Source organism: Haliotis cracherodii, unplaced genomic scaffold, assembly GCF_022045235.1.
Source record: "Haliotis cracherodii isolate W230 unplaced genomic scaffold, xgHalCrac1.p SCAF_5, whole genome shotgun sequence".
Lineage (NCBI taxonomy): Eukaryota > Metazoa > Mollusca > Gastropoda > Lepetellida > Haliotidae > Haliotis > Haliotis cracherodii.
Genome location: NW_027266308.1, coordinates 37,062,857 through 37,174,461, shown reverse-complemented (window position 1 = coordinate 37,174,461; position 111,605 = coordinate 37,062,857). Strand labels below are relative to the sequence as shown.

General features: G+C 41.3%; 8 protein-coding genes across 9 annotated transcripts; all 8 read right to left on the bottom strand.

The window, feature by feature from the left end:
- Positions 1-4,696: 4,696 nt before the first annotated feature.
- On the bottom strand, positions 4,697-29,047 carry LOC139442340 (triokinase/FMN cyclase-like). 2 transcript variants are annotated; one of them, XR_011651691.1, is made up of 17 exons: positions 28,729-29,047; positions 27,791-27,901; positions 24,127-24,311; positions 21,744-21,822; positions 21,002-21,091; positions 19,250-19,284; positions 18,700-18,784; positions 14,171-14,260; positions 13,359-13,475; positions 12,302-12,439; positions 11,101-11,235; positions 10,327-10,445; positions 9,579-9,682; positions 8,386-8,419; positions 7,638-7,724; positions 5,023-6,803; positions 4,697-4,950 (listed from the first exon to the last, which is right to left on the bottom strand). XR_011651691.1 is itself a non-coding variant. In XM_071223139.1 (16 exons), exons 1-16 carry the CDS (start codon positions 28,931-28,933, stop codon positions 6,651-6,653), a joined length of 1,767 nt encoding a protein of 588 aa, XP_071079240.1. In that variant the 5' UTR covers positions 28,934-29,047; the 3' UTR covers positions 4,697-6,650. The 2 variants fall into 2 exon arrangements, 1 of the variants encoding a protein (XP_071079240.1); XM_071223139.1 differs by having other exon boundaries at positions 4,697-6,803.
- A 2,651-nt stretch (positions 29,048-31,698) lies between these two features.
- Positions 31,699-38,733, bottom strand: LOC139443389 (NPC intracellular cholesterol transporter 2-like). The gene is made up of 4 exons (XM_071224378.1): positions 38,520-38,733; positions 34,090-34,194; positions 33,156-33,331; positions 31,699-32,878 (listed from the first exon to the last, which is right to left on the bottom strand). The coding sequence occupies exons 1-4, from the start codon at positions 38,599-38,601 to the stop codon at positions 32,705-32,707; spliced, it is 537 nt and encodes a 178-aa protein (XP_071080479.1). The 5' UTR covers positions 38,602-38,733; the 3' UTR covers positions 31,699-32,704.
- A 1,615-nt stretch (positions 38,734-40,348) lies between these two features.
- On the bottom strand, positions 40,349-42,406 carry LOC139444219 (NPC intracellular cholesterol transporter 2-like). Its single transcript, XM_071225140.1, has 4 exons — positions 42,271-42,406; positions 41,255-41,365; positions 40,786-40,952; positions 40,349-40,438 (listed from the first exon to the last, which is right to left on the bottom strand). Exons 1-4 carry the CDS (start codon positions 42,350-42,352, stop codon positions 40,349-40,351), a joined length of 450 nt encoding a protein of 149 aa, XP_071081241.1. The 5' UTR covers positions 42,353-42,406.
- Positions 42,407-45,071: 2,665 nt separating this feature from the next.
- On the bottom strand, positions 45,072-46,776 carry LOC139444067 (NPC intracellular cholesterol transporter 2-like). The gene is made up of 4 exons (XM_071224972.1): positions 46,597-46,776; positions 45,948-46,061; positions 45,641-45,807; positions 45,072-45,205 (listed from the first exon to the last, which is right to left on the bottom strand). The coding sequence occupies exons 1-4, from the start codon at positions 46,676-46,678 to the stop codon at positions 45,119-45,121; spliced, it is 450 nt and encodes a 149-aa protein (XP_071081073.1). The 5' UTR covers positions 46,679-46,776; the 3' UTR covers positions 45,072-45,118.
- Positions 46,777-53,511: 6,735 nt separating this feature from the next.
- LOC139443378 (NPC intracellular cholesterol transporter 2-like) lies at positions 53,512-56,424 on the bottom strand. The gene is made up of 4 exons (XM_071224368.1): positions 56,254-56,424; positions 55,220-55,327; positions 54,024-54,193; positions 53,512-53,749 (listed from the first exon to the last, which is right to left on the bottom strand). Exons 1-4 carry the CDS (start codon positions 56,327-56,329, stop codon positions 53,663-53,665), a joined length of 441 nt encoding a protein of 146 aa, XP_071080469.1. The 5' UTR covers positions 56,330-56,424; the 3' UTR covers positions 53,512-53,662.
- A 7,585-nt stretch (positions 56,425-64,009) lies between these two features.
- LOC139443930 (NPC intracellular cholesterol transporter 2-like) lies at positions 64,010-68,813 on the bottom strand. The gene is made up of 4 exons (XM_071224818.1): positions 68,672-68,813; positions 67,170-67,277; positions 65,925-66,094; positions 64,010-64,211 (listed from the first exon to the last, which is right to left on the bottom strand). The coding sequence occupies exons 1-4, from the start codon at positions 68,745-68,747 to the stop codon at positions 64,125-64,127; spliced, it is 441 nt and encodes a 146-aa protein (XP_071080919.1). The 5' UTR covers positions 68,748-68,813; the 3' UTR covers positions 64,010-64,124.
- An 8,573-nt stretch (positions 68,814-77,386) lies between these two features.
- On the bottom strand, positions 77,387-84,809 carry LOC139443426 (NPC intracellular cholesterol transporter 2-like). The gene is made up of 4 exons (XM_071224415.1): positions 84,609-84,809; positions 81,558-81,674; positions 79,905-80,080; positions 77,387-78,843 (listed from the first exon to the last, which is right to left on the bottom strand). The coding sequence occupies exons 1-4, from the start codon at positions 84,715-84,717 to the stop codon at positions 78,760-78,762; spliced, it is 486 nt and encodes a 161-aa protein (XP_071080516.1). The 5' UTR covers positions 84,718-84,809; the 3' UTR covers positions 77,387-78,759.
- A 3,892-nt stretch (positions 84,810-88,701) lies between these two features.
- Positions 88,702-109,154, bottom strand: LOC139443055 (serum response factor-like). The gene is made up of 8 exons (XM_071223976.1): positions 108,733-109,154; positions 104,779-105,042; positions 95,695-95,983; positions 95,078-95,200; positions 94,083-94,172; positions 92,924-93,109; positions 91,642-91,706; positions 88,702-91,109 (listed from the first exon to the last, which is right to left on the bottom strand). The coding sequence occupies exons 1-8, from the start codon at positions 109,108-109,110 to the stop codon at positions 91,035-91,037; spliced, it is 1,470 nt and encodes a 489-aa protein (XP_071080077.1). The 5' UTR covers positions 109,111-109,154; the 3' UTR covers positions 88,702-91,034.
- Positions 109,155-111,605: the final 2,451 nt, after the last annotated feature.

Here is a 111,605-nt window from a genome sequence, read left to right as displayed (position 1 = left end):
TTTTCAATTTGTAGACTGTAATGAGCAGTGTCTTAAGTGTAAAAAGTACTGCTCACAGCTTCAGTAGCAGAGCCATTAGGGATGTCATTTGATTGTGACGTCATGGTAATCAGTGACGTCACAATGGTCTGTAGATATCGCTGCATTGAAAATACATCACAATGCTTTGCAGACCATTGTGACGTATTCCCATTTAAGGTATAAATTTCTCCCCATGTTGCAAGGTACTTTTAAAGACCGCCAGTTAATGATAAACCTGCTAAACTCTGAAAATCCTGATATGATCCATGCTGTTTCTGTATTCTTAAAACATGTCTTTATAATGAGGAATGTGTAACTTGATTTAAAATCTGATCATTTACATCACGTGACAAATGTTAATACCCAATCTGCATTGTACTATGGGCCTTGATGCCTTGATGCTTAAATTACTGAAATAAACTGTCTGATAACTGATTTTCAGTGATCATTCATATAAATTTCACTGCTTTCTTGCCGTTTACTCCCAATGGAATCTGTTTCGGCAGATGACCCAGATTAAATGTTCTCTGACGCTGACGTTTAATATTTAGTCTTTGCTGAGACCAAATACACTTCACCTCTTAACTTCTCTTACATACATCATGTTAAGTCATTTCAAACTGAAATAGTTTCATGGAAATCGCTTCAACCTTTGAGGGAAGCAATATGCGAGACCGTTGCCTCCCGCATCTCATCCATTGGACACAAACATTTAAAGCCTAAAGATTGAGTTTGCCTGGATGGACGTCCTACATACTTCCAAGAATGATCCTTCACCTTACATGTGTTCACCTTTCCATTGAACACAGAGGCCCTTTGGAGATTCCAGGTTTGAATAGGCCCCAACCAACGTATGCTGATCGCTGATGGAGTGATGGGCGCGGTTATCTAACCTTTAGAGTGAGTGAGTGAGTGAGTATGGTTTTACGCCGCTTTTAGCAATATTCCAGCAATATCACAGCGGGGGACACTAGAAATGGGCTTCACACATTGTACCCATGTCGGGAATCGAACCCGGATCTCGGGCGTGACGAACGAACGCTTTAACCACTAGGCTACCGGACCGCCCTCTAACCTTTAGAACAGACCTAACACAACCGGTCATGGTTAACAGAGTAAGATGCTGCATTCGTTGGCCCACCAGTTCAGGCAGTAACAAGACGCCCCCTGGGGATTCATGGTTAGAATTGGTACCTAGAGAACTATGCCTGTGGTACCAGGCAACTTATAAGATTTGGTGGCTGTGTTCAGTGACTTGGTTGATCGAGGTCATCGCACTGCAAAGTGGATTATTGCTCATATTATCAATCACTGGATTATCAAGACTATTTACAGGCTGACGTCATATAGTTGTAACACTGCTGAGTGACACTATATCAACAAACTAATAAATACAACCCAAGATATGTCAAAGAACACACAGGTTTAAGATTTGTTTGTTTGTTGTTTAACACCGCTCTCAGCAATATTTCAGCTATATGACGGTGGTCTGTAAATAATCAAGTCTAGGCCAGACAATCCTGTGATTGATATTTGGTGCAGGTATATTTGGTCTTAGTATAGGTCAAGATCCATGTTAAAATTAGCCAGATATCTACATGGTGGATGCATGTCATCGTATCCCAATTGCATAGATTGATGCTCATGATGTCAATCACTGGAATGTCTGGTCCTGCATTGATTAACTACAAACCACCGTCATATAGCTGGAATATTGCTAAGTGCAGCATTAAACAACAAACAAATAAAATGAAAGAAAACAAAACATATAAGCATATAAAAAAAGATATGATTTATTTTATTATATTGCATAGTATTGTAGCAGGCTGATGTAAACTCTGAACATGTATATCATCAACAATGCAAATACATTCAAGTTAGTGCACTGTGTGAAATAAGCATTCCTCAAAACCTACTGGTAGATACATTAGGTACAGCAACAATTGATAAAGTCAACGAGAAACCCTCTGTGGTCTGGCCTGGTCAGGACCCTCTCCGTGGTCTAGTGGTAGAGCGTCCGCCCAGAGAGCGGAAGGTCCGGTATTCGATCCCCGACCGCTTCATAGCAAAAGACTTTAAAAGATGTTACTTGTTGTTACCCTGTCTTGCGCTTGGCATTAAGGGGCTAAAACAAGGACTGGTCGGCTTGAAGTCAGTATATTGTGTCTGAGTGGGGCATTCATGTTAAACTGCGGCATAATATCTCAGTGAGATAGCACTGTAAATCCGGACTAGTAAAAGCAGCCACAATAACACACACACACGTACATGCACGCCGCTATATAAGTGCAATAATCTTGGACGCGACGTTAAACCGCATTTCACCTCACCTCATGCCTGGTCAGAGTAGGCCCTGAGTCCCTCATGATGGTCATAAGCGTGAGTGAGTGAGTATGGTTTTATGCCATTTTTAGCAATATTCCAGCAATATCCCGGCTGGTGACACCAGAAATGGGCTTCACACATTGTACCCATGTGATGAACCAAACCTGGGTCTTAGGCTAGACAAGCGAATGCTGTAATCACTAGGCTACCCCACAGCCCCTGGTCATAAGAGCCTACTAACTGGGCATTAGTGGGATTCAAGGTTACAATTAGTCACAAGAGCTGACTTAGTGTATTGGGTGGTCAGGCTTGGTGACTTGGTTGAAGGCATGTAATCTTACCCAGACAGCTTGGAGCATTGCTCATAATATCAATCCCTGGATTGTCTGGTCCAGTCTCAATTATTTGCAGGCTGCCATCATATAGCTGGAATATGTTGCTGAGTGCAGCGTAAAACAACAAACACCCACTAACTGTGGGGAGGTGTTCATGTGTGACTTGACTCATTGTCACTGTAACTCAGAGGCACTTTCGTGACCAACTCGTGTTATTCCGGGACAAGCAGAATAGCGACTCGTGCCCCTCTCATGTCCTATTTTGCGACCGGGTTCCGTCTTAGCGCAAACGGGCATACCTAAAACATTTGTCAAATAGTTGCGTAGTGGTTCACATATATTTCCCCATATATAATATATTTCAGATGCAATTCAAAGCACAGGGGCATGCGGATCTATACAGTATGATTGAACACATTTAACTGTGTCTTGGGTATATTTTTAGATGCAAGACATATGTAAAATTAAAATAAATTCTGAGGGATTCTTTGACAAAGAACTTGAAATTATACGCACATTCTGATTGGTTTGTCATATTTTCGCACATAACATTCATCACATTTGGAGAAATATCAACAACAACAAAATCAAAATATACAACCACAATCTGTCATTAGGAATGTACTTCTTTAGTGTGCACATTTGGAGAAATATCTCATTGAATGTTATAATAACATAACAAACAATACTACTCAACTTTTGATAGGGATAATCAGATATGTCATATGCTGACAATCAGTTTTGTGGATCATGGAAAGATAAAAACATCCCTAACAAAAGTGGAGTAGCATATATCACCACTAACCACAAGCCTGACAAGATTATCAGTTCCTCAGTCATAGAGAATTGAACAAAGGATGAACAATTATTCATTGCATGATACTGAAGATGCATGTAACACCAGTGGAAGAACATCAACATCATCCAAAACCATATCGATGTAATAACACCATACATGAAAAAGCACCATGTTTTACAAATAACCCTTATCAGGTAAAGGTAAACAAGTAAAGGTCTAAAACATATCCTTGGTTTACCCTGCAGTCCAGCTCTGTAATCAGGGAATGTTCATGTCTGTCACAGGGAGACAATGGAGAAATATTATAACTGTAACCAACTTCTTATACAGTGAATCAGAGCTGCCACATTCAACCTTCTTATACACGGAATCAGAGCTGCCACATTCAACCTTCTTATACAGTGAATCAGAGCTGCCACATTCAACCTTCTTATACACTGAATCAGAACTGCCACATTCAACCTTCTTATACAGTGAATCAGAGCTGCCACATTCAACCTTCTTATACAGTGAATCAGAGCTGCCACATTCAACCTTCTTATACACTGAATCAGAGCTGCCACATTCAACCTTCTTATACACTGAATCAGAGCTGCCACATTCAACCTTCTTATACACTGAATCAGAGCTGCCACATTCAACCTTCTTATACACTGAATCAGAACTGCCAAATTCAACCTTCTTATACACTGAATCAGAGCTGCCACATTCAACCTTCTTATACACTGAATCAGAGCTGCCACATTCAACCTTCTTATACACTGAATCAGAGCTGTCACATTCAACCTTCTTATACACTGAATCAGAGCTGCCACATTCAACCTTCTTATACACGGAATCAGAGCTGACGCATTCAACCTTCATATACAGTGAATCAGAGCTGCCACATTCAACCTTCTTATACAGTGAATCAGAGCTGCCACATTCAACCTTCTTATACAGTGAATCAGAGCTGCCACATTCAACATTCTTATACACTGAATCAGAGCTGCCACATTCAACCTTCTTATACACTGAATCAGAGCTGCCACATTCAACCTTCTTATACACTGAATCAGAGCTGCCACATTCAACCTTCTTATACACTGAATCAGAACTGCCAAATTCAACCTTCTTATACACTGAATCAGAGCTGCCACATTCAACCTTCTTATACACTGAATCAGAGCTGCCACATTCAACCTTCTTATACACTGAATCAGAGCTGCCACATTCAACCTTCATATACACTGAATCAGAGCTGCCACATTCAACCTTCTTATACACTGAATCAGAGCTGCCACATTCAACCTTCTTATACACTGAATCAGAGCTGCCACATTCAACCTTCTTATACACAGAATCAGAGCTGAAACATTCAACCTTCTTATACACAGAATCAGAGCTGACGCATTCAACCTTCTTATACACTGAATCAGAGCTGACGCATTCAACCTTCATATACAGTGAATCAGAGCTGCCACATTCAACCTTCTTATACACAGAATCAGAGCTGAGACATTCAACCTTCTTATACACAGAATCAGAGCTGACGCATTCAACCTTCTTATTCAGTGAATCAGAGCTGACGCATTCAACCTTCTTATACAGTGAATCAGAAGATAGACACAGTGGTCCTTCTTGCACATAGAATCAGAAGTTGATGGACACATTTGTCCTCCTTCAATGAATCAGAAGAAGGAGGACATTCATCCTTCTTATACAATCAGTCATTTGAAATTTGTCATGATATACAACCCTCTTAGGCACTGATTTATGAGAAGCATGACACATTTCTCCTTCTTATTCACCAATCCATGGCAATTCTTCAATTTCTAGTTCAGGTGGGTAAATCTGAGAAAGGGACTAGGCTATTCGACCATTATTGAACGTTATCAGATCATTGATACGCCCGAAGTTTAAGAAAAGAAGCATTCAGAAGCCACCATGAAAAGTGATCATGAAAAGTACAGGGGTGTGACAACTATGAAACAACCTTATCCAATATCAAATAATTAAATGTAATATATTATTTAACAAAGATATCATTGATTAAAACATACAATTCGTTTTGATGTATGGAATATGGCAGTGATTTAGACAGCAGATCAACAAGTACAGGTCACCTTCAAGAACATAACACTGGTAATGTGGCCACACATTAACATGCTCACAAAGAGATTTCTAACTCTGATTCTGTACTAAATTTACAGCTCCATCTTTAATTTGTAGATGTGCCTGAAGGAAACTGACAAATGAGGTCACTGACATTCAAAATATATTTGATAATCTAATAATTTTTTGAAAAATTATGTGTCTGATCTTCAGAAGTAAACACGATCCTACATGTACACGTATCACGACCAGCATCACTGATTACATAATGACATACCTAATAGCAACATGGTCATACCAGAAGCAGCATACCATATTTCCTCCAATAAGTGCCCATCTTCCCGAGGCAAGAGAGTTAACTGACTTTAAAAGTCCAGTTTCCACCCTTGCCGAACAAGGCTGGAATTACTGGGCTCGATCGTAGCACCACCTGTGGCTATTACGAGTCATGTCCCTTCCGTACCTCTCCTATGGACCAATCAGATTCATGACAAAATGGCTGCGGCGCCCAGTCAACACGATCTGACCGATAATCAAGATCTATATTTTGATAAAACGAGTCTTACATTGCAAAATGCATCAAATCACGTGAGCACCTTGATAAAAAACAGGAAAAGATTTCGAAAATATCTGTTGACAACAAGTTGGCGGTGCACATGCTTTGCAAATCCTGCAATCAACCGAAATATGCATGACAGTTTACGAACCGGATTTCGATTTCATTGTGCTATTTTGATTGGACTATGCATAGACTCGTTAGTCAAGCCAATATGTAACTCCAAGTTCGGCAAGGGTGGAAACTCGACTATTTAAGTCAGTTAACTCCCTTGCCTCAGGAAGATGATAAGTGCCAGTCTGAAGAAAGCTCCAAATAATAGCCTGGACACTATTTGGCGCTAGGTCTCCAATAATCACCTGGTACATTACACCCAGGTAGAGACTTGGTATAAATGCAAAAAATAAATGGGATCCCAACATATTGAAAGAAAAAGCACTGGATCATATTTAACCCCTGATAATATAATACTTCACATTAATACGACTGTATCTTTATCATTGGTATGTTCCCTATGTCATTATGGTGTGAGTTTGTCGAGTGCTGCCTTCAGCCAGATGGTGACAGAAACAGCCCCGGGGTCAGGCTGGGTGAGCCTCGACGCCTCCACGTAGCTGGCCCTGCCCGCCCCTGCCTTCATCCCTGCTGTAGCATCTGCACCTTGCTGCGCTGCCTGTAACAACATCACACTGCATGGTCAAGTGTCAGCAGTTGCGGATGGAATAAAAAAACACAAGACACAAGTCTCTGTAACTCATCCTACATATTTCTTGAACAACAATATTTTAGTCAAAAAGCGTGGTTTAAAAATCAAAATATATACGAAATTATGTGTACAATTCCATATATCAAGATATTTACTGAATATCAAATTTGTAATGATACATGCAAATATGCCTGATGATGTGAAAAATTGGCTTGGAAGTCAGTAAGCGAGTTAGATACCCTTGACTTCTTCTTTCTGAGGAGACACCCAAAAGGACATAGGCACCATAACTTTCATCCTGAGATGATAAATCAAATAAATCTCTTGACATGGCGTGGCCATGATAACACAATGACAGTGAGAACTAGGGCTGGGACGAGTCTAAATTTACTGCCCGGGTACCCACCCCTCTATTACATGACCCTACCCGGGTACCCACTGTAGGTCTCAACAGATTGGTACAAAATGTCTGATTGGGAATAGTTTGACCGTAGCCCTGGCAAAATGTATTTAGAAACATGTATAAAACGATCTGGTCATGCCTACACTGAAGTTGACTGAAGTTTTATTTTTATGCAAACATAGAAAAGTCAGAAGCAATGGGTGCATAGTCAGAAATATATGCGAACATTAGTTCCAGATAAGTTTTTTGTCATTAAACAATATATCACATGATTTACCGCGGGTCCGGGTAGTCCTGTGGGTACCCGTGTCCTACTCAGCAACCACCCAACCCGAGTACCCGAGTTACCTGTCTCAGGCCAAGTGAGAACATTTCGCTACACTAAGTGTGACCAGTACCTGGACAGCCTTGGCAAATGCTTCCAGCGGAGGCAACTTGGGCAGCTGTTCCTTCAAGGTCACACTGGCGGGGTAGAGGGCGTCAAGCTGTACACAAAAAGAATAGCTTGTCATGTTTTGTCACCTACATCACTTTAAAGGGAGTGTGTCTGAGTTGGGTTTTCATGCTATACATGGTATCTCAGTAGGCTATCACTATAAAGCTATTATTAGTCTGCCTGTACAAGCAGCCACACATGTTTGTGCATCTATGTATATAAGGGCAACAATAACACAACATTAAACCTCATTTCCCCTCAACTCTTCTAAAACTCTTCTGAAAACTTTTAGAGTCAACAAGAGTCATCAGGAGATGACATATCCCCCTGGTCTGGTACAATTGGAAAATGGTGTATAAATGGAATAGCAAGTTTCAACAATAAATATTCAATGGTTTAGGAGTTCTGCTCAGTAAACGGAAATCATCTTGTTTTCATCCTGAAAAATCATGAAAACAAAACAAAGAAATGGAACAAAAATCCCAGTTCCCCACTAGACTCATCTATATAGAAAGTTTCAACAAGAAATAACAGTTTAACAGTTTTGGAGTTCTGCTCCAGAAACGTCTGACAAACGGATGGACATGGTGAGCGCTATAATCCCCAGTTTTTCAAACCGGGGTGGGGATGAGTGTGGGGATAGGGGTGGGGGTGGGGGTGGGGGTGGGGGTGGGGGTGGTGGTGATATTATTGTAAATGTGTGGACCTACCATGGTTCTGTCCCCAGGCTCTGCTCCTCCATACCTGCCACACAAAAGAACACAACATCAAAACTCTAACACTATGGAGCAAACTCAAACACAGTTACTTGATTCCACAAAATTCTGAGCAAGTGAGTGAGTGAGTGAGTTGGGTTTTAGGCCACTTTTAGCAATTTATACTTTTATTTATAAGATGCTAATCCTAAGTGTTAATCCCCAGTTTTGTGTACATTGACCGTCTGCCATCCTGAACAGGATGTGCAAGTATGTCACTGATGATTTACTGTTTACATTTATATTTATTACTTACTAAATGTCAGGTGACCTTGGCTATATAAGCCTTGCTTGCACATCCTGTTCAGGATGGCAGACGGTCGATGTACACAAAACTGGGGATTAACACTTAGGATTAGCATCTTATAAATAACAGCAATTAAATGTTTCAAGGCATATAGATGTCATGGCTCCAGGGTAATGAGCCTTTGCAATCAAATGTTCTTCAGACAATGGGTGTCGTAAATCAGTCACCATGACAACCAGCACACACTTGAATCACTACGCTACTCTACAACCTTACAGACTCTCAAGCGTATCTTCCTGAATTACAGAAGGATAATGTCTGTATTTATGTATGGTATAATGTTTGCAGATGCTGTGTGCATTTGGCTTTGTATATGGGCTTGAGGCCTTCATGCAAATAAACGTCTTCTTCTTCTCCTACTGAAGGAGTACATAACATACCATAAGTGTGAACTGTCCTGAAAGTTCCACTTATTGACAAAAACTGTTTGTTTGTTGTTTTATGCTGCACTCAGCAATATTCCAGCTATATGATGGCTGTCTGTAAATAATCGAGTCTGGATTAGACAATCCAGTGATTGACATCATGAGCATCAATCTATGGGATATGACATGCATCAACCAAGGCAGCAAGCTTGAACACCTGATCCCATTAGTTGCCTCTTAAGACAAAGAATGGGTTGCTGAAAACCAATTCTAACCTGGATCTTCATGGGTTTTATTGACAAATAAATGAATGTTTTTTTGATCACGTCCAGAAACATCCATAGCACTATTACATTAATGACATCAACAGTGAATACATTATTCCGCGCAATATTCCAGCAGGCTGTGAGTAAGAGACTGGTGTCTGTAATGGGGTTCTTGTCATCCTGCCATCACAATGTACCAGGTGAACTCACCTAGTGACGGCCTGAATTCCCTGGTGCAGCGCCTCGCTCCATGATGCAGCTGCTGCCGATGCAGTCAGGCACTTCGCCGCAGCTGTCAGGAACAAGCTGTACAGCTGCAACATGGTATAATGATGAGTGAGTGAGTGAGTAGGGTTTTACGCCGCTTTTAGCAATATTCCAGCAATATCATGGCGGGGGACACCAGAAATGGGCTTCGCATATTGTACCCATGTCGGGAATCGAACCCGGGTCTTCGGAGTGACGAGCGAACGCTTTAACCACTAGGATACCTGACCGCCCGGTATAATGATGATGATATTGATGATGATGATGATGATGATGATGATGATAATAATAATAACAAGAGTTTGCCACTAATGTGGCTATATCCCCTGCCCCTGTCGCAGAATTTATGACATAATTAAATCTAAACAAACCCTAAACTTTTTTAACCGAGGTGGAACTTGTCATGGAAATTTTTAAAAAAAGAAGAGTTTGGAACCTAAGACCATCTTGTTGCCATAGAAATGTAATAAATTTCTAAAATTTCTAAATAGCAAAAGGCACCAGTTCAGCATGTACCTGACAAACCTGCAAAGTTTGATGAAAAAATATTGAAATATTGCTGAGACTGACTTATACACAGTCACGTTTCTTGGTATAAGAACATTTGCTAAGAGTCATGTTTCTTGATATAAGAACATTAGCTGAGACTGACTTATACACAGAGTCACAAGGGGTGGTTAGCTCAACTTACAGCTCCCGAAGAACCCCCCATGTTCGTCTCCACAATGTTGGCCAAAGACAGGGCCAGGGAAGATGGGTTAGTGACCGGCAGCCCTGGGTTGTCCTTCATAGCGAGCTTGGAAAGGATAGCTGTAACATATACATCACAATGCATTAACAAATTGATATGGGATATTAAGTGAAATTTTCACATAATAAATTCTTTATCTTCAAGACCCACAGCACCTTGACAGATCCCTTCACCTCCAAGACAACCTATAGCCTTCTTACAGACCCTGTCCCCTCCAAGACTCACCTAGAGACCCCTGACAGACCCTGTCCTGTCCAAGACTCACCTATAGTCGTCTGACAGTCCCTGTCCCCTCCAAGACTCACCTACAGCCCCTTGACAGACCCTGTCCTGTCCAAGACTCACCTATAGCCCTTTGACAGACCCTGTCCCCTCCAAGACTCACCTAGAGACCCCTGACAGACCCTGTCCTGTCCAAGACTCACCTAGAGACCCCTGACAGACCCTGTCCTGTCCAAGACTCACCTACAGCTCCCTGACTCACCCTATCACCTACAAGACTCACCTATAGCCCTCGACTCACCCTATCACCTACAAGACTCACCTATAGCCCTCGACTCACCCTATCACCTTCAAGACCCGTTTAGCCCCCCGACTCACCCTATCACCTACAAGACTCACCTATAGCCCCTCGACTCACCCTATGACCTATAAGACTCACATGTAGCCCCCCCCCCCCCCCCCCCCCCACACACACACACACACAAAACTCACCTTTAGCCCCCCGAGTGACCGTGGTCCCACAGTCTCCATCCCCAGCCTCCCGGTCCAGCGAGTTGAGCTGACCCTCTGCTGCCACAAGAGACAGACTCACAGCAGCCAGGACGTCATACAGCACGCCACCCTCCTCTGAAACCAAAGAGACAGAAGGGTTCACTCACTACATCACTCTGGGGGACACTCGCTTCCCACAAAGCAAGGAAAAGAACCAGGGTCTAGGGCTAGATGAGTCAAAGCAACAATCACCAGGCTCCCACACCACCCTCCTCTGAACGATACATACAACCCCAACAATGGTAACCATACATGGACTTCAATCTCATTAAAATCAAACCTCAGTTCTCGCTACCGCTAAACAAAGATCTGAGGACATCCCATTTGGGGTCATGTCAGAACGACCCTTCATCCGACCAATCAGAGCATCACTTACCAGATTATGAAAGTGACAGTCAGAATGTGATTTCTAATCATGCATACTCGAAAACTTTAACGCCGAACAATAGTTACTGGTTTAACGACAGAATCCATACAATCTAGACTATCTATTAGCCATTCCAGAATGTTCTTTTGTTTAGGTTTCAAATTTGTAATCGAGAATTTGTCAAAATATGTTTCGAAGCGTAGTCACAAATTTGAAATTAGTGCCGTAAAGCATGAGAAATCTGTCTTCTGATTGGTCATTCCATTGGTCGGTCAAAGTTCGCGGAAGGTCGGTCTGACGTGACCTATAATGGGATGTCCTGAGATCTTTGTTTAGCGGTAGCGAGAATTAAGATCTGATTTTAATGAGATTGACATGGACTTCCACTTCAAAATGATATCTTAAGACAATTACAAGTATGTAAGAGGACTTGTAATCCACTAAACTATCTCTTATTAACTGTTAAAAACTTTAAGAAATCATTATTGAAATATATGAAGTTATACAACAGACTACTATTACACACAAAAACTGTTATTCTGCATTAATAACAACATCAAGTACAGAGATATGGCTGTAATTTTATGCGCTGATGTGAAATGGAGTAACTCTAGTCAGCAAAAATGGGCTGAACATATTTCATCCACTTAATTCTGGTATATATCACAACCAGCTAATACAGTCATCAAGTTACTCATATTTACATATACATTTGATGGTGAGAACATGTTCATCCTGGAACACTTGACCTCTTTTCTCACAGAGGGTACATACCTTGTGACAAGGTGACTGAACCCCCACCACTGACCACAGTGCTGGCGCTATCACAGGCCATCTCTCCTGGTGTCTGTCTGTCTGTCACTCCCCGGGGCAGGTACGGCTTCGACCACCCTGGTGCGGAGGTTGGAGCATCTGGCGACACAGTCACCCACACCAGTTACATCTAATCTACAGACTCAGAACTTGATTGAATTTTAGCAAACATAATTAGTGTCGGAACTCTGCTCAACTTTTTTATAGGGACCAGTCAAACTCCATAACTAACCTTGAGACAAGCATAGGATCAACATCAACCGTAGAAATTTTCGAACTGTGTATAAAGTTCATGGTTCTTTGCCCAACCAGAAACATGAAATGTGTTTCATGAATAACTTTCACTAAACATGATACTGAGTAAAATCTTCCAATATTTGTTCAAGTTATCACAAGGAAAGAAAAAAGAGTTACCATGACGACAGAAGGCAAGATGTCAAATTATTACATAAACTCAACTGTCTGTGACCAACTCCGCCAACACGTGTTCATTTAACCTGCAGAATTCATATATAACAACATATATGATACAAATAGTGCCATGACATGGTAGCTCACCTGGACAAAAAGACAAAACAAAGACAGCTACTTAAACAAAGGTTGCTGCAGCATTGATATTCAAATAAGGTCTGCATACATGCTGAGGAATTACACTAGATCTAATGATTTCAACAAAACATGATGTCATCATAAGATGAAATATACATGAAAAAATTCATCTCTCTCAGTCTGGCACGTTTACAGGAGCAAATATGAATTTTCAGAGAATAATAGAGATAAACAGATAATAATAAAAAAAATGCACAAAACAAAACAGAACTTAATAAGTATGTGATGAATTACACAACTAACAAAACATTTATAAATTTAAACAAAAAACTGTCAAATATAGCTATTTCAAAATGGCTTCCGTATCAATTTTGGATTGAAATCGAGAAACAGGCCACTTGACTTTCAGTCAACATAGCTAGACAGCGACACAATTTATCAAGCCACATGGTGAGACTGCGTTACCTACCTAGACAGCGACACAATGTGTCATCCAGCTTGAGCAGGGTGATGGACACGCCCGCCATCTGGAGCGACGTCATGAACGTCCCACAGTACATGCGGTCAACTTTCAGTCCTCTGCCCTCTGCAACACAAGCACACTGGCACACTGACAGCGCCACCTGGGACAGTGGTATTCAAACTATTCTAGTAAGACTCATAGTTTCACACAAACTTTGGATTTTGTTTGTATTGTTGTTTAACGCCGCACTCAGCAATATTCAAGCAATATGATGGCGGTCTGTAAATAATTGAGTCTCGACCAGACAATCCAGTGATTGACATCATGAGCATTGATCCATGAAATTGGGATCGATGACATGCATCAACCAAGTCAGTGAGCCTGACCACCCGATCCCGTTAGTTGCCTCTTACGACAAGCATAGTCGCCTTTTACGACAAGCATAGTCGCCTTTTACGGCAAGCATGGGTTGCTGAAGACCTATTCTACCCCGGATCTTCACGGGTAACATAAACTTAGGGCAGAGTCATTAACTAGTGCAATAATTTTGCAATCTCATTAAAATTTGATATCAGTGCTCACTACCGCTACACCCTTGTACCAGCTTTATTTTTTACACTAGTAATTACTGTCTACAAACTGAAAAAGTTGGAAGAATGATGCTGGATAAAAAACAGAATCTCACCCTCTTGTCCTTGATATCAAATATCAAACACTTGTTTAGAACTGCTTCTTAAACCTCAGAGCTTAAAACTTCTACTGGCTTGTTGATATGTAAGAAAAGACTCTCTGGTGAGACTTCTATTTATCAACTGTACCTAGGTAGCAGAGCGCCTCTCGTGCGACAATGTTGAGCTCCAGGACTGAAGTACCCCCCAAGTTGTTCACCATACACGCCACACGGTCGCCTGCAAAATATGGATGCAGATACAGTGAGTAAGTGAGTGAGTGAGTTGGGTTTAACGCTACTTCTTTTAACAGTATTCCAGTTATATCGCGGTGTGTCAGCTTAATGTGGGAGGAAAGCCCGATGTGATGCAGGTCTCAGACATTTACCACTTCGGTGAAACCCACGAACATGGGTATGGTGCTGACAAACCTAGAAACATAATTGGGGCGAACCGGGATTCGAACCCACAATCATAGGTTTCTGGCGTACCCAAGGGACACAACTCTGGATGCAGATACAGACAAGTGGAGTGTGGTTGGAAGTGTGTACAGCATCATGGTCAATAAATTTTTCAAAGACATGATATTGCCTGAAAACTTTATAAATCTGCATGGAACACAAGTCATTCACCGTCTCACATTCTCCCTCACTCACATTTTGACAATACGCAGCAGGTCATGACACTCTGATGACAGCCGAAGCAACTGACATGTCGCTTTCACTGAACATTTCAAAGACATTTGGTGCAGGATCTCAATGCATATCATCAACTGATTTGACAGAATGAGATTGTCAAGGAAAGAAACTAGAGCCACAAGGCTCTGCAGTTGTATCTGACTTGTGAGAAATGACTTTGTGATACTTCAACCTTACATTGGTAAAACATATATAGTGAGTTTATATATAGAAATATTGATGCAAAGATTCTGGAAAAATCAAACTGATTGATCACAGAGAAAATTTATTCATGAGCAGGAACTTATAAGCCAAATTTCAGCTCCATCACATAAACCAGTATCAGAGCAGTGGGGTCAGCACTGATGAAAGCACTGGGGTCAGCACTTGGGACAGCACCAGTGTCAGCAGTGGGGTCAGCACAGAGGTCAGCATTTGGGACAGCAGGAACAACACTCGGGTCAGCATTTGGGACAGCAGAAACAACACTTGGGTCAGCATTGGGGACAGCATTGGGGACAGCAGGAACAACACTTGGGTCAGCATTGGGGTCAGCATTTGGGACAGCAGGAACAACACTTGGGTCAGCATTGGGGTCAGCATTTGGGACAGCAGGAACAACACTTGGGTCAGCATTGGGGTCAGCATTTGGGACAGCAGGAACAACACTTGGGTCAGCATTTGGGACAGCAGGAACAACACTTGGGTCAGCATTTGGGACAGCAGGAACAACACTTGGGTCAGCATTGGGGACAGCAGGAACAACACTTGGGTCAGCATTGGGGTCAGCATTGGGGACAGCAGGAACAACACTTGGGTCAGCATTTGGGTCAGCATTGGGGACAGCAGGAACAACACTTGGGTCAGCATTGGGGACAGCAGGAACAACACTTGGGACAGCATTGGGGTCAGCATTGGGGACAGCAGGAACAACACTTGGGTCAGCATTGGGGTCAGCATTGGGGACAGCAGAAACAACACTTGGGTCAGCATTGGGGTCAGCATTTGGGACAGCAGAAACAACACTTGGGTCAGCATTGGGGTCAGCATTTGGGACAGCATAAACAACACTTGGGTCAGCATTGGGGTCAGCATTTGGGACAGCAGGAACAACACTTGGGTCAGCATTTGGGACAGCAGGAACAACACTTGGGTCAGCATTGGGGACAGCAGGAACAACACTTGGGACAGCATTGGGGTCAGCATTGGGGACAGCAGGAACAACACTTGGGTCAGCATTGGGGACAGCAGGAACAACACTTGGGTCAGCATTGGGGTCAGCATTGGGGACAGCAGGAACAACACTTGGGTCAGCATTGGGGAAAGCAGGAACAACACTTGGGACAGCATTGGGGACAGCAGGAACAACACTTGGGACAGCATTTGGGTCAGCAGGAACAACACTTGGGACAGCATTTGGGTCAGCATTGGGGACAGCAGGAACAACACTTGGGTCAGCATTTGGGTCAGCATTGGGGACAGCAGGAACAACACTTGGGTCAGCATTGGGGACAGCAGGAACAACACTTGGGACAGCATTTGGGTCAGCAGGAACAACACTTGGGACAGCATTTGGGTCAGCATTGGGGACAGCAGGAACAACACTTGGGTCAGCATTGGGGACAGCAGAAACAACACTTGGGTCAGCATTGGGGACAGCAGGAACAACACTCGGGTCAGCATTTGGGTCAGCATTGGGGACAGCAGGAACAACACTTGGGTCAGCATTGGGGACAGCAGAAACAACACTTGGGACAGCATTGGGGTCAGCATTGGGGACAGCAGGAACAACACTTGGGTCAGCACTGGGGTCAGCATTGGGGACAGCAGGAACAACACTTGGGTCAGCATTGGGGTCAGCATTTGGGACAGCAGAAACAACACTTGGGTCAGCATTGGGGTCAGCATTTGGGACAGCAGGAACAACACTTGGGTCAGCATTGGGGTCAGCATTGGGGACAGCAGGAACAACACTTGGGTCAGCACTTGGGTCAGCATTTGGGACAGCAGGAACAACACTTGGGTCAGCATTGGGGACAGCAGGAACAACACTTGGGACAGCATTGGGGTCAGCATTGGGGACAGCAGGAACAACACTTGGGTCAGCATTGGGGACGGCAGGAACAACACTTGGGTCAGCATTGGGGTCAGCATTGGGGACAGCAGGAACAACACTTGGGTCAGCATTGGGGACAGCAGGAACAACACTTGGGACAGCATTTGGGTCAGCAGGAACAACACTTGGGACAGCATTTGGGTCAGCATTGGGGACAGCAGGAACAACACTTGGGTCAGCATTGGGGACAGCAGGAACAACACTTGGGACAGCATTGGGGACAGCAGAAACAACACTTGGGTCAGCATTGGGGACAGCAGGAACAACACTTGGGTCAGCATTTGGGTCAGCATTGGGGACAGCAGGAACAACACTTGGGTCAGCATTGGGGACAGCAGGAACAACACTTGGGACAGCATTGGGGTCAGCATTGGGGACAGCAGGAACAACACTTGGGACAGCATTGGGGTCAGCATTGGGGACAGCAGGAACAACACTTGGGTCAGCATTGGGGTCAGCATTGGGGACAGCAGGAACAACACTTGGGTCAGCATTGGGGTCAGCATTTGGGACAGCAGAAACAACACTTGGGTCAGCATTGGGGTCAGCATTTGGGACAGCAGAAACAACACTTGGGTCAGCATTGGGGTCAGCATTGGGGACAGCAGAAACAACACTTGGGTCAGCATTGGGGTCAGCATTTGGGACAGCAGGAACAACACTTGGGTCAGCATTGGGGACAGCAGGAACAACACTTGGGTCAGCATTGGGGACAGCAGGAACAACACTTGGGTCAGCATTTGGGACAGCAGGAACAACACTTGGGTCAGCATTTGGGACAGCAGGAACAACATTTGGGACAGCATTGGGGACAGCAGGAACAACACTTGGGTCAGCATTGGGGACAGCAGGAACAACACTTGGGTCAGCATTGGGGACAGCAGGAACAACACTTGGGTCAGCATTTGGGACAGCAGGAACAACACTTGGGTCAGCATTGGGGTCAGCATTTGGGACAGCAGGAACAACACTTGGGTCAGCATTGGGGACAGCAGGAACAACACTTGGGTCAGCATTGGGGACAGCAGGAACAACATTTGGGTCAGCATTGGGGACAGCAGGAACAACACTTGGGTCAGCATTTGGGACAGCAGGAACAACACTTGGGTCAGCATTTGGGACAGCAGGAACAACACTTGGGACAGCATTGGGGACAGCAGGAACAACACTTGGGTCAGCATTGGGGACAGCAGGAACAACACTTGGGTCAGCATTTGGGTCAGCATTGGGGACAGCAGGAACAACACTTGGGACAGCATTGGGGTCAGCATTGGGGACAGCAGGAACAACACTTGGGTCAGCATTTGGGTCAGCATTGGGGACAGCAGGAACAACACTTGGGTCAGCATTGGGGACAGCAGGAACAACACTTGGGTCAGCATTGGGGACAGCAGGAACAACACTTGGGTCAGCATTGGGGTCAGCATTGGGGACAGCAGGAACAACACTTGGGTCAGCATTTGGGACAGCAGGAACAACACTTGGGTCAGCATTTGGGACAGCAGGAACAACACTTGGGTCAGCATTTGGGACAGCAGGAACAACACTTGGGTCAGCATTTGGGACAGCAGGAACAACACTTGGGACAGCATTAGGGACAGCAGGAACAAAACTTGGGTCAGCATTAGGGACAGCAGGAACAACACTTGGGTCAGCATTGGGGTCAGCATTGGGGACAGCAGGAACAACACTTGGGTCAGCATTGGGGTCAGCATTTGGGACAGCAGAAACAACACTTGGGTCAGCATTGGGGTCAGCATTTGGGACAGCAGGAACAACACTTGGGGGACAGCACTGGGGACATCACAGGTGATAGCACTGGGGTCAGCACTGGGGACAGCAGGAAAAATGCTGGGTTGGACAGCACTGGTGTCATCAAGGTTTACCTGGGGACAGGTGGAGATGAGTGGTGGTCTTGGGGTTGGTCATGTGGTCCAGCATCAGCTTGACCGCCGCCTTTGAACTCACCAGCTGTAGAAAATATAACTGAGGTTAATGAAACTTGGACAAACACCAGTGTACAAATACAAGTCCAGGGACTATGGTGGCTCAGGGGTACTTTCTGGGCAGAGATGCATTCCTTAGCCATGCTAGAACCACAGGTTCAAATCCAAAGCAGATAAGTCATCCACAAGGGAAAGATCATAAGTACTCCTGTACTATTAATGAAGTGCAGGCTTGATATTTAATATTGTGGTGTCTGAAAGCTGTCAAGATGTCAGTGAAAAAGTTCGCTAGCCATACTGATGATGACATTTTAGATGAAATTTTGCTCGTAAGATAAATTCTTGTCAACTGGCCCATTGGAGTGTGTGGTTTGATGTACCCTGTGTGTAATCCTATGTTAGTGTGTGCACACACAGGGTGCACATCACCATATACCCTGAGGGACCAGTCTAATGTCATTAACCTATAATGTGACTGAAAGATCCCTACCTTAGTTCTCTTCACTCCAGCCTCCCCATGGATGCCTTGAGAATATAGACACATATATCATGGTACAATAAAAATAATCAAGTTAGTGGTGGATATTATCAGCTATACAATGATTGCCCGTAAATAATGAAGTTAGTGGTTGATATGATCCAGCTATGCAATGACTGCCTGTAAATAATCAAGTTAGTGGTTGATATGATCCAGCAATACAATGATTGTCCGTAAATAATCAAGTTAGTGCTTGATATGATCCAGCAATACAATGATTGTCCGTAAATAATCAAGTTAGTGCTTGATATGATCCAGCTTTACAATGATTGCCAGTAAATAATCAAGTTAGTGGTTGATATGATCAGCCATACAATGATTGCCCGTAAATAATCAAGTTAGTGGTGGATATGATCCAGCTATACAATGATTTCCCGTAAATAATGAAGTTAGTGGTTGACATGATCAGCCATACAATGATTGCCAGTAAATAATCAAGTTAGTGGTTGATATGATCAACCATACAATGATTGCCAGTAAATAATCAAGTTAGTGGTTGATATGATCAACCATACAATGATTGCTAGTAAATAATCAAGTTAGTGGTTGATATGATCCAGCTATACATTGATTTCCTGTAAATAATCAAGTTAGTGGTTGATATGATCCAGCTATACAATGATTGCCCGTAAATAATCAAGTTAGTGGTTGACATGATCAGCCATACAATGATTGTCCGTAAATAATCAAGTTAGTGGTGGATATGATCCAGCTACACAATGATTGCCCATAAATAATCAAGTTAGTGGTTGATATGATCCAGCTATGAAATGATTGCCAGTAAATAATCAAGCTAGTGGTTGATATGATCCAGCTATACAATGATTGCCCATAAATAATCAAGCTTGTGGTTGATATGATGACATCCAAAGCAATTTTGGTGTGATGGCACACAATCAAACAAGTCTCCAAGTTGCGACTAAAACGGTCGCCAACGCGACCTAAATTTGTCTGAAAATATCTTGTGGCGACTAAATTCTATTGCTACACATATGTAGACACAAAATATATACATGTCTGCTACTAATTGTACTAGCAAATAGTTCCTCATAAAGTCAATAATTTTTTTATTTGAAGTTTACACGATATATGGCTTTTCCATTGGACAAGAGATTGGTCACATTACCGTGAAATTGACGTTCATAAGTGTTTGAACGACACAATTTGACTTTCATACATTTTTCACAAGACCGAGTTCTTGAAATGACGTAAACACTGACGGACTACTTCCACATTCCTGAGGAAACCCTTGGGATACATACAGAAGCGTTCTTTCTCATCATTTAGACCCTTTAATCTTAAACTCAGCATTTCAGTATACACTGAGCAACATCAGAGAGTTTACGAATATCCTCACTACGACACTAGCAAGCTCCGACGTTCATACAGTTTGGCCCTCACTCTATGAAGGTTCAAACTCCAATGAACTCACTCAAAGTGAAAGTCAATTCTTAACTCAAACTGTCAAAGTGACACAGGGAATCCATCATTTTTATTGATAAAGGCTCGAGTCTTGACATCCTCCAGAACATAACTAGTGTAAATATGGATCTAAACCTCCCCCAGCAGATCAGCCCAAGCAGGATAAAATCCTGGCACCCTAAAGGGACACCACTGTGCGCAGCAAGCTGACGCTCCCTAGACTGATGTGCTAACTGAGTCACTTGTTTGTTACGTCGAAGAAAAAGATTGTAAAGTGCTAACCAAGGCCAAGTTCCATCTCGTCATCCTGGATGTGGAAGGAAGATCCGGATCCAGGTACACTGCAGGGAAACAGACACAGTCCAATAGTCCCTAGAGAGAGAGAGGGGTATTAAGTCAATGTCTGGCCAATGTTATAACATTTGCCGCGTTTTATTCACTCCCCATCTGATTCATCCCCAATCAAAAGTCTGCAATGGGGAGTTATTGTGTCTTGTATTCGTTTAGCGAAAAATTAATAGCAACATTAACATTTTGAGTACATCCGCTCTTTTCCACTGGTTCCAACAAAAACTTCACCTGAAGTGTAGGGACAGAATATTTTTTACCAAGGTCAGGGCACAAAGCAATCTTAGCCTACGACTATTGTAAGCCTATGTTAAAGTATGGGAGTTACGATCATCTTAGCGCTAAGATCGTTTTGTGCAAGTGGGCCCTGGTATCTTACACAATTATTTCTTCTAAAAGCGATTATTATTCCCTTATGCATTATGGGAATGAACATGTGGAATAAAATTTGTCATGAAAAAACTGATACAGCGAAAGGGAGAGGGGTGGGGAGTGGGAGGGAGGAACCATGTTACTTGTATTTGGGGGGTTCACTGTAAGATATGACCAGTCACAAATGCATATAAACACAAAAAAACATTATTAAACATTATATTCCACATATACAAAACCCTTACTGGGAAATAAATAGTTTCATTACACAAATGAATTGTAAATGAGAGGTTAAATATCGCACCCATTTTGGTAGTAGCATCTCTGGCAATGGTTGCAATGTCAGCCAATGACTTCCCCTCTTCAGCAAGGGCACCTGCTATCTGTAACAAGGAACACGTGATGTTATTCAAAGCTGTGTAGGCTTTCAAAATTGAATCTGGTTCAGACAAACCATTGACAGGGTAGAAAAACAATCAAAAGGGACTACCCTGCAATGAGTGAGTGAGTATGGTTTTACGCCGCTTTTAGCAATATTCCAGCAATATCACGGCGGGGGACACCAGAAATGGGCTTCACACATTGTACCCATGCCGGGAATCGAACCCGGGTCTTCGGCGTGACTTGCGAACGCTTTAACCACTAGGCTACCCGACTGCCCCTACCCTGCAATGAATACTGTTACATGGCAGTGTATCTTACTGTTTTACAATGATTGGAACTGTGTTGCATTGTTTCTGTTGGGATTCGGTAGACGCTAATTGCATTGTGTTTGGACAGTGATCAGTCGTCAGGAAGTTACTATTTTTAGATGCTAGTGTGTTGTCTAAACTTCTGGTCCAGTATTCCGCGGACAGTGATGGTATGTTACCCAAATTACTGTCATGTTCTATGTGGTGAGGGCATGGGAGAGAATTTCCAGTAGTTTGTTAGGTTGTATATAAGGACAATTGCATGTTTACGTATCTCTCACACATTTCATCACTTTGGAGCCAGCTTTCATGTAAGGTTCGCTCACCATCCCCGATTCCCTGCCTGCCCCATCTTGGAAGCTTGACCACTGTTGCAACTGGGTGAATATATATTATCATCACCGACTTTTGCTAGCACCACTGTATTTTTGTACTTGATACTGACCACTGCCATCATATTATTTATTGCCCTTGAATATTGTACTACCACTCTATCGTCTACTACCACTGTAATAGCTGTGCAGTACTTTGTATTGATTTGTAAACTTAGTGAATTTTGTAACACATTTGATGATTGTACACCACTTGTTGGTTGTTTGTTGGTTTCACACTACCGGTAAGTCCTTCTATGCACATATTTCAACATCTAATCACTATGAAAATATGCATCATGCATGAACAGCGTGTGATGCATGTGCACACAGAAGTAAAAGTGTGTGTAAGAATGGGGGAAGACAACATCCATGTTGCCTGAATGTTTGGATAATCAAACAGTGTGTGTCTCGACTGTAGGACAAATACCATCAAACAGGTGGGGGTGCATTGAGATCTGGGCATGACCTAAAAAAGGAAACACTTAGACAAGATTGTCTCATAACCTAAATTGCACAATGCAACAGATTCAAATCTGCTCCTGTTATCAATAGAGAATTCTGTACTATCACAGGAAGGCGAATGTCAACATCTACCGTTAAAAACCAGTTCAATGCAGCCATCCTGAAAGCAAGGGGTCCTGTGAAGGGTGTGACCCCAACAGCATACCATAGTTGGCAATGATTGGGGTGGGCTAGGCAACATCAGGGACGGGCTGTGTGCTAATATCATTACATCATGTTTACAGACGAATCAATATTTTGCCTCAGATTCACAAATGGCAGAAATCGTTGTTGACGACGTAGCGACAAGCAGTTACCAGGGCAACAGTTCTTGACCATGATCAGTATAAGTGCGATTGTGTCATGGCGTGGGGCGGCATCACACATGACAGGCAAACTGACTTGCTTATTGTGAGTGGACATTTGACTGCCCAGCAATACCGTATTTTCTTGAGTATTGAGCGCACCAAAGTATTAAGCGCACCCCCTCTAGCTGATTCAGTATTTTGGGAAAGATAATTGAATATTATGCGCAGAAAAAGATTACACTGTAGTTCATGAAATTTTGCATCCTGTCGTCCCATTCGCTAGAATTATCAGCAGAAGTATTGAAATGCAAGATGACAAGGGCAGACCACATCATGCCCAGGACATTACTGATTATCTCCGACAAGGCATATGGACATTGGGCTGGCCCGCTAAGTCCCAACCTAATAGAGTATCTGCGGGATGTTCTCGGGTTGAGAGTTTACTCCAACGACCCAGCACCCACCAATGTGGCCCAGCTTGGGGTAGCTCCTTCAGGCAGTATGGCGGGCAATGCAAAGGGCACACATGCAAATAAGTGAGGTGAGGTGAAATGGGGTTTAACGTCGTGACCAAGATTATTGCACTTATAAAGCAACGTGCATGCACGTGTATGTGTGTGTGTTGCTGCTTGTACTAGTCCGGACTGATGCCGATTTATAGTGCTAGCCCACTGAGATACCATGCCACAGTTTAACATGAATACCCCACTCAGACACAGTATACTGACTCCGAGCCGTCCAGTCCTTGTTTGAGCCCCTTAATGCCTTAATGTTTGAGCCAGGCTAACAGTGGTTGACAGGAGGCTTCCTACCTTGTGTATGAGGACTGTCCCACACAGTCCTCTCCTGCCGGCTGTCTTGTCCGTGGATGTCAGGGCGCAGTCCTCCGCCACCACCACCATATCGACACTGATGCCCTCCGCCTTGGCTCTCTCGGCAGCCAGTCCGAAGTTGAGGCGGTCCCCAGTGTAGTTCTTCACGATCATCAACACCCCGCCTGTCACATGAGGTGTTGGATTAACTATAGACAACTTTAACCCTGAGACTGATACTGGTCCCAAGGAGACACCATGGGCTAAATTCAACTAAATTCAATTCATATTACTATTGTTACTCCATTTTTAGAGAAATACAAACTTTCTAAGACTAGCGGCAATGTCAAACATCAAATTCAACAGTTATGCTATACAAATGGACTAATTCGGGAGGTTGTCATATATATGCACTACTGACAAAAAATCATCTCGCCGAACCAGGCTGGAATTCCGGAGTTACATTTTGGCTGGACCCAACAAGTCTACGCAGAGTCCAATCACTCATCTCGCCGAAATCATCTCGCCGAACCAGGCTGGAATTCCGGAGTTACATTTTGGCTGGACTAACAAGTCTACGCAGAGTCCAATCAAAATCGCGTAACAAACTAGACATCTGGTTTATAAACAACATGGATTTTAATGTGCAGGTTTCGGTCGACTGTAGGATGTGTACCGGCAACTGGGCGTCGACAGATATTTTCCAAATCTTTTAACGTTTTTTCACCAAGGTGCTCAAGTGATTTGATGCATTTCGTGGGGTTAGATCCATTTCTTATAATATAGATCTTGATTATCGATCAGATTGTCTTGACTGGGTGCCGCTATTTTGAGAGACTGAGACTATGTGAGGCTGAATCTGATTGGTCAATAGGATGGACATACAAGGGACATAACTCATAATAACCACTGGAGGCACATTGATTGAGTCTGGGAATTTCGTCAAGCATGGAAACTGGACTTTTATAGTCAGCTAACTCCCTCGCCTCGGGAAGATGACAAACACTAATGTAGGTATTGTTATAGGTGTATGTGTACAATACCGTGTACAATACCGAGTACAATACCGTGTACAATACCATGTACAATACCGTGTACAATACCATGTACAATACCCTGTACAATACCGTGTACAATACCCTGTACAATACCCTGTACAATACTGTGTACAATACCGTGTACAATACTGTGTACAATACCCTGTACAATATCGTGTACAATACTGTGTACAATACCGTGTACAATACCGTGTACAATACCGTGTACAATACTTTGTACAATACCGTGTACAATACCGTGTACAATACCGTGTACAATACTTTGTACAATACCCTGTACAATACTGTGTACAATACTGTGTACAATACCCTGTACAATACCCTGTACAATACCGTGTACAATACTTTGTACAATACCGTGTACAAAACCGTGTACAATACTTTGTACAATACCGTGTACAATACCGTGTACAAGACCCTGTACAATACTGTGTACAATACCGTGTACAATACCCTGTACAATACTGTGTACAATACCGTGTACAATACCGTGTACAATACCGTGTACAATACTGTGTACAATACCCTGTACAATACTGTGTACAATACCCTGTACAATACTGTGTACAATACTGTGTACAATACTGTGTACAATACTGTGTACAATACCGTGTACAAAACCGTGTACAATACCGTGTACAATACCCTGTACAATACTGTGTACAATACCCTGTACAATACTGTGTACAATACCCTGTACAATACCCTGTACAATACTGTGTACAATACCGTGTACAATACTGTGTACAATACCGTGTACAATACTGTGTACAATACCCTGTACAATACTGTGTACAATACTGTGTACAATACCCTGTACAATACTGTGTACAATACTGTGTACAATACTGTGTACAATACCCTGTACAATACCGTGTACAATACCCTGTACAATACTGTGTACAATACTGTGTACAATACCCTGTACAATACTGTGTACAATACCCTATACAATACCGTGTACAATACTGTGTACAATACCGTGTACAATACCGTGTACAATACTGTGTACAATACCCTGTACAATACCGTGTACAATACCTTGTACAATACCCTGTACAATACCGTGTACAATACCGTGTACAATACCGTGGTCAATACCGTGTACAATACCGTGTACAATACCGTGGTCAATACTGTGTACAATACCGTGTACAATTCCGAGTACAATACCGTGTACAATACCCTGTACAATACCGTGGTCAATACTGTGTACAATTACAGTACGACTTACAGGATGCAGGGTTCCAGACATCTTACTGAGCCATTGAGTGTTTACTAACGTTATCATTCCCAGTGGGTATTCAGAGTTTTCCTTGGGTATTCAGTTTATAGTAACTCCATTGGGTCCAGTCTAATGGGGAGAAGTATGATTTCTTTTTTTGTATTACACAGCTTATCTGGATCCCAGGGGGTGTCTATGCCTCGTCTAGGTGTACACATTGTATTAGGTGTCATGTAGAATGTGTAACGTCATTTGTAAGCATACAAATCCATTTGATATATCATTACATCCTTCCGACATTATTTTGTCAGTCAGTATTTTGTTTACTCACATTTTACGTAAAGCTGTCAAAACATTTTCTTTACCCAGCACTCTTATTACTGTGGGGGCACAGGTGGCCCAGTCGTCTAAGGCGCCGCAATTCGCTGTGCAGAGTTGCGTCCCTTGGGCACGCCAGAAACCTATGATTGTGGGTTCGAATCCGAGTTCACCCCGATTATGTTTTTAGGTTTGTCAGCACCATACTCGTGCTCGTGGGTTTCACCGGAGTGGTAAACATCTCAGACCTGCATCACTTCGGGTTTTCCCCCCACATTAAGCTGACACACCGCGATATAACTGGAATACTGTTAAAAGCAGCGTTAAACCCAACTCACTCACTCTTATCACTGTGCAACTAAACGTTTGCTGGTTTTCTTACGCAAAACATACCTTAGTGCAGTGTTTGTTTTTCTAAATCAATCTCATATTTGAAATTATGTTTACACTGTCAAATACAAAATTTAATACTCTTCATGTCTACATTATCATGACTTTCTTATTGTTTGAGGTAGACCCAGTACTGTGCGAAAACATTTCTTGAACAATGTTTTCTGTTTTCTAAACTTTTGAATTTTAGTCTATGTTACTTAGCTTCCTGTTTTCATTTCTGCAATAGATTGGCTTTAAGTACTTCGTTACAGAACTCTGGCTACACAACAGATTGAGTTTCGAAGTGAACACAAAATCATCCCAGCATGCTCAGTTGGGTGAGTAAGTGAGTTTGGTTTAGCGCCACTTTAAACAGTATAACAGTTATATCACGGCATGTCAGCTTAATGTGGGAGGAAAGCCCCAAGTGATGCAGGTCTCAGACTTTACCACTTAGGTGAAACCCACAAGCACAGGTATGGTGCTGACAAACCTAGAAACATAACCAGGGCGAACCGGGATTCGAACCTACAATCATAGGTTTCTGGCATGCCCAAGCGACGCAACTCTGCACAGCGAATCGTGGCGCCTTAGACGACTGGGCCACCCATGCCCCCTGTGCTCAGTTGAAGAATAAAGGGCATCAGATAAATGATCAGAAGGCATCAACCCCTTACACCAGTTGTCTCACCTGGGTTGTTTTTGCCGATGGCTCTCACAGCGGCCTGAATGCTGTTTGGGGGTGGGGACGTGAACACGGCGCCAGCAACAGCAGCGCTCAGCATCCCCTCACCAATGTATCCTGCAAGATGGACATTGTGACTACATTTAACTGAAGTATATGCTACTCATTCACTTTTCACAGTAACATGTTAATTGTATTTGGCAAATCTGGTGTTCCAGAAAGCAGGTTGTGGCAGCAATTTATTCCTAAACTTCAATGATGAGGTCCAAGTTTAGACATATTATTTCTGATCTTGCAAAGACAGGCATTTATCTCGGATTGTTATTACCTACTCATGTTATCCCACTCATGTATGCACCTGTGAAGACCCGGGGTAGAATAGGTCTTCAGCAACCCATGCTTGCCGTAAAAGGCCACTATGCTTGTCGTAACAGACGACTAGCGGGATCGGTGGTCAGGCTCGCTGACTTGGTTGCTGCATGTCATCGTATCCCAATTGCGTGGATCGATGCTCATGATGTCAATCACTGGATTGTCTGGTCCAGACTCGATTATTTACAGACTGTCATATAGCTGGAATATTGCTGAGTGCCACGTTAAACAACAAATAAATAAACAAACAAACAAACAAACACTCATGTACATATGCAATTGTTGTTACTGTTAATACCCTACTATTAATCCTCAACCTACTATATGTATTCTGTACAATGTTCCTCATTCAGTCTTGATTGACAACGGCATAAGGATATATACCCAAACGTCACACTTACAGTATTAAAGAAGTTGTTATCCATAAATTGTGTCTACTTTGCCTTGTTTAACAGTGATAAACACAGATAAACGGGGATGATCTTACATAGGCCACATGATTAATAGAAGAATAATATTAGAATCCATTATGAACAGTGCACATACAAATATGTAATAAATGTTATATCTACCTCCGTGGGCGGGTTCGTGGCCGGACCCTCCCCCCGAGAGTAGACCGACCCGCCCCTTGCTGATGACCGAGTCGATGTCCGATCTCACAATCACTCTGTGTCCGGATAACTTCTTCAGGCCGGGGTTGACCGCCACCAACCCATCCAGGCATTCGTCTACACATGCATCAACCTTATTGATCAACTTCTTGCCAGACGACGGCATTGTGCTGAAGTAATGTATAGATGCTTTGGTGAGAGTTTGCAGAAAGCGTATCAGATGAGAGCCTTTCAGTTACGATCTGTTACTCGTAAACATGAAAAGTACACATGACACATTTAGTTCCGACAAGCTGCTATACACAACTGAGCAGCAGTTACCTCCCTTCTTTGTAACTCAAGATAGTTGCGGTATCATTTGGGCTGCACATTTGACATGTTAATTTTATTTAAGCTGTGTACTTTAAGGAACCGTTTCGTCCCCAATAAAACCTCGAGCGGCACATAAAAATATTTATGTACACATACATTTACAAACTTAGCAATGGTGAGTCGGTGAATGTTTTTGTCAGCTATTCGGTTCAGAGTAAATTTGTAATGTTTATTTTTTTTTAATCATTGTACCATGTTCATGACGTTATGTTATTGTGTAGGAATAAAATTATACACTTATTCTTTTTGATGAAAAATATTACAGCTTCTTTTATAACAGCTAAACCGTTACATTGAAATAGTGTTTCCGCCAATGAATTATAGCAAATTGTATCCGATCTTGAAATGGATATATATGCATATGGACTACCCATGTGTAATGAAAAAAAATAATTTAAAGCACGAATTAAATGGCATTCATTTTGAACTTGATTATAATCTAAAACACAAAATGTCTACTTGGAAACTCTGACACGAGTGAGTGAGTGAGTGAGTGAGTGAGTCTGTCGTGTTTAAAGCCTCTCTGAACAGTTTTTTTCAATTAATTCATGGCGTGTCAGCTTGATGTCGGAGGAAAACCCACACAGGTCGTAGATGTGTTTGTTTGTTTTGTTTGTTTGTTGTTTAACGCCGCATTCAGCAATATTACAGCTATATGGCGGCGGTAAGGAAATAATCGAGTCTGGACCAGACAATCCAGTGATTTACATCAAGAGCATCGATCCACGCAATTGAGATATGATGACATGCATCAACCAAGTCAGCGAGCCTGACCACCCGATCCCGTTAGTCGCCTTTGACGGCAAGCATGGGTTCTACCCCGGATCTCCACGGGTCTCGTAGACGTGTATCACCAAAGAGCACGTGTATATGATGCTTAAAGACTAATGCACACTGGATCTTGGATTCGACCCTACGACCAGTGGACCCGAGGGGAAACTTGACCAACTATGTCCACAGCTTTGATTAGTGGAATAGAACTTCCAAGTCCGAGGCCCACAATGTTACACGTGAGTGAGTGAGTATGTTTTTACGCCGCTTTTAGCAATATTCCTGAAATTAATGTTACACGTATGCGTATTGCACGACATTAATGGAGTATGTCATGATGTTGACATGGTTGAGTCCCAGAGCACCTAGAGATAACATATCTCCGAGTCATTTAAAAAACTATAAGCCACGTGATGAAAACTAATCTTAATTGTGGTGTATATAAAATAGATAAACCACACTCTCATTTTGTCACAACGGTAATTGTTTATTTCAAATATATATACATAGTAAACATAAAAATCATTGGAGGCGAATGCTCAGTCTCCAAGCATAGGTAAACTGATTGATGTTGGCTAAAAATGAAACAAACAAAAAATGGTTATTCGATGGTGATGTATTTGATACGGGTATCATATGCAATAATGGACCTTTAGTTTGCAGTGGCCTTTGACCCGGCGTCTATTGGAGGCCCGGCTTCTATTAATACCCCTATTTCACTATGAAAGCGATCATTAATTGTATCAACTGATCGACCCGGCGTCTATTAGAGGCCCGGCTTCTATTTTTTGCACTGAACAATTGACCCGGCTTCTATTTGAGGCCCGGCGTCTAATAGAGGAAATACGGTAGTTTGTTTGTTCGTTTGTTGCTTGACGCCACTCTCAGCAATATTCCAGCTATATGACGGTGGTCTGTAAATAATTGAGTCGTCAACCAAGTCAACGAGCCTGACCAACCGATCCCGTTAGTCGCCTCTTCGACCGAGTAATGTTGTGATAACGTTTGAATTTTTTGTGTCAAATCCAAGTTTCAAGTGTATACTTAAGTCTTCCCGTTAGTTTAGTTAGATCATAGCAGGGAGTATACAGAAATCTTATAAGAATCACATTTAGTCCCAGAAATAAAGTTATCTTATTTAAAAATATATATCTATAAAATAAAAAATATCCAAATGGAGCCCTGAACCATCCTTAATTTCCTGGAACTGAGACAATCTAGACTTGCCAAATCATTCTAGACTTGAGTTGGACTCCTTTTCTCATTTATTTTCTTGAGTCTGGGAAACAGGCTAACGTCTTATATGACTTTTTGATTATGTACATGATATAGGCGGCGTTCATCGGCGTTAACTTGAATACAAACGCAAGTTTTAGCCAGCCGGGAATACATCTATATTATCAATGGTGGCCACGAACCAAATGAAGAGTACATGTGACTGGACTAACTGATTGACCACCATTACATTACTTCCCCATGGATGTTCAAAATCTCCCTTCCGTGATTTGAATTGTGACCATGCTACACGCGTCTTATATTTGTGTGGAGCTCAGATAATTTAATTTGGGTTTCTTTCGTTTTTAATGTAACGGAAAGTTTTGCCTTTGACGGACGTTTCGTCCAGTCGCACCTACAACACACAATAAGGTTGGTTGGTTTGTTGTTGAACGCCGCACTCAGCAAAATTCAAGCTATATGACGCCGGTCTGTAAATACTCGAGTCTGGACCAGACAATCCAGTGATTAATATCATGAGCATCGGGATCGATGACATGCATCAACCAATTGGGATCGATGACATGCATCAACCAAGTCAGCGAGCCTGACCACCCGATGGATAGGTTCTCACACATGATTATACACATCCATTAAGAACATCACATACACAAAAAAATGCATTCCAAACTTGTCAGGTTAACACAAATACATCATGAAATGGAACCGAAAGCATCGATCTACAAAACCCATAACGCTGACACAATGTCCTTCTGATCTACTAACGCAGCATCTTCCCGAGGCAAGGAAGTTAACTGACGTGGAAACTAGACTTTTGCAGTCAGTTAACTCCCTTGCCTCGTAGAACATCACATACACAAACAAATACATTCCAAACTTGTCAGGTTAACACAAAAACATCATGAAATGGAACCGAGAGCTTCGATCTACAAAACCCATAACGCTGACACAATGTCCTTCTGAGCTACTAACGCAGCATCTTCCCGAGGCAAGGAAGTTAACTGACGTGGAAACTAGACTTTTGCAGTCAGTTAACTCCCTTGCCTCGTAGAACATCACATACACAAACAAATACATTCCAAACTTGTCAGGTTAACACAAAAACATCATGAAATGGAACCGAGAGCATCGATCTACAAAACCCATAACGCTGACACAATGTCCTTCTGAGCTACTATCGCAGCATTTTCCCGAGGCAAGGGAGTTAACTGACGTGGAAACTAGACTTTTGCAGTCAGTTAACTCCCTTGCCTCGTAGAACATCACATACACAAACAAATACATTCCAAACTTGTCAGGTTAACACAAAAACATCATGAAATGGAACCGAGAGCATCGATCTACAAAACCCATAACGCTGACACAATGTCCGTCTGAGCTACTAACGCAGCATCTTCCCGAGGCAAGGGAGTTAACTGACGTAGAAACTAGACCTTTACAGTCAGTTAACTCCCTTGCCTCGGGAAGATGCTCCCGTGTGAGGCTCCCGAGGACAGTGATGCTGCGTCGTCACCATGGTGATGCGGATGAACCAGGACTGTAGCTGCAGGTGGAATAGTCACTTAGTACTTCCGTCGTCACGACTGAACGTGTCAACCTCTTCCTCTGTGGGTGTGTCCCCGACGGACAGAGGGCCCGCCCTCTCAGCATCATCTATCTCCACGGGGAAGAGAACGCAGAATAGAGGGATCTTGTTGTCCCCAGAAAGTGACCATTTAACCACAAGCCGGATCTGGAACAATATGTGTCATACGTTGGGTAGCAATGCGTTCTATACCCGTCAAAAGGAGGGTAGTTATGCGTTCCTTATCCGTGGATAGGACCGTAATAATGAATTCTATACCCGGAAATAGAAGGGTAGTAATGCGCCCCCATAACCGTGGATAGAAGGGTAGTAAGGCGTTCTATTCCCGTGGATAGGAGTGTATATTTATTTTATGTATATATACGTTTTATATAACTGGGTATATAAAGGTATGAAAGATGATGTGAGGAGTATCCTCAGTTACCGTGGGGTATGACGGCAGCACTGCCAAGTTGTTGGTGTAGCAGTAGGTCTGGCCCTGGGAGACGGGGCACCCGATACCTGACTGGTTACAGCCGTCAGGGTTAGGCATGGGGAATTTAACTGGGATCCCTGCCACGATCCCGTCAATCTCGGCTGTCAAGTTATTGGACGACGCAGCTGAAAACGTTATTTTTTCAGGTTTACATAATTTAAAAATTGTGTTTGTCAAGCTGATACTGGTATGATGTATTCAAATATACATAGGCACACCACCGTTAGATGAGGCTTCTCACTTCATATAATAGAAATAACGAAGCGATGACTGAATAGTTAATAAATATTACGTCTCAAACAAAGTACCATCACTTATCGGTTGTTTCATGAGTGAATGAGTGAGGTTATACGCTGCTTTTAGCAATATTCCAGCAATATCACGGCGGGGGACACCAGAAATGGGCTTCACACATTGTACCCATGTCAGGAATCGAACCCAGGTCTTTGGTGTGAAGAGCAAACGCTGTAACCACTAGGCTACCTGACCCTCCACTTAATAAAGTAACTTCCATTGTTAAACAGTAAGATACACTGCCATATAACAGTATTCATTGCATTCCCTTTGATTGTTTTTCTGGATGAATCTGAATTTCTGATACAGACATCTACCCTGTCAATGTTTCTTCTGTACCAGATTCAGTTTTGAAAGCCTTCACAATCATGTGTCCATGTACAGCTTTGAATAACATCACATGTTCCTTGTTGCAGATAGCAGGTCTTCGGCGTGACGAGCGAACGCTTTAACCACTAGGCTACCCGACCGCCCCTTGTTTCATGAAAACATTACGCCACTTCTAGAATACAACGTAACTTAGTAACACCACCAAATACTAATAATATCTAATAGAAGAATAATGTTACAATTAAAGAAAATTACTCACGTGACGTGAAACAGATTTTGACCTTGGCATCGTCGCCCTTATGAAAGGCGCACGGTTGCACGGGACAAGGGGTGACGTCCATTGACGTCACAGTACCATTGGCATCTGGAATCAGAAACATGTGATACTGTAAACATGATGTGAAACTTAGATTTACATACATGGATCGTTATGTTATTATAGATCTTAACCAAATTTATTAATGAACAATATTGTAGTTCTATCCTATCCTATCCTATATTAAATGTCCTTGTGAATGTCTGTGAAACTGATTCTTACGTTGGAGTGGTTGCTTGTACTAATCTCATTAAATCAGATCATAGTTCTCTCTAGTAGGGCTGGGACGAGTCCACATTTACTGGGTACCCACCCCCCTATTACCCGACCCTACCCGGGTACCCACTGTAGGTCTCAGGAGATGTCTCAAAATGTCCGATTGGGAACATTTTTAGCATAGCCCTGGCAAAAACAATCTGGTCATTCATACACTGAAGTTGAATTAAGTTATATCTTTATTCAACCATATAAAAAATCAGAAGGAATGGGTGCATAGTCAGAAAGAAATGCAAACATTAGTGACATTAGTGCAAATATAGCATTCTAGATAATTTTTGTCACTAAACAATATATCAAGTGACTAACCCCGATACTGGGTAGTCCCATGGGTACCCGGGTCCTACTCAGTACCCACCCGACCTGGGTACCCGAGTTACCCGTCCCAGCCCTACAGGGTTCCACACATCTTACTGAGCCATTGAGTGTTATCATTCCCAGTGGGTATTCAGAGTTTTCCTTGGGTATTTAGATACATGTATTAAACAATCTGGTCATTCATACACTGAAGTTGAATTAAGTTATATCTTTATTCAACCATATGAAAAAACAGAAGGAATGGGTGCACAGTCAGAAAGAAATGTGAACATTAGTGACTTGTAGTGTAACCATAGAGTTCTAGATCATATTTGTCATTGAACAATATATCACGTGAGTAACCACGGGTCCGGGAAGTCCTGTGGGTACCCGGGTCCTACTCAGTACCCACCCGACCCGGGTACCCTAATTACTCATCCCAGCCCTACGCTCTACCTCAAAACAAAGATCTGAGGACGTCCCATTACGGGTCACGTAATTGGGATACGATGACCAACCATCAACCAAGTCAGCGAGCCTGGCCACCCGATCCCGTTAGTAATACGACAAGCATGGGTTGCTGAAGGGTAGTTCTAACACGGAGGTTCACGGGGTATTCCATTACAAATGAATAGACGATTATGAATAAAAAACATTCATTACCTAATATACTGAACCGCAAAAGAAACGTCACCATGGATAGATATATGAGAAACCTTATTTGTCCAAACACTGTAAACATCCTGTGAGACATATAAAAAAGATGAAACTTGGCAAAACTGATCATCAAGGTTGAAATTAAAGTGTCAAATGTTCTTAAAGTGAAACACAACACTAGTCTCTGAGAAAAATGGCATCACAAATCAGTATCTCGTGTGTCCACCATGTGCATCGATGACTGCCGTGCAACGTCGATACATGGAATGGATGAGGCGGTTGATGAAGGCCATAGGCACTTAAGCCCACACTCTGAGGAACGCCTGTCACAGTTCAGCTGCAGTTGTCGGCCTTGGTCGGCCGTCATTCAGCCGTCTTTGAATCTCGTCCCACAGGTGCTCAATGGGATTTAAATCGGGACTGAGGGCAGGCCACTGCATGGTTCTGATCCCATTCTGCTGGAGGAAGTCTCTTGTTGCTCTCGCAGTGTGGGCACGGGCGTTATCATGCTGAAACTCGTGGTTGCGGTGGCGTGTCCAAATGAGGTATGGCGTGTGGTCTCAAGACTTGATCAATGTACCGAACTGCTGTGACCGATTTTCTGGAAGACCACAGGGCCGACCCTGCATGACCAATTCCAAACCACAACATGTTGCTCGGATCACCCCACGAGTCTCTATCAACAACACAAGCATTCGAACAACGTTCCCCAAGGCTTCGCCAGTCTCTGTCTCTGTCTCTCTCTGCCATCTACTGTTGAGATACAGTAACGGCTCTCGTCTGAGAAGAGGACTCTTCTCAACTGCTGGTGGCGCCAATGATGGTGCTGTGTTGCCCACTGAAGACGGACCCGGCGATGACGTGGTGTCAGAATGAGTCCTCGGTGTGACCTGTGACAGTGGAGGTGTCTGCTCGTCAATCGTCGACGCACGGTGTCTGCACTGATGTGTCGCTGGTGTGTCCCCATGGTCTGTCGAGCAGTTTCCGCAGCATTTACAAAGCAATCTTGAAGATGCTGTCGCACAATCTGACGATCCTGTCGTCGGGTGGTGACCCTTGGTCTTCCACTACGTGGTCGTCATATGTAGTGTTGGTGGTCTGGTACCGTTGCTGGAGCCTGTATATGGTCCTTGCGTGGACTTGAAATGCATTGTCTACTTGCCGGGCGGTTTGTCCAGGGCTTGGTGTCGCTGATTTCTTGTCAATCTTGGCATGTGGTAGCAATTCAATAACGAATGAATGTTATCCAATCTGGGTGGATTTTTATAGGGCAAGAAATGGGGGAACGCATGTGCATTTCAATTTGCACATAACTCACGTGTAACGGGTTACCATGGCCGTTGCCGTGATGCGTTTGGGCGATCGGTTTTATTGTCACCTGCTTTGTTTTTTTATCATCAAATTAAGGTAATGTTAAATTTTAGAAACTTTGAGAAAAATTACCGAGATATTGAAATGACTACTTTTCATGCAATTTTACTTTGGGTGGGTTTCTTTTGCGGTTCAGTATACTAAATGCAGATATGACATAAATAGCTGGCACGCATTTGCGATCTACACAAACAATGTGATAATAATAAGTGATATCAGCTGCATCTACTTGGGGTCACAGGTCAGGTGCCCCTCGACTGTCCCATATCAGTTCACGGTGTACTGTAGTGTTAAGTACAGAAAGGTCGCAGTAGGAAAATATGGCTGTATTGCCCGCGTGAATATGACGCAATGTGTTCATTTTCTTCATGTTTTTTTCTACAATCACTAAATAAAGATAAGTACATTATTAGCTTTGATGTGACGCTCTGAATGGACCGACTTGTACATAGCGATTCTTGTGATTCGACTGTTGTAAAATCTGCTAAATCGTAGCTTTGTATAACTCCGTTGTTACTTTATGACATATTTTGTGGCCCGTTCCTCAAGGCGATAGTAGCGCCAATACCGCTGTAGTGAGTGAGAGTGAGTTTGGTTTTACGCCGCTTTTAGCAATATTCCAGCAATATCACGGCGGGGGACACCAGAAATGGGCTTCACACATTGTACCCATGTCGGGATTCGAACCCGGGTCTTCGGCGTGACGATCGAACGCTTTAACCACTAGGCTACCCGACCGCCCCTACTACTGCTATACTTGAGACTATGTTAAAGTATCAGATTATAGTCGACTTAGTGCTACGATCGCTTTGTGGAACGGGGTCCCGGTCTCTAATAATAATTACAGTTACCACAGTCAAAAGGTGCCAAAGTCATTATTGGACGTTTCAACCTTTAGTGTCATATTTTAAAAGCTTGGACATGGCTCTACGTCCTATAAATTTATAGTACTGTTCCGACTTTCAAGTTTATAGTTAACTAAAATTTTGAAAAAAGGGCCAAGGTACAATTCCATTAGGGCCAAAGTCAAAGGTATGGACAGAGTATATTATTTTCCATTGTATTCATTTACACAAAGTTATCATAATGTCTGAAATAAATTTACTTGTAGTGTTTGTGCATAGGATTGTGTATTTCTGTCACTTAGACACATTATAATAAGGCTAATCTGTACATGGTACACATACTGTTGTCATGATATTATTGACGAACCCCATAAAACCCTTTTCGGTAAAAAATAACACTGTTATTGAACATTATTATATGGTATTAAACATAAACATGCATAGTCCTACTTTGGCCTCTTTTAAGTTAGTAGATTTTGTTTTCTACCATACCAAAAAAACACACACAAAAAACAAAGCCAAATTTGGCATCATCATTTTCAAGCCTTTTATTGTTTCTTTTAGACATTTGATATTTGACTTATTTTCTGAGAATATGGACGGAAAGGACTTTTTACGTTTTCACTTTTTTCTCAGAACTACTCCTGGCTGACTTTGGAAACTTTTGACTCTAGTATCTACAATTGGTTTTTTAGCGACCTGCAGATGTCGAAAAGTAAAAGTGGATAAGTACTTAGCTACGATTTCGCATCGAGTAAAACTTTTGGGAGCTGCGACAGTTGAAGCGTTGAGATCGCTTTGTGCAAATACATTATGAGCTCTCATTATTCGCAAATGTGCCTTGGGCTAAGGTATCTTGTCACGCCCTGTTAAAATTACGCGTCCTTTCGCGTTAAAGGACGACAGTAGAAAATAACATGCTCTCACCGCAGTTCTTGAAATTGATGGGCTCCGCTTGGCCCATGAACATCAAAGTCGCAAAGACAGCGACGCAGGCGAGTACGTTCATGACGGTGTGTGTTTGCAGTTGGCCCAATCTTACAAGATCAGAAGTCCGGTATTCCACGGCGTCGGTGTTGATGACACTAAATCTTATCGTTCACGTCACGGTCATGAAGCTATTGACTCAGTACTGACTCGACATCACTGGCTATTTATCTCATCCTAGTTCCGCTGATAAACTCGATGTAGGCTAGTACGTAGATCGGTGGTGGCTCGTGTATTGGTCAACTGGTTTCAATGAGCTTCTGCACATGACAATGGATTTATCCACTGGTTATACGCGAATAACATTCTTATCTAACACCTTGTCTGTGTTGTTCGCTGACTTGGTTGATGCATGTCATCGTATACCAACTGCTTAGATCGATGCTCATGATGTCAATCACTGGATTGTCTCGAATAGACTCGATTATTTACAGACTGTCGTGAGTGCGGCGTTAAACAACAAACAAACTAGTAACACTTTGCGTTGTTGATTGGCCGTTGGGAGTGCTGTGAGGTGAGGGGAAAGATAAGTGCTCTCGTATAGCAGAATGTACCGCTAAGAGGAAATGCCAGAGGGTTCTTCCGAGTATCCGACCCAGGACAAACGCATGGCGCAAATTTTTGTGCTTGTGGTGTCTCCTAATCATGATCAAACTGAATGCTGGGCTATAATGTATATCTACAGATTGTGTGAGTTGGGCTATTTGGCGAATCGAACTCGGGCCATGGGCGTGACGAGCGAACGATTTATGCTCTAGGCTACCTCACCGTCCTCGTGTTTTGTTAGTGGATTTCAGTAAGTGGGTCCCGTTTCACAAAGCGATCGCAGCTAAGACTGTCGTAAGTGTGTGTTAAGTTACAACAGTCGTATTGCTATAATCGCTTCGCGAAACAAGGACCTGGTGTGTCGTCAGAGCCGACACAAAATTAGGATTCTGTGGTTACAGTGACCTACATGGTTGATTATGTGACATGCTGATGTCATGGCGTGTTGCTGTTGTTATCAAGACCTGGTACGGATTTGATAACTTCCAGACTGCCTCGATATATAATGATACATTAATCTGTTACGTAAATTCACAAAGTGATCTTGTGACATTTTCAAGAAGGCAGCGCGTGGTGATGGTATTATGTATGTAATATATACAGTGGTCATGCGATCCAAAGATAACACTCAAATGTGTGTCACAGTATGTTTACCAACCAGTATATTTCGTTCTTAATTTTACGATTGAACGCGAGTTAAGTCAAAAACAATATGATACTCTCTTTGTCTCCACTCTTGATTCTTTAGAGTAAAGATAGGTTGTCTTCTTTATCATTATCAAGCCGTCCGGCATAATGTTGTGACCATGTGACAATGATAGCTGCATTTCGTGATTTTACGTCAACAGTTCTGTAGGACTCGTTAAATCATTGGGGGCACGGGTGCCAAGTCGTCTAAAGCGCCGCGATTCCCTGAGCAGAGTTGCGTCCCTTGGGCATGCCAGAAATGATTGTGGGTTCGAATCCCGGTTCGCCCCGATTATGTTTCTAGGTTTGTCAGCACCATACCCGTGCTCGTGGGTTTCACCGAAGTGGTAAACGTCTGAGACTTGCATCACTTCGGGCTTTTCTCCCACATTAAGCTGACACGCCGCGATATAACTGGAATACCTTTAAAAGCGGCGTTAAACCAAACTCACTCACTCACTCACTCACTCACTCACGTTAAATCATTATAACACGTTTGCTTCGTATAGATTTGTATTAACTATAAATACACGTGGTCATCCCCACAAGACCTGTATAGGAACTGTGAAACAGATTATGCGTCTGTCGAGCTGATCAACCAGCTGAAACTTGGCCGTCACATTTATCTGAAACACATGGATTTGCTATGTGAAGGATTAAAAGATTACATATCACAATTAAGTTTTAAAGCAAAAACGAAGAGAACGGGAGAAGGGCACACGTATTAAGAGCTGCCTGTGTAGCAGGTATACCAATCAACCACCAGTATAGTTCCAGTTTAATCAAATCCACATCTGTTATCCTCATACGACGCAACTCTAAAAAAAACTACGGTAACCTATGTTGTTGCTGTAAGAATCAATGATTTGTATAAGGTCGATCTTTAAAATTAGATTTTATTATATGAACTGTTACTCGTTACATTTACTGGGTAAAGGGATCTCATTTTAATGATATTGTGTGTAGGTTGTACCTTAGGAAATGCTTCCGAAATGAAGAATGCGTTGTTGTAGACGGCCTGGCTTCCGCTCTGTAAAGGACACTTCATGTGCTCACACGCATCCAGCGGAACAGGATATGGGAACAAATTGTCGTCAACAATTCCCCATATGAAGGTTCTAGCTGAGGTAATCAGCCCATCTTCAACAGAGAATGTATGAAAGGTGTTCAATGACAGGTTAAACAGGGAGTTGTATATGTGTATTTAATAAATAGCTAGGAAAGTATGTTTCAAGGTTTCGATGACGAGTTGTACATTCGGGTAACCCTGCATGACAGCTTTAACAGAGAATGCATATGTGTGCTGTCAGATTACAATTGCTTTCGAGAAACAAGTGAAACAGGAAAGCGTTAGTATATTAAATCGGGAGTTCAGGTAAGTGTGTTTCTAGTCGAATGTTCAGATACCAAGTTGTTCGTTTGGGGAAGCCTACGTGACGTACCTGCGGTAAAGTTGACGGCGAGAGTGGCGTTGATGCCCCGTGGAATGCCACACCTGACGCTGCTCTTACAAGGAGTTATGTCTATGCGGTTGATTTCACCAACACTCGAGCCTGCAAGTGGAAAGTACGTCCAATATACTGATAATTCATACATGATATATACATGCCCTTTTGCCAGCTGTTATTAACTTTTACTAAATGTTGGGGAAAGGGCTTATACATCTCTGACGTTGTAAATACTCTATCAGTCGTTATAAGGGACGTAGGAATGCCGGTTAGTATCATCGAGGCAAGACCGTCAACTAGCCTTTTCAGCAAAATCTTGGTAGAAAGGTCCATATATATTAATCTTATATATTGCCTCGGAAAGATTGGTTAGTGTAGGTTCAAAACATCCTATACTGGTTGTAAGAGGCGAAGTAATAAATTGGGTGGTCCGGCTTAGTGACGTGGTTGTATAAGTGTCAGCGTGCTCCGATGGCGTGGATCGGTGCTCATAATATCAATCACTGGTTTGTATGATCCAGACTCGATTGTGTGCAGACTGCCGCCACTTACCTGTAATACTGCTAAGTGTGCCGTTAAACAACAAATAAACAAGGAAATGGTGGGTGCCAATCTGCATTAAACTAATCCGCTGCCCATTTGCACTGAACGTCTAAGTGTTGTAAATGCTGCCTTGTGTGAAACTGAGACATTATCTCTGTGCAATAAGGGTAATCAAACCTGTTATAGGCTGATATATATCGTTTTAATACCACTGAGTTGACTCAATAGGATAATATTGAATAACATTTGTAAAACCTATCAAAACACTTAAAATAAAGAAATATCCTTTACTTAGCATGTTAGCAAATCGTCTGCATTAAGCTTTTTTCAATATCAGTTTTAAATTTATGTTTTTATTGATTTCTTTTCATGCAATCTATGTCCACTTTATAGATAGGAGTCACGGTGCTCGTTCGTGACACTCACGTGGTGTTATTCTGAAAATGTAGAGTATTTACGTCACTAACCGCAGTCTTTGTACTCCGTCACGGAATCTCCCGAGCATGATCCCACAGTGAGAATCAGGATGGCCGCCAGATGCAGGAACATATTCAAGGGATGCGTCAAGTCCAACACAACTGCATCTGAACCACGAGGTTAATGTCGGTGTTCTAACTTAGCCATGGTATCTTATCGTCATGGTGACCTTCAAATTTGGACGTCTATGTGCTGACATTGTTTCAAATAAATGTCAAGGAGACAATGGTCCTGGTGCAAGTGATGTTGTACAACTGATGGATATTCGACATGTTGCATTTCACGTCGAGTTCGGAAAATGCAAAATATATATTTGGAAAAGATTAGCATTATCATAATAAAATTAGGCTGAGACGTATTTCTCTAAAAAGTAAAGATGTTTGTGTCTGTACCTATTCATAAATGTAACAATATGATTTAAAACCACATGCTATGCAAAGACATGTTGTGGGGTGGTTTCGATTAGGTCAGAGATGAAGAGACCATTGACCTGATACCAGTGACCTGATAGCAGATGACCGGAGATGATTGTGGGTGACGGACGATTGCCGGGAACTCTTTAACGTGTGAGTTACTCTTCTCGTTATATGTAGATGACACGTGACAGATCAGTATCGACGCATAAAGATCTTTCCGGTGAACGAGACGCGATCGAGACAGCCAACTAGACTTCCATTCAACAGCAGACCTTAACATAGCGTTAAACAGGGGCAATGTTCCACGATCCCACGCTACAACCTTCTTGCGAACATTACATAATAACATATTCATTGCGAATATTAATTCGGATTTTTTTTAATTTAAGTTCACTTTTTGGAAGTTCTTGCCGATGACAAAACTCTTTTAGATATCCTGCTGTAACGGACCAAAGAGCACCTTTATCAAGAGCCAACCTGTTTGAATTGTTTGTGTACTTTCATTTAATGTTTGCTTCAAAAAATACTAAGAATGCATATGTCCATAATAGATGTTAATGTACCTGGGAATTGAGGATGCAAATCAAATTCACAGAACGACATTTATTTTCTTATCAATCCTCTTTGAAACAATGTTAAACATGAAAAGAAGAATGCTTTTTGGAGCTAAAAGAACGTTGAAATAAATACAATTCCAAACTCTATTCAATCCTTAATGTAATTGTTTCTAATTAGGCAATCTATGACGTCATATTTATTTTATAAGACAGTTGGCAGCCCCCCGCGTGGTTTCTTCTCCCTGTATTGTTTTATTGTACGATAAACAACTCCATTCTCGTTGCTTACTTTTTAACTACATGCCATGACGATTATACTCACATCGGTGATGGTTATGTAACAGATATACTGCATGTATGATCAAATTAAAACATTTGTTTTCCATTTCCACGGTAATGAATGTACCAAACATTTACGGGGTGTGTTTATGTACATCTTAGTATTGTCATTGACAAGCGAACAATACTACTATGCCAACTCACACTGCAGTGGCTCAGCCGGGAACAACGGTTTCCTCTCCAACAACAAGGGCAGGTAGTTGATTTACAACCAGAACTACCTGCTTACACTTCCGGCATTACCCTTCCTTCATGTCGGAGTCCCAGGAGTGTTCTCTGTTCCATTCTGTTCACAAGCCCTGACAGTTTTGTGGGTCTTAATTACTTACCCCAGAATATATAGTTTATACAACCACCCACACCCACACCCACACCCACACACACCACCCCAGCCGCCCCACACTCACACACACCCATCCCCACATACATACACCCACGCCACACGCACACCCCACACACCCCAACCCCAACCCCTCAAGCTGTGCCTCAAATGTGCCGTAAATGCGATGTTTAAACATTTTTTGTCAAGTTTTACTGACTTTGAAAAGTTTAAATGTATCTTGCGAAGTGTAAGTATGATAATCTTGTTATGGTTAACTGGATTTGGAACTTTAAATGTATCTTGCAAAGATTAAACACATCTTGTCATATATGAAGAATTACTTATTTACAGACCGCCGTCATATAACTGGAATACTGCAGAGTACGGCGTTAAATTGTTCAACAAACACATAATAACAAAAGTGCAACGAGAAACTGAGACAGATGTGCACAGCGAAGTATTTCAAGTACTTGCTACGACTGCCGATAAGCTTGAATCTGTGTTTATATTGATCATATCATGGTTCATTTAGCTGTATACTTCAGAGTGCAACATATAGACATGTTAGACTGACTTGTACTTTGATGGGCATACAGTAATATATTTCTGATGTAATGTATGTTGTATTGCGTTGTTTCATAGCTGACGTTTGCAAAAAACAAAAATGTAAAGATTCGACAGATAGAAGTTCTGACGCAGTTTCGGCATGACAAAATGTTGTAGTTTTTAAATTAATGTTCAAATAGTATTGGGTGAAACGGCTGGAACATTCCTGATTGACGTAGAACAATATTCACTCATTCTCAGTCAATTCTCGTACATGTGATATGTGGGAGTCAGAACATGCACGGAATGGGTAATATATTTATTATGATATATAATGTAATGTATTCATTTAAAGCTGGAAGGATATGAATTTTTGAAAATGATATCACAATTCCATTATGTGATAGTAATAGTAATTGAGCTTCGTAAATCAATGATACGCTCACTCCTGTAACACTTTCCTTCTAAACATACTTTTCAAGTTGGAGTAATGATGTAGTGGTGAAAACCCTGTCGAGTAAGTTTCATTGTGATAATATATTGTGACCATGTGATAATGATAGGTCATATCGTCAACAATGCTGTTAAATCATTAAATTTCGTTTGCTTCTTATAATTTTTATTAACTATAAATATATGATATGGCCACCCGGTGACATCACCACGCGAGCAGTACGGGAACAGTGAAGCAGATAATTCGTCTGTCGAGTTGATCAACCAGCTCGAACTTGGCCGTCGCATTTATCTGAAACGTCAATACAGGGATTTGATATGTGCAGGATTAAAAAGTAATCTATTACAATTTAGAGATTACATATTACCATTAAAAGATCACACATCACAATAAAGAGATTACATATTACCATTAAGAGATTACACATCACCATCAAGCGATTGGTGAGTAAGTAAGTTGGGTTTAACGCCGCTTTTAACAGTATTCCAGTAATATCACGGCGTGTCGGCTAAATGTGGGAGGAAAGCCCGAAGTGATGCAGGTCTCAGACGTTTACCACTTCGGTGAAACCCACGAGCACGGATATGGTGCTGACAAACCTAGAACCGGGGCGAACCGGGATTCGAACCCACAATCAAAGATGTCTATCGTGCCTAAGGGACGCAACCCTGCACAGCGAATCGCGGCGCCTTAGACGACTGGGCCACCCGTGTGTTTTGGTCGTACCGGTGGTAACACTGCAGATAAGAAGAATACGTTGTTGTAGACGGCCTGGCTTCCGCTCTGTAAAGGACACTTCATGTGCTCACACGCATCCAGCGGAACCGGAAATGGGTACATATTGTCGTCAACAATTCCCCATATGAAGGTTTTAGCTGAGGTAATCAGCCCATCTTCAACAGAGAATGTATGAAAGGTGTTCAATGACAGGTTAAACAGGGAGTTGTATATGTGTATTTAATAAATAGCTAGGAAAGTATGTTTCAAGGTTTCGATGACGAGTTGTACATTCGGGTAACCCTGCATGACGTACTTGCGGTGAAGTTGACGGCGAGAGTGGCGTTGGTGCCCCGGGGAATTCTACACCGGGAGGAGGGGTGGTCACAAGGAGTAATGTCAATGTTGTTGATTTCACCAACACTCGAGCCTGCAAGAGGAAAATACGTGCCATTTGTAGAATAAGGGTAATCACATAGATAATGGACCCGTGAAGATCCGGGGTAGAATAGATCTTCAGCAACCCATGCTTGCCTTTAAAGGCGACTAACGGGATCGGGTCGCCAGGCTCGCTGACTTGGTTGATGCATGTCATCGATCCCAATTGCGTGGATCAACTCGATTATTTTCAGACCGCCGTCATATAGCTTGAATATTGCTGAGTGCGGCGTTAAACAACAAACCAACCAACCAAAAAACATAGATAATGCTATAGATTTATATGCATCGTTAGATTTGAGTTGACTAAAACGGATATGTTCAATTTTCCTACGTAAAACTATAGGATTGCCTACCGCATAGTTTACTCACTTCATGATAAAACGTCAACATAGTATATGTTCAAAACATGTATGTTTTTTTCCAAATTACGATTTTTGCGAACCCTATGTCCACTGTCTAGATAGGAGTCACGGTGCTCGTTCGTGACTCCCACGTGGTGTTATTCCGACCATTACGTCACTTACCACAGTCTTCGAAGTCCGTCACGGAATTTCCCGAGCATGACCCCACAGTGAGAATCAGGATGGCGGCCAGATGCAGGAACATGTTCAAGGGTTGAGTCAGGTCCAACACTTCACCTGAACCACGAGGTTATGTCAGTATACAAACTTGGTCAGCGCACTAGCCATGGTCTCTTATCTTCTTATCGACCTTCACATTTTGACGTATATGTGGTCACATTATTTCTTATATATACTCTTCAAAAATAGTAGGGGATCGTGAAATATGCCGGGATCGGGTGGTCAGGCTCGCTGACTTGGTTGATGCATGTTATAGTATGCCAATTGCGTGCATCGATGATCATCGTGTCAATCACTGGATTGTCTGGTCCAGCCTCGATTATTTACAGACCGCCGTCATATATCTGTAATATTGCTGAGTGCAGCGTTAAACAAATAAACAAACAAACAAACATGAAATATTCATTTTGACAAACGTCCTCTGGAAGAGCGTTTATGTCTGTAAAACCAAAACACGTTTATGTCTGTAGAACCAAAACACATTCTACATTTTGCTAGAGCACTTGCCGCACACAGTAGCGATACACACGTGGCTCGATGTCTTTCGTGATTTTGACACTTTCAAGAAAGGTCGATTAATCTCTGTGTAACATTATTTCTGTCAATGTCATTGATTCTGCTTGGCGTTGTGATTTACTTGATTTCATTTATTGTTTCAGTATGAACTAGCGATTCGACGTCTGCAACGCGCGGTGCTTGTATGGGCTGTTGTCACTCTGGAACCCGACAGAAGCCAGCGGGCAGGGCTAATACGTCCTCTGTTTCACTGTCCGTGATTTGCAGATTATGGAACAGGTATGAACAAACCCAAAATGTAGATGAACGACCCCGTTCAGGGCGTCCCAGGTCAACGAGAAGAGTACAGGATGGATTGATCCGAAACCAGCCTCTACGAAATCGACCTCAAACGGCAAATGAAACTGCTTCAAATTTCTTCAAGCTTCTGGAGTACGAGTTACGGGTCCGACGATTGGAAATCGTCTACATTTAGATCATCTCCATTCTCAAAGGCCACGTGTTGAGCCACTCCTTACAAATCGTCATGTTGCCAACAGACGTCAATGGTGTACACAACGTCGAAACTGGGGTACCGGGCACTGGTCACATGTCATGTTTTCAGATGAGACCCGATTCAATTTGCACTTCCTTGATAGTCATGGTTGTATTTGGCGACGTCGAAATGAACGTCAACCCAACATTAACCTGAGACCGTGTGACAGATATGGCGCTTGATCGGTCATGGCGTGGGATGGCATCACTGTGACTGAGCGAGCCCCACACAATATTGTGCAAAGAAGGGTCACTGGACAGTACTATCGGGACAACATACTAACACCCTTAAATTTTGCATGCAAGCCGTGTGTGTTGACGTTTATATTTCTCGCTTTCAGGACGACAACGCCCGTGCTCACCGTGCATGAATCGTCATTGCTCACAGCAGCACAACATCCATAGAAATGCCATGGCCAGCAATGAACCCAGACCTTTTCCCCATTTAACACGTGATAGGGATCATGGGCCATGATAGGGAGACGTGTGCCTCAACGTCATATGCCTCCGACCACGCTGGTTGAACTTCGCCAGGCGCTGCATGGTGAGTGGGACAGACTCAAATCGCCGTTGAGAGACTCATACGCAGTATGCCTCGTCGCGTGAATGAATAGTTGACAAATCGTGACGGTATTAAGCACTACTGATCCTAAAACGTCAACTTTGAAATTCCCCATCTTACCCCTATCGTCCTTCAAGATCGGTGGCAGTCATAACATTTACTGTCATACTTCACTACCGATTGTAACGTGTTCCTCATTCGTCCATTATTATCTTCTTTTACTATAAACTAATATTTCTTACAATTAGGACGGGCGGCGGCGGGGAGCATGGTAGGCGTCGTCGTCTAAGGCGCCGCAACTCGCCGTGCAGGGTTGGGTCCCCTGGGCATGCAAGAAATCCATGGTTGTAGGTTCGAATCCCGGTTCACCCCGATTATGTTTCTAGGTCTGTCATCATCATACCCGTGCTTGTGGGTTTCACCAAAGAGGTAAAGGTCTGAGATCTGCGTCACTTCGGGCTTTCCTCCCACATTAAGCTGTCACGCCGTGATATAACTGGAATACTGTTCAAGGCGGCATTAAAACCAACTCACTCTCTTACAATTTTAGAAATTTTAAGTTATTTCCGAGTGTCGCCTACTTCTTTAACAGTAGGGTATTGTTTTTGGGGTCATATGGCGCATGGTACAATTACTGAGATACAACTGATGGACATTCGACCAGGGATCGAGGTTCACTCATCGAGGTTGGAAAATGCGCAATCCAAAAACAAAACCCTCGCAAAATATATTTTGCGACTATTTATTCGGATTTTGATGATGTCAGTTCACTTGAGGACGTTCAACGTCATGTTTGATGGGACCTGTATATATGACCCATCTATACCCATCTCTCAGCTCTAGCAGCTATACTCATCCCTCAGCTCTAGCAGCTATACTCATCCCTCAGCTCTAGCAGCTATACTCATCTCTCAGCTCTAGCAGCTATGCCATCTCTCAGCTCTAGCACCTATACCCATCTCTCAGCTCTAGCAGCTATACTCATCCCTCAGCTCTAGCACCTATACCCATCTCTCAGCTCTAGCAGCTATACTCATCCCTCAGCTCTAGCAGCTATACTCATCTCTCAGCTCTAGCACCTATACTCATCCCTCAGCTCTAGCAGCTATACTCATCTCTCAGCTCTAGCAGCTATACCCATCTCTCAGCTCTAGCAGCTATACTCATCTCTCAGCTCTAGCAGCTCTACCCATCTCTCAGCTCTAGCAGCTCTACCCATCTCTCAGCTCTAGCAGCTATACTCATCTCTCAGCTCTAGCACCTATACTCATCCCTCAGCTCTAGCAGCTATACTCATCTCTCAGCTCTAGCAGCTCTACCCATCTCTCAGCTCTACCCATCTCTCAGCTCTAGCAGCTCTACCCATCTCTCAGCTCTACCCATCTCTCAGCTCTAGCAGCTCTACCCATCTCTCAGCTCTAGCAGCTATACTCATCTCTCAGCTCTAGCACCTATACTCATCTCTCAGCTCTAGCACCTATACCCATCTCTCAGCTCTAGCAGCTATACCCATCTCTCAGCTTTAGCAGCTATAATCATCCCTCAGCTCTAGCAGCTATACTCATCCCTCAGCTCTAGCACCTATACTCATCTCTCAGCTCTAGCAGCTATGCCATCTCTCAGCTCTAGCAGCTATACCCATCTCTCAGCTCTAGCACCTATACTCATCTCTCAGCTCTAGCACCTATACTCATCTCTCAGCTCTACCCATCTCTCAGCTCTACTCATCTCTCAGCTCTAGCAGCTATACCCATCTCTCAGCTCTAGCAGCTATACCCATCTCTCAGCTCTAGCACCTATACCCATCTCTCAGCTCTAGCACCTATACCCATCTCTCAACTCTAGCAGCTATACTCATCTCTCAGCTCTAGCAGCTCTACTCATCCCTCAGCTCTAGCAGCTATGCCCATCTCTCAGCTCTAGCAGCTATACCCATCTCTCAGCTCTAGCAGCTCTACCCATCTCTCAGCTCTAGCAGCTCTACTCATCTCTCAGCTCTAGCAGCTATACTCATCTCTCAGCTCTAGCAGCTCTACCCATCCCTCAGCTCTAGCAGCTATACTCATCTTTCAGCTCTAGCAGCTATACCCATCTCTCAGCTCTACTCATCTCTCAGCTCTAGCAGCAATACCCATCTCTCAGCTCTACCCATCTCTTAGCTCTAGCACCTATACCCATCTCTCAGCTCTACCAATCCCTCAGCTCTAGCAGCTCTACCCATCTCTCAACTCTAGCAGCTATACCCATCTCTCAGCTCTAGCAGCTATACCCATCTCTCAGCTCTAGCACCTATACCCATCTCTCAGCTCTAGCAGCTATACTCATCTCTCAGCTCTAGCAGCTCTACTCATCCCTCAGCTCTAGCAGCTATGCCCATCTCTCAGCTCTAGCAGCTATACCCATCTCTCAGCTCTAGCAGCTATACTCATCTCTCAGCTCTAGCAGCTATACTCATCTCTCAGCTCTAGCAGCTCTACCCATCCCTCAGCTCTAGCAGCTCTACTCATCTCTCAGCTCTAGCAGCTATACCCATCTCTCAGCTCTACTCATCTCTCAGCTCTAGCAGCAATACCCATCTCTCAGCTCTACCCATCTCTCAGCTCTAGCAGCTATACCCATCTCTCAGCTCTACTCATCTCTCAGCTCTAGCAGCAATACCCATCTCTCAGCTCTACCCATCTCTTAGCTCTAGCACCTATACCCATCTCTCAGCTCTACCAATCCCTCAGCTCTAGCAGCTCTACCCATCTCTCAACTCTAGCAGCTCTACCCATCTCTCAACTCTAGCACCTATACCCATCTCTCAGCTCTAGCAGCTATACCCATCTCTCAGCTCTAGCAGCTCTACCCATCTCTCAGCTCTAGCAGCTCTACCCATCCCTCAGCTCTAGCAGCTATACTCATCTCTCAACTCTAGCACCTATACCCATCTCTCAGCTCTACTCATCTCTTAGCTCTAGCACCTATACCCATCTCTCAGCTCTACCAATCCCTCAGCTCTAGCAGCTCTACCCATCTCTCAACTCTAGCACCTATACCCATCTATCAGCTCTAGCAGCTCTACTCATCTCTCAGCTCTAGCACCTATACCCATCTCTCAGCTCTAGCAGCTATGCCCATCCATCAGCTCTAGCACCTATACCCATCTCTCAGCTCTAGCAGCTCTACCCATCTCTCAACTCTAGCACCTATACCCATCTATCAGCTCTAGCAGCTCTACTCATCTCTCAGCTCTAGCACCTATACCCATCTCTCAGCTCTAGCAGCTATGCCCATCCATCAGCTCTAGCACCTATACCCATCCCTCAGCTCTAGCAGCTCTACCCATCCATCAGCTCTAGCACCTATACCCATCTCTCAGCTCTAGCAGCTATACCCATCTCTCAGCTCTAGCAGCTATACCCATCTCTCAACTCTAGCACCTATACCCATCTCTCAGCTCTACTCATCTCTCAGCTCTAGCAGCAATACTTATTTCCTTTTCAACTATAGGAGCTATATTTCTCCTCTTCTGAACTCTAGAAGCTGAAGATACCCCCTTCTCAGCTGTAGCAGTTATACTTATCCCCTTCTCAGCTTGATGAGCTGTAGTCATGATATTCTCAGCTCTAGCAACTATACTTATTTCCTTTTCAGGTCTTGGAGCTATATTTCTCCTCTTATGAACTCTAGAAGCTATAGATACCCCCTCTCAGCTCTAGCAGTTAAACATACCCTCTTCTCAGATCGATGAGCTGCAGTCATCATATTCTCAGCTCTAGCAGCTATATAAAGGACCCATGAAGATTCCGGGGTAGAATAGGTTTTCAGCAACCCATGCTTGCCGTAAAAGGTGACTATGCTTGTCGTAAAAGGCGACAAACGGGATCGAGTAGTCAGGCTCGCTGACTTGGTTGATGCATGTCATCGATCCCAATTGCGTGGATCGATACTCATGATATTAATCACTGGATTGTCTGGTCCAGACTCGATTTTTTACAGACCGCCGTCATATAGTTGGAATATTGTGTGGCGTTAAACAACAAACCAACCAACCAATCTAGCAGCTATACTTATTTCCTTTTCACCTCCGGCTTCTCGCCGTATAACCCTACCCCTAATTTTATTTGCTTTCTACGTACTTATATGTTAGTCCAACAACTCGGCTGCACCTAGCATGGGCACCTCACAACGTTTAAATATGCCGTCCATATGCACTGGTTTAGGTCATCAACAGACACGGTCATGAGTGATTTTTCATTTTATATATATATATATATATATATATATATATATATATATATATATATATATATATATATATATATCCGTTGACGTTTGTTTAAGCCGTCCTGAAATGTGTTTGATATACCATTTTCATACCGTCATCCTTAAGATTATACCTGTGTACCTATGTGTATCGATACACATCGCGATGTTTTGGATACTCATACCATGGCATACAGTGAATGGTTGCAACTATTGCAGTGACCGATGTTGGAATCGAATCCTTCGACTTGACGAGCACACCGCACCTGTGTCCCCATCTTAGCTCTACAACTGTGTAAGTAGACATTTAAACAGACGGTGTTGCGATGATCGTAGCGCTACAACTGTCGTACGTCGACATTTATACAGACGTTGTTATGATGATCGTAGCGCTACAACTGTCGTAAGTAGACATTTAAACAGACGGAGATACGGTGATCGTAGTGCTACAACTGTCGTACGTCGACATTTATACAGACGTTGTTATGATGATCGTAGCGCTACAACTGCCGTAAGTAGACATTTAAACAGACGGAGATACGGTGATCGTAGTGCTACAACTATTGTGAGCAGATATTCAAACAGACGGGGCTACGATGACCGTAGCGCTACAACTGTCGTACGTCGACATTTATACAGACGGTGTTGCGATGATCGTAGAGCTACAGCTGTCGTACGTCGACATTTATACAGACGGGGCTACGATGATCGTAGCGCTACAACTGTCGTAAATCGACATTTAAACAGATGATGTTATGATGATTGTAGTGCTACAACTGTCGTAAGTCGACATTTATACAGACGGTGTTGCGATGATCTTAGCGCTACAACTGTCGTATGTAGACATTTAAACAGACGGTGTTACGATGATCGTAGCGCTACAACTATCGTGAGTAGACATTTAAACAGACGGGGCTACGGTGATCGTAGCGCTACAATCGGTTTGTGAAAAGAGATCCTAGCTTTGAGTGAGTATGTATACCACAACAACAATGGCGCACTCATCTACACGTTTTAATATACAGAAACCACTGGTATCAGAAGCCCACACAGTTAGTGAACCAATTGATACCAACTCTGAACAAAATTCAGAGAAAACAACAGTTTCTACGACCCTGAAGCATTTCCTGTACCGAACACTGCACACGTTCAGTCGGTGATTTCCGCCGGAACCTCGAAGCAGATGAAGTCCTGTCCAGATTGGTCCTGGATCTCCCACTTGACCACCAGGCGGATCTGCAACAACGGGCACATGTACGATGACATCATAAAAATTCAAGACGGATATTCAAACATGAAGAACACAGTGTATCTAATCTTTTACACCAAGCACATGTGACACTTCAAGATATTGAAAATTATGTTCATTCGTGATTTAAATGAAGAGCTTCATCATAAAAAAGCCATTGTGCGAAATGTGCAGAGCCTGTTCGCTACATTACCAGTCTCGGGAGGTATAACGTGAAACATAACATACACGGGTGTTATTTCTGCCCTGACGATCGTGTACCTTAGGGTAGATTTCCTGCACCAAGATGTTGTTGCTGTAGGTCACGTCGACGCCGCTGTTGACGGGGCAGGTCATGTCCTGACAGGCGTCCGGCTGGGCCAGGGGGAAGGGGGTCAGGATGCCAGCAATGATGCCGTGGACTACCGTCTTGGCTGTCGTCACCTGGGCACCTGAATAATAGATGTCATCGATAGGCTTTGAATGCAAAGAGGTGAGGTGAAATTGGAAGTTCAAGATAATTGCACCCATATGAGATCGAACCACGGACCTACCGCTCTCGCTGTGTCCACTTGACCACGGTGGCGAATGCAGTTGAGGTATTGAGTGAGTGGGTGACTGCAACATTGCAGCAATGCCACGGCAGGACTTACATTTATATAACGACTATAACGCTACACACCTGCCCGGAGATTTAAGAGCGTATATATTATTTATATGCTAAATCGGACCCCCCCCCCCCCCCCCCGTATATTCGTTAACATGAAGGATACGTGCCCATCCCACCCCCTCCGCAGTATCCGCGTATGTAGGTTAGCAAGTTTGAATGTCATCAGGGCTTTTTTAAACTGAAGAGATACTTAGGGCCCCTTTGTATTACATAAAATACCATGTAACCGTTTGTTTGTTAACAGGGGCACGGGTGGCCCAGTCATCTAAGGCGCCGCGATTCGCTCTGCAGAGTTGCGTCTCTTGGGCACGCCAGAAACCTATTATTGTTGGTTCGAATACCGGTCCGCCCCGATTATGTTTCTTCGTTTGTCAGCACCATACCTGTGGGTTTCACCTAAGTGGTAAACGTCTGAGACCTGCATTATATCGGGCTTTCCTCCCACATTAAGCTGACACGCCGTGATATAATTTGAATTATGTTAAACGCGGTGTTATACCCAACTCACTCACTCACTTCAGGGTCTAATTGCGAGAATTGGGTTTAAAGCCGCCTTGAACAGTATTCCAGTTATTCCACGGCGTGTCAGCTTGATGTGGGAGGAAAGCAAGCCTTTGGCGTTTATCCTTTTGGTGAAAACCACGTGCAAATATATGTGCTGACAAACACAAGATACATAATCAGACCCCACGATCATAGGTATTTGGGCGAGTCTAAGGGACACAACTCTGCAAAGCAAAATGTGGCGTCTCGGATAACTGAATGAGCTACAATGACCCTCTGGGAAGGAGTCAGCTTGTCAACGTACTCGCTGTCATGGTGATGGAGACGGTGACGTTCTTGCCCTTGGGGAACTGGCAAGGGAAGGAGGGACATGGCGTGATGTCAAGGGTGTTGATCTTTCCGCTGACAGAACCTGCAACATACACTGAATCATAAAGGCCCAATCGAAACAGGAACGGTTTGAATGATTGGTTGGTTTGTTGTTTAACGCCACACTCAGCAATATTCCAACTATGTGACAGCGGTCTGTAAATAATCGAGTCTGGACCAGACAATCCAGTGATTAATATCATGAGCATCGATCCACGCAATTGGGATCGATGACATGCATCAACCAAGTCAGCGAGCCTGACTACCCGATCGCGTTGTCGCCTCTTACGACAGGCATAGTCACCTTTTACGGCAAGACCCTTTACCCCGGAGCTTCATGAGGAAGACCGACAATTTATCTAAATAAGCATGTGGTCAGCTGTGTTGTAAGGGGGCTGTGAGCCGTGATATGTGAAAGTTAGGCTTTGTCTCAGCTAGATTGATATACCATATGTTGTATTTGGGACTTCACTTTCTTAGTTAGGTACAAATTCTAGTATTGGGTGGAGTCCCATCCGGGTGAGGCATCGTCTATTCATAGCTTCGGCTATGTCAGTTCACACAGAGGGGTACACAAAGTACGTGATCTAGACTACCAGCTGCAATGGGGCTGAGCGGGTTAGGTTGCTGACTTTGCGTGCTGGTGATTACTAGGTGCCTTATTCTGAGAGTGTGAGTTCGAATCCCGGATGGAAAAAAAATCCCGAAAGGCATTGACTATTCATAGCTTGATAAACCATTTCATAAATCATAGAATTGGGTAGCCAAAATAAGTGCGCTTTTTAACCACTGATATCAAACTAGTTTGACCGCCAATTTGCTTAGTCTCCTATAATATTTATCCATTGCCGTTGAATGCTTCAGATTTACATGAGCACACAGCTGGGATGGATATATTGAGTACAGCCAATGTATCATATTAGATCCACAAGTTGATGGAAATCAAGGTATGGTATTGCCAAAGCTTACCACAATCTTTGAAGTCAGGAACCGGATCGGCAAGGGCCACGGCGACAATCACGCATAACACACAAGCGCGAAGCATGGTTAGCTGTTACAAATTTAAAATGATCAAATACTACAATGTTGCATCAACCGGCCAGTCCGACATTAAAAGGAACGGCCGGAACACGCAGTCGTTTGGCATGGTCCACATTTCTGGGGTAATAAGCATTCGTAGGAGAATATTATTCAACAGATGCAACACGTTGGTAGACTGAATTTAATTATGAAGGTATTGGAATCATTCCTGTATATGCCTTTGTTATAGGGGCCACGATACTGGGTCAAAAGCCGAAAGCCGTGTGTGTCATGCCCAAACCCCCTATAAAAGTGGACGAGTCTGTTCTCGTATGATGCGAAGGTTAATTCCAGGTTGGTAAATGGAAGGGTCATTCGTCTGTGTGTAAGGTCAAGTCCGCTTTTGTCCCGTACTTAGTCCTTATCAGCCCATAACTCGGTGGTTGAGTGATAATCCGTTATCTAGTCAGTGTACTAGAATATGTAGACCATGCCCTATTTTTGCAACCAGATTATGTCAAAATACTCACTTGAAATCGTGTGAATACAGGTAGGATTGGAACTTAAGTCAAAGGTGAGACCACTAGAAAAAAAACAATAATAAAACATAAGCGCGGAAACTATTTCCATAATCATAAAAAAGCGCTGCTAAAAGCAAATACCCCATTAATATTTTGATTTGACAAAACATTCGAGTCTAGAAGAGTTAAGCTGTTTAAGGAGTGTGCGTGAGTGAGTATGGTTTTACGCCGCTTTTAGCAATATTCCAGCAATATCACGGCGGGGGACACCAGAAATAGGCTTCACACATTGTACCCATGTCAGGAATCGAACCCGGGTGTTAGGCGTGACAAGCGAACGCTTTAACCACTAGGCTACCCGACCGCTCTTAAGCTGTTTAAAGAAGACAGGTACTGTGCTAGGTAGATATAGTATTGTGTGTCTTTTAAAATTACAATGTAAAGTTTCTGGCGCCATTCAAATTTCAATTTAATGTCCGCTACCAATTAAAACCCACGATCAGGGATCACACCACGAATCAATGTCGAAGTGAATGTGGATGGGATTGGAACCCACGATCTGCATACCGAGAACTACGAATAAGGGACGCAACTCTGCACAGCGAATCGCAGCGCCTTAGACCACTGGATTAAGGATATGCAGATATCTGTCTCTGCTAAACAAACATCACCACATAATATTCATTAAATTGCACAGTGAAACAAATGACACACTGGGTGAATATCACATTTCCAATGAGAGAATTCAGATCGATCAATGTTCTGTGAGCATCTTTTGGATACAACATTGCTGAGATCACAAAGTTAAAAGAGCCGGAAGTGTCTGAGATGTCGAATATGCAGTACAACTAGACAGGCTTGATTCCAACATGGCTGCCCAGGCGGACATGTTTAAAAATCGGATCCGCATTTTGTGATCAAATTTTAGAGGCATCAGTGAGGCACACACATATGTGACTCAAGCTAAAAAAAATCATTCTGAATCGTGTAATTATTATTACTTACTCATGCGCCCGTTGGGACAAGGATCGTTCTCCGGCAACGTATGATGGTCGTTAGAAGCGACTTCATGGATCGGGAGGTTAAGCTCGGAGTCTTGGTTGATAGTGTGCCATAGAACACCGACGGCATGGATCGTGGCTCATGATGCCAATCACTGGATTGTCTGGTCTCAACTGCATTTTATATATAGGGCGCCGTCATACAGCTGGAATATTGCTGAGCGTGACGTTAAACAACAAACAAACAAACTAAATATACTCTGTCCAACGTTGTCTGACAGGCCGTCTGGGACCCGCCTGGTTAATGCAGTACCGTACAGTCTGGTCAGACATCTTCCGCAGTCCTGGAATTGCTGCAGATGATGATGTTGTACACCTTTGTCATGACGTAGTCGCATGAAGCAGTCCTGCGCTGCCGTTGTATCACAAGAGGGGCGGTCGGGTAGCCTAGTGGTTAAAGCGTTCGCTCGTCACGCCGAAGACCCGGGTTCGAATCCCGACATGGGTACAATGTGTGAAGCCCATTTCTGGTGTCCCCCGCCGTGATATTGCTGGAATATTGCTAAAAGCGGTGTAAAACCAACTCACCCACTCACTTGTATCACAGGGTCCTATTTCATATCATGCTGTTTATAACGATACGAAGGTCTGGAGATGGTGCTCTGGGACACATCGAGGTGAGGTGAAATGGGGTTTAACGTGACCTCCAAGATTATTGCACTTATATAGTGACGTGCATGCAAGTGTGTGTGTGAGTGTGGCTGCTCGTACTAGTCCGGACTAACGACGATTTTATAGTGCTAGCCCACTGGGTATCTCCGTTGCAATGCATATCATAGGATGAACACAGCCGTGGCATCAAAGCAACCCAGGCACCCTCGACCCGTGGGGAAAACATCGCCTGGGTGTGAGGATCGCCATTCTCTATTGTGAGGAAGTATCCTCTTGTGTACATTGAGATCAGAAATTCTTGAGTTTATGTATATAGCTGATGGGAAAGTGACAGTGGAGTGGCTTTGGTTGTTTTGTTTTTTTGTATATATGTACATCCATGATGTTATCAATGTGTAATAGTTGTGTTATTATTAGAACATTTGTATTAGTGTTGTGTTAGTATTGTTAGATGAGATTATTAGTATTAGTATAGTAGTATCATGATAGTTGTATTGTTAGAAGTAGATATTTCGTGATAGTTGTATTGTTAGTAGTAGATATTTGTATTGTTTGTAGTAAGATATTAGTATTAGTAGTAGATATTTGTATTGTTTGTAGTAAGATATTAGTATTAGTAGTAGATATTTGTATTGTTTGTAGTAAGATATTAGTATTAGTAGTAGATATTTGTATTGTTTGTAGTAAGATATTAGTATTAGTAGTAGATATTTGTATTGTTTGTAGTAAGATATTAGTATTAGTAGTAGATATTAGTATTGTTTGTAGTAAGATATTAGTATTAGTAGTAGATATTAGTATTGTTTGTAGTAAGATATTAGTATTAGTAGTAGATATTAGTATTGTTTGTAGTAAGATATTAGTATTAGTGGTAGATATTAGTATTAGTAGTAGATATTAGTATTGTTTGTAGTAAGATATTAGTATTAGTAGTAGATATTTGTATTGTTTGTAGTAAGATATTAGTATTAGTAGTAGATATTTGTATTGTTTGTAGTAAGATATTAGTATTAGTAGTAGATATTTGTATTGTTTGTAGTAAGATATTAGTATTAGTAGTAGATATTAGTATTGTTTGTAGTAAGATATTAGTATTAGTAGTAGATATTAGTATTGTTTGTAGTAAGATATTAGTATTAGTAGTAGATATTAGTATTGTTTGTAGTAAGATATTAGTATTAGTAGTAGATATTAGTATTAGTAGTAGATATTAGTATTGTTTGTAGTAAGATATTAGTATTAGTAGTAGATATTAGTATTGTTTGTAGTAAGATATTAGTATTAGTAGTAGATATTAGTATTAGTAGTAGATATTAGTATTGTTGGTAGTAAGATATTAGTATTAGTAGTAGATATTTGTATTGTTTGTAGTAAGATATTAGTATTAGTAGTAGATATTTGTATTGTTTGTAGTAAGATATTAGTATTAGTAGTAGATATTTGTATTGTTTGTAGTAAGATATTAGTATTAGTAATAGATATTAGTATTGTTTGTAGTAAGATATTAGTATTAGTAGTAGATATTAGTAATGTTTGTAGTAAGATATTAGTATTAGTAGTAGATATTTGTATTGTTTGTAGTAAGATATTAGTATTAGTAGTAGATATTTGTATTGTTTGTAGTAAGATATTAGTATTAGTAGTAGATATTTGTATTGTTTGTAGTAAGATATTAGTATTAGTAGTAGATATTAGTATTGTTTGTAGTAAGATATTAGTATTAGTAGTAGATATTAGTATTGTTTGTAGTAAGATATTAGTATTAGTAGTAGATATTAGTATTGTTTGTAGTAAGATATTAGTATTAGTAGTAGATATTTGTATTGTTTGTAGTAAGATATTAGTATTAGTAGTAGATATTAGTATTGTTGGCAGGGGGACATTCGTAATAGAAGTAGGATAGGATAAGTTAAGCTAGTTTAGTTAGTTGTGTTAGTTAATTTGGAATTAGTATGCATTTAGTATTGTTATTGGGGTTTAAAGTTAACTTAAGGGAGGGAATAAATCTTTATCAAAACTTAATTCGCGTTTGTGGTTGATTCAATACGTGACAGATACCATGCCACAGTTTAACATGAATACCCCACTCAGACATGGTGTACTGACTCCGAGCCGAACAGTCCATGTTTTAGCTACTTAATGCTGAACGCCACACAGAGCAACAAGAAGAACCATCTTTTAACGATTTTTAAGTGTGGATCGAACCCTGGACCTTCCGCTCTCAGGCCGGACGCTCTACCACCAGACCACGTATAGGCCGTCCGGACACATAGAATACCATAGCTACAACTCTCCTGCTTCCAGACGTCCAACGACGATGTTGTTCCACCGTGCTTCAGTTTGTTCACAGACTCCCAATTTTATGGCCCTATTCATAGCGTCTCACGTGCAATACAAGCACTTGCATCGATCCCGCAGTTCTCACGCTTCTGTTTTGGTACGTTTGAGGTAAGAAGTCCGGTGTTGCTGCACATGTTTTTTTGGTGGAAAAACATGTCCATTCCTCTTTTGAAATGGACTCTAAAGTTTCATAACATTCTAATAAAGAGATATATATTGCTTGGTCCAGCAATTGTACCACCACATCCCTGTCGCAAGGATTAACATAAACACATCTTCCCGAGCCAAGGGAGTTAACGGACTGTATAAATGCCCTGTATCCACCCTTGCCGAACTAGGCTATAGTTATGGAGTTATATTTTGGCAATGCATAGTCGAATCAAAATCGCGTAAGGAAATCGACATCCGGTTCGTAAACATGGATTTCAACGTGCAGATGTCGGTTGACTGCAGGATTTGCAAAGGATGTGTATCGTCAACTGTGCGTCGACAGATATTTTGCAAATCTTTTCATGTTTTTAATCAAGGTGCGCAGGTGTTTTGATGTACGTCGCGAGGTAAGACCCGTTTTATAACAATATAGGTCTTGACCATCGATCAGATCGCGAGGTGGAATCTGATTGGTCAATAGGAGGCATAGAAGGGACGTAACTCGTAATAGCCACTGAGTGCGCTTCGATCGAGCCTGGAAATTCCAGTCCAGTTCGGCAAAGGTGGAAACTGGACATTTAGAGTCAGTTTACTCCCTTGCTTCGTGAAGATACAACAAATTAGAAAGGACTATCTTTATTTTCCCAGAAATTATTTGAGGCAAGTGGATTTTAAGATCAGGTGGATCAAATATATTTCTTGAGTTATTGAAATCTCAGAAAAGAACGAAGTTCAGTCATGTCAAAAGTTGATTTGGCCGCTTTATAAATCACAATTCCACGCGACAAACTTAGGAAAGACTTGATTCCTTCATCCATGGGACATTTGTCGTTAAAAGTGTTGCCAATAGGTTATGTCACATCTCTATCTTCAAGGGTTCAGGGTAATCAGGACAATCAAAAATAAAAGCAATTACCACCCAAGTTTACTGAGAACACAATATATGAGATTCTGGACTTCTCTCTGAAATTGGGAGACAGGTCGTTTAGGCAAAAGTTGGCCTCCCAGAGGAACAAATATGCTGCATGCTGATCTATGTCTTTATGCGTATGAACCAGCATTTCTGCCCGTTCTGGCAAAATCAAAACATGGGAACTTAAGCTTCAGGTAAAGATGAGTTTATATTATTCAATAATTGTCCAAAAGCGGATTCCCTTCCACTAATTCATTCATCAGAACTAGAAATAAGAGACCAGGGAGACCGCCTCGTCTGTTACATATTTAGATCATTGCATGAAGACAGGTTACCACAAGACGGCACAAGATGGGATGACTTCAACTTTCCCTTCATGTCAATCAATATTCCAGCAGCTCCTGCCTTTGGTGTCTACATTTCACAACTTTTGAGGGGGCATGGGTCGTCCAGTCGTCTAAGGCGCCGCGATTCGCTGTGCAGAGTTGCGTCCCTTGGGCACGCCAGAAACCTATGATTGTAGGTTCGAATCCCGGTTCGCCCTGATTATGTTTCTAGGTTTGTCAGCACCATACCCGTGCTCGTGGGTTTCACCGAAGTGGTTAACGTCTGAGACCTTCATCACTCCGGGCTTTCCTCCCACAATTAGCTGACACGCCGCGATATAACTGGAATACTGTTATAAGATGCGTTAAACCCAACTCACTCACTCACAACTTTTGAAGTACAATCGAGCACGCCCTTTCTGCATACACTTCAATGAGCATTACACGACTCTTGCTCAAAAGATGTTTGAACAGTGTTACAGTTTGAAAACGTTTTGTTGCAGTCATGCGAAGGATATTTTCAAACTTGACGCATCAGGTGATCAAAATTATGTCCGATACTGTTCCCTGTTTTGACTTGTACCACATGTTCCCCTGTTTGTTCAGGTGAAGAATTACCTTGCCTTTGCATGTGTTTCTTGAGACAGGATACGCACACCTGGTATCATCACTAATGCATAGTAATTAATAATCACATACTTATGATATGAATCATTACTGACGCTTGCTTTTAGAAGATATATATATGATCATGGCAATGTCGCTCAAACAAACAGGGGGCGGTCGGGTAGCCTAGTGGTTAAAGCGTTCGCTCGTCACGCCGAAGACCCGGGTTCGATTCCCGACATGGGTACAATGTGTGAAGCCCATTTCTGGTGTCCCCCGCCGTGATATTGCTGGAATATTGCTAAAAGCGGCGTAAAACCATACTCACTCACTCAAACAAACAGTGCCCTTGCATTTATCCTGGCTTGTCATCGTTTTTGAGTCAGGGTATGACATGGCCGGGGTCGAAACGCCGACCTTCCGATCTTGGGGTAGACGCTCTATCCACTTGACCAAGGGGGTGGTCCCTATGTCATTATAGGTGAGTTAAACTTCACCGGTTTGGTTTTTGCGTGGTGTCAGCGTTGTCTTCCATCGTAAATCATACTGTGAAGACAACACTGTCAAAACGTACTGTTCACATCATCATCTTGTACAAGTTTGTTTCTTTGTTGTTCAACGCCGCACTCAGCAATATTCAAGCTATATGACAGTGGTCTGTAAATAATCGAGACTGGACCAGGCAATCCATTGATTGACATCACGAGCATCGATCCACGCAATTTGGATACGATGACATACATCAGCCAAGTCAGCGAGCCTGACCACCCGATTCCGTTAGTCGCCTCTTACGACAAGCATAGTCGCCTTTTGCGGCAAGCATGGGTTGCTGAAGACCTATTCTACCCCGGATCTTCATGATCAACGGGTCATGGTACGCCAAAGGGCGAAACTCTGCCAAGTAAATTATGGAGAATTTACCAATGTCATGTGTTCGTTTGTTACTTAATAATAATGCTATATGACGGCAAGCATGGGTTGCGGAGTCTTGTACATGTACACATCACTTACAAGGTCACCACAAATTGATTATTTGCTCGTCGCAATACCACAGCAATGTCCAGGCGATGAACACCAGGTACATACTTCGGAATCGAACCCTCGACGCTACAAGCGAACGATCAAACGGCAATATTCTAACTAGGTCGAATATCAACGCAAAACACAAGACAGCGGTAACAGTTTAGTATTTCGACAACAAACCAAACTTAACAATCTCTTCAAGAATGGAATCAGACACAAATTCCTATATAAATACAACATGCTAAAACGTGACGTATATTGCACATGCTCAATCGGTGATTTCCGCCGGAACCTCGAAGCAGATGAAGTCCTGTCCGGATTGGTCTTGAATCTCCCACTTGACCACCAGGCGGATCTGAAAAACGTGGCATCCAGTCAGAGTGCTGATTTAAAAGAAAAACAATTTTGCAACAAATGGCATTAGGGCATTCCAGAGTCACGATTACATTGTATTTTCAAAATTCTTAATGACATCACTTTACATTCTGTCAACATTCTTGGAATAGGAAGCAGTCTGAATGTCAACCCTTCACAACAACACATGGGTAGTGTAGATTTATGATACTTGATGTCGTGTGAATGTTTCCACTGCGGAGTTTTGTTTGTTTAACGCTGCATGCAGCAATATTTCAGCTGTATGACGGCAGGGCTGTCTGGACCAGACAATCCAGTGATTGACACCATGAGCATCGATGCACGCAACTGGTATACGAGGACATGCATCAACCAAGTCAGCGAGCCTGACCACCCGATCCCGTAAGTCGCCTCTTACGACAAGCAGAGTCGCTTTTAACGGCAAGCATGTGTTGCTGAAGACCTATTCTACCCCGGATCTTCACGGATCACCACGGATCACCACGGGTCACCACGGGTCACGGGAGTAAGTGAGTGTGGTTTACGCCACTCTTAGCAATATTCCAGCAAAATCACGGTGGTGGCAACAGAAATGGGCTTCACACATCGTGCCCAGGTTAGGAATCGAACCTGGGCATTCGGCGTGACGAGAAACGCTTTAACCACAAGGCTACCAGACCGCCCCTTTTACTGAGGAGAGGTCAGTGAGTGAAAAGGTTTTAACGTGGTACAGCAACGTTTCAACAGAGAATTTTGGGGTCTTTACCATCAGTTCACCCAACTGGAAGCTGTACACAGTTGTCTTTGTCACAATGAGTGAGTTATGTTTAGACCGCTTCCATATCACGACGGGGGGTCAGAAATAATAAGCACCGCACATGGTTTACACGCGGAAGGCTCAATTCAGGCAAGGATGGCCCAATTTCGAGTGTCACATTTCGCAAATTCATACCCGGCAGCCATTTTGACCACTCGATCCTCATCACAGTGGCAACCTACAGCAAGTGCACAACACAACCCCACCCCAATAATGAATAACAAGGTCACACCGATTTCAGTGAAATGTATCATGTGAGATAGGGTCATTCCATTTCAACGTGTCTGTTTCTGTATAGCAGGTCTAAGTGTGCGTTTCAGTGTTTAAATTATAGATTCCACGTGAATGTTTTGGTAGTTTCAGGCCAAAACTATTTCAGCTGTAATTATCACAGCAGTGAGTGAGTGAGTGAGTGAGTTGGGTTTAACGCCGCTTTTTACATTATTCCAGTCATATCACGGCGTGTCAGCTAAATGTGGGAGAAAGCCGAAGTGACGCATGTCTCAGACCTTTACCACTTCGGTGAAACACACGAGCACGGGTATGGTGCTGACAAACCTAGAAACATAATCAGGGCGAACCGGGATTCGAACCAACAATCATAGGTTTCTGGCGTGTCCAAGGGACGCAGCGCCTGAGACGACTGGGCCACCCGTGCCCCCGGTCAGAGAATGACCAGGACAGGTAAGGTGAAACCATGGACCCTAAATATAATCGTATTAAGTGTCCATGGTGAAACTAATCTCTTCGCATAAGCAACGTCCCACGTTGTCGGGGAACATGGCATAACCAGTCAAGTCACCTCACCACCTGACCCCCCATGAACGACAGGCATAACATACTTGGGACATGTTCCGACCCGAATTCCCCACAGGGCTGTTTTGCCGAAGACATTACCTTAGGAAAGACCTCCCGAACGAATATGGAATTTGTGTAGGTGACTTCCGATCCGCTGTCAACGGGGCAGGTCATGTCTTGGCAGGCGTCCGGCTGGTTGATGGGGAAGGGCGTGTTGATGCCGTCGATAATGCCATGGACAACGGTCTTAGCCTCCGTCAACTTGGCATCTGTGCACACAAGAGACAGTTCCTATAAGACTGGAATGTTGTACACATGTAGCCGTTTTAGAAACTCAAAGCTAAAGAAAAGATTATTATTGACATTATATTTTAATTAATCGTGTTTTGGAAAGAGGTATACTTGCGTTATTTCATATTTCAAAAAAGGTAACAGCAGATTTTCCAAAAATATCATTCTACACGCTATTGTATATCTTATGCCTCAATTGAGTTTGAATGGCTTTTAACGCACTGAGTTCATTAACGACTCAGCTTAACGGGCCTGGTATGACATTATAATACAGAGAACAATCAGTCTCAACTAACTGCCGAAATAGATTCCATTGGGCGTAAAAGGCAAAAACAATGGTGAAGATTAAGCTGTGTTTGTTTTTTATTAACGCCGCACAGTCCAGCTATATGACCGCGGTCTGCAAATAATCGAGTCTGAACCAGACAATCTAGTGATCGATGTCATGAGCATCGATCTACGCAAAGGGACACGATGACATGCATCAGCCAAGTCAGCGAGCCTGACCACCCGATCCCGTTAGTCGCCTCTTACGAAAAGCATGGTCGCCTTTTACGGCAAGCATGGGTTGCTGAAGACCTATTCTACCCCGGATCTTCATGATCAACGGGTCATGGCACGCCAAAGGGCGCAACTCTGCCAAGTAAATTATGGAGAATTTACCAATGTCGTGTGTTTGTTTGTTACTTAATAATAATGCTATATGACGGCGGTCTGTAAATAATCGAGTCTAGACCCGACAATCCAGTGATTTGCATCTTGCATATACATATATGCTGTATCAGACCGACACCTCGTCCCAAAAATAGGTTGTCTTATTTAAAAATATATATCTACAAAATATAAAAATAATAATATCCAAATGGAGCCCAGAACAAGCCTTAATTTCGGACTCAGCCGAGAGCCGAGGCAATGTAGACTTGCTAAATCATTCTAGACTTGAGTTGGACTCCTTTTTTAATTTATTCTCTAGGGTCTGGCAGTCAGACTAATGGTGTATATGAAAGGACGGGAGTTGGGTGGTTCGTTCAGATCCATTAAATGTCACAGTACTCGCTGTCATGGTGATGGAGACGGTGACGTTCTTGCCCTTGGGGAACTGGCAAGGGAAGGAGGGACATGGCCTGATGTCAAGGGTGTCGATCTTGCCGCTTACAGAACCTGCAACATACAGAAAATACAAGAATATGTAAACTGACGAATAGTACAATCATCCTCATGAACGACTTTCCGTATTAGAAACAGCCCACTGGCCTCGAGATAAATATGCGATGATGATTAATATGATAATAAAATAAATAAATAAACAAAGAAATAATAATATGATAATTTATTATACCAAATTTAAACAAAACTTTTATAACAAGATAAATTAATAAGTAACAAAATACATAAATAACAAAAAAATAATTTAAAAACCAGACACACACATTATGCTTATTTGGAGCAGTATACATGCCCTGAGGCGTGTTCATGGCGGCAAAATGTTATTAATGAATCAGTGCACACAGTCAGCTTCCCGGGGAGCACACTTCACGCGACAGATGGTCTGGGAGTTTTATCATAAAGTACATCATCATCTAACATCAAGTAGCATGCAACATACACACCCGACGATAAACACAACATTCAACCATGAAGACATAAACACCCAGAGTATGGTAAATGATATGAGTGAGAGAGTTAAAATTTAACGTCGCATCGGCATTATTTCAGCCATATAGCGACGTAAATGATATGAACACAGGTTTAATAACGATGTTAAACAATTCACACTAAATGATATTTTAATCCACATCACGGTATACAAGTGTTTCGTGTTCCATTGTCAGGGGCGGTTCCAGGATCTAAAAAAGGGAGGTCCACTTAGGCCATTTGTAACTTTAATGGGTGTGTTGCGCGCGCGCGTGTGTGTGTGTGTTGGGGGGGGGGGGGGGGGGGGGGGGGGATCCCTATCAGACGGTAAGTAATATATATTCAGGTACCGCCATTACTACTGAACAACGATACTATGGCCTCTCATACAGAACAGCTGGTGGAGAACGTCGGACGGAGGGAATACGGTCATCACGCGAGTGTACCATAATATGATGACGTCACGCTCATACACGCCCAATCAACGAGATATTTCTCTATTACTAAACATTGATACACAAACTAGTGAAACATTTTCTCAGGTAAGTCATGCTTCAAATGCTACCTGGATTCGGGCAGCTGATCCCTAACCTTAAGTAAAAATGATTTATGACGCTTCTAGTCAGGGGTTATGGTTTTTTTCAAAATCGAGGCAGGTGTTCTGGGACGAAGTTTTAACCAAACGAGTTTGTTATCAATAAACATATACTATGATTGAAATGTTTATTTCCAATACATCCTTATCTAAGTATTTTATAGCTAAACTCCATTCTGTTATAGTCTGAAATAACACGATTCAATTATTATAGAGAAATTACATATTTTACATCTCCGCTCGTAACGTGTTAGATGGAGATATGAGTTACCAACGATCAAATCGCGTTCTAAGTCCTATATAGCTTGTATACAAACAGTCTCACCACAATCCTTGAAGTCTTTTACTTCAGCTGCAATAGCCACATACACAGCTACACTCAACACGAAAATTCGAATCATGTTGGATGAATAAAACGGAATAAATCACACAAGCTGTCTGTCTTGTCCACCTGCCAGTTCAATTCAGCCACGCGCACGAGCGCTCACGAGTGTCATACCAATCGGTGCATCTACCACAAGTAGGGAGGGGTGATGGGTCATGGGTCGTTCAAGATCCCGATTTCGCAAAAGGTCCATATAATCTATAAGTACCATTGTTTAAATTCTATCACTCATAGCCGACCATGTTTCATAGTAACTGACACAAATTCTTTGTTCATTTTGGTGTGTCTATGATAGTAGTATATTGACTTCCCTAAGTGTTACAATGAACTCGTCCAGTCTCGTGCGACAGCGGGACAGAATGGACGTCAAAGGTCTAAACATCCTGAATTACACATTGACCTTTATTTCAAGACCAGTGTGTAATTCAGGATGTTACGAACTTTGACATCCATCCGTACACAACGAGGGTGGATGACTTGCTAAATGTTATGAGCTCTGCTTACAATAATTGTTGGGTTGACTTAGGTGTGTTGAGGTCAATAGGAGATCAAGGCACATACCCTGTAAGACTTTAAGATGTTAATATGTAATGACAGTTCATAAAAAGACAAAGTGTGTATGGGGGGTGGGGGGCTCTACCCTTGGTCTCGTTTCAGACAGCTAATATATGACAAGCGTCAAACAGAGACATTGTGTGTAATAAGGATACACATGAAGATCGTCAAATTTGAATTTACTTAAAATGTGGTACTTGATCGACTTCAAGTACACTTGCCTGGGACTTGCCGCCGCGGCGTAGCGGATAGAGCGTCTGCCCCAGGAGCGGAAGGTCGATGGTTCGCTTCCCTGGCTGCGTTATACCTTAAATCGTTAAAAGATGGTACTTATTGTTACCCTGTCTGGCATTATTGGGATAAAAGAACTGGTCGGATCGAAGTCGGTATACTGTGTCTGAGTGGGCTATCCATACTTCACTGCACTATAAAACCAGCATTAGTCCGGACTAGTACAAGCACACACTACCCGTGAAGATACGGGGTCTTCCGCAACCCATGCTTGCCGTAAAAGGCGACTGGGCTTGTCGTAAGAGGCGACTAACGGGATCAGGTGGTCAGGCTCGCTGACTAGGTTGATGCATGTCATCGCATCCAAATTGCGTAGATCGATGCTCACGATGTCAATCACTGGATTGTCTGGTTCAGACTCGATTATTTACAGGCCGCCGTCATATAGCTGGAATATTGCTGAGTGTGGCGTTAAACAACACACAAACAAGCATACACACGCACGCACGCACGCACGCACGCGCACGCGCCCATGCATGCAAACACGGCGCTATATATGTCACTTATGTTGAACGCGACATTAAACCCTATTTCACTTAACCTGCTCGGGCTCCCTTCTTGTTTGAGGGGTGGAATACGGTATCATTTAACTTAACGGTGTGTGTACCGTGAACACTTTGAAACAAATGTTTATTTTCGGCTTTTACTTTATAATACAATCGTAATTGAAAATAAATATATCCAATACTTCCCCTCTTACCCTCTCCATACATACGTTATAAACTGAGGGGCAAAAGAAAGTATACAGTTTGTTTTTGTTGTGTAATTAAAAGTTGAAAGAAATGGTTAATTTTGCGTAAACATAAATGAAGTCTGGGAAAAGAAATGAATTGCAAGCATATGACCCCTACCAAATATTGTAAATTTGCACCGACAAAAATCACATTTATTGATTGTCAAGGTTAAGGTGTCTAAAAGCCCTACCATGCAGCAGTTGTGTATTGTGCGAAACATTTTTTTAAAGTTTCTAAAAATGTAAAATCTAATAATGATTTAAGAAATAATGCCATTTTAAAGTATTAATTTAGTGCTGACTAAGCACATTTATTTTGTTTTTATATGATATCGGTAACTTAACATATTTTCAATTGAAAATCAAACGTATGATAAAATCAACTGAGAGGTAAAGTTTCTTTTGCCCCACTGTTTATTAAACAATATTTCACCTGTCGAAATATGTATGTAGCCCATGAAATCGCGCGGGTCTATAGTATTCTTTACATACCACAATCATTGTAGTCCTTGACGATATCGGCCGTTGCTGATGTCGCCGCAAGAACGAGGATGACACACCGCAACATCTGCAATATCAGAAGGTAAATCCATACATGCATCATCGCCAATGTTAACTTACTATGCATGGTTTTTATAATTGGTTGTGTATATAGCTTTCGGTCGTGTTTTAGAGGTACACATTGAGCGTACAATCTCATCGCTGCTTTTTATGCAAAAACAAGACGTACTTATTTGAGCCATCTTAAGTATCACAGGGTCTTTCTAATATTAGTCCAAATGTCACGAGTTACGTCAAATCAAGACGTTGTAGTGGTGATGTAACATGTGGGGCGTGTGCAGAAACTCGTTCATTCATTTAGTCCATGTGTTGCTTGCAGTCTTCGGGTACCGGTCGATGACTTCCTTTAACATAATTTAGAAAAAATGTCTTTTTCTCTAAATGTCAGACAGGCAGACAAACATTAAAACACAACCTTCAATAGTGTCCCCGTCCCAGCTCTTCTCGGGATTACATGAGTGAGTGAATCTGGTTTAACGTCGCTTTGAACACTATTTGGGTTATAACACAGCATGTCAGCTTAATGTGGGAAGAAATCCCGAAGTGATGCAGGTCTAGTTTGAATTTTACAGTTTTGTAAAATCCACAAGCAGGGTTATTTTGCTGACAAACCCACAGAAATATAATGGCAATGCGAATCTGGGTTTGAAACCCACGGGCATGGGTTTTCTGGCAAGACCTGCGACGCCATAGGCAACGTGGCCACACCTGCGCCCCGACAATACATGGCTTACCTTTCAGGTTGGAGAAGAGGAGCGAGAAATAAACTGTCTCGAGCTGACAGACTATATAATAAAACAGCGAGTGTGATCTGGGTTTGTGGATATCGACGCAATGGCAACAGCTGTTATATCATCGTTTTAATAATGTCGTGGTTACTCATTTTCTACCTGTGTCAATTAGCACTGGTTTTATTAACCTACGTTGTGTGTATATGCACATGCTGAACAATTTGTGGCCATATTAACTTTCCCAGCAGCAGACGCTCAACAAAATAATTTGATTTTCAGAATATCACATTTTATTAACAAGTACTATGGTTGCTTAGCAAAGACAATGTGGTGTGTGTCCGCCTGAGGGTGTATTTACGGTAGTGGTGTATACAAATCTCTGTGGGAATAAAGGTAATAGAATTTGGACACGCCCTGAGGGGGGTTCTTGATATAAGTTGGTGACTTTCCAGAATGTTTGACGTCAGTATTTATCAAAATAATTAATACCCCGTTCACATGCACAACATTTACTAACGTGAGTAATAAAAAAAAGAAACGCACAGGTGGTATGTAGCTCATTGAACCTGACTACACAAAACATCCAGGATATAAATTGGATATATGTTATTGGCAAATGTTGGTGGCCTGATATTCGACAAACGGTGCGTCAAAACAGAATTCCGCAGGCCAGTATTCGTACACTTATCCAGTCAGTGGCTAGTAGGGGCGGTCGGGTAGCCCAGTGGTTAAAGCGATCGCTCGTCACGCCGAAGACCCGGGTTCGATTCCCGACATAGGTACAATGTGTGAAGCCCATTTCTGGTGTCCACCGCAGTGATATTGCTGGAATATTGCTCAAAGCGGCGTAAAACCGTACTTACTCACTCACTCAGTGGCCAGGAGATGCAGAGGCGTGATTGCTGCCCGGGGCGGTCACACGAGAAACGAGTTCAGCGCAAGCTTGTGGCCTTATGTGACATGACAATGAACAGTTTTCAATGCCTTTATTCAACGACAACATGTGACTATCGAGCTCCAAAATTTCATATTTGTATCTAAGATATTTTATTAAATATATCGACTTTATTAGGTACAATAAATTTACTAAAAATCTACCTGTGCGTTTCTTTTTTGGAGAGCGTACGTGCGTATATGTAAATTTACTATGCGTTCACATGAAAAGCATCTTAGGTGTGTAAATAAAGTATGTAAATTGTGTAAGGCACACATATTCGTAGTCTGTTTACGACTTTCAACACAAAACAGGTTGTTTTCCAATCAAAGTTTTATGAGAAGAGAGTTTCTTCAGCGAAGCAACATGTGTTTGATTTAATTTGTACACAAAGTTTTGACTCCTTGAAACCAAAAGAAAACACCGTCCGCTCAACTCTGTATATACGCATAAAAATTGGCAACTGTTGACAATTTGCTTGGTGTTAGCCATCTTCCCGAGGCAAGAGAGTTAACTGACTTAAAAAGTCCAGTTTCCACCCTTGCCGAACTAGGCTGGAATTCCTGGGCTCGATCATAGCGCCACCAGTGGCTGTTACGAGTTTAGTCCCTTCTATGCCTCTCCTATGGACCAATCAGATTCCACCTCTCGTATCACTTGCATTTGCTTCAAACAAAATGGCGGCGCCCAAACAAGACAATCGACAATCAAAATCTATATTGTGAGAAAACGAGTCTTACATCGCGAAATGCATCAAATCAGGTGAGTATCTTGATTAAAAACTTGAAAAGATATGGAAAATATCTGTTGACAACAAGTTGGCGGTGCACATGCTGTGCAAATCCTGCAATCGACCGAAATATGCATGACAGTTTACGAACCGGATTTCGATTTCGGTGCGCGATTTTGATTGGACTATGCACAGACTCGTTAGTCCAGCCAAAATGTAACTCCATAATACCAGCCTAGTTCGGCAAGGGTGGAAACTGGACTTTTATAGTCAGTTAACTCCCTTGCCTCGGGAAAGATGGGTGTTGGCAAAAGAATATATATTAATTAGATCATCCTTTTACGTTGACATAAACGTTTACATTGCAACATATACACACAGTGCAAATTTACATTTATATTTGCACCTGCTCCAGACATGATGCACATTTGCTCCTGGTGTAAATATGCACACATAAGTAAACGCATTCACATGACAAGTATACTCACGTATGTATTGCTACACACGTGTACACACATATGTATAGAGGCGCATGTGAACGGGGTAAGACTACTTGTGGTATTGAAATGTGATGAACTTATTTCTTTGTATGGAATATCAGTACTGATCTATACGTTCCCAGATTTCCCAAACAAATATGTTTACAAATTAAATTTCACGGTTCACAACAAATACCTGATCCCACACAAACGACACACATGAAGCGCACGTACAATCTGTCAAACGCTGTGAGTCTGACCACAGGAGTCGAAAGTTCTGATTGACATAATGAGCGAGTGAGTTGGGTTTAACGCCGCTTTTAACAGTATTCCAGTTATATCACGGCGTGCCAGCTTAATGTGGGAGGAAAGCCCGAAGTGATGCAGGTCTTAGACGTTTACCACTTCGGTGAAACCCACGAGCACGGGTATGGTGCTGACAAACCTAGAAACATAATCGGGGCGAACCGGGATTCGAACCCACAATCATAGGTTTCTGGCCTGCCCAAAGTACGCAACTCTGCACAGCGAATCGCGGCGCCTTAGACGACTGGGCCACCCGTACCCCCGATTGATGACTGATGTAAAATAGGGTGTGACGTCGCGTTTAAAAGTTTATTATATTGTGTGTGCGCACGTGCGTGTGTGTGCTAATGCGGTTTCATGGTGCTAGCCTACTGACATATCATGCCAGCCCGTGAGTTATTCCCTTGATTTCGAGCGTCAGGCGAGGGAACAACAAGTGTCATCTTTCAACGTCACTTTTGGTATGAAGCGGCCAGGGGATCGAACCACCGACCATTCGCTCTGTGTACTAAATAAAATGTATGGGTTTTCTTGCCATCATATATGTCCGTGAAGGTTGCCTTGACCTTTCTTGTCATATTACTCCATTTGTCCTGTATTTTTTTTATACCCACATTTGTGTATAAAATAGCCACACACTGTAGTGTGTCAATTAAGAAATAACTATGACAAGTTATAATGTTAAAGCCGGAATTAGTTAATAAGAATTTTTAACCAGGCGTTAACCTAGATCTGGTGTTAACATTATCGCTTGTCGTAGTAATTTGTTATTTGACACACTGTAGTGTGTGCTCAAGGTAATGAGAAACAGACCCGTGAAGATCCGGGTTATCAAACTATAATAAAAAGGAGCCCAGAGACTTTTTTATTTTTAGATACTTGCCAAACATTATAGACTTGCATGGGCCGTGATGGATATATGTGCCTGTATGACAGAATAGGCCAAACTGTGTTTGTGTAAATTTGATGTATCAAATTTAAACAAATACCAGTTAAATAAACGTCAGTATTTTTGACAATATTTTGAAGTGCAGAATGTGGCAAATAATAACAACTGCTTATTAAAATCATAGCATATTACTACTGACGAAATGATGAATTATCACTTCCAAATAATACATGTAGTATATTTCACAACTCGTTTAAGTCATACACCATCCATTTCACATGTGGTTAACATATCATTCAAGGCACATGTAAGATGTGAAACTTTATAGCCAAAGTCAGTCTTAAACTAGTTATGTTGTATATCATGTATATCATGTTCTGGAGTCTCGTCACACTGTTAAAGGATGTTCATAAAATGTTAAATCTTTAAAATTATTTACCCGAATTAAAATAATCTACCCTGTGGTTAAATATAACGTGGGTTGGGAGTTCCCTGACGTTAAAATAACCGTGTTCTGAACTAAAGGCTCTAACCTTACCTTTCTCCAAAATCAAATCTCTAAATGATCTGCTATTAATGAGATTGGTTGGTTGAATATTGCTGACTTTTGTTTTCAATAATTTAACTGGGCTAAATTTAATTTAGAACCACATCACTTGTCTGTAAATATTAACTTGAGTAGTGATAGGGTGGTGGTGAAACCTCATACTGACCAATGAGAATCGAGTATTTTCAAAATTCCATTGTAGAGTTTTGCATAAACCAACATTCACTCACTTCCGGCACATTCCGGGTTTGCCACTTTCCCTTTTCAATGCTGTTCCTAACAGGCAATATGCTTTGGATGGGACATTGTTTAATATAAAAACATGCATATCACCTGCCAATATATGACATGTCCGATTGTGTGGCGCACTACCGCCATTTTCAGTCTAAGTCAAGTCGTTGCGCTAAATCTCGAAAAAAAGTATCTTCACTAACTTGGAGGAAGTTCACTGTACATCACAGCAGGAATGTGAAACCCTTCCGTGTGTACACAGCTGTTGATACGCGGCATACAGTGAACACAGAGAGTTGAGATTTACCCTGCTGTTTGCAATATTCCAACGATATCACGACGGGAGACACACCTCAAATGGGCTTCAAATATTGTCCACATGGGGGGTGTCGAACCCGTGCCTTCTGTAGGATAATGGAAATATTTGACCATGAGACTATCGTGCCGATAAATACAGTGTCTAGCTGCATGCTCTGGCGAAAATGGGATAATTCGTTCGTTCGTTCGTCGGTTCGTTCGTCAGCTTGACGAGAAGAAGCTGATATCATACAGGTTCTGTGGGCCAGCTTCGGGGTGAAGAGTTTGTTCCACACGATGTACACACTGAACATAATAAAAGAAGTCCACTTTCCACTGACAGTGTCACCAGTAATTAATCATGCATACGCATATTGCCTGTGTCCACTCCTTTGGAGTGAACAGAGACGCTTCTTGCCTCAGAAGTCAACAAATGAAGCGATTCAGTTCTGGGCACAACTGAAGCTCAATAAACTCAAACTCATTCTAGCACAGTCACCAGCCATCGAACTCCACTCTGCCACCGTCTGCCTGTGGTCCAGTAGATACAGTGCCTGCCCAGAGAGCAGTAGGTCGGTGGTTCAATCCATGGCTGGTCATACCAAAAGATGGTACTTGTTGTTTCCCGGTATGGCGCTCAGCATTAGGGGATGAAATAAGCACTGGCTGGCTTGGAGTCAGCATACTGTGTAGGTGCAATAATACCATGTTAAACCCCGTTCGTCACCTCACTTCTCTGGCAAAGGCTTGCCAAACGTCACCAGCCTGTGACCTGTTGGGCTGACACAACACAGCATATTTTGTGTATGGCGAAACACATAGGGAACAGCATGCTTTGAACGCTACACAAAATGTTTGTTTGTTATTTAACACCGAATTCAGCTATATGACGGCGGTCTGTAAACAGTCGAGTCTGGACCAGACAATCAAGTGATTGGCATCATGAGCATCGATTCACGCAATTGGGATACGAAGACATGCATGAACCAAGTCAACGAGCTTAACCTCCCTATCCTGTTTGTCGCCTCTTACGACAATCATAGACGCCTTATACGGCAAGCATGGGTTCCCGAAGACCTCTTCCACCCCTGATCAGTTAGAAATGACAACACACATGCTCATAATAGAAAATAGTTTATTCTTATAAAAAGGTGTCAGTGTACATTGCCCACTCATTCCCATGTTCACGTCTGTGCCCCAAATGCCCTGTGTAATATTTCCCGACACACTGTCAAACCAAACTTCTGACAATAAGGCCATCAATGTTTGGACGTCTCCTTAGATATCTGCTTCCTAACCCACGATGTCACAACAAGCTCCACAAGCTTTGATGAGAGAACACCCATCAAAGGATGTGAATAACAAATGTAGACATTATTTACTCTTGTGAACTTATTTTATTAGTTTTATACTCGCACAAAATACTTGGTCAGATCAACACACCCAACAGCAAGTGATGACAAAGTTTGAAACAAAAAAAAGGGACAGATCTAACCACATTTTAATATGGATACCCAAGGAGGCAGCAGGAATCATAAAGAAACTTTTACATCGACATGATACACAGTTAGACTAAACTCAAAAGCTTTTAATACTAGCCTGGGTAAAGATAAATACCCTTGTAATGCTAAAACAATGGGTAACTTGGAAATTATTACTAGCCCCTGGATAGCAGGCTAGTGTTAAGATCTAAATATGCATGACACAGGGCTTTTATTTTGCAACATATAAAAGATAGATGCAAATAACATATCAATCTCATTCTGTCTCAGACAAATATTTCAAATAACAGACTGACTTACGCTCAGGTCAGCTATACAGAATCTACAATTTGCAAAATGAGAAACATTTGACCTTCATGCAGTTATAGATAGATATACAACAATGTAAAATATTGTTCTATATGAGGAATGTGAACAGTTGCATATGCAGTAAATATTTTTAACAGACTTCAATACTGACATTTTGAAATGTCTTGTACATTTGGCACACAGTGTTCTTGAGTTAGAATGTCTCAAATCAATGACAAAAATCTGCTGTCAGGTTGTTAAGTTATCACAGCATCTTCAAAATGCAAGATGCCAACACTGCCCAATATGTGTCTCATTCAGCAACACCTTGAGTCTCCTGACCTTGGATTTTGGTACACAAGGGCAGATAACTCTCAGCACATTTTATGGCATGTCAAGAGGTTATACAATTTAACATTTTCTGTTAATGTTTTCGAAACTAACTGAAGAAAAATCATTTCGTTAATTTAATCAAAATTGACTAAACGTGGTAGATAAGCAACCATGACTGACAATTTAGAGAGTGGTAAAGTAATTAACAAGCTGACAACGACTGTGTCTGTAACATTCTTGGCAAAATGTCTTCTATCTGGAAAGAGTACAATCTGTGAGTTATATTTTGGCTGATTTGATTTCTTTTGGAACCTTTTGTGATAGCTGCCAAACTTTTTCCTGCCTTTGAGAGAAGCATTGATTCAACCACTAACAGACATGTTATCTGCAAACCACTGACATTTATCTAAAATGGTTTCATGTATACATGAAGAGATTTCAATTTATGTATGTACAACAAAAGAAGAGTACTCACATACATAGTAGAGATTTAACATGACAAAGATATTAAAAAGAAAGCGAGATTCTGAAATACACCCACAATATTTTATAAAAATATGGTTTTATGTCTTTTCATTCTTAAATCCTGCGGAGACTGGAAAAGTTGTAAGGTTGGTTGAATCACTTGATCTCTGCCGGCATCTCCACACACCAGATGATGTTGGCCTTCTCGTCATTGAGCTGCCACTTGACCACAAGCCTCACCTGCCGATTAGAGAGCATAACTTAGCCAAAACCAATCTCTCCAACCTTGAGCTGCTTCTGGGGGCACAAACTGCCCAGTCGTCTAAGTCACCGCAATTTGCTGTGCAGAGTTGCGCCCCTTGAGCGTGCCAGAAATCTTTGATTATGGGTTCAAATCCCGGTTTGCCCCGATTATGTTTCTACGATTGTCAGCACCATACCCGTGCTCGTGGGTTTCACCGAAGTGGTAAATGTCTAAGACCTGCATCACTTCAGGCTTCCCTCCCACATGAAGCTGACATGCCGCAATATAACTGGAATACTGTTAAAAGTGGCATTAAACCCAACTCACTCACTCACTGAGCTGCTTCTTGGGGAATAATTCTTAAAAAACAAAACTACATGATGGCGCTGAAGCTCATCTGGTACATGTATTCACAGAGTGATACGTCCATACTGACTGCTTTGAGTATGGTCTTATTCCAGCAATATCACGGCGGGGTACACCAGAAATGTATGCTGACTATAATCGTAATTGAGTTTAAGCAACACGAAGTCATATTACGAGGTGAAGGATGTGACTGGCCATGTTAACAAGCATTACCATTAGCTCACTTGGACCAGTGTGCTAGAAATTCCCCCAATACAATAACTTAATTCCTAAATCATTTAAATAACCATATTCCTAAATCCTTTACAGTGATTAAAGTTAAGTGAAGTCTTGAGGGATGCTGCTATAGTACACTACTCAATGTTTGATTGAGATAATCAAATATGTCACATATATTTAAATATACACTTGACACTTAAGACCTTTTTTAGTATCATGGAAAGATAAAAATATCCCTATGAAAAGAGGACTGGTATATTTGCATACACAAATATAAGGACTCCATAAATATTACCGTTTTTAACATTGTGGTTCTGACAAGGACCCCTATTGGATTTCATGCTTAGTTTCGAACACGGCCATTATGACATAAGCTATGTTCCTGCAGACATGATTTGGTACACCATGATATTTGACTATTTCAATCAATGTTGCTATTCCACGGAGCTATTCTTTGCTAAATAGTACTTACATCTGGGTAGTACGACTTCACTGGAATCACTGATTTGTATTTGTACCCAGTTCCTGTTTTTAGGGGGCAGGTCAATCCCGAGTCTTTACATGCTTGAGGGTTATCCAGTGGGAAGGGAACAGCCACGCCAGCAATTATTCCGTGAACCACAGCTGTCGCACTTGTGACTTCAATGTCTTCAACAAAATAAAGACTTTATCAAACAATATTTCATAGTGACTATGGTAACGAAATAACAGGTGCGCTGAAATGCGTTAAAAAAGAAAAAAAACAAGAAATAAGTAAAATCTAAAGTATGACTATTATTGGCGCATGGTTATATGTAGTCTACATTAACAACATCACCTTGTAATAAAGAAATTTTCCAGAAATATGAAACCCGATCTTAAAAAACAGTGGTTGATATTATGAGTAAAGTACCAGGCTATCAAGGTACAATGTTATGCTATCAATTTAGTCACCAAGCCTCACCATCCAACCCATTTAGTCACCTTGTATGACAAGCATAGGTTACCATGGTTACTGGGGACCTATTATACCTATGATTCCCGATCTGCCTCTGTGGTAGTTATTGTCCCCAGTGGGGATTCCCGATCTGCCTGTGGTACTGGTATTGTCCCCGGTGGGGATTCCCAATCTGCCTGTGGTACTGTTATTGTCCCCAGTGGGAATTTCCGATCTGCCTGTGGTACTGTTATTGTCCCCGGTGGGGATTCCCAATCTGCCTGTGGTACTGTTATTGTCCCCAGGGGAATTCCTGATCTGCCTGTGGTACTGGTATTGTCCCAAGGGGGAATTCCCGATCTGCCTGTGGTACTGGTATTGTCCCCAGGGGGAATTCCCGATCTGCCTGTGGTACTGGTATTGTCCCCAGGGGGAATTCCAGATCTGCCTGTGGTACTGTATTGTCCCCAGGGGGAATTCCTGATCTGCCTCTGCAGTGATGTTATTATCCCCAGTGGAGATTCCCGATCTGCCTGTGGTACTGTTATGGTCCCCAGTGGGAATTCCTGATCTGCCTGTGGTACTGGCATTGTCCCCAGGGGGAATTCCCAATCTGCCTGTGGTACTGTTATGGTCCTTAGTGGGGATTCCCGATCTGCCTCTGTGGTACTGGTATTGTCCCCGGTGGGGATTCCTAATCTGCCTGTGGTACTGTTATTGTACCCAGTGGGAATTCCCGATCTGCCTTTGCAGTGATGTTATTGTACCCAGTGTGGATTCCCAATCTGCCCGTGGTACTGTTATGGTCCCCAGTGTGGATTCCCGATCTGCTTATGTGGTAATGTTATGGTCCCCAGTGTATATTCCGGGTTAAAAGAGGTCACCAGCAACCGATGCAACCAAATGGATCAGAAGGTCAGACTCAGTGACCTTGCTGATTGTGTGTCATTGTACCCCGACAGGGTGGATCTTTGCTAACATTATCAATCAATGGATTGTCTGGGGCTAACTTTTATTGACAGGACCCCATCAAATAGCTGGAATATTGCTGAGTCCAGCATTAAACAACAAACAACCAAAACAGTAAATGTAAGAGACTACTTTACTGTCACAAATGTTCATTGCCCAATCAGAATTGAGTTAAGATGGAACATTAGTTTTGTTTTCCAGTAGACATGGTTTATCAGCATGATAATAGTACAAACTTACTTGTCTTGAATGACACATCAAAAATAACACCAGTGCCTTTCATGAGTTGCACTACACCACCAGTAACTGTGGCATTAGTGCCAACTGAAGCCACCACACCTTCATACTTGGAAGAGTCTGCAACATAACAGATAACTGTGTACAAGCATTTCGTATCACTAAAGCAGGGCTATACACAAGGACCAAGACAAGGTAACATGATAGGACTACTTGTTTTCACCAAAAAACATTAGTTATCATACATAAGTATGAGTGAGTGCGTGAGTATGGTTTTACGCCGCTTTGAGCAATATTCCAGCAATATCACGGCGCGGGAAACTAGAAATGGGCTTCACACAGTGTACCCATGTCGGGAATCGAACCCGGGTCTTCGGTGTGACGAGAGAATACATGAGTATGATCATGATGATTCACTACTAGTTTGAAATGAGTCTTTTCTATATGCGGGATATTGGGGATGTAACGATGCACCAATACCAACAATATCATCGCTACTCAGGTACACATGATACTTGAACCGTACGTTTAGAACAGGAACTAATAGAGTTACCTCCCATAATGGTAGAAGAAGCATAGCGCCACCTGTAAGCATGGCACAACAGGACATGGTAGCACTGACAAACTGTTAAATTTAATAACTGTCTCTTCATTCAAAACTGTTTTGTTATGTGGTTTTCTTTGTTAACGTTTTTGAGACAACAATCACTAAATGCATGAAGAAAGAGGTTTTAGAGCTGTACTTCAGTGACGTCATCATTTCTTACAATTTGATGTGGCGTAACATGCTTCCAGTGGTATTGTCAGCGCCTATCGTGATGCGAATCGTATCACAAGATACCAGGTGATACTCAGCTCTACAGGGTAGATAAAGAATTGTGACAAAATAAAAAGTCCTTATCAAGCATTGTCAAAGTTCACACCTAAAAATTATGATCACACAAACATTTTTCTGTTTAGTTTGTTGCAGATTCATGGACACTTGTCTCATTTATTTTGCTTGGATTATGGATCCAACAACCTCAAAAATTGGAAATTAAGAAAAAATACATCAGAATGAAAAGGTTAAATATCACTTTGACAAAGTTTAATCGAGCGGTTTTTAACTGATTGAATCAGAAGATTTTCCAAAAATACATCATCATATTTTTATCACTTTCCGATCCAAATCAAACTTTAAGATAAATAACAAAAATCGTGTACAATGTATTTGCCTTTTATCCGACCTATCCACTAATGTTTCACAATCAAAATGCATAATGCCCCCTTCACATACACAGAATTTTCTCATTAATTTATAAAATTTTGTTGCAAAACACGAAACAAAGCCCTGTGACGTCAGCCTTGCAACAGAGTTTGCTGGGTCATCAAGTGTGTATAAGCTCCTCTCGGTGATCTTTCCGGTATCATATCTTCCTGCAATGTCGTTGAGTTTGGAATATTTGTATACTAAAAATATCCTGTTGCTGCGCATTTCATAGCAAGCGCTAGTTTATGAAAGCACTTTAATCTTCAATATATTTCATATTTTGGATTCTACTGTTCATGGATTAAAAGGATTTATGAATGGGAAGTAAAATACATATCTTATTTTCTCGATTCGATTCATTAACTTGAGACGGCCAACGCTGACACCGTATTCGTGTGTGCGTGATTCCCGTGCACCCTTTCGAGTCATATGGCCCTGTGATGCAGGGCTAGCATTATGCAGATGGCTGTTTCAATGATGCTCGTTCCACCCGTGACGCACAGGACTGGTTGTTGATGAAATATAGTGATAGCTAAATAGACAGATATTTTATTCATGCACCGATTGTCTTTAAATGTAATATCCAGTTATGTGTGACTGTTTAATAATCTCATACCAACTTTGACTGGAGTAGGTCCGATAGTTTTTCAGATATCGTAGTAAACGTCGGTACCTTAAATTATCTTCCAGACCATAGACTAGGTGAAGCTTTATCTTTATTCAAACATATTTCAGTCTTTGACTTTGCTGTGTAACTATGGAGTTATTGTGAATATTTCTTGTACCCACATGTCCCCGATGGCCGATATTCTTTAAACATGCATGTTAAAGGCTGGTGAAAAATCAGCATTGGGCTCTAGTACAACATTTTGAACAGTTGATGAAGGAGTGAATCGTTGCTATTAGGGCTGGGATGGATAGCATGGGTACTCGGGTCGGGTGGATACTGAGTAGGACCCAGGTACACACAGGACTACCCGGACCCACGGTTATTCACGTGATACATTGATTAATTTCACAAATTACCTGGAACTCTGTGGTTAGGAGTCAGAAGGGAAATGCGAATATTAGTCACTTATAAGTGACTAATATTCGCATTTCCTTTCTGACTTTGTATGCTTGAATAAAGATAAAACTTCAGTCAACTTCAGTGTATGCATGACCAGATTGTTTTATACGAGCACTTAAATACATTTTGCCAGGGCTATGGTCAAACTATTCCCAATCGGACATTTGGACCTATCTCTTGGGACCTACAGCGTGTACTCGGGCAGGGCCGGGTTTTGTTTAAACATATTTTATTCTCATGAAAAGGATTGGGCACAAGTTATCACAACTTAGAACGGTCTCTCCCATAGATTTACATGTATGCTTATTTACAGTTAATAAATCAAATGACAGAAAGGAAAGGAAAGGAAAGAGATAGAGAAACGTATGTACATTCGACATGTTCACATTGCTCACTCAAACCTTTTTGTTTTCTTTATATATGTATGTACATTCCTAAAAATGCTTTCGTTCACATGATTAGGTAAACTTGCATTTCCAACTAGCATCAGGTCAATATTTACATCACAAGCATCTTTCACAATTACAATAGTGAGTGTATCAATTCGTTTCTAGCTGATTTAAATAAAGGACATTCAATAAAAAAAATGATATGAATTTTCACTTGGGTAGGGTCGGGTAATAGGGGGTGGGTAACTGGGAAGTACATTTTGACTCATCCCAGCCCTAGTTGCAGCCCTAGTACAATTTTCGCAACTACCGTTCACGCTGAACATCGCGACATTGAGAATACTTACCACAAGGCTTCCATGAAGGTCCTTGGCTGTGAACTATGGACAAGACTCCAAACAAAACAGCAACAGTTAATAGCTTCGATTCCATTTTCTTGGCAAACAAATCTTCCATTGATAGCCTTCCCTCGCGTGATCGCCTGACTGTCAGTCATGTGACTACTTCCGTATGCAACCGTACGATCAAGGTCTGAATCCAAGCTCCTTTCCAGCGCGTGACACCGTCGTAACACTCTCGGTAGTAATAGAGAGCACTCTGAACGGGCTCTCGCTGTGAGGAGCATGGGACGTGAATCATTCGCCACAAGCTCATCACAGCGATATACATTCGCGATAGACTGGTTTCTAAGCTGGTTCCCGGCTCCATATGCGCGTCGTCAACTTGCGCCGGGACAAGTAGCTTACGGAAAGGGGCGAGTGGTGAAAGAATGTGAATAATATATCACGCACTGAGGTGGAGCTTTCATCAAGGAGTTATCCCATGTTGGCATCAGCGATAAGCAAGTGGCCCGGTTCTTTTAACTTTGATATGCGTATATGTAGACTGTTCATTACCAGATACAAACAAATTAAAAAAACAAATTGAATTCACGATTTTCATTTAACTTTGTTTTGGGTGTCTTCAAAAGCCAAATTTAATCGATCCTCGGGACCTGCCAGTAGAACTGCTTCCAACAATTGTCTCCATGCTTCTTGCATCGAAACCCCTTGGCCTTTTGCGATAGCTCCTTTGGTTGTGGCATATTATGGAATTCGTCTCTGGATATTTTCTGATATATTTACTTTAAGAAACGTTTCTTCAAAGGTTCCGCATAGGAAAAATTGTTTGTTGACATTATGTTTAAACATACTAATGCAGGTGCCGCGTCAAGACACTGAAGGAAGCGTCAGTAAAATATGTGAATATTTATTGCCTTTAACATTGACGCTTGTGCCATAATGAGTCTTCAGTAGGGTTGTGTGTTTGTTGTCTCATGCCGCACTCAGCAATATTCCAGCTAATGATGGCGGTCCGTAAATAATCGAATAATCGAAATGTTCTTTTCCACTTGTATGTCATGTTTTGTTTGTTTGTTGTTTAACGACGCACTCCGCAATATTCCAGCGGTCTGTAAATAACCGAGTCTGGACCAGACAATCCAGTGATTGACATCAAGAGCATCGATCCACGCAATTGGGATACAATGATATGCATCAACAAAGTCAGCGAGCCTGACCACCCGAACCCGATATAGTCGCCTGTTACGACAAGCATAGTCGCCTGTTACGGCATGGGATGCTGAAGACCTATTCTCTACCCAGTTCTTTGCGGCAGCTGCCCCCTTCAGACTTCCTTCAGACGATATGCACATTCCTTTTGACTTGTATATGTGTGAGTAGAGATAAAGCTTCAGTCTACTTCAGTGTGCGCATGGTCTGTAGGTTTGATACATGTATCTAAATAGTTTTTGCCAGGACTGCGGTAAAACTATTCACAATCACACATTTCGTTCCAAACTCTTGAGACCTTCATTGGGTACCCGGGTAGGGTCGGGTACCCGGATAATAAATTTGGTTCGTTTAGTCTACACTTTATTATTCCAAGCAACTATGATTTCTTTAAAAACAAATGAGAAATAACATTATTAAAAACTTTGTCTGTTTTTACAGGGACATATTTATCCCTTGTAATAATTTATGTGGATGAGTGAGTGAGTGAGTGAGTGAGTGAGCATGGTTTTACGCCATTTTTAGCAATTGATATTCCAGCAATAACACGGTTGGGACACCAGAAATGGGCTTCACACATTGTACCCATTTTGGGAATAGAACCTGAGTCGGCAAGAGGAGCTTTAATCACTTGGCTACCTCACCGCCCCTTGATGTGGATGGCAGAGCAGTGGCATATGAAGGTCCAGGTGAGACATAATGGAAGATAAGAAGCAAGTGGTTTTCAACATTTTATTGCATTGCAAATAGTACAAAAATATGAAGGTCCAGTCCACCATAGATACAAAATAGAGCATCTGTTTCCATGACAACATGGTGGTGAAGCACATAGTAACAGACAGACACTGGTAGAATAAATAGCAAACATTTCATAAATAAATACTTCCAATATTTAATCTGATTATCAACAAAATGCTTAACATCACAAGGTCTGGCCTGTCAATGGAAAGGGTGATTTTCCACACAGAAGAGAGAAGGTCGGGTGGGGAGGAATGGGGGGTCAAGGTGAAACACTGGACATTTAGGTCAACAACAGTTCTTTCTGTTTCGTGCTGTTTGTTAATCTTGGTAATGTAAAATATACAATATTAACACAAAAGCTATGAACAATGTTACTAAATTAGTATCCAAATAAATTAATTTCAGCCTTGACATTAACATGTACAAATGCAACCTGTCATCGCCATAGGATTGGATGCAACTCATGTTTGGTTAAATCACCCTAAATACATCTACACTGCCTTTAAAAGAAAATACTTTGGCTTCTCCCACATGAAAATTTAACGAATAACTCCACCTACTGTTTCAGTGTGCTATAAATTATAAGTGATAATACACAACTGACAACCAATCCCTGGCCTCAATAGATGTTATTCATATGAATCCCACTTTCTTGTCCTATTAAGTACAGATCAAATATGGATTCTATATCAGATATGAAGTACATATCTGATAATGGATGTTGTTGTGTAAGCGGCATGTATGATAGTGTTTTAAACAAAGGGGATCATGAGGTCCTTGCAGTTTTCTAGATTTGTATACAGGGACCTCCTAAGTGTTAAACTGTTAACATAGGGGCATAACAAGGAGCCCTTGACTTTCATTCCTAATTTTGAACCTGTTTGGGCCATATATTATTGTGACAATTCCTGTGACCCAGACAGTCCAACCAAATCACTTTAACAGGAGGGGCGTTGTAGCAGTAGCAGTAGCAGATGAAGAATTAAGGACAAGCTTGGATCACTAAAAGGTCTATCAAGGTCCAACTCACACCAAAATTCATACATAAGTCTTTAGTTTTGTATGCCAATGTCTGGTAGGCATGACAGAGAATTGAAAATGAGATAACCATCGCCAATACCTCACGGTCTTGTATAATACTACATTCTTCAAAGTGTTTTTTTACATCATCCTCATGGATTCTGGAGAGAGTGAGTGAGTATGGTTTTGGGCTGCTTTTAGTACAATTTCAGCAATATCACGGCAGGGACACCAGAAATAGGCTTCACACATTGTACTCTTGCCGTGAATCAAACCCTGGTCTTAGGTGTGACGAACGGACGCTTTAACCACTAGGCTACCCCACCGCCCCATGGATTCTTGAGGAAAGGGAATAGCTAACAATTATTTCTCTTGCACTGGCTCTACTTATCTGAGTTCATGCATTTGGACACTGCAAACTGAATTAAATATATTATGTCAGGATGTTGATGTCGTGATGTTGTTGGAAGCATTTCAAACACCTGGACACATTCACCATCACATAGTCATAACCTATATCATGTTTCTCTGCATCTGTGATGATTTCTGGAATATGATCAACGGACCCATGAGCCGAAATCATGCTTAACTTAACATCCTGTGATAAATTATTGTTAATCTGTGTGTAAAGTTCTCAAGATTACAGACAGAAACAGCTCCACAACAGCCCTTGTGGTGTGATAGATACTTCAGATATATCTAGGTTAAAAACATAAACACAGCAAAAATATATATTTCAAGACTATCAACAAGATAAAGGTTGGACTGAAGGTCAATCTGTTCTACGAGCAATACTGAAAGCCATGGGATAAGTAGTGTATGAGCAGGTAGGAATCTCAGGACATTTGTCAGATTTCAGCACCTTTTACCATTGTCTAAATATCATATCTTATGCATTACTAGAATCATCTTTCAATGTAACATATTATCTATGTTGAAGTAAAATAAAATAAACAAAAGGGTAAAACCGAACACACATCATGTGTGGAACAAACAAAGAATTTACCAAAGCCATTCAATAGGCAGGCAATAAAAAATATAATGCTTCAAGCAATCAACCAATTGGTTCTCAAGACAATTGACTTTTAGAAATTTGTCCGTTTTTATTAGTGTGAATGTCTGATACAGGAATAAGAAAGTGACTTTTTCATGAAGCAGTATCAAGATGTATTGTTTAACTGTCAGTTTCCTTTAAGGCTAAGCACTGCTAGAGACTAAAACACTTCATCTGCTGTATTGTAAGGTAAATTTTGTGAAGTAGTTCAATACACTTTTTGCATGATATACCGTACTCAACATAATAAGCACCCAGGGCGCTCTCAAAATTAGAAAAAGGGTGCTCTTATTAGAATATTATTTTGGTGAAAAACAATTGAAAGATCTAAAATTTCGTGGTTAATGCTGACAGCCTGAAATGTAAATATACGACAGATGTGTTTTTCCAGAATTTAATTTCCCATAATTAAGGATGCATATAACACACGTATTATACACAAATAAATAAGTCTTGTGTACATTGAATCATCGGAAGGGGTGCTAATTGGGATTGTTCACTAGCCAATATATTAGCAAATATCGCCGTGGGCGCTTATTACGTCGAATACGGTACCAGGATTTATCAAGGATTTCAAATTAATTGTCTCCAACAGTCAAGTTGGGGACAAAAATCCTTATTTTGTTAAACATGTTAAAAATGTGGATTTTTTTTAAAGCTGTATTTTCATAAATTCAGAGGTATTTTAAAACTGTATTTTGAGAGTGCATTCATCTACTCATGACTCTTCTAAATAAGCAATCTCACAGACAAATTGTGAAAACGTGCATAGAGCTAAAATAGTGATAAGCTGACACATACCTTCACTATAAGGAACAGGTCAGTAGAGGCACTTATATATTACATCACTGTACTGTCATCAAGACAACGCCTTACAACACTGATTTCCGTGGCACTGGACGACAAAGACAGTACAGGCCTTTCAAGTTGAAACGTAATCTTGAAAAATAATTTCAAATTTGGATGTCAAGTGCCAGTGATTGAGTTCAGAGATAATTTCCATGACAATATCCAATGAACTCAACAGCACACCAACAAAACATTGTTCACCTTTGTCAAGGTGGTGACAAATTTAGAACGGGACAATCACTAACAAATTTTACCACTTTACAAAATACTCAATAAATGGAAAAAATATTTCATATTTAACATGTTTAAGGTGTGAGTAAATGTGTAAATCAATAAGTGTGTATGCATGAAGCGCTAGTAGGAATCCTCGATGAATTCACTGAGGAATAAGGCTAAGCACTGAGATTCTTTCTCAGCAGATGTCATCCTTAATTCAAACTGAAAGATTTGCTGGCTAAGAAGGTGCAATGTAACAAAAAGCACACAAATTTTTCTTCTCCAAGTTCCAAAATGGCAAAATTGATTTGGTATCATAACCATAATTTTATACAATATAATACATCACCATAATAAAGTTTACAACTCCCAATACACCTTCGTTTCATGTTTAGTGGTTCATTTGAGTGGTTGAACCCATTTTAGATAGCATAGTCAAAAGCCAGAGAGACACTGAGGTGTGACCTAGGACATATGTTCATCATCATAATCATGATTAACTTTAATTCATGTTACATTCTGTGAAAGTGTAAGAATGGGAAAATGAAAATCAAATTTACTTTTTTGGCCGGCACCTCAACAATGTTCAATGGCACGTTGCATTAATTCACGATGTTTTTAATTTCATCATGCAAATCACATAACAATGTTCATAGTTAGTACAAACTTGACAAATAACAATATGTACTTTGGCAAGCATTGAAAGCACTATCCCGATAGGGGTATAAACATATCCACACACAGACCAGGGGGGGGCCCCGCTTCACACATGACCTTGTCTAGTAGTAAAGGGGAGACAACTCTAAGTGGACTCATGCACTGAATGCTGTGATGGCTCAATAAAATCATTCAACATAAAACTGACCAATCCCTCCAGGGTTGCCTTTGAGGTCAACGGTCTCAAAAGGACTGACCATTGATACATCCCATACTGAACAGAATTCCTGTAAGTTCATGAAACATACACCACAAATTTAGATTCAAATGCAACATCACACATTTTCGCCATTGAATTTTTCATGATTTCTTTCATGAAGGCTGTGTACCTCTGGGTCTGAACCACCTAGGTAGATATGAAACCTTTGGAAAATGCCAATCCCGGATGATCCCGTATAAACAACAATCCTGGTCCATTTGGATGTTACCATGGTTACAGAGGCAGGCATGGCTATCACCGGGCAAAAGGCCATACCTAACCAGGCACCATCAGAAACCATTGCACATTATTGTCCGTCCCCATTCCCACGTAACAAAGGGTGACGACATGTGTTAAACATCTGTCACTGCACGGCTCATCTTCCTCACAAGGGTTCCAAACACAAGACACTGAGGCTTCCGAGGCTTCATTTTCGAGTTTTCTTCACAGGAGGGGGCGCCACCTCCACTGTCTCTTGGTGAGCTGTTGCAAGGTGGAAAACCTGGAAGCAAACGCATAGTAATGTGATCAATGCACCAGAATACAGTGACACCGCTTTAATCAGGATGGTATCTACCCAATTATATTGTTCAGATTAACATGTAGTTTGTTTGTTGTTTATTGCCACACTTATTCCAGCTACATGACGGTGGATGTTAAATAAACAAGTTTTGACGAGACGATCCAGTGATTGATAACTGTGAACATTGATCCATGTTGTCAGAGTCCGATTGATCAAGCCTGACCAGGCGATCCATTTGGTCGCTTCTTACAACCAGTATAAGATGCTGGGAATTAATTTTAACCAGGAATCTGCACAAGGATAAATAAACCATGGGTACAGAGTAATGTTCCTGTATAAACACACTGACGTTTCTAATATGTAGTAATCTAGTAGAAGCTGGCGTTTCTGGACTAACAAGCTTTCAGTGTAGTTTGTGACAATGGAAAATCTTCACTGACACCTGATCAAAAATAATGACGGAAAGAGATAATAAAACTCTATTTGATTTCTCCAAAAAAGAATTACGTACCTGTCCTGAATTTGCCAGTGACACGGGGACTGGAATTGTAATGATCTGCTGAGTTCCACTACCAACTGGAACACAAACAGAATATAAATATAGAAATCACACAGATAGAAATCACTATAACAGTAAGTCCAATAAGGTGTATCATATATCGCTGTCTTAACGGCATCTATAATACAATCTCCAGTGCATGGTAGTTTGGGATCCCATTGAGGACATATCGCCACTAACGCACAGCTTAATCTTTAACGCAAAGTGTTGATTGATTGTCTGTTGTTAAATGCTGCTATCTGCAATATTCCAGCTGATGATGGTGATCCGTAAATAATCGAATAATCAAAATTTCTTAGTGGCTGATGAGTCATATTTTGTTAGTCGCCTCTAACAACCAGCATGAGTCGCTGAAGACCAGTTCTAACCTGTATCTTCACGGGTCTAAAGCAAAGCAATATTACTTAATTATTCTCACCAAATATTAGCATCTACAGTTCCTCATGTGGTGCATTAACCAGGGTGTCACACAGCCTGTTGGCCACTTGACCCCAAACTAGTAACACAACTTTTACATTATTCCCTTTACTTTTCTTATGACCTTACTAAATTTATTTATTTTTCGAGTGGAGAAAAAGAAAAGTTCTTTCCCTTCTGGTCATCTCTACACTTACCAGCTTACTGTTTAAAGAAAGTAATTTGCTGATTGTGCCTGAGTGAACCTTATCTTTAAAGTTGAGAAAAACTTGTGTTGACGATCCATAATGTTTCCAATGCATATCAAAACCTATACTTGTTGTATATTGTGATATTCTTATTAACTATCATTTTATATGTACCGTTTTAGGAATTCTGTGAGGTGAGGTGAGGTGAAGTGAAATGGGGTTTAACGTCGTGTCATGAATTCAGTATGTATCTATATATATACACAGCTAGCTTGTATAGTTTTCCATGACAATTTCAGCAGTATGTAATACTGCATAATAAATGTTTTTGTTTATGCTAAGTCAATTATAGTATGCGTACTTCAACGATAATGTAACATTTGCTGCTTGCCTGTACCTGAAATTATGGAAATAAATAAAAAAAATAAAAAAATATTCCCTTTTCTTAAATTAGATGGAAATATCCCACCGTGTCTCAATGGCACTAAGAATGGTAAAGAGCACTGATTTTCTTAAATTTTAACAATTCTTATTTCCATAATAATTTTGACTCTTCAAAGTTGGCAAGAGTTGATAGCGTGATGTGTTTTTCAACCCTTGATTCTACCCGTGGGGTGAGTTCTACATGCCTTGCTGGTCCTGTTGCTGCATGGAGATGGCTGTTGCAGGCTGCTGGAAGTTGAAGATGGTCCCCCGGTCCTGTAACGTGGCAGTGGGCGTGGCATACACCACACCCTGGGGTGTTTGGTACATTACAATCCCGGGGGTCATTGCGTTGCCACTCATTGATGCTGATCCTGGAAGAAGTCCATCTGCTACAAAGTAGTTGCAGATAGGGAATTGATTAAAGTCATAAGTCATTTACATGTATCATGATGTATATGGAATTTAACATTCAATAGTCATCTATAGGGGAAATATCACATACGGAATATTTAAGTGGAATTAAGTATTCAAAAGTAGTCACATTCATACATAGTCTATGGATGTAATAAAACACACAGATGTCATCTATAGGTGGAAAAGCATGTAAGTTATCTATATCATCAATCGCTACATGGAATAACACATTCATATGTCATCTATACATGGAATAACACATTCATATGTCATCTTTACATGAAATAACACATTCATATGTTATCTATACATGAAATAACACATTCATATGCCATCTATACATGGAATAACACATTCATATGCCATCTATACATGGAATAACACATTCATATGTCATCTATACATGGAATAACACATTCCTATGCCATCTATACTTGGAATAACACATTCATATGTCATCTACACATGGAATAGTACATTCATATGCCTTCTATACATGGAATAACACATTCATATGTCATCTATACATGGAATAACACATTCATATGCCATCTATACCAGTGTATACTTGGAATAACACATTCAAAGAAATGTCATCAATAGCAGGAATAAAAAAGTGTTCAGGTGTGGTAAATTTTAAGGTTTAATATAAGATATAATGAGACCATGTAGACGTGCTGTTGAAGGGTGTGGCTGTTTCACATTGAGTGGGCGAGTGAGTATGGTTTTACGCCGCTTTTAGCAATATTCGGCAATATCATGGCGGGGGACACCAAAATGGGCTTCACGCATTGTATCCATGTCAGGAATCAAACCCGGGTCTTCGGTGTGACGAGCGAACGCTTTAACCACTAGGCTACCCGACCACCCTGTTTCACATTGACAAGATCAGACAGAACTGTGTTGTAGAGGATGTGTTTGTTTCAGATTTACAGTTTCAATACTTACCCGATACCATGGTGATGTTGGAGGGAGTGGTTGATGCTGATGAAACAGGTGATTGAGATGTGTCACTGCTACTTGTATTTAACTGACTACCTGAAACAGTAAAAAACATGTCCATGTTTACATGCCTTCAGAAGATAGTCATATTTTCAGCTCAATGACATTAAACAACTACTGATAAATAACCACTTGTCTGCAATCATGGATGCACCATGCAGGGTGCAATGCTTCTTCACTAGTAGCTACAATAATTAATGTAGCTAATCTTCAGGAGTATTTCAATTTGGCATTTCTTTCCTTAATTTAAGAATGAGCTTGGCCCCCAAAATTAGATATAAAAAATATTATATTTTATTGTAGTGTTTGACAGTTTTATTGTTTCATAAAATGTTTGTGATTTTGATTTACTCTGCTTTCATGAGTTTTGACAAAAAAATTCTGAAACAAATTACAATAACAATAGATAATGATGTTCACCTTGATGTGTTAATATATAATGGACACATATTTTAATGTCATATATTTCCTATTTTCATATTTTAGTGCTAATCAACTTTGCAATATGAATTAATAATTAAGTCTCACCTAAACTTATCTTAATGTATTAAACTAGCCTAAAATTTGTTTTCAAAGAAAAATACCTGTATTGATTCTGATGCCATCAAAGCTATCATTGTTTGTTATTTAACGTCACACCCAGCAATATTCAAGGTATATGACAATGCCACACTCAGCAATATTCCAGCAATATGTTGACTGTAGTCTGCACCAAACAATCCAGTGATTATATAACTAAGTCATCAGGGAGTGATGACACACAATCAACCAAGTCACCAAACCTGACCACCCGATTCCATTAGGTCATCTCGTACCACCAGCATAGGTTGCTGGGACCTATTCTAACCTGGAACCCCACAGGGTTATATAGAGACAAGCAACTTATATAAAGTCTAGCTGTGTCTTAAAGGGTCGGTCTGCGTCTAATTTCTTGCACATACCTGCAACCGAGACGAGCTGACTTGAAGGTATCCTATACACTGTCTGCTGATGTTGTTGCTGCTGTTGCTGTGTTGTTACAACAGCCTGATGTCCCTGCTGTATAGGAATAGTGATGGGGGTACCTGTAACAAATAACATGGTGATATACAATTCGATGAAGTGCAATTATTCATAACTCAGCATGAGGAGGGTCAGTTGACCATGAGCCAGGGCTTCATTTTATTCAAACCAAATACTACTACTACTACTACTAATAATAATAATAGGCCATTTATATTGCACATATTTCCACACCACACAGGGCATACTCAAATTGCTATCATTACCCCGGTCACTGGATCAGTGTGCACTCAACAATCATTCTCAGCTCCCAGGGGAGTATACAACCCAAGCTGCCTGTTAGGTGCTAGAAGGTTAACAATCACATGATATGAAGTTATGTGCCACATGTCCTAGAATTGGACCCTTGTGATCATTCCCCTCCCCCACCCACCCCACCCAACCTTATTAATACTTAAAGTCCCCTCGTCTCAAAAACAGGTAACTTCCTGCAAGGCCTATCCAACCAAAAAGAAGCAGATCTTGGCACATGAGGGAGGCAACTCTAGCAACTCACCAGGGAGGATAAGTCCAGCAGGAATCTGCATGGAGATGTTGGTTGCTGCAGTTGCAGTGGCTGCTTTTGATGAGGGTGGTGCATGAGACACTGTGACAGTGTGGCCAGTGTTGGCCTGCTGGACAAAACTTGTGACCGTGGGTTGTGTTGTGGCTAACTGTACTGACTGAGAGGACACGGCAGTGGGCTGGGTGGTCTGGTAGGTGGACTGGTCAGCTTGGACCATACCGGAGGAGACCTGGTACATGGGCTGCTTAGTCAGACCTTCCTGGATCACCTGGATGCCGGCCTGGAGGAACAAACAAGGCTTACAGTGAATAGGGTTTTACATTGACAGACCATTAGTCCTTCAAATAAAGTTACCTAATTTAAATATACAAAATAAAAAGTAAAATTCAAATCAAGCGCTGAACAATGCTTAATTTAAGAGCTAGGGCTAAGGAAATCTAGACTTGCAAATATCATTCTAGACTTGAGTTGGACTCCTTTTTTTTATATATATTCTCCAGGTTCTGGGAGACACTAGGTTTTACACTGCTTTTGACATATCAGGACAGAGGACTCTATAACCACGATAACTGCAGAATTTGGCCTCATACATTGTACCCATGTGCGGCGTCAATCCATGTTCTAAAGTACTACAAGCCATGCTTGAACCATTAAGGTACCCCTTCACCCTTAACACAATTATAGATAGTGATTATAGATAGTGATTATCTACAGTGATTAATCAGCTGAAATAGAAATTAGATTGTGTTGCAAATTTACTGGTTGAGTAACATAAATTGGTTTTGAAGTGATTCATGAATAATTTCATGAAATTGTTTTCCGAGTGTTCAGCATCACAATAGTTACATCCGAAAATTTAGCTCAGTCATATTTTTCCTCATTCTGCTCATCAGGCAGTGTGATTGTTGTATCACAATATCCACTGTTAGGAGGCACAATACAGGAGAGGTATCATGTCTTTCTCACAGCTGTTTGGATACATGTCGAAGAGAGTGCTGCAGAAATTTACCGATAGCTTTACAATGTCCAATAATCCAGTGTGTATTTTCAGATTTCTTTGTTTATTAGAGTATTAAATGCCTGGAAATCGACAAATCCCATAATGTTGACTTCACAAAGGACTGATCACTTACCATATAACGATATCATGAGTGTTGATAAACTATTGGGAAAATGTTATTAAATATGCAGTATTCACAAATAATAATACAAAGACACACTCAACGTCAGAGGTATCATTGTTACAATGCTAAACATTAATCTGCAATAAACTAGGATAACCACGACAACAAGCATTTCGACATGTTCTGTAGGAATACAAGAAGTATTATTAAACACTCACACACTCATGACTATAACTGCAGGCCTGTGCAAATATCGCATATCTTGCCCAGAAATAACCCATCGAAATGCTCAGTTTGATTTCTGTGTACATGCTACATGTTTAACTCAAAAGTAAACACCCCACCCCCATATATTGATAAGAGTGTACCCATACCTATCACGAGGTATCTCAGATTGTAATGGCCTGCTTCTCTTACTGAAATTAAGTACTAGGTCTACTGCCTGTGTATGTTTTATTTGACATTTTCCAAGTTTTGTATGTTTGTTGCGCAGTCAGCAATATTCCAGCTATATGATGGCGGTCTGTAAATAATTGAATTCGGACCAGACAATCCAGTGACTGACATCATGAGCATCGATCCAAGGAATTGGGATACGATGACATGCATCAACCTAGTCAGCGAGTGTGACCACCAGGTTTCGTTTGTCGCCTCTAACGACAAGCATAGTTGCAATTTACTGCAAGCTTGTGTTGCTGAAGACCTATTCTACCCCAGATCTTCACGGATCCATTGCCTAGGTAGTGTATGTATAGATTTGCAGGTAAATATTGGATATTATCATTTCTATACAATAATATATTGTACATGCTGTATTCATTACCAGCATATGACATTTTTAAAATAATTATTTCACTAGTTCATGTGCATAATTCTAATTCACAAAGGACTTCTCGTAGGTTTTTCTTTACCATCATCAATTGAGAATCTTATGATCCATGATAATAATACCAAATAATAAAACTGAAAATATTTATGGAAATCTAACTTCCAAAGTAACCAAGGAAACAGATAAGTAAATTGCTTAATTATGTTTAGCATTTATTGAAATTCCACTATAAATAGATTTCTTCAAAGTGGAATTTCCTGCTAAAATGAGTCACTCAAAACTACATAGTAAGAATGCACAGTTTACCTTCAGTATGATTTACACAAGAATATTCCAGTTCAAACAGAGGGGTAACAAGTAGTAAAAGAAACAACTGATTTTTCTTTTACTTTCCGGGTACAGGTTTAAGGCAATGTAATTTTCAACTTCAATTTCAAATAAACATTATTTCAAGATCTGCTAAACCGTTTTGAAAATAGATAATCTTTCCCATCATGTCTTAGCCAACCCTATTCAATAAATGGACTGTCCCAAAGCACAGCTGTGCTTGCTCTAATGACAAGATTGGGCTGGGGGGACGGGAGTTGGGTGGGGGCGGGGAATGCATCTTCCCTGTATGTTGCTGGCCAGATGCCAGTCAAACCATCACAGATTCCTGGAAAGGGCAATCAGCCAAATAGAGACTAACAGCCATTTCTGTCAGGTAGTCTCCTTCCCAAGTCTCAGCGCCACTACAGTCTGTACTGGAAAAGCTACCACTCCATTTAACATTTTCAAGGTGTTACACAGGAACTACGCTCAATAGTCCATTTCCCATCTACGTTAGGGTCCTGTTCTACAAAGTGATCTTAGCACTTCAGAGCTCCAGATAAGCTGCATTTCTACGTAAATTAGGCATCAGAAATGCAGAAAAATGCAGTGAAATAAAATTCAAGTGTATTAATTACGCAACGAACATTACAGATACGCTACAAAAATAAAACTTGTGCGTATCATCAAAATATTGTGAAGTAACCCTGCATATTCGATTAGCAAATCAGCAACTTAATTTGAAATTATATACAGACATTCTGTCAACCTTGCAAAACTCCACGATGACAGTTACATCATGATCATTTGCCATCATACTTTCTTGTGGAAGTATCGCAGCATTTTTGAGTCTTAAAAAGCTCTTGAACCCACATGACAACAGTTTACAGGGACTAGATGAATAGTGTTTTTAAATATTTATCTTAAATACCCACATGTGTTAAAACTAGTGGGTAACATGGGTAACAGAAATTTGAATACCTAGATAGAATTACTGATACCCAATGATTTTAAAATGCATGGGTAAAATACCCACAACACCAAAAGCTTATCTGGAGCTCTGCACTATGACTATCATATTATCAATATTAAGGCATGGGAGTTTCAATCATCTCAGCACTAAGGTGGCTTTGTTAGAACAGGCCATTAAGTTAGTAATTACTCTCTTGTAAGAAACATTGTCTCTATGTAAATAGGGTACACATTACTTTTACACTGGTATATACCCGTGAAGATCCGGGTCAGAATAAATCTTCAGCAAAACATGCTTGCCATAAAATGTGACTATGCTTGTCGTAAGAGGCGACCAACAGGATTAGTGGTCAGGCTCGCTGACTCGGTTGATGCATGTCATCGTATCCCAATTGCGTACACCAGTGCTCATGATGTCAATCATTGGATTGCCTGGTCCAGACTCAATTACTTACACAGACTGCCGTCATATAGCTGGAATATTGCTGAGTGCGGCTTTAAACAACAAACAAACAAAACATAGTTACAAGTAATAAATTTGAGTTGTGACATCATGTCTATCATGTCTATGTAATTAGAGTAAACATCATTATTAATCATCATTTCCATCACTCCATCATCACTTCATTGTATTGTGGGACAATAATTTCTAACTTTTTTTGGAAGAATAAACTCACCTTACCATTTTCCACTTGTTGAAAAAATTAAACACGGGCTAGTATACCCTTTTGTTATGTCTCATGAATACTAACATGTAAATTTACGTGACAACATATGAATGCAAAATTGTCATGAATTGTCAAAGTAAATTGCACAGATTATAAGAAGAGTGAAAAACATAATCCCAGATATGTGTGCATTTTAATTGTGAGTATTGTGATACCTGCCAATATACATGATATACTTGTATATGTTTGATTCTGGTTTCCAGATTGCTATTTAGTCCCCCATGTGTTTAACCTGTCCAGTATGTAAAATAATCCTTGACAAACTCAACACTAGTTGATAATACTGCAACCCATAACAATCCAGGTGCACATTTAAAGCAAAAGGCATTTCATTTGATTGATTAAAATCCACAACGTTTCACCTACTCCTGACCCGATTTTCAGCATCTAAACTTAACAGATCACTTGTTGTCGGACTAAATCAGGACTAGTTCTCTTGTCAGGTATGATTAATGTTTAAACATACATATTTGACGTAATAAGTGCCCTGCTCTAATAAGCTCCCACAGCGATATTTGCTGACATAGTGAACAACCTCAATTAGCACCCCTACCGATTGATCAATGTACATGAGACTTATTTATTCATGTATAATACGCACTTGTGTGTTATATAAAACCTTAATTGTGGCCAATTAAATTCTGGAAAAATATATCTGTCGTACATAAAAATTTAAGGTAGTCAGCATAAACTACGAAATTTATCTTTCAACTCTGTTTTTTTCACCAAAATAATATTCTAATAAGAGCCCCCATTTCTACTTTTGAGAGCGCCCTGGGCTTATGCTTATTACGTCGAATACACAGTATTCAAAAACAACTTATAAATGATATTAATACTTTTATTATTATAGTCACCACAGATACAACTTATAAATGATGACTCTTCGCTAGCAACTGGTTTTCATATACTAATCAGCTGCTGGAGCAAAAAATAACTTTTCTTAGATTTTATAAATTTGCAGCTCTTGTGTGCTACCTTTTATTTATGTTAGTATGACACAAAAATACTGCAATTTGTACTTCAGAAAACAATGGTATACTGCTTTAAACACATACCTCAGTATACATGGTATATTGATAGTATCACACACAATGCACTCGGTGAACAACGCATTGAGACCATGACAAAAGAAACGTGTCAGCTTGGTTTGTGCTGTTTGTATGACAGGAAGCAACACAAAACCATATACATGCAAACAGCTTTATAGCTCTCTGATGGTATTCCCATCACCGTAAATCTGTCCTGTATGGCTGAAACAGACTTTAGCCCCGAAATGACCCTTAACCTTTCCAACAAATCCTCCCGAAATGCATCATCACACAGATAAGCAGGAATGAGCAGCTACCTACATGGTGAGCTGCCAATTATGGCCCAGAAAAATCTGGGTCTGCTTTCTTACCTAGCAAGCTAGGTAGCAGGCCCACACCATATAAGGCAAGACAGGCCATATGTAACAGGGTGAAGGGAGGGGTGCAGGGGGAGGGGGAGCTTTGATGTCAGTTGCCAGGTTACTCATCCCCTTAATAAGGCAACTCTACACCAGCAGGGCTGCTCGTACAGACACAGCTAGATAGAATCATAGAAGCTTGAAGCTACAGGTCCATTGACAGCTGCCTGCCACTGTCGACTAGGACCATCACACTGTGCTATGCATGGGATTACTTGCCAGCTAGCATGCTGCTTGCTTTACTTACAAATGTCTTCTTGGATGCCGATAACTCTAGAAATATATTCTTATGTTTCATCTTGGTGTAATTAATTAACTATTTTAAGTGCGGATACAGTTTTTCTCAGAGGGGAGCATTTTGTGATCATTAGCTAACATAATAGTGCTGAACAAAAGCAAATATTCTCATTCTGTGAACAAAATGTGTGTTCAGTCATCTTTTTTTTGGTCCCGAAAACATATCCCAAAATGAACACAAAAACTATATCATGTATATAAAACTTACAAATATGTAAATATTGCGCATGGATGAGGGTGGTTTTTCATATGTATGACTCTGGTCATGGCAATACATGATAGATGGTGTATTTTGGTGCATGACTGTTGATTTCTGTATACAGTGCAACAATGATGTAATTATTTATTTTTCTGATATTAAATAAAAATTTGTCAGCATCAAATAAATTAGAGGCTGTGTCAACAGCTTTCGCCAATGGTATGCCTGGACATCTACCAGAGGCAATATGGTAGTCAATATTATGTACCATAGTCTCAGTGGGTGTGGTTGACAATATTTTTCCGAACTTTAACTGCCCACTTCAGACTGTAAGGGTCATAACAGTAACCATGGTAACATGGCAATAGAGCCATGGAAAAAGGCATAACTGTATGTTAGCATTTGAAAAATCTTGATACAGTCAATTACCATAATTACATAATGAATGAGGCAATCAACAAAGACCTAGACTTCATGTGTCAAAGATCTGTTATTTATTTCAGTATGTTCAAACATTTTTCTAATTTTATCCTATAAAATAGCAGGGGGTGTCAAATTTTCAACAGGTTTTTATTTAACTATTTTAAATTATTAAGTTATATTGATAGCACAGTAAAACTGCACTGGTCTTATTGGTAGGTCTCTTTTACTCTGCCGGGCGGAACGCAACTAACTCTGAACCAAATAACAAACAAGGTTCCCTTTTATCTTTTATATCAAAAGGCAAAACAACTTCTTCACTATCACGACAACTAATCCTTAATTTTCATGATTATATTCAGCTAATTATATTTTTTTAAAGGATGCTTATATTTTGTCATGCATTGATTCAATATGGAAAAACCACATTAATAACTCATTGGTGGACATCATAAATATTACTTAAATATTTACACCAAAGTAAATTTAGGAAAGTTGGGAATAATGATTAGTACACAATATAAACATGTGATATACAAAAACAAAATCACTTCCATCTTCATCAAAATCTGGGGGCACAGGCGAGGCTGAAGACGGATCTAGCATCCCTTCTTTTAAGAAAGACACATATGGCCAACTTAAAGGATAATTTGGACCCATTTCCTAAATTCCCTTCTTCTGTTATAACTTATATAAGAAAGATCAATGGGACAGCAGAATATTCCGGCATTGATTCAGAGTAAGGACATTCCTGAGGGTTGGAGTGTGTACTGTGTTGTGTACACAGACTGGGGTTAATTACTGCCCTGAACCCTCTGGCAATGGCCAGCTGTTTGAGGGGGAGGGGGCACCAGCGGACCAGATACACGGGTGTCGGGTTTCACCCCAGCATCACATGACATACCCTACGGTGCAAACATCTTACCATGCTTACAGTACCACAACCTCCACACTAATTAATTCAACTTGTTACAAGCTACAAGCTACTGCCTCATGTGTCATTTGGTAATATTTAGACATGTTAATTTTTCAAATCATCTGTATGCCATTTCAGACAATCTACACTAGTGTGGTTAAATAAAATGAAGTAGAACAAATCAGCTATCGTCTTCAGCTGTAATATCTAAATCTACACAGAAACATATATTGTGAAAAAAGAATTTGTTTCTATCAACTTCTCCTCATTGCAAATGTGTTTTTTTTTTTAATTTGTTGCATAATGAAGCACTCAGCAGTATTCCAGCTATATGACAGCAGCCTGTAATTATCAAGTCTGGACCAGACAATCCACTGATTGATATTATAAGCAACATGTTTGAACATGCAGAGGATATCATGTCTAAATTTTACTACAGATCATAGGACAGGCCTCGATGTTAATTTTTTTTCCAGGGAGCCACTTGGCTCCTAAAGTTGTTTTTTTAAGGAGCCAAGAAAATATGTAGGGTGCCAACCGTACAATTAGTTAATGAAATTAAGTCATACTTCACCAAAAACAACACAAACGTTTGCTGGGACAAAATCAATTCTATTGATAAGCTCCAATCAACTTGTGCATTTGCTTGTGGTACTACTCTGTATTTCACACAAAGTAATCAAATGTCTTTTCAGAGTGACACCTTGCAGTGAAGTTAAGGCAGCTTCTGTTCATTCGACAGTGTGGGTTACTGTAGTAAACATTCAAAGTTAAATCAGTACTTTCAAAATATCGTGCATAGCTTCCGCCTACCCGGCTACCATGCCGGGCCTGGGGACAATACTGCCATAAATCTCACCCCCTATCCCCTGATTCATTATCCAAATCATCGTGGAACTTTGTTGTTGCTTTTAGCTGGGCAAATTTTGAAAACAAACTTTCCCTGTATCGGAGGATCAACCACCATGTTGCGCAAAAATAAACTTCATATAGCATTGTGAACGCTTAACGCTAGCGTAGTGATTAATAACCTTTAAGCGCTTCCTTCGATCAATGCGTGGAGCTCGTTTTACTGGACAAGTTCGTTTACTGATATTTATTTTTCAATCATGTTGTCAATTTTATGACGAAAACTATTTTAGTCGCAAAACTTGTGTTAATGACGAGGTGAAAGCTGGTGACTGACATGTAAATACTGATTGCAAACTACGAAAATAGGACACTACGGTGACCAAATTGGTCGCAAAATTGAGGGCTGTAGGATAAATGTTTCGTATTGTTCTCTCGTGCCAAAACCAAGATATACTTTATATCGCCTCTTCATCTTATTTCCGATTATAGGACATGTTGCATATCATTTTTTTGTGCAGATAACAGGATATGCCTTACATCATATCTTCATTTTACTACAGATCATGGGGGGCACGGGTGGCCCAGTCGTCTAAGGCGCCGCGATTCGCTGTGCAGAGTTGCGTCCCCTGGACGCGCCAGAAACCTATGATTGTGGGTTCGAATCCTGGTTCACCCCGATTATGTTTCTAGGTTTGTCAGCACCATACCCGTGCTCGTGGGTTTCACCGAAGTGGTAAACGTCTGAGACCTGCATCACTTCGGGCTTTCCTCCCACATTAAGCTGACACGCCGTGATATAACTGGAATACTGTTAAAAGCGGCGTTAAACCCAACTCACTCACTCACTCACTACTACAGATCATAGAATATGGTTCGAATCGTTCTCTAGTGCAGAAAAAAGGATATTTTTTTATTGTATCTGGATTTTACTATGAAACATATGAACGTTCTCTGGTGCAGACAACATTGTGATCACTACCTTTGAGTCCTCCTCCCCAACTGTGCATGTGAGTTCTGTCTCCTCAAAGCCAGAGGGGTTCATCCTCTGCTCCACAGCCTGCTGTTGTCCGGGGCTAAAGGGAGGGGGGTCGGGGGAGTTGAGGCAGGTTTGTATGAGTGCTTTCCCACTCTCACTGGTGATCATGGGCTGGAGTTTCCTGGTGGCAAAGGTGTACACATGACCAGTTTCACTGGCCACAAGCAGCATAACCTGCGTCCCCGTCAGAGTGGACAACTCATAGGCCTGCAACAAATGAGGATTTATGAAGTTTTACGTGTGTGAATCATATGGCCCCAGTCAATGACTTTAGCCAGTACTCTGGCTACACATAACACTAAACCTTACTGAAAATGATTCCTAGAGCCATATTCAGGCTAGCAGACTCAAACGTGTATATAATAAATAATCAAGAATTTCACTACCCCACCTCCCCTAAAACGTTTCTGTCAGGTTGCATGAAATTTCCCTCCACCTGTCCGACAGATAACCTTACAACTTCTTATGTTTTGCATTATTTCAACTGAATCTAGACATGATTTGTATCTCAGTTTTTGCTATTTTACAATATTCATTATGCCAACTGTCTTGATGAGTTTTAAAATCATTTCAAACACTGATGTCCACAGATAAATTGAACATGTTGAACAGTTCTAAAGTATGAAATAATTATAAAACATAAAGAGACCCATATTTTCTTAAAAGTTTGATGAAAATATAATAATGAATTTAATAATACATTTCTTGTGGCCTAATCATGCTCATGTGGATTCTTTTAACCAGCAACTCATCTTACATCAACATGTTCACACTGGAGAACCACCCACCAACCACTTAGTTGTTGGGTACAGTCGTGCCCTGCTTATACGGACTTCAGATATCCGGAAACCTCGGTTCCCCGACGATTTTCATTCAAAACGAAATAATGACTATATAAATTTACCCGTATATACGGAAATTCAGTTTCCGGAACCGGACGGTCATTTACATACACAAAACACTGAAATGCACACAAAATTGTCTCACTTCTCCGGACAATACATATAATCCTTCCGCTGTTGGTAATCCTTTGACTCGTGAGAAGTCAATTAACCAAGTGACACTGAGTTACGTTTGAGCTACGAGCTTGTTTATTGTACATGTAATCCCCAAGCACAAGTTTGTGGCTTGCATAGAGATCTTGATGAACTATATCGAGAACACAGGCGATCTGGACAATTTGGAATTATTGTTTAAAATTCAACCTCAAAATGTGGTAAAGTTCAAACTTCCATGACAGACTTCCAGTAAGAAGCTGGTTTCAGTTATACGGAAATTCGTTTATGCGGACGAATTGTGAATTGACGCAAGCGTCCGTATAAACGAGGCACGACTGTATATCCCTGCTACTCACAGGTGTTCTATTCTACACTAGTTATGCCACATTTCTACAATATTATGAATTGACATTTGTGCTGACAAATCAACTTTGGTTGATGAATAAAAATACATACATCATTTTTATTTTTATGTTATTTGGCATGTGGTTGCTTTGATTGGTCAGTTTGGTGGGAAATATGTAGATGACATCACCATGATTATTGTCTAGGATGTTAAGCTGTTTACAACAGCTTGCATGTGTATGTATTTACATCCGAGACTGATTGGTTCCTTTTGTAAGAGGTTTACAGTTGCCAGAGAGTACATACAATGCACAGTTAAACAGTGCTGCCCTACTTCAGCAACTGGGGCAGTCGGGTAGCCTAGTGGTTAAAGTGTTCGCTCATCACGCCGAAGACCAAGGTTCGATTCCCGACATGGGTACAATGTGTGAAGCCCATTTCTGGTGTCCCCCGCCGTGATTTTGCTAAAAGCGGCATAAAATCAAACTCACTCACTCACTACTTCAGCAACTCTATGTGTGTGTATGGTAATAGGGCTGGGACGGGTAAATCGGGGACCTGGGTTGGGTGGGTACTGAGTAGGACCAGGGTAGCCACACTACCCGGACCTGTTATAAGGCAGGTGATATTTTGTTTAATGACAAAATGTTTCTAGAACTCTATGGTTACACTACAAGTCACTAATGTTAATCATTTTTTTCTGACCATGCACCCATTCCTTCTGACTTTTCATATGGTTGAATAAAGATATAACGTAAGTCAACTTCAAGTGTATGCATGCCCAGATTGTTTGATACATGTACCTAAATACATTTTGCCATGGTCAGGGTCATGAATTCCCAATCAGACATTTTCTACATATCTCTTGAGACCTACAGCATTGTACAGTGCGTCCCTGGCCAGGGTCGGATAATAGGAGGGTGGGCACCCGTGTACGGTCGGGTAATAGGGGGTGGGGTACCCGGGTTGTAAATTTGGACCCAGCCCTAGATGGTAACCATAGTAACAAAAAAACAGACTTATTTTTGTGACATGCCATCCTGATTTTGAATGTCTATATACCCAAGGAGACAAACATAAAAGTTATAATGAGAGCCAGTAGAAATTACGCCTTTGAGGTGTTTCTTTCAGGCTAGCAGACTTTCCAGGTTTATTTCTACTCCTGGTAACAGTACTAGTAATACTTCTTGAACCTATAACATTAACATTTATTTACCAAGTCAGTTAGTAATCTTTCAACCCTCAACATGTTCCACTATTTTTCTACAACAATGACTGATATGTAAAAAATACTGTCCAAGGAACAGTTTATTTACAGCAGAATCCAAAACGAATGCACGCATGAAAAGAGTAAGCTGTTAGGAATGGCTCTAGCATTTCATAGTAATTGTAAATGCAAGTATCCCATTCGACGTAATAAGCGCACCGCTCTAATAAGCGTCTACGGCGATATTTGCTGATATATTGGCTAGTGAACAATCCCAATTTAGCACCCCTTCTGATTGATCAATGTACACAAGACTTATTTATTCGTGTTTGATTCGCACCTGTGTGTTATAATGCACCCTTAATTATGGGCAATTATAAATTATGGAAAAATATATCTGTCATATAAACATTTCAGGGAGTCAGCATAAACCACAAAATTTATCTTTCAACTGTGTTTTGTTTTCACCAAAATATTATTCTGATAAGAGCCCTCTAATTCTAATTTGAGAGCTTACTGGTGCTTACTACGTTGAATACGGTATGCACAAAATGTTTTAAAAAAATCAATATTTCATCAATAAAGGTATTGGTGGTTGTACTTGTAGCTATCTATTCAAAATATATCGCATAAATATCATATTTAGCAATACTAAGTAACATGAGCAAAATATTCCACTTGTATACTCAATGCACTGCATAACTCAAAGGTTGCACTTTGTGCTCATATTTAATTCAATACATGGAATGAATGGGAATAAATATAATTGGATAGTAAAAAATCTCTCTCCATTTATGGTACTCGTCGCCTGTTCTATTTTCAAAATACGCTGATCAATGATATTTTACAATGCATACTATAAAGACACGGTCGTGTTCTACGATTATCAGCTGAATGTTCTAAATATACATATATCAATATATTATTCAAGACCGTGTGAAACGTTGTTGCCATCGAAGTTGATGAAACCCTGCAAATATTCGAGTGGGCGGTGAAACAACCCAACTACTGTATGTGCAACATTGACGTCAAATTCAGTTTGAATCTCTGAAAAGATTATCAACTGTCATCACTCATTTGTTGCATTAAATTGGAGTCACAAAGCTATTCTTTAGACAAACAATGACGTAACAATGACAATTTCGTGCTGCTTGAGTGAAAACACGATAGCACGTGTTTACAAGGGATTACTGTTAGCGTACAGTCAGCTGTCAAAATAGAGATACAACCGCCCCTTGTATGCATCACATGAATGAAAACGTTATCTACACGTATGCTAACATGAATAACATACTCCACAGTGTTGTCATTTTATATCCTGCGCATAAAAGAATATGTAAAATGTACCTTTTTCATGATTCCCGTTTTTCGCTTGCTGAACGTTGTGTATCTCCTCAATTTGTTCTCAATGAATTCCATCTTAATTTTCACCCTGCCTTTCGTCTTTTTTCCTGGCTTAGGTCCAGCGAGAACGGGTGCCATGTTTTGCAAACCGGGTGTAAGTTGCATTTGTTGGTGAACTTGAGATACAAACGCTCCATCGGCCCCATCGGAATCCGAATCCTCTTCTTCTAAACTTGTCGGATCAACGTTCTCTAAAATTAACTGTTTCTGAGCATTTGTATACGCTACCTGGTTAGAAGCGTGGCTTCCATTAATTCCAACAGGAGTTATCAGCTGTCCTCCACTAGAAATAGGGGTGTCGGTGTGCGAAGATACCTGCATCGTGGTCGTCGGCAAAGGAATATTTTGTCAATTTCCTTACTACCTTGTTTGTTGCATCGCCATAAAGGGAAGAAGACCACAGTGCACTGCAGATTAGAGCGCGGAAGAAAATAGTTCCAAATAATAGCGGATACTGGTCAAATTACGTATTTTGCACATCTACAAATGCTCAATTCGGATCATCAACAACATTAAGCAACGTTTCATCAGATTGTCGATGTTAGTTATGAATTATTTGTATTGGCGTATGAATATGAACAACGTGTCCTCTTTGGGCACGCGCCATGTATGGCAAAATGGGGAGACCAAATATGGTTTCCACGGCCAAATACGGTGACTCGGTCAATCAATTCCATTGAGAATGAAAACCTAGAAGGTTATGCTACACACCGCTACGATATTATTATGAGGTTACCATTGATATGGTAAATTCGGCGCACATAATGAGATATGTATATGACAGTGGCTGTTTGACAGGTGCTTGTTCATAAACTAACTGATTAGTGTGCAGTGACAACAAATTTGACAAATCGGTCAATGTGACATTTAGATAATTCGATTACAAATATGCAGTGTCACGTAATAAATAATAAGGCTATTTAAAGAGAGGAAACGGGACGAGATGTTTGTTTGACGTAACGATGTTATTGTCAGTTAAAAATAACCACATTTTGTAAATTCTACATGAGGCAGCGAAGAAATATATATAATTAGGTTTTGTTCAAGAAAAAGCTATTGATCTGCCTATTATAAGTACACATGAATCGTTCATGCAAGTTGAAAGACTATTTAATGAATAATTCACATAACATTAAAAATAATAATTTAGACTTAATTACTCTTAGTAACTGAAACGCTAAATCAGTTACAATATATGCATATGTAATAAATAATACGTCATTCGCCACATATCCATATTCTAAAGGATCGACTGCCCCCAATATAAACTATTTTGAGATGAAAATACAATTTAATTAAAAAATATTTGCAGTCAGGGTTTACTGGTTGTGTATTGTGTTGAATAATTGTCCGTTTTAAAAAAAGAAGTACTTTTAAAACAGGGGACAGCCTTGACTGCCCAGAAACTGGCGTTCTTAGTGATGTTAATGAAACATGACGTAATGCCCCAGCTCAAGGACAGCTGCGCTGCATATCGAGGTGGGGGCCGGAGGAGCCGGTAGGGATCGAGAGCTCGAGCAGGGGGTGGGGGTGGGGGGTGGGGGAAGGGAGCATGGCGTCTTAATCTTGATTCTGCGGGTGATGGTGAAGCAAGCTGAGTTTACCATCACGGGCACAGATGCTAGGTTAGATACATACCGCTCCACGTCCACCCCCTCCCTCCAGCCATACACCAGCACGTCCGCACGCCGCAGCCATGTGCAGTGTTCATGTAGCTGGTGGGAGTCATCTAGTAGAGACAATATGGAATTTCGAGAAATTATGAAATATATATTTGATGCTGAAATTGGTGCATAGTGTTGGAGAGAGAAATAGACCGTTATGGGTCTGTAGCTCACCTGCATGTTTCTGGGGCATTTTGCAATATTTGTCTTGACACAAGGGTAAGAGGAATATGCAAAATAGAAAAATAAATATGAGAAATAAGGATTTTGAATTAAGATATTTTCCACATACCAATTGTACCTGTAATGCCCATCAACTTTCAAACTGCAGAAATAACTAGGTAATGGGCAAAATTATAGTTTCAATATGGCGGCCACAATCTTTAAAGTGAGATTCAAATATATCTTGGAACACATTTGCCGTATTCATCCGACAGAGGAGTTGTCGAAAAAACATAAAAGTATAAGATATTAGATTTTGGTCGGAATTCCAACTTTCGCCATTTCATATGAAATTACCAAAATGGTGCCAAATTCCATGCAGTACTAGGGGGACAAAAAGGCGATTTTTTCACGTGTCACTTTATAAAGTGCCATAATGTTCGAAAATGTAAATTGTACAGAATGCATAAAATCTGTGACGTCACACATACGATTTTTTCCAGTGAGAACAACAGAGGAAACGAGCACCTTTCAATATGGCAGGCCGTCTCTCGTGTTAAAGGGAGACTATAGAGGAAAATCATGAATCGATGTACATAGGACTTAACAGTTGATGATTACCCAAATATGCTGTCAATGCACACACTATCAAGTCGAGACCAAAATTGAAACTGACAGTGCCAGCCGAGGAGTGCAGCGGATGTCATGAAATGTTTGTCCGGTAAGCGAATGTCAACATTTCAGTGTTAAAATTTATTTTTCGTCTTTTTTTCTTTCAAAAAGTCACAAATCAAAAAAATTATTTAGCCCATAACGTATGAGCGTGCATGGTCATACAATCAATGTGAAATCACAGTCTAATGTACTTGTACCAGCTGTGTACACTGATATGACTCAAGAGTTCTTAATGGATGCCAACACAAATACAAGGGTATGCCATTGCATGCCTAGAGATGGGGGTTGGCGCCCTCGAAAATGGGTTTCGGTCCG

Coding starts and splice junctions, on each gene's coding strand:
- LOC139443426 (XM_071224415.1), bottom strand. CDS start 84,717: ATGGAAGATTTGTTTGCCAAGAAAATGGAATCGAAGCTATTAACTGTT. Junction 81,675..84,608: donor ACCTTCATGGAAGCCTTGTG/GTAAGTATTCTC, acceptor GTTATGTTGCAG/ACTCTTCCAAGTATGAAGGT. Junction 78,844..79,904: donor TGAAGTCGTACTACCCAGAT/GTAAGTACTATT, acceptor TCTAATCGGCAG/GTGAGGCTTGTGGTCAAGTG.
- LOC139443389 (XM_071224378.1), bottom strand. CDS start 38,601: ATGAACGTACTCGCCTGCGTCGCTGTCTTTGCGACTTTGATGTTCATG. Junction 34,195..38,519: donor CATCAATTTCAAGAACTGCG/GTGAGAGCATGT, acceptor TTCTGATTCCAG/ATGCCAATGGTACTGTGACG. Junction 33,332..34,089: donor CAAAATCTGTTTCACGTCAC/GTGAGTAATTTT, acceptor TAACGTTTTCAG/CTGCGTCGTCCAATAACTTG.
- LOC139444219 (XM_071225140.1), bottom strand. CDS start 42,352: ATGTTCCTGCATCTGGCGGCCATCCTGATTCTCACTGTGGGATCATGC. Junction 40,953..41,254: donor CGCCGTCAACTTTACCGCAG/GTACGTCACGTA, acceptor TCTCTGTTGAAG/ATGGGCTGATTACCTCAGCT. Junction 40,439..40,785: donor TTTCGGAAGCATTTCCTAAG/GTACAACCTACA, acceptor CATGTGTTTCAG/ATAAATGTGACGGCCAAGTT.
- LOC139444067 (XM_071224972.1), bottom strand. CDS start 46,678: ATGTTCCTGCATCTGGCCGCCATCCTGATTCTCACTGTGGGGTCATGC. Junction 45,808..45,947: donor CGCCGTCAACTTCACCGCAA/GTACGTCATGCA, acceptor TCTCTGTTGAAG/ATGGGCTGATTACCTCAGCT. Junction 45,206..45,640: donor TATCTGCAGTGTTACCACCG/GTACGACCAAAA, acceptor TTGACGTTTCAG/ATAAATGCGACGGCCAAGTT.
- LOC139443930 (XM_071224818.1), bottom strand. CDS start 68,747: ATGATTCGAATTTTCGTGTTGAGTGTAGCTGTGTATGTGGCTATTGCA. Junction 67,278..68,671: donor AAAAGACTTCAAGGATTGTG/GTGAGACTGTTT, acceptor TGTATGTTGCAG/GTTCTGTAAGCGGCAAGATC. Junction 64,212..65,924: donor TTCGGGAGGTCTTTCCTAAG/GTAATGTCTTCG, acceptor CACGTTTTTCAG/ATCCGCCTGGTGGTCAAGTG.
- LOC139442340 (XM_071223139.1), bottom strand. CDS start 28,933: ATGCCGTCGTCTGGCAAGAAGTTGATCAATAAGGTTGATGCATGTGTA. Junction 24,312..27,790: donor CATCGGCAAAAACAACCCAG/GTGAGACAACTG, acceptor CTCATGTGACAG/GCGGGGTGTTGATGATCGTG. Junction 6,804..7,637: donor CATTTGCCAAGGCTGTCCAG/GTACTGGTCACA, acceptor ATGTTGTTACAG/GCAGCGCAGCAAGGTGCAGA.
- LOC139443378 (XM_071224368.1), bottom strand. CDS start 56,329: ATGCTTCGCGCTTGTGTGTTATGCGTGATTGTCGCCGTGGCCCTTGCC. Junction 55,328..56,253: donor TCCTGACTTCAAAGATTGTG/GTAAGCTTTGGC, acceptor TGTATGTTGCAG/GTTCTGTCAGCGGAAAGATC. Junction 54,194..55,219: donor CTCCATCACCATGACAGCGA/GTACGTTGACAA, acceptor TCTATTATTCAG/GTGCCCAGGTGACGACAGCC.
- LOC139443055 (XM_071223976.1), bottom strand. CDS start 109,110: ATGCAGGTATCTTCGCACACCGACACCCCTATTTCTAGTGGAGGACAG. Junction 95,201..95,694: donor TGCTGGACTTATCCTCCCTG/GTGAGTTGCTAG, acceptor TATTTGTTACAG/GTACCCCCATCACTATTCCT. Junction 91,707..92,923: donor GCAGCAACAGGACCAGCAAG/GCATGTAGAACT, acceptor TTTGTGTTCCAG/TTGGTAGTGGAACTCAGCAG.